Source organism: Dermacentor albipictus, chromosome 9 (assembly GCF_038994185.2).
Source record: "Dermacentor albipictus isolate Rhodes 1998 colony chromosome 9, USDA_Dalb.pri_finalv2, whole genome shotgun sequence".
In the NCBI taxonomy this organism is placed as follows: domain Eukaryota; kingdom Metazoa; phylum Arthropoda; class Arachnida; order Ixodida; family Ixodidae; genus Dermacentor; species Dermacentor albipictus.
Window position 1 is genome coordinate 30,214,104 of NC_091829.1, and position 144,179 is coordinate 30,358,282.

A 144,179-nucleotide genomic window follows, 5' to 3' on the forward strand; every position below is an offset into this window, starting at 1 on the left:
TCTCCTGGCCTGGCGCGATCAAGCATCCCTGCCACCTAATGAATTGTCTCGATTTATTTTTTTGCAGTGGCGTCAGCACCATTCCTGTTGCGCTTGTGCCTGCCAATGGAGGTTCCATCGGGATCATGAATCCACAAGCTGTACAGAAGGAACTTGAGACCATGTCCAACCACTTCCTGACCTTCACTGACGTGCGAGCGTTCGGGCGGGGATGTGGAGTGTCAGTCGCCCGATCAGACCTGTGTTGAAGACCTACTGAAATCCACTTTATTCGCTTCCACCCCGGTGAGTGCTTTTATTCCGCCTCACCTTGCGTGTACTAAGGGTCTCCTATGGGGCGTAGACTCCCGATTAAGTCCGACTGAAACCCTGGACAAGCGCTCCGCAGCAGGCGTCATCGCTATTTACTAGTCGACTGGTAAATAACGGGAGGATTCCGACGTAATCAGGAATTGCAAAGTTTGTGGATACATCATGTCCATAAGAAATAAAGGTGTGGCCTCTTGTATTCTGTGCATGACCACTCTTGTCACGTCCAGTCCAATGTCAGAATTGTTGGAGATTCAGGCACAGCGTAGGAGGATGTAAGTCTAGCTTGCATTGCCACACCTATGGAGATGGTCATCCTTCAAGTGAATGCACTGCATAATCTCAGAAGTGCTGCCTCTGTGGGGGAACACACCCAGTATACTTATTCGAACTGCTCAGCTTGTGCTCAAGAAATATAATTCTTGAAATAATTGACCTCCGTCGCTGCTCCCAAAGAGATGCAATTGCAGTTATTAAAGACAGCGCCTTCAGATACTCTGGTGTTAAAGCGTGCAACACTCCAAGCATGGATCTTAATCTCTCGGAAACGGTTGACTCTGCTGTGGAAAAAGCAATGGCTAAAGCTATGAATAAATTGTTATCTAGCCTATCTGATTGCTTAGCACGAATCATTTGCAGTCAGATAATGCAAATAATGAACACCACTAAGACACCGATGCAGTCCTCAGTATCTAACGCCACACCTCGAATGTCGAGCAACAAGGTAGAGACGTCTTCTACATTTGTAGATCAGTCGACAGACACTACTACACCGCTAGTCCAACCAGGCGAGGATGATCCCTCTTACTCAGACACCGTTGGTGTGACAGATATGGAACTTGACACTCGAACTCCTGAACATACGGGATCGCCAATTTCTGCAATTATGAAACCAAAATAAAGAGCCAACCATTTCCTATGATTAAAGAAAGTATTCTAAAGGCGGCAGTTGCCGTTTCTGTGCGATCAACACCATTGGACATTTGAAAGTTCTGCAGTGGAACTGTCGCTCTATATTCTCAGCTTTAACAGATTTATCTTAACTATCTATTCAACTTAATCCAGATGTCATACTTCTTTAAGAAACTTGCTTTTCACGAACGAAAAATTTTTATTTTAGAGGTTTTCGGTTTTACCGATTAGATCGACACTTGCGAGGTGGTGGATTACTCGTGTTTGTTTCCAGTAAAATTTGTCACAAGGCGAAAATTTCTTTTCAAGTTATGAATCCCGACTGCGAAATTTTGGCAATAGATTTATGTATCTCACGGTATCATTCATTTTCAATTATAAATGCTTATTTACCCACTTGTGTGCAAAGTACGTGTCAACTTGATAGGGTTGTGGCTGCCTGTGGAAAAGAAATATTGTTTGCAGGGGATATTAATTTGCATCACTTGTCGTGGGGGCTAAAAACAGATTCGTGCGGTAAGCGACTATGGGAGTGGACTATTGATAGTCACCTTTCATTTCACAACACAGCACAAGTTACGTTTGTAGAGGTCACTTTCGTTCGGTGTTAGATTTAACATCTTGTAGTGCTGACATCAAGGTTGCGTCGTGGGTAGCGGTTTACTCAGCAACCAACAGTGATCATCTTCCTGTGCCATTTGAAATCATTTGTCCAATAACATCTTTAGAATACAGGCATGTACATTTGTGAACCATAAGAAATTTAAGATTTCCTTGTGTTCAGCCGTTTCGAAACTTGTCAATGCCAATGATAAGGAAATCGCTTCAACCATTTGCTCAACTCTAGAGGGTTTCTGGAAGCAAACTGAATTTGTCATCCCTTCGGCTAAAGGCACCGCTTGTCGTTGGTGCAATGATGAGTGAACGCAGGACTATAGAAAAAGAAAAGCCGCTTGGAAAATGCTCCTGCATAATCAGTGCCAGACAAATGAGGAAAATTATCAGTTTCACGCTGGTGTATCCAAGCCTACAGTTAATCGAGCTAAATATGAATATGATATTAGGCATTACGATTATCTATCAAATTTTAAAAAGTAAGCGTGCTTTATTCACATTTGTTCATGCTAGGAAGGTGCTACCAACACCCTTAACATTAGACTCGATCGTTTTGACCCCGCAAGAATTGAGCGCCTCCCTAGAAGAGATTTCCATATACTTAGAAAATCGATTTACGGCCAAGCTTCCGGCTATTCATTCTACATTAGATTCTTGGGATGGCTTTACTCCAATTTCCTTAGCTGAACTAAATGAGACTCCACTATGTTTACCGAATTCAGCCCCTGGCCCTGATGGTGTCACAAATGCAATGTTAAAAATATTGTTACAGGAATCGCCTAGCGTTCTTTTAGACTTGGTGCATCATTCAATAGGGTATGCTTGGATTGCGTTGCAATGGAAGCTTGCCAAAGTAATATTGATGCTTAAGAAACAAGAAGGAAGGTTTGTATTGGAGAACATTAGGCCCATTGTGCTTACATCAAACGTAGTAAAATTCATTAAGATGCTTCTTCACCGACGTATCATGAAATTTATGAATGATAATTCCATTCTTAGTCCCTGTCAGATTGGTTTCCGGGCCGGCTGCTCCATCTGGCATGTCCACGTCGACTTAGAAAGCCGAATACAACTCGCTCGACGTCATAAGCAACACGCTGCCTTAGTGACGCTCGATATCACTAAAGCATACGACACTGTGGAGCACACTGTACTGGTCAATCGGTTAACATCCTGTGGTTTTCCTGGGTATATAGTAGCGTGGATTCAGTCATTCTTAGGTGAAAGAGAATTCTAATGCTACGAAAGCGGTGTTTCTTCTTCTAAGCACAAACAAACGAGAGGCGTACCGCAAGGCTCAGTCCTTTCCCCGGTGCTTTTTAATATTCTCATGAGCACACTACCTTGTCATCAAGAAGTAACCACTTATGTTTATGCAGACAATATTGCGTTTTTTTGCATCTGCAAACGACATCCACACGCTATACCAACGACTGCAAACTTACCTTTATGCTCTGGAGAGGTGGTTAGATGTTAGTCTCTTTGCAGTCAATGCCAGCACATGTGCTGTTCTCGTTTTTCCGATACGTGACATAGTGCGCATTTCATTGTCTTACCACCTTCAAGACATACCACAGGTGAAATCTGTTAAATACCTTGTAATTATTTATAACGCCTCTCTCAACTGGCGCTCACACATAGATCATGTGACTGGAAAACGTACCCGCGCAATTGGCGTATTGCGTAGGCTGAGCAGTCGTCGAATAGGATTGAGAAGAGGTGCATTCCTAATGATATATCGTATGTACCTTCGCCCTGTATTAGAATTTGCTTGCGTGCACTTCTCTGGAGCTCCAGCCTACATGTCCCGTCCTCTAATCCTCTTAGAAAAAAAAGCATTGCGTCTGTCTTTAGGTTTTCCTAAATTTGTTGCAAATTCTATTCTTTAGAATCCCGCGTTCTTCCTCTTTCATGCAGCTTCTGGCTTTTGACAGTGCAGACGTTCTAGAGAATTTATGAATCACTGCTGTGACATCCCCAAACAATCTTTATTTCACAGCCTGTGTTGTTTTTCAGTGTCATCTGACCATGATTACATACTCTGCAAATTACATTCCTGAAAAAATTACTTGACTCTTTAGACGTGCACATATCAGACGTACTTCCGATTCCCGACAAAGCTGTTACCACGGATAATCAATTTGATGACATTTTTCCTAATAATGCGAAAAAAACTTCCACGTTGTATGCTAGACGGTATATTACAATATTATATGAAGAGCCTTCAAACAAACATTGTGATTGCGACAGATGCTTCACAATGTGCAGAAGAGTCAGATGTAGGAATATGCTCCCCAATTCTTGATTGGGCATTTTCTCTTTGGCTGCCAGTTTACATACCGACCTATTTAGCCTAATTCATGGCAGTGGTGCTGGCATTACGCAAATTAGAACCATCAATTACATCAGCCATGATAATCACTGATTCGTTATCATTGCGCTCATCCCTTACTGCTTCTCATGATTCTCGCACAATGAGAATGTTTCATTTATTGGTACCTGGGTACTTGAGAAGCGTGCATTGGATTTGGGTGCCTGGCCATAAAGGACTAATTACAAATGAAATTGCAGATTCTCTAGCCAAGGCATCGATAAGTGACCCGATTCTCCCTTATTGCCCTTTGACTGTTCATGTTAGTGCTGTTAGATTTCGCAGGAGTGTCATTATGCAGGCAGTATCAGGCTCCGCAATTACCAACTCCATGGATTACCGACATCGTCTAAACCCTTGGCACACAGATTTTTTCCAAACACGAGGAATTAAAGTGTCCATCACGAGGCTGCGTCCACAAACACGGGTCTATCTACACAGGTCTAGTCTGGTCCCCTCACCATTATGGTCATTCTGTGGCGAAGCGGATACTATAGAGCATTTCTTGCTGTCTTGCAGGTGTTTTCCTGTTATAAGAAAACGACTACTCGAAATCCTGCTTCACAGTATTGGCTAAAATTATCAGTGCCTGTGATCCTATCTTTTGGAGCCTCCATTATGGGGTTCAATCACAGAAATGTTTGCTCGGCAATCCAAAATTACCTCATTGAAATCAGTCGATTACCATGCTAGACTGATGGTCTTCCCTCCCCACTATACCTTTGTTTTACTTATTATCTATTATTAGATTTCTTTATGCATGGTTTTCTTCTGATTGTTTTTTTCCCACAGACAAAAAATTTACTTTTTAAGCTCCGACGTTGAAATTGTTAACTCCCTTGTTTTTATACACCTAATTTAACCACCCAATTCATGGCCAATACCCTACTGTGGGTATGTGCCACCGCCACTCAGGACAACAACAAACTACATTGAAGAGGAGCACTGAATTGCAACGTTTTTGTGTGGTGAATGAATGAATGATTGAATGAATGCAACGAAGGTTGTAGGCTTATTATTGAGACGCTCTAAAAAAGTTCCAACATGCCCTGTTTTATTAAATCACATACGCATGTTTGCAGATCATCTAGACGCTGATCGCAGACCACTTCATGAAGACCACGAATCAGCAGTGCTCGACGAGGCCCAGACCCGCACCGAGGGCTCCTGCCGAGGTCCCGTAACAAGACACGACAGCCGAGAAAGCTGGGATATCTATGGACAGCGATCGGTGAGGAGACAGAAGGCATACCAGGAAGCAGCCGTCCCACTGACACGGAATGACTCAACCTTGATACTAAAGGAACAAATAAAGAAAAAAAGACACTCGGTCAAATTGTACTAGTAGAACGTAGAATAAATATACATTTATTTATTAGTTGCTTTCGCACGAAAATTTTTTTGAAACATGGCAGCGTCAAGAGGCATTCCAATTCAACTCTTTTATTAACAAGCAGCCCCGAGCAGGCACTCGGACGCACGACATAACCAATAGCTACTCCGGGATCTTCAAGGAGCCATCGCCACCAGTATTTGTTGCTTTCCTTGCTTAGGTGCTTTTACTCGCATTACGACTAAACCTTAAGGTAGTCCAAAAAAAAAATAAAACAATTATACAAGAGCGTTCACTTTACGGCATACTTGCAAGAACAAAGTGGAAAAGAGAACAAGAAAGCGAGTCGCCAAATATGCCAGTCTGAATCACACTTGTTCAGTGTAGTAGAGTGGCCAGCTGCAGACAGCGCCAGGGTCTCGCAACTGATACCTTGAGTTATGCAACCTTTATTTTAAAGAAACAAATAAAGAGAAAGCACTCTGCAATTCCACTGTTATAAGTGTCCTTCAAGCACTGTGATTTCATTTAAAAGGACAAATCGAAACAACCACAGAGTCAAATTGTGCAGGTAGAGTGTTCTCGCAACCCGCTGATTTTATTTAATTAGGAGTAGAAGGAGGGTTATTAACAGCAGAGGAACTGAAGGCCCACCTTCCTCCTTTTTCGTGCAGTCTTGGAAGCTTAACGAATTTCACTATTTTCCCGTCTTCGGTCTTTTTATTTATTTTTATTTTTCTTGTGCAGAAATTTACAAAAGTTGCCAGTACACGTCTCTGGCTAAGTTGGGAAGAAGTCTAATGCAGTTGCTTGTAAATAAAGAAGTATCACAAATCAGACACTCTCGAATCCATGAAGCAACCTTGAGCTACTAACAGATCTTCGAGGAGGCATTTCTACCAGTATTTACTGTGGCACCTTTTCTTGCTTAGCAATCTCCACTTACTACAAGACTAAACTTTAAGGCATTACTAACAGTGAGAAAATGCTCACTTTGCCACTTGCCAGCACTCGCACATAATTGCAAGAGAAAAGAAGTCACTATAGGGAGTCACTATAGCACTGCAGTCTGAATCGCACTTGTATAGAATGGTCAAGTGGCTGCCAGCATCTGCAGTTACTACCTGGAGGTAGCTGCAAGGTTCCATTTATGTTTGTCCTATAGCGCATGGACCTAGCATGCGAACTGACCATGCGTGGCTTAATTGCGATGATGGCCTGTGCTTTTTTTTTTTGTAAGCGGCAGCCAAATAGAGTCACCACTCTAGACAAGTGATTCAGAATGCAAATCAAAATCGTCACTAAGACTTATGAACACACGTCCTTACTTACAAAGAAATATCACGGAAGCAAAAGCGGCCATTTCAAGGCAAGACTAAAACAAGGTAAGTAAAAGATCATCCAAGAATAGCGACGGACGCCCGAGCAAGCGCGACACAGACTGCAACCTCTGTAGAAAGGTAAGACAAGTTAGACAAGCCTCTATGATCTTCCAGAAACCGCCGAATCATGGAGAAAGGTAAGAATAAATAAATAAATAAACTACGGCGTTTCTATACGGCAAACATGGCTCTTTTCTGATACTCGGGATATCTTGCACAGGATGCCCAGGGAAGCCAGGCCAAATGTTCCAGAGAATTTTCAACTGTTGGATAACGGTCAACGAAATGACGCCTCCGCCATGACGTCACTTAAATGAGCGAACGTAATTCGTTGGCGCAAATATACCAGTTGGGCAGCAGTGTCTTTGCCACTTGCCACTACAGTCTTAGTATGCCAATTTGTGATAGAGCGTCACCAAACAATTTCGAAAGCTGGTCGTGAAAAATGTGGCCTTGGAAAAAGAAAGTACCACGTGATCGGCAAGCGGTAGCTTCTAGCCCGGTCGAGCATTTCAGAGGGCGCGGAGAGCGTGACACCGGCATCGCTGTATGCTACCACGAACCATAAGGTTTCCTACAAAAGTCACTATATGGGAATCTACAGCTGGTGTCGCTAGTGTATCGTCATCGAAGGTTGACTTGCGGAGATTAGCCTCTCTCTTTCTATCTCTCTCCCTCTCTGTTTTTGTAAAGGGGGAGCATCAGAGGTAACTGATACTCCTGTGTCTGTCCCTGCATCCCGAATGAGCCGCATTGTTGTTTGCGAATAAAAGTTTATTCCGAATTGGCTTGCGGCGTTTGAAATATGCAGATACAGGAAAAAAAGGCTTCGGTATTTCGAAGCAATTTGAGCAAAAAAAGAAAAAGGACTTCGAACAAACTACTGCGCCGATTGTAATGGTGTAAGGTCTGCACGCACTTCAAATGGGTCCGCTTTCAGCTCACTGCAACAGCTACTCACGAAAAGACTGAAAACTTGCTCAAAAATTGTTTTGGTAACTTGGTCGCTAGCTCAAACGCAAAGTTATCGATATAAGCCTGTTTCTGAGCCTAAATACCGATCTGGGTCGTGGACGAGTGGTTTCGACGAACGTGGATGATGCTTTCAGATAAGATGACGTTGAGGTCAGCGGTTCGATTCCGGTGCTCCTGTTTTTACTTTTTTATGTAGTTCCGTTGGTATTTAATTGTCACACAGGGCTCTAGCTGTAGCATCAGTTCAGGATCAATGATTGCGTAAGGGCACTCCAAAGCCAAGCAAGGCTTCGCCATTTCATACTACCACTCGATTGTTAACGAAAGTAACCCCTACGATTGTCTTTTCCTTGAAAGCATGGTGGCAACGTTGACCAACTGTTGTCACTAATTGAGTCTGCAAGCGGACAAATACATACGCTAAGTGGTGGTGCGGTTTATGGTGTAAAATATCAAGCTCTCTAGTTTTAAAACATGTATGCACGTCACAGTGGATGCGGATCATAGTTATACGACTGACCTCACAAAGACGCCGACAACATGTGACAGCATGCGTCGGCCTAACCGCAATGGTATCATAAAGGCTGCCGAAAAAACGTTCATGTCATTTGAGTGAAAAGTGCGCTTCAGTACGTCGGCTGCACCGCACTGCAGCGCGCTGCAGCAAGTGGGCTTCACCACAGCACAGACCGCGGGAAAAAAATGTTTGGCCGTTTCGGGCCAATTCGAAGCCCCTCAGTGGGTACGCAGCTACATCCTTTTAAAGTTCGCGCCGAAATACGTTCCTGTTTCTTTCCTATGGTGCCGCAGCACGCGCTCCTATTTTGCTATATCCTATTGGTCTACAACCATCACGTGACGTGCCAGCCCTTTCCGCACGTTTTTATGCCGTTGTAAGCGGATAAGCCCGATCTACGATCCACGCATTAGTAAAGCTACGCAGCGCCCACGACCGGACAGGCCGCTAAAAAGAAAAAGAAATGCGTGGTGTCACGTGACATAAAGTGCAGTCCAATAAGAAAGAGGCGACAGGGAGGGCGAGGCCAGAGGAAAGAGAAAGACGGGGAGAACATTATGGGCGCGAAACTGTGGCGTCGCTTACAGTGCGAGGCTTATCTTTCGCAAAATCAGGCCAAAAATTTTTTCCCACGGTCTGTGCTGTAGTGAAGCCAACTACTTGCAGTGCCTTGTCTTGCAGTGAAGCCACATCCGCAGCATAAAATGTACGTGCCTGCATTGTGTATCAAAATATAAAAAATAAAATAAAAGGGAGGGAGAGCGGGAAATTACTGCACACCAGGCTGTAATTATCTACCGCTAGGCTAATGACACCTGAACGACTGTCACCAGTGTGGGTGATAGAGAAGTGAAATGACTGAGATATAGAGGATAGAAGAAGGACATACTTAGTTAGACGTGCTGCCCACAACACTAGGCAAACTCCAGCAACAGACCTGCGTATTGAGCGCGGAGACAAGCTGCCCGCGATCGCCGCATGGAATAATTCGTGGCAACAACGGGTCGGGTAGCTACAGTTCACGTGCTGGATGAGTGTGGGCTCCAGGTGAATTTCCGTCGTTGAGGCATTTGCATAGATGAATTTCTCGCAAAAATTCATGTCTGCATTATTCAATAAGTGAATATAAGGAGGCCAACCTTTGAACAATTCCTTTGCCGGTATGAATGTTGTAGGGATTTGGCCAACTTCAGTGAATCCGCTTTCACCTCGCTCCAGCAGCTAGTCAAGAAATGACGATAAAGTTCAGAGTTCTTTATTGCGCATCACTTTATTTGAGAAGGTAGTACACACCATATGTGTGGTCCCATGGCCAAAGGCTAGTACGGGTACAGAAATACATGTGAAAAACTGCCAGTAGAATTATACAGCGAATACAGAAATAGCAGTTGATTACGAGGAAATGCCAAAACATGTCGCACAATAGTGAAGAAAAAGAAAAAAAAAAGGAAGTAGAAAAAGATACGTTACAGAGAGAAAGAAGTAGTTCTTTATCAAGAAAGGTTGGTGCTGTCTTCTGCAGGCATTGAGGGAGCACGGCTCAGCATAGACGTCGCGGCGAGGTTCTTCAGCTGATAAATGAAATAGAATAGCATTATACAACACTTGACAGTAAGCAGAAGTCTACGAGGTAAAAAGAATTAGACAGGAATTGACAAAGTCAAAACATAAAAACCCCACTCGAAAAGCAGAAAACATTAGTTAAAAATTATGCTTTTCTTCAGTTATCTTAACAATTTCTGTGACAACCTAATATTATGTGGCATGCTATTCCATACTTTAGTTCCAATAAACACTAGCAGGCGTCTGCCATATATACATTTTATTGACGGGAGATTTAAATTATCAAGTTTGCTTCCTAATGGAACGTTGTGGAGTGTAGAGTAATGAAACATGAAATGGCTCGCTGAGTGTTATATAGTTATTCACGCAAGTGGCTCACCTCAACTCCCGTAAAGAATGAAAACGTAAAATTTAACTTGGGAAACAGGGGCTTGCTTGGTTCCTAACACCGCAAGAAAAAGTTAGAATGTGTATTGCTCGAACTTGCACTCGTCGCACTGTTGATTCAAAACTGCTGTTATCGTGGCTTCCAGATGAAAATCTTGATGCGTGCTGGCAGCTGTGAGATGTAGCCGAGTGGTTTGGACCAACGTTGATCGAAGCACTTGATAAGGTGAAGGCGAGGCTAATGGTTCGATTCCAGCGCGTCGCGTACTTATCGTAGATATAGATATATGTTCGCTACAATTTCGCAATTTTTTTTTTACTTCGGGTAAAAGGTGTGTCGCGGTACGTTCAGCTCATGGCTAGGATACGGGCAAACATGATCGGCCTATTTCTTAGCTCGTAACTGTACTTTCTATTAAAAGCCTACAAATGTTACTGCCTCATTACAAGCCACCACCTTATTAGCTATTGGATGCGCTTAGTCTGTTAGCCCGTTCGCGCACATTTTGAATGATATTCAACGAATCACAATATATTAAAAATAAGCAAAGCATGCTGGGGTTGCTTAGTGGCTATGGTGTTGGGCTGCTAAGCACGAGGTCGCGGGATCGAATCCCGGCGAAATGCGAAAACAACCGTGTACTTAGATTTATGCGTACGTTAAGGAACCCCAGTTGGTGCAAATTCCCCGAGTCCCCCACTAGGACGTGCCTCGTAATCAGATCGTGGTTTCGGCACGTAAAACGCCATAATTGAATTTTTAAAAAATAATGCGCATTGGCGCACCGAATAAAACGAGCGCTAACGTGACTCAAAGCCGTGTACTACTACTACACGGCCCACGTAATCAGCCATTGTAAGCCGCGATACAAGGCCAAGGTGCCATCACAAAGAAAGTCAACGAGAGGGGACATACGGCTGAAACAGGAAATACGTCACGCTAGTATTAATCCCGTCCGTTAGCAGCCGCGAGCATCGGAAAAGAAGAATGCGAAATGAAGTCAAACTACATCGTTTTACTTTTTTTACTCCTTCCTGCTTGAACGGAAAAGTTCTGCGTACAGATGAACTTATACTTGGCGACTTATCTTTCTTGCGTTACCTAGCAACAAGCTAACGGCACGCCGGACGAGCCAGGTGCATGCGTCATGCGCATGACACGCCATCGAAGCGAGCGAGACCGGCCGCGCATGTGAAGCTCGCCTTTTCGGCGACCCGTGTTCGTTTCTTCTCCCCCCCCCCCTTTTTTTTTCTTTTCAATGTAGCCTGATTTGTTGGGCTTTCGGCGTATTCTTGCAGTGTCCGCTCTTGTTGAATTTCTTTCTCTGCGGTGTCATTCTCGGCTGAGTGGATTTACCGGACGAAGCAGAACGATGCGCAGTACGAAAGAAAGGGCTTCGGCATGGCGACTGTGAGACTAAAAACGAGCATGAAAGAAAGAAATAGAAAAACGACCCTTTTTCTACCAAGTAACCCGTATTTCGCGTGAGCGTACTTTCATTTCTTTCGAAGCGCCGACACAGAACAGATCTCGTGCCTCTCAGAGCGCCGAGTCATTTCAGGGGCTTAATCCATCCGCTGCACAGGACGCTACTTTTGCCGATGACGTCATCTGCAGCTCCGATCGCCCATTCCTATCTACGTCGTCCACCATCCGCCGTGACAGCTGCGCTGCTGAACTGATTCTTGGCGCTTTGCCAACTTCTATCACTTGAGCTTCAAACACCCACATCGCGAATCTACAAAATGGAAGCCTATACGATCATGCGAAAAAGAGAGAGAAGCTTCGAGCCAGTTTGCGTTATCACTGCCGCATGTCGCCAATGGAGAGCAGAAGCATTCGACTTCGCACGACTGCTGTGCGCAGTAATTGAATTAATGGAATCAGAAAAGTCAGCGGTGTCTGCCAGTATCTTTTTTGTAAGGATTACTTTCAAACACACGCGTACCACCGCATGCGATAGGCTGCACTGACTAATGCGCGCGCGTACCATATTCTTGCTAAAAAAAAAAGAAAGAAACTGGCCTGCCCAGCTTTCGTGGGTATATGTGTGCTCATAGCAGTCAAGCCGTACACGCTACACATGAAGGTAAGGGGGAAGAAAGTGAGTGCGTGTTAAAACGCTCGGTTACGATCTTGCGCTCAACTCGTTGATGACGGCACCTTGTGAAATGACCGGGATAACCGGTTCCATGTGGACAGCTCAGTATAGCCTTTACGAGTGAACGTCCTCTTCAATCAAGCGGCTGCTGCTGAACACGAAGTCGCAGGTTCGATTGCCAACTCCACGGAACGCATTACGTTTGGGACCTTAGCGAAAGCACACGTATCCGTGTTTTGGGTAGACTACGGGTAGTTTAAATTAATTGACATCGTTGCTTGAGAGTTGCTTGTGCGATACTGTTGTTCGCATTATCGCTTTAAGCGCGTCTTTGTAATGTCGTGCTGCTATATGGACTTGTCTGTCATAACGCAACCTTATAACTGCGTGCAAATGCTTATGCGTTGTATGTTGCAACTGTATGATGTGTTCAAGAGCGAAGAAGTCGCCTGCGCCGTACTCGTGTCCCGACACCTCCTTATCTGACGTCAATAAACATTTCAGAAATCGAGGGCCTCCATTCTAATTGCTTATTGCCGCGTAGCAGCGCCTAAGCAAACCGTAAAAAGTTGCAAAGAGCCCAAATGAGCACGCTTGCTTCATCCGCTTCGGTAGTGCAGTCGATTCGCCGTTCGCTTGCGGAACCAGAAGGTCCTGGGTTCGAATCTGGAGCGCATTGCACTGGGTTCCGAGTGCTAAATAGCGTACCTGGCGTTGCGACAACTGCAAACGCGTTGCGAAAATCTATCCACTACGAAACCTTTCAAAGGCGAATTACGGCTGTGCCCCTGGGGATCTTTTTCATTAGTATATTTTTAAACAAAAAGAAAGCGCCCGTACACATCAACAACTCTAAAGGCCTCACCGGCGTTCGTTTTGATGGCGCCTCGCGAAAGTTTCTCGCTCGTATTTCGCAGGAACGTGGTTCGATCCCTAGAGAGACTTACGATTACTCTATTAAGATATGAAACTTTTTTTTTTCAATTAGTAGACGTCATTTACTCTCTTTTTCACAAAGAAAACAAGGTTAAAGATTAGAAAAAAGCGTTGAGTATGGAATTTAATAAAACAACAAAAATTCGTGGGAAAAAAAAACGAAATTCACTGTGGTACGTGTCTTTTATTTTTTAATCACCATATTATAGCCAGGCTGTTCACCTCTACCAATCGGCGATTCTTTCGTGGCGGTCCACAGAAAACTAGGCTTTCTGGAAATCGACGATTTAGCTCAAAAAAACACACGTAGCGCACGCGCACACGGGCGGCATGGTGTCGCCGTGCGTGATGGATCGCGGCGAGAGGTCGCCGAAAAATGGGTTGGCGCTGCTGTAAGTTTCCTGCGTAGAAGCGAGTGGCGTTAGTGCGAGGTGCACCTGAATACGCATGTCTCGGTTTACGTATAAAACCACACATACGTAACGTAACGTATGCACGCGGTATAGTTAGAATCTGAGCTATGGCTAGGCCACGCAAAATATAAGAACTCCCGAGGGGCAACGGGAATACGATGCGCGTTAAGGTTAAGTGGAGGGTAACAGCTTCGCTAGCAATCCACCTTCACGGAGTGGATTGGGCCTTCGAATTTTTTCTCACCATATGCACGGCTCCGGTGGTCATCCACTTTCACAAAGTGAAATGACCCTGACCTTTCTTTCTTTTTTTCGTTTTGCGGAAGGGTAGTTCAGTAACATAGGTCAAGTTGTTTGTGGGGGCTACGTCGTTATTATTGCGGCCTCGGGAAACCTTAGCGTGCGCCTGCGTGAGCACTGTTTGCTTCTGCGCCATAATGACAGTAATTGATATGCGGAATCTGATAATTCCAACACAAAGATCTTCAGGAATACCATCCCCAGCAAATAAAACGCGGAGTCGCGCCAGTGGCATTAGCGCAATGGTTAAGGCGCCACGCTGCTGCGCAGACGGTCGCAGGTTCGATTCCCTCTGCGGAGGCTGCAAGAGCGCCCGTGTATACCACGCACTGCATGCATGTCGATGGTGGTAAAAAGTAATCTTGGCATATTGGATACGGCGTTCAACATAACAAGAGCGTTGTGTGGCATGTAAAGTCCGCTGAATTCCTTTTTTTTTTTTTGAGTAAGCTTGCCGGAAGTAGGCTTTGCTTGACAACATCCGCCCACTCAGTTTGCAAATGGCGTTCGAACAGCGGAGGGCGTCGGTCCGCAACCTTGCCTTCATGGATGTAAGCACTGATTTTTGTGCGCGTTTTAACGGTGTGTTACGAGAAGACAAATCGGCGGCATCAGCGCAAGGCGAAACGAGCACTAAGAAAGCTGCGGATTCCAGCCGGCGTTTGTGTAAGGAGGGCCTAGGCACTACCGGCCATGGGCGGGAACCAGACGCCGACGGCGAGTACCATTCCAATCGTTTTTCCTTTATTTTTTCTGATGCCTCACTTCTAATAATGCAGTTGCTAAGCTTTGCCAGTTGTTAATCTACTCGACGCAGGAATACAAATCCAATGCATTCAATGTCTCTCAGTTTTGGGGTGTTCTGTGGTTCGACACATTCGTAAATTTCATGAATGTACGGTGTATGTCCACTTCATTAAATTCTAAGGACTACTCAAATGAGTGCTTAGTGAACTGAATGCAAGAGAGGTGGTGCGTTACAAAAAAGAATGTCGATAAAAAAATTGTTCGCTGCCTTATTCACGTGTTATTCAGCAACGTGTGCCTCCGATTTGGACTACTAGAAAGAAGAAAAAAACGAAAGAAGAAACGCGGGTTCCTCAGAAAATAATTATTACTGGTTTCACTTCATAGAAGTGGTGGCAATTCTAATTTAGGCTATAACTGTTGATACAATAACTACAGTGTAATATAAAACAATACAAGTATATTGCATGTGTAGAATAACTTGCTCATTTAGCAGAGGGAACACAACTAGAGAAACTGAATTTCAGTGATAAAGATTTCATTCGTAATGCCTGGTGTGATTGCAGAGTTGATGTCAGCTAGGACTGAAAGCGTTATCCTCAGCCAGAAATTCTGTGGTCGCACCACCTTCGAGAATCGGAATGTTCAGAGAAATGCTTTGCTATGGCAGTGAATGTATTCTCCCAGCCAGCGTAATTACACACTATGGAAAAGTTGCTGCGGCACCAATGCATGTCATTGCATATTTTAGAGTCCGCGTTTTTTGAAACATTGCAAGACACAATGCTTCTAATAAATTGTTACGCGTTAAGCATTGGCTTGCTTTTATTGTGAAATTACGACTTCCCCTTACAGTCGTTTGAAGAGCAATTATATATTGAGTAAATTGAACTTTGTAAATTAGTTGTTACTCCATAAAAAAGGTATTATATGCAAGCAATATCTTGTTCTTTAATTAACCCCATAATGCCCAAACGCAGTTACATATTACGGTACGTAAAATCAACTTGTGTTCCTTTTTTTTTTCTTTTTGTGGCCAAGACGAGTACATTTGCAGCAAGAAAAAAGGTCGATTAAAATGTTCTGTTAGTAAATGCTTTAATGGTAATTATTTATTTAGTAATTAATGTTTTACGACGTCCACGGCAGGAACCTCGCTCCAGCGTATTAAAGACGTTAGTATAGGTTATGAGTTAGGTTCACTTGCTTAAATTTATTTTTTGAGCTCTGAAACTCAGGGTCTAGTATAAAGGATGCGCTGGGCATTACAGAGTTAAGACTCATCTTGTCGAGATGATAATTACACAGTCAAGTATCATAAGCTACGACGCGCACGAGCACACAAATGTGAAGAGTTAACCGCGCGAATTGCGTCAGACAGATACAATCTTGACTGCGGCTGACACACAGGTGAGGCATGCGAGCATGCCTTTGTTACAAGGGGAAAGCCTTCTATTTTATTGTTATTATTAAATGTATTTAAGGAGATGTTGGTGCCTATGTGTGGCGCCGGCTACTCCTCTTACGCTATAGTTATCGTCGGAAAATTGGCAACGATGACAAAACTGGACTAATAAACACATGAACAAACATTCGCGTACTAAGTGTCAGTACTGCAATATAAATAAATGGTCGCGCAACAGAACAGCTCACACAGCATAAGTACTCACAAAACCGAAGTGTTCACATGCAACACGTGAGTTAACGCAGCATAAATGTTCACAACACCAAAGTTTTCACATAGAAGACGTTGGGCACTTACGAATGAAAATGAAAATGAAAATGAAAATGAAATTACATGAAAATGAAGGCACAATGAACATGTAATTAGGGGTGCCTGTTAATAACAATGCGAGAAATAACTGTTGTATGGCTTAGTATATTTGTCATATTCTTTATTCATCCAAAAATTGTACTAAAACGGGCAGCGATGTTTTTATGTTGGCCATGGAACTAAAATTTTTCCTAAGGATAGCGGCCGTCAATCCAAGCCATGTAGTTTTTCCGAAAGGTTCTGGCGGGGAGCATCATGATATTGTTAAGGTGTATAAGGTGTTCTATGTCTTCTTCAGCCTGTTCACATGAGCATGTAGCACTGCTAGTTTTCCTTATCCTGCACAGGAAGCTTTTAGTGTTAGGCAGTGCCTAGCCGAAGCTTATGAACGGTTGTTTCAGCAAATCTACCAATTTTAAACGGAGCACTGAATTCTATTCCAGGATCTATATTATATAATTGAGAGTTCTGCGCACCATTTATGAAACAAGTTTCCTTGGAGAACCTACCGCATAGTTTGTTATATAGACATCGCGCATCACTCTCCGCTAGAGGAAGTAGTGATGATTCATTCTCTTGATGTGCTGCACGTGCCGGGTGATCAGCTGCTACATTCCCTATGATTTCACGGTGACTTGAAATTCACTGGAATGTTAAGGCCTGTTGTAGATCTGTCGCCATGGCGTATGTATTCTGTATTTCGTATGTCGATGTGCTGGTTACAATTGTGCGCCACGTTAGCACGATTGATAAGGAGAGTTAACCGCAAGAATTGCGTCAGACAGATATAAAGTTGACTGGCCCGCGAGCGTGCCTTTCATTCAAAGCGAAGGCCTAGAGTGGCTCAAACCCACGATGGTCTGGAAAACACAGCGTTCGGTAGAGAAAGTCGTGTCAGCTCGCCTTGCGCATACACGTGACCTTGCCACTGCTGGCGGGTTCGTCGTCGTCGTCTTCCACAGCTGGGTCCGATGCCACTCATCATGCAAAAAAAAAGGATACGTTAAATAACGTAGGGTTAATTAGGGCGCCTGAACACACGACCTTCGCTGTAAGTCGCACCCTCGACCTTTGGTATTAATTAGGACAATGTTAATTAAGGCACAGTTAATTAACTTGGCGTCAATTCAGGCACTCGGACCCACGACATCTGGTGGAAGTAAACAAGTAATCTAAACAAGTAAACGATCTCGCACCCCTGTGTGGCCGCGCTTTAACCTGGGCGCTCAATATCAAAACCAGCACCACAGGTTCCAGCAAGACGAAAAACATAGTGACAGTACTGTTAAAGTTATATTTTACTAACATAGCAAAGCGCACGTCTTTTTCGTTGACCCTAAAATGCCGGTAGTATTTGTAAAGGTGAGCCGTCCACATATATTCCGAGTGCAATATCTTACAGAGAACACAGACGGCAGGCAGCGCTGTCCGCGTTGTTTCGCTTCCACTTTCCGTGGGAGATCAACATTCGTGACCACCTAAAAGGCGTTAACAATAGCACCTAACTTCATCCACTCTTAAGTAGGGCGTCATATGCTCGACATTAAAAGCTTTCACGCCAGGCCTTAGCAACGTTTTCGCAAGGGCCAGGTTCTTGAATCCATTATGCTTCGGGTATCTTAAATAAGGACCTCAGTGTGTGTGTGTGTGTGTGTGTGTGTGTGTGTGTGTGTGTGTGTGTGTGTGTGTGTTATATGTATATGCGTGTGTGTGCAACTACGCACTGCCACCTACAAACAAGGCCCCCTTGAATCCCAGGAGCCAAACGATTGTTTTCCCCTCTTTATCTTTCTGACGCAATTTATTTCTCAAAACGGCAAGTTGGGCGACTCGGACCATCGTCCAAATCGGCGTGTTCTTTTTTTTTTCATTCTTTGGCGCTGTTTGATTTTGACAATTTCTTCGCATTGGGACGCTGCCCTCGCCGCAACAGTGGGCGGTGTAGCCAGCGCTGATATCGCGGCTTGCTTTGACCTTGGCTGCCATTTTGCCTTATGTCGGTGAATGTGGTCGCTTGCAAGAGTGCTCACCTGATTTCGCGAGCAGCTTTGGTTTCTGCCCTCTGACCGCAGCTCACGCTGCTTTTTCGTAGGCAACACAGAGTGGCCGAAAGAATGCTTACTGCTCGTTTTTGTAGGGCATTACCGTGGCTCGTGGTTCGAACAATGCGGGAACGGACAGCCGGGCCAAGCTACGTTTCCCAGCAGAAGAGGTGAGAACAATTCTTGCAACTGTTTCGCAATAATTACGCACAACCAGCATTTCGCACAGCAGCTATGCGAAATGCCTCCCACTCCTTTTGCTGTGAAACGCTTTCTTTTTGTTGCTCGCAGAGTAGGCTTATCAACCATTAGACGAAATCCATACAGCTACCAGTCCATGTGCAGCATACCAACGAATTTGATGTCGACGTGTCGAAAATACAAAATCGTTCCTATCACGTTTTGTGGTTGCGGCCATTTCTTCGTGCTTCAACGTTGCCTTTGCCGCAGTGGCAGGCGTTGTAGCCTGCGCAAATATCGCGGCTTCCTTTCGCGTTGGCTGCCATTTTTCTATTCGTTGGTGCATGTGATTCAGCGCGAGAGGGCTCACCTGCTTTCGTGAGTAATATTAGATTGTGTCTTCAGGCATCAACTTTGTCGAAGGCGGCACAAAATTGGCTAAAGGAATGCTGACTGCCCGTGCATCTAGGACTTCCCGTGGCTCGTGGTTCGAAAACCGGGGGAACGAACAGTCGAGCCAAGTTCCGTTTTCCAGGTGACGAGGTGAGCGCAATCCTTTCAATTGCTTTGAAGTGAAGTAATTACACGCAATGAACATGTTGTGTAGCAGCTAAGCGATGCGTACCTTTCACTGATATGTGCAGTAAAATGCTTTTTGCCTGCTCGCGAAGTAGGTGTTTCAACAGTTAGACAAGTGCACTAGAGCTGCGAGTTCCATTCAGCACCTCGCCGAATGTGATGTCGGCGCGTTGAAAAGATAACCTGTTCGTTCCACATTCCGACACGACTTTCAAAACTTGCTGAGGGCGCATTCAAGGACGACGTCTTGTGATGTTTTTGATGGTTTATGCCGTGGCACCATCGACGGAAGACGTGCCGAATCAGGTGTATACCAAGAACAATTAAATTATGCCGAAAATAATATATTACGCAGATGCAAGGCATATGCTGGAATCTATTCAAAGCGAAGCCTCCTATATATAAATACCATCCAGCTAACGCTGATGCATAAAATTGTTTAATTTCATCCTACACAACGAGCAAGTTTATGCAATGTTTATGCCCAACCATCCCCTCGTAATTTTTTTTTATAATTGTGCACTACACGGTTCAGAAGCTATTCCGAAATGCGAACACCCAATCAGGCGCATGCACTGTATGACACACCTTCGCAGTGATGTCACGAGGACGAAGGGGATGTGTGATACTTGTGGAGGAAAGAATGCTGATGGCCGGTGTGTGCACAGAGAACTAAAACACATTTGTAGTCACGCGTATTCGAGCCAGCATCTTTTAAAAAAATAGCGTGGTTCGGCAGCTTTGCGTAGGCGGTCACAGACGGCCATGTACTTCCTGCTGTTGCGGCTACATACTCATCTTCCCGAGTATCTTTGAAGAGCGATCCTATCGTATGCGAAATCGGTTGTTCTGTGTTCGTGAGCGCAATAAGTTAAAATTAGGAACAATAAGGTTTACGTTGTGCATGCTGCTTTAAGAGTGAAACCAGGGCGTTGCATACCACTTTGTTTTTGCCCGTGCCTTATTCCTTGTGGACGATCTTCGAAACTTTGTGTGCAGTACGGGCTTTACGTTAGTAGCTTTCGGGAACTGTGTTTTCACTTCTGCGTTCACGTCATTGTTTAGGAGTTAATTGTGGATCCTCAGCTTTTGCATCGCATTCTAATATGAACTCGTTCATATATCAGCATGTCACTCATCAGTGATATGCTGAGCAAGATAACAGGGTTGCGAAGCAACGACGTTGACATGACGATCGTTATCATGACTATGTCGTCGATGGCTCGACTACTTACTGGTGTTGCAGAAAAAAAGTTGCACAGTGGGGTGTAGAATGTTTATGGTTGCAACTTGTAAGTGAATAGCTATTACTTTATTTTTGCCTCTCTCGCCCGTTTCCGTCGATGATCGTCGGTCTGTGGTTAGACTGGACAAGAAGACAGGCTCGTTGGCTGGTCCATTAGTATGTTAGTTCGCTGGTTCAATTCATTAGTTGTCTCGTCCACTCATTCGTTCATTGGTTCGTTCAGGCTATTCGCTTACACTGGCGATCAGAAAAGCGCAGTGATGCGACCATCGGCCACGAGATGGCGCTGGAGCAGCACGCGTCACCTGGGACGTCTGTCTGCGGCGGCTGCTGTGAATCGCGCCCACGCGCTGCCTCTCGCGCTGCCTCTCGCGGTCTCCAGATTAGCGAGGCAGTCGCACCGCACTCGGCTCCATTCGCAACGTGTCAAACGATGCAGATTGTTTGCACCTGTCTATACATCGCGGAATGAAAACGCCTGTGGAACTGCGCCCAAATTTCACATTAGGCAGTATCGTAATTTTCGGTAAATTTTTTCGTGCTTCCCCGCCGTTTTTATCCTTGACGTTGTGTGGTGGTCTTCGTACTATAGCCTTGTCATTTTCTCTATTTGTCACAAACTCGCACGGACTGACACAATTCTTCGCCTTCACACAAAGAAGAGGATGAATAATGTGATAACATGGCCAGGGCTTAAGATGGGACATGACTGCAGACAGACAGACGGCTACAGCACAGTGGACGACAGCGTAACCATAACGTTGTACACGTCGTACATGTATTGCAACCCTTGAGCAAGAACTAAGAAATTTTGCGCACCTCGCTCACACACAATGCAGTTTGCGTATCTTTTCCCTCTCTATACCTGGACAGAGTTTTTCTCTAAGAACATATTAGATAGAAGCAGCGTCTTGCCGTTTATATAACCATGTAGTCCCAGCATAGTTCCACATCAAGGAAAATAAAGCAACTTGTTCCCATTTATTTCTGGCCCCGGAGAGTACAAGTACGGACAAAATTAATTGGAACACGGAACCTGTTGTCGAAATGCATATAAATGCTCTCTAGCAGCCTCATGAGAAAGCGTGAAATTGCATTACGCATGCTTGCAGTCCGGCAATCACAGTAGTTCCATCCCAATGTCTTCTAGCAGCTCTGAGGCTGCTGGAGGGCGTTGGGCATTGCAGTCGGCCGCCGCTCCCGTGTTCTAATTACTTTTGACCACACATCTACATTTGCATAAAATATTACTATTAAATGTTGTTCCAGAAAAATGCTAATTCGTATAGAATTATTTGTCAGTAACTTGTTTTTGAATACCTGCAACTGCACCCTCGCTCCGGCGTACTAAAAACCTATTGAAATATTAAATACGCCACTACAGGACACGAGTTAAGTTTCCTTTGCTAAAATTAGAATTTTGAGCTCTGAAACTCGGCATAGTATAAATGATGCGTCGGTCATTGCAGCGTTCGGGCTAATCTTCTCTAGATAACAAATTTAGGTAAGTCTCGTCAGCACCTACGCGCTTGAGTACGCACTTGTGTGATCTCATTGGAGTGATTGATGAGACGAGGTAACCGAGCAAATCACATCAAGCAGGTATAAAATTGTGACTGCGGCCAGCTGACACGCAAGCGAAGCCCTCGAGGCTGTTTTTGTTAACTCGATGTTGTATGTATACATATATATGGTGTTCAAAGTTACTTTCCGGGTTACAAAACAAAAAAAAGATGCGAAGAGGAGCACACAGAAGCCATTTGTTTAGCTAGGTTATGCGGCCAGGCGGTCGCAAACTGTCAGGATAATTGTCATCGTAATGCCTGTATTTAATTAAATTCGATAATTAACTTCTTATCTACTGCAGTTAGCATGTATGTTTATAATGAAAACACAGAGACGCTGCCATTTGATGACTATTCCATTTTGTGCAATTTTAGTAACGCGCCTGTGTCCCGAGATATGCACGTCTGAAATTTCAGCCCAGGCCGTCTAATTACACATGTGACACGGCGGCACCCGCTATGAGGCTCCTCCCTTGTGTGACGCGGCTGTTCGGCATGGCGCTCCGTCTGACAAGAATGTGGGATGATAGGCGACGGTGATTACTTTTCGTTCTTGGCCACCGTTTTCGTTCGTGGCCAGTAAAACCGAAGTATGACTGTGAGGGCGATGTGAGAGGAACCTCGTTTCCTTGAGCAATTGCTAGTAGAGTGGGTGACAAGACGCCGTGCCGCTTAAGACGTCTTATGCAATCAGGTGCAGCGATACTGCTCTGCTTTTTTATATAATAATGGCAGCTTTGTTTGCAGAATCATTGAAGTTGATGCCATCTCACAACATAAAGGGACAACGTCAGCTGCCATACAGCACATTATTAACCACTAAAGTTTTCAGGGCACCTTGCACATGCGTGAAGAGAATTTACTGCCTTGCGTTGTCAGTGCTTAGGAAACGCGGGTTAATGGCCCGTATTCTCTTTGTCACCTTATTAAATTTATAAAATATCTACCAGTCCCCATGACAGAGCATTTAATTGTGTCAATGTAGTCAAATTCATATTTATTTAGTTACACACAACTCCGATTCCGGCATTACTTCGCAAGAAGTGGGAATAAAAGAACAAAAAAGTGCAGTGTAAATCCATGGCCTACATAGAAACAAAACTTACACACATTTTAGAAATTTCCTTCAAATATACCATTGTTCACACAATATTAGTTTCGTCTGATATCAAATCTCACTTAACTTAGAACCAAAGGTTTAAATGTTCGAAATGCTTGACTTCCACCACAACACACTACATGAACCGTTCTCACGTCGAGTCGACAACTCTGCGCTGCGTTTCCGGGTCGACGCTTATACAGGCGGTAGCTATTCTCATCTTCATGTCGTTGGCATCGGTGGCCTTCACTGCGTAAACGCGATCTTTCACGTAGCAACACAAAAAAGGAGTCCAGTGGAGAGAGATCAGGGGATCTCGGCAGCCAAAACATCTCTCCTTCGCGCCCAATCCACTGCCGTGGAAATGTACAGTTTAACCAGTTCTTTGCAGTGGAGGAGAAATGTGGTGGCGCTCCGTCATGCTGGAACCAAACTTGCCGCAATTCGTTGAGAGGGAGACTGGAGGCAAATTTATCGGTGACACCAGCAAGAATTTCGTGCGCATAATTTTTGCCATCGAGCTTCCCTTCGAAGAAGTGAGGTCAATGATTCTTTCCCCAAGTATGCCACACCATACATTTAGACCGCAGCGAATTTGGTGGTTCTGTTGCCGCAGTCAGTAAGGATTTGCTTGCGACTAATAGTGAGCATTGTGAATGTTCACTGGGCAGTTCCTGAAAAATCGAGCCTCATCAGTCCAAATCACTCTTTGTACGGAATCCTTCTCTTGGTCAATTTTTAATAGGGCCCAATTACAGAAGTGTGCCCGATTATCAAAGTCTGCCTCATTTAGGTCCCGATGAAGACTCGCATGGTATGGATGAAATTCGTTCTTCTTTTTAGAACGTTATGCACTGTTCCCACGCTTTTCCCGCATTGTTTAGGAATCTCTCCGATCCTTACATTTGGCATTGCATGCACGCAGGCAAGGACGTCAATTAAAAAGTCCTCAACAATGATGCTCTTTTTGGGCTATCTTTTTTGACAAACTGAGCCTGTTGTCTGAAAACGTCTGAAAATTCTAACAAATGTTGCTTTGGTTGGAACTCGTCGATCCGGACGGCGAGAAGCGTACAGACTCATTGCTAACGCGGCATTGACGTTCATCTCCGCTATTGATAGCACTACATCATTTTTTCTGCCGTAGAATAGTACCCCGACTCAGATGAAGCAACCGTTTCTCAACGAAGAAGGTCCCAATGCAGGGCTTGCTTCTTCCAACGGCCCAGCTTAGTAGAGGCAATCAGTGGCAAAGGCAAAGGCACATAATGGAAGCTCAGGGGTTCACTCGATCCGTTTGCAAGGGGATACCTGATCTGTTCGGCACTTTCGCAAAACCGCGTAGAATAAAAAAAATATCGTCAGGCATACACCGAAGTGCACTACTCACGCCAGTTCGCAGTCGTCGTCCAATTTCACTGCAGTTTTTCAAGCGTAGCCAATGCAGGGCCCTCAAATCACGCTTCGGACAGGCACAGCGTCCCTGGAACACCACTGGCAACTAAGGTGTTGCCGGGCGCCCGTCACATTTGTTTCATGCTTAGCGCTTGCATGACTTTCAGCCTTCTAAATGCAAAAACAAATAAATAAATAAAACCAAAGCCAGTATCGTAATCCTGCACTTGATTGCTACGACAGTACGTGTACGGTGGCACCACGCTTTGTCGCCAACTCTGCGAGTCATTGCTTCAAAACAGAGCTCGGCCAAGCCGCCACGCAAAGCCGTCCTTCGGTTTCGCTGGCCACGAACGAAAACGGTGGCCGAGAACGAAAAGTAATCACCGTCGCCTCTCACCCCACATTCTTGTCAGAGGGAGTGCCATACGCAACAGCTGCGACGCACTAGGGAGGAGCCTCATAGCGGGTGCCGCCGTGTCGCATGCGTAAAATTTCAGACGTGCATATCTCGAGACACAGGTGCGTTACTAAAATTGCACAAAATGGAATAGTCACCAAATCGCACCGCCTCCGTGTTTTCATTATAACCGTACATGCTAACTGCAGTAAATAAAAAGTTAGTTATCGAATTTGATTAAATATTTGCATTACGACGACAATTATTTTCAAATTGCGACCGCCTAGCCGCGTAACCTAGGTAGAAAAATGGCTTCTGTGTACTCCTCTTCAGATTTTTTTTTAAAAACCCGGAAAGCAACTAGGAACGCCCTATATATATATATATATATATATATATATATATATATATATATATATATATATATATATATGTATATGTATATGTATAATGTCGGAACTACAAATCGGGAGCGCCATAGTCCATTCACGAGTTTAGCCTATACATATCTTTCTTTTTATGCGTCCCTTTTGATTATTTCTGCATTGTTCTTTTTTCTTTCTTTTTCCATTTGCTTCCCACGCATATACCATTTTTACATGCTATAATTAGTGTATGTTGCGTTCTGGCTGAGCAGCTTACCAGTGCTGTTATTGTGCTTCCACTTCGTTTGGTTGTGTACCTCTAGGATAGGCTTCATAGAACGACAGAAAGCTGAGCTATTTGGTAAGGATTCACATTCTGTGTACATGTCTTCACCTGTCATTGAATTGTGTAGTTTCTGCGTTTTCTTTCCCAAGCTAATTCTGCCGACTGTGTTAATTGTACACCTTCTTTTCTTTTTCTAATGCTCACCCATGTATGTGGTGCATAGTTCCTGTGTTTCCATTATGTAATTCCCCCCCTAGTGTAATGCCCGAATGGGCGAAATGTAGGTATATAAATAAATAAATAAATAAATAAACGCGCGCTCATCAGATCACGCTGACGGAAAGTATCGCGTAACCTCCTTGTCATCGAGAAAGTTCGAGATCTATATGATACCCGCGCTCTGAGCACGATGTATAATTAAAGTACAATGATATTCTGCTACTGCGTAAATAAATTTCGTGTATGATGCTTTTAAAACATGTTATCAGTTTACCTGTCACATGTTGCTATGTGTGTATGGTCTCCTGGGCCCCGTCAAGCTGTTTTCTTGCAGCTTTTAGCCCAGGAGGCGAACTAGGATATTTTCTGGTAAATAAGGAGAATCGAATTGAGTAGAATTAAGAAGGGCGGCGAAAATTGTGAGCGACTCGGTATTGTGGCCGGAGGAGAATTTGCTAATAGTGAATGCCCAGCGTGCCAGTGTGAACGGTAGATCAATGAAAAGACGGCACTGCCAAAACATTGTAGAGGACAATTTTTCTCGAGAGCAACCAGCCGGCAAGTGTCTCCACGGCGACCTCGTTAAATATCCGAAGTCTGCGAGGTGCGTCTTTATTGTTTGAGCACGTCTCGAAAAATTTCGGCAGCATATTACACTTCTTCAACACGTAAAGGCGAAAGCCTACTGCACACGTGGCAATGCATTGTTGCACTTTCGGAGGGGTCAGAATTCTTGCACTTTCTTTCTTTCTTTCTTTCTTTCTTTCTTTCTTTCTTTCTTTCTTTCTTTCTTTCTTTCTTTCTTTCTTTCTTTCTTTCTTTCTTTCTTCGTTCACTGGACTAGATACCGCTTTTTTCGGGTATGAGCCATTGCAACGAAACATTTAAGGCCTTCGCCTTAGCGGGGAAGAGGGATGGCAACTCGCGAAATATACTCGTGAAGGGTAGCCCTTAATTGCAGGCTGCTCTTAATTTGAAATAAACGATGAATTGTTTTTCTTCGTAACTGCTGACCAAACGCTTAGTAAGGTTTGCGGATTCGGTTAGTTGCTGGTCCTGAATAAGCATGAAGACCCATTAACCGATGTGTAGAAAGCGCGAGCAGCCCGCATTAGGGCAAATTTACACATCTGCCAGGCCACGCATGAACGCGGTTGCACTTTGTGAATACAATAACACGGGTGCACTTCATTCTGTAAATATACTTCTACATAGCTTCTCGTCTGCGCTTTCCCGCGTAACAATATCAAAACCAGTAGGGGCCGCCAAGCATCGTCTACGGACACAATGCATACAGAGCTCTGCTTTGAGCTGACGTTCACATGACAACGTGACGATGGCCACGTCATTAGTGGCACGATTGGTCAACTACTGTGGCAGGAAAAAATACGCAAATCTAAATTTGTACATCGCGTGCGTCGTCGTTGACGATGATGCTTAAGCAGCGGCGCAGGAGCGCGTGTTGTGGAGTATTTGTGGTTGCGCCTTTTAGCGATTAACTTTTATTTTTATTTTTTGCCTCTTTCACCCGTTTTCGTGAATGATGGGTGGTTGGGGTTCGAACTTGGTAAGGAAAACGCTCGTTCATTCACTGATTCGTCCGCTAGTTTGCTCATTCGGTGGTTCATTAGCCCGCCCGTTCAGTACAGTTCGTTCATTCATTCATTAGTTCGTTCGTTAGTTCCCACTTGCAGTGGTTCATTAGTTGGCCCATTGGCTAGTTCGCTCATTCTGGATTTTCGCTTACGATAGAAATATTCCGTGATGGTTTGTGCGGTGCAGAAATCACCGCAGACCACCGCATGCAGACGGCTAATCGCACAGTGAAGCTTAGCGTAACGATCACGTAAACAACCTGAACAGTGCAGTAAAGCTATCCTTTATACGCGCTATCCACAGGTTAGCCATTCTGCATGCTCCACTGGGTTTGTCAGTGTGACACCATAGCTACAGAGTCCTAAACATGTCTAAACATCTGGCATACTTTTCTGTGCATAACCCTGTCATCTCCATTCTTCTATCGACGACATAAGTCGCCTTTGTCCACGTGACATCGCAGCGTAGATTTCTAATACTGCGTAACCGCCTGATTCAGTGTATGAATTTGGTCATAGCTTGTGACCGGCGTAGTCCACAAACATAAAATATTGCACGAAAGTGAAATTCTGACCATTGTGGTGGATAAAAATATGCAGTGTATGGGATTAAACGGTGCACAGGATGAAAATGAGCACAATTTTATGCATCGCCGTTTGATGTACAGCATTTGTTTACACGCTTAACATAAGCTTCGCTTCACATAGATTCCAAAAAGTGCAGAGGATTTGCATATTTTCTTTGTCTGTCATGCATCAGACATTTCAGAGTGTGAATTCGGGCCGACAGATTCATTGCAAGTTGTACAACAGCGTGACAATCCAGGATCAAAATTAGACTCCAAAACATAGATTTACTTTTGTGTACTTTCCTTCTTTCCTTCAGCCGTGTTTTGTTTACTTATTAGGCAATGTAATTGATACTGAACCGTTCTGAGCAGAACCATCAATTCCTAGTCAAAACGTGTGTTTAGATTCTGTCGTTCATCTTGCCACGCGAGAAACCACGTTATCCTACTTAATTCATTACTCACTGTTCTTACGATGAGCGTAGTCAAGCGATCGCAGTTGCGAAGTTGGGACAGTAGAACGCGTAGAAATGTGTCAGAGGAATCAAACAGGAGTCTAGTTGTGCTTTTCACCTCTTGCGATATTGTAAAGCAGAAATTTTGTTGTATACATTTGAGTGCTTTAGACAATGCATTATAGTTATCCTGGCAGTCACGCAACACTGGGTTCTCTATGGGTCGAAATGTTATGTCTGCGGCACCATTCTAAATGGGTTGAAAAAACAATGTTACGAGTTTGCTTGTTACTACAAATATTCTGACAGTGCAAAAATGGGCAAATACACGCGATGCGCGCGAACACAGAGGAAATTTGATACAAATAATTGAAAATGCACAATATAACATTACTTCGTCATTCTGAGACACCATAACTAGTTATGCAATAGAGCAGCCTCATCCACGCTCAAGCACGACAAAACCAACCGGCAAATCTCCTTTCTTCACGAGTATTTGTCGCTTTTGTTAGTTGTTGCTCAAGCTGACCCCATCGGTTCGTGTGGTTACCCATTGCACTACAAAGCATCAGGCGCGAAAGGTGACCGTAGAAAATGGAAGTAATAAATATAGGAAGCCAACCCCCAAGAAAGAAATTAGAACAGTCATATCCTCACCGCCATCAGCGTATTTATGTTGTTCTACCAGCTATTTCCAATAACCCTTGTCTTGCGCCATCTGATTACATTTTATGTTTGCAACCTTTCTTACAACACTAATTCCCTGCCGTAGAAGACGTGTGGCGGTTGGGTTTGTCGTGCGTTAGTATCGCATGGATTCGGTAACGCTGCCACGTTATAAATTCTGGTATCGTGGAACGAATGGTTGAGGCCCTTCAGTAGAAACTAAAATTTTGCGCTTTGTTACTGTTTTCATTTTTCCGCCTCTTATGAGACCAAGGAATTCGAGCTGCCACCTGAGGCCACCACAACAAACACTGCCGGGCCATTCTTTGCAATAACGTTTCTTCTTCTTCTTATGACACATAGTACTTATGTACTTATCCTCGCCTTTTCCCTACCCGCCGTGGTTGCTCAGTGGCTATGGTGTTAGGCTGCTAAGCACGAGGTCGCGGGATCGAATCCCGGCCACGGCGGCCGCATTTCGATGGGGAGCGAAAACATCCGTGTACTTAGATTTAGGTGCGCGTTAAAGAACCCCAGGTGGTCGAAATTTCCGGAGTCCTCCACTACGGCGTGCCTCATAATCAGAAAGTGGTTTTGGCAGGTAAAACCCCATAATTTAATTTTTAACTTTTTTCGCCTTTTCCAGAATTGTTCACTTGCTCGGGGTTGGTGCAATGTTCCTGTGCTTCACCTGCGTTTACTTTACTGTCCATCATTAGCTGTGCAGCAGCATATTATTCTCTAACGTCTCGCAAGAAAACAAGCTGGCGCCTTGCTTTATCTAGGACTATGTAGGTGAATAACTGTCTTCGAGGCACGAACATCTAGTGGTTCGAGAGCCACATCTGGGGCGATCACTTTCAGAGGCGATCAAACCGGATCTGTGCGAGTGTACGGCTGAAAGCGTTTCTGGATATGTGCCAAGTTCGCTATCTGAGTCTTTCTTTCAGACATGCATACATAGGTGTACGGTTGATGAGAAGGCAAAAAAAAAAGCCGCTAAATCGTAGCTTCGCAATGCTCACTTCCCCCGTGTGTGCATCGGTGCAGCAGTACGCAGAGCAACAGACAGCACAGGGCAAATATATTTAGATGGAAGACTCGGAAACCAGGCTCACGCGGTGCACCATAAAATGAAACGTGCAATAAATTCAACAACGTGTAATTGTAGGCAAATAATACAAATAAGAGAGAAATAGTGGCAGGGAAATGCACAAAGAGAATAGTTAACGAAAGACGTCTCGAAGGAAATTATAAGAAAATTCACGGATCGAGCTGTGAGATAAGTCAAACCTGTTTAGTAAAGACGGCAAAGCATATTTTAGATTTTGAAAACCGTAGTTCGTGCGTGGGTGAGACACAAACCAGTATTCGTGGTGTCGTGTAGGGTAGTAGTGAATGTCGGTGTACAGGTTAGCAACTTCGGATAAAAATAATATCCCGTGTTCAATCTGCGATTTGTCTAGCTCTAAAAGAAGGTAATAGTACATGTTGGATAAGAGCATGATGCGATTGGTTGCAAACAGTGGTTTAAAATGCCATCTGTAACGTACGCAGCAATTGCTCCAAATGCATTCTTCTGCTTAAGTGAGAGCTTCATGAACTTTGTTTGTGTTGTACTGTCCCATACAAAAATGCAGTATTTCGTTTGCGATTCAAATATCGCGTGGTACAATGTAACCATTGCTTTCACAGCTAATAAATACTGAAATTTTTTTATGACTCCAATTGCACCGGCAAGTTCACATTGCCGATGCTCAGTGCGAGCATCCCATAACATAAATTCATTGAAATGTATTTCCACAGTTTTGACTGCATTTGTAATTTCTATGGCATTTCCTCCTAAGGTAAGAGTAGCGCTGACAGAAAGAGCTTGATTTTCATTTCAGAAAAACGTGGCTTTAATTTTGTTGGTGTTGATAAGGATATAATGTTTAACAGGCCTAGAGTGCAACTTATCTAAGATGTTATTTGCTTGTTTGGTCAAATCAATCGCATTACTGCCCGTCGTCTGCATACATAATATATTGAATATTAGTATCTATTGGTATTAAATCATTATTATAAATAATGAATAGCAAAGTACCAAGCAAGCAACTTTCAGGAACGCCGCGTTCAATAGTATTGCAGGAAGAATCATGGTCGCCGATAACCACATATTTAATAAGGTCACGTAAAAAACTAGATATTAAGTCTAACGAAATACCTCACTCCTCCTCATAAGCTTGAAGTCTTAAAAGAAGTATTTTATGATTCATTCTGTCAAACGATTTCGAGAAATCTATAGATATTCCTGAAGTAATAATTTGTTTTCTAGATCATTAGGAATGAGTTCTATGTGTCGGCAATGTAACTTCGGTAGAATATTTTTCGACGAGTTTACTCGCGTCTATTGTGGACCAAATAAAGTTGTTTCACTCATTCACTCACTCTAAAGCCAAACTGATTACTTGTTATTAAACCATATTTTTCAAAAGAAATGAGAAAACGCACATAGATAATTCGCTCTAATCCCTTGGAAAGAATTATTAAAATAAATAAGGGCCTACAATTACTGAGAACTTCCTCAGCACTTCCTCCATGAAGAATAACCACATTCGCTGTTTCATCTCTGATAGAAAAATACCGGTACAGAGAGACAAATTATAAATATATGTCGGATTGGGCAAATAACATAATACTGCAGGTTGCATTCTCAATCCAAAAATGTCTGCGCATTTTCCGATTTTCATAGGTCTAAAAGCGGTTACCATATCACCACAATCACGCTAAATAAGACCCATGGTATCGTGTGGATTATTTTTCACGTAATCAAGAAAACTAGGGTCATGCTCATATTTAACAGGGGAGGTTGAACAGTGGTTAAGCTTGTCAGTTAATTCTGCCCAACCGCAGTTTACACCGTCAATTGTAAGAGAAACAGGGGAACAAGATCGATCATAGCTTAAGATCGTGTTTAATCTACTCCAGAGGGCATTTTGATCACCAAGCCCTTCAAAAAGCGTAAGTGCTGGTCGTTCTTAGATTTCCTTAATGTGACGTTTGGCTTATTGCAGAATGTTTTGAAAACTATGAAATCAAAGGAGACATGAATCAGCGAAAACTTTTGGTATGTATTGTTCTTCTTACAAATCATTTTAGGGACGCCGGACGTTATCCATGGCTTACGAGCTTATTTGGTTTACTGTGTACTATGGATGGCGTGCAGAGTAGACGGTCAGGGTTGCGTGTCCTCATCTCTTTCACCGCACTTCTAAATAGACATGCGATGTCCTTTTCTTTTCTTTTTCATCGGTGCCGAAAATGAACCACAAGAGATCGACATGGTCGTGTGCTCGACGCATCTGCTGGACAAAGACTATGCTGGTCTTTATTGCGTCATCACCGGGACATGAGTCAGGGCAACACGGTGGTCTACTGTACGAGTCAGGCTGGCAAGGTGAGCGCTTCGAAGACGTGACGTACTGCGTCGCAATCTTTCCATTGCCTTTCGCTCTGCCAACTGTCTATAAAACTATTGCATCAAATCGAGTACGCCAATGCTTCTTGCATTTCTTAGCAATGAAATCTGAACGAGACGCTACAAATGTTTATTTCCTAACTTTTTATTTAAAAATGAATCAAATAAGGATTTATAGCTAGTGATGCTACAATTCTTCTACATGACTGATGCTATTACCACCAAAAATTGCAGACAGAGCGAGCTTGAGCCCATCCAGTGAAGTAGCGCATCAAGGACAGGGGAGGAAGAAAGTTGCAGACGTGCTTTGCCTAAAAAGGGTACGTTCACTGGAAAATAGCGTGAAAGCGTCTGCGTCGTTCACACCTCGTATGTGGCGCTGGTGGCCAATTAACATTTAGCTATCAGCAAACGATCACCCTGCATTGCTGTTTCGCGCGCGCCGCCTCAATAGCTGCATTTATCCCTCTAGAATTTCAGTAGCGATACTTGTATTATCCTCGTAATCCGCTTTCCTGTCGTATAATCCCTGGTAAAAATTAGTTCACAGATACCCTCTATGACATCCCCCATAATCCCCGAGTTTCTCTGGTATCATCATCATCATCATCATAATCATCATCATCATCATTATCAGCCTGGTTACGCCCACTGCAGGGCAAAGGCCTCTCCCATATTTCTCCAACAACCCCGGTCATGTACTAATTGTGGCCATGCCGTCCCTGCAAACTTCTTAATCTCATCCGCCCATCTAACTTTCTGCCGCCCCCTGCTACGCTTCCCTTCCCTTGGAATCCAGTCCGTAACCCTTAATGACCATCGGTTATCTTCCCTCCTCATTATATGTCCTGCCCATGCCCATTTCTTTTTCTTGATTTCAACTAAGATGTCATTAACTCGCGTTTGTTCCCTCACCCAATCTGCTCTTTTCTTATCCCTTAACGTTACACCTATCATTCTTCTTTCCATAGCTCGTTGCGTCGTCCTCAATTTGAGTAGAACCCTTTTCGTAAGCCTCCAGGTTTCTGCCCCGTAGGTGAGTACTGGTAAGACACCGCTATTATACACTTTTCTCTTTAGGGATAATGGCAACCTGCTGTTCATGATCTGAGAATGCCTGCCAAACGCACCCCAGCCCATTCTTATTCCTCTGGTTATTTCCGTCTCATGATCCGGATCCGTAGTCACTACCTGCCCTAAGTAGATGTATTCCCTTACGACTTCCAGTGCCTCGCTGCCAATTGTAAATTGCTGTTCTCTTCCGAGACTGTTAAACATTACTTTAGTTTCCTGCAGATTAATTTTTAAACCCACTCTTCTGCTTTGCCTCTCCAGGTCAGTGAGCATGCATTGCAATTGGTCCCCTGAGTTACTAAGCAAGGCAATATCATCAGTGAATCGCAAGTTACTAAGGTATTCTCCATCAACTTTTATCCCCAATTCTTCCCAATCCAGGTCTCTGAATACCTCCTGTAAACACGCTGTGAATAGCATTGGAGAGATCGTATCTCCCTGTCTGACGCCTTTCTTTATTGGGATTTTGTTGCTTTCTTTATGGAGGACTACGGTGGCTGTGGAGCCGCTATAGATATCTTTCAGTATTTTTACATACGGCTCGTCTACACCCTGATTCCGTAATGCCTGCATGACTGCTGAGGTTTCGACAGAATCAAATGCTTTCTCGTAATCAATGAAAGCTATATATAAGGGTTGGTTATATTCCGCACATTTCTCTATAACCTGATTGATAGTGTGAATATGGTCTATTGTTGAGTAGCCTTTACGGAATCCTGCCTGATCCTTTGGTTGAGAGAAGTCTAAGGTGTTACTTATTCTATTTGCGATTACCTTAGTAAATACTTTGTAGGCAACGGACAGCAAGCTTATCGGTCTATAATTTTTCAAGTCTTTTGTGTCCCCTTTCTTATGGATTAGGATTATGTTAGCGTTTTTCCAAGATTCCGGTACGCTCGACGTTATGAGGCATTGCGTATACAGGGTGGCCAGTTTCTGTAGAACAATCTGCCCACCATCCTTCAACAAATCTGCTGTTACCTGATCCTCCCCAGCTGCCTTCCCCCTTTGCATATCTCCCAAGGCTTTCTTTACTTCTTCCGGCGTTACCTGTGGGATTTCGAATTCGTCTAGACTATTTTCTCTTCCATTATCGTCGTGGGTGCCACTGGTACCGTATAAGTCTCTATAGAACTCCTCAGCCACTTGAACTATCTCATCCATATTAGTAATGATATTGCCGGCTTTGTCTCTTAACGCATGCATCTGATTCTTGCCAATTCCCAGTTTCTTCTTCACTGTTTTTAGGCTTCCTCCGTTCCTGAGAGCATGTTCAATTCTATCCATATTATACTTCCTTATGTCAGCTGTCTTAAGCTTGTTGATTAACTTCGAAAGTTCTGCCAGTTCTATTCTAGCTGTAGGGTTAGAGGCTTTCTTACATTGGCGTTTCTTGATCAGATCTTTCGTCTCCTGCGATAGTTCACTGGTATCCTGCCTAACGGAGTTACCACCGACTTCCATTGCACACTCCTTAATGATGCCCACAAGATTGTCGTTCATTGCTTCAACACTATGGTCCTCTTCTTGAGTTAAAGCCGAATACCTGTTCTGTAGCTTGATCTGGAATTCCTCTATTTTCCCTCTTACCGCTAACTCATTGATCGGCTTCTTATGTACCAGTTTCTTCCGTTCCCTTCTCAGGTCTAGGCTAATTAGAGTTCTTACCATCCTGTGGTCACTGCAGCGCACCTTGCCGAGCACGTCCACATCTTGTACGATGCCAGGGTTAGCGCAGAGTATGAAGTCTATTTCATTTCTAGTCTCGCCGTTCGGGCTCCTCCACGTCCACTTTCGGCTACCCCGCTTGAGGAAGATGGTATTCATTATCCTCATATTATTCTGCTCCGCAAACTCTACCAATAACTCTCCCCTGATATTCCTAGTGCCTATGCCATATTCATTCCCCCACGGCCTTGTCTCCAGCCTGCTTCTTGCCTACCTTGGCATTACCTTGGCATTCTGGTATAGTAGTCACTAATTTAGATCTGCAGCAAAAGGTAACACCATACGGTTTTCCAGGCTTCTCCTTGATTGGCGGTGAGGCAAGCCTGTTCTGCGCAAAGCTGCTATCCATGCTTGCCATCGGCCGTTATACTCAATGAAGCGGCACATTTTCGAACGAGAAAAGAAGTAAGAGTACATGAATGTGGTCAATTGAGACCCAGAGTCGTTTTCACTTTACGACTCGAAAGTCGTTTAGCCCACCAACTCAATACTGGTAGTATTCTAAACGTTAACGGCACAACGTAAAGCCTTAACACGACAATAATACAGTTGCACTCTTGCGTGTTACAATCGCATCTTTAGTACTGCGGTTAGCATTCCTTAAATTCAACCAGTTTGTGGCATGTTTGTCTGTATGTCGGTTTGTTTATCCGTATCTAACCGGTCGCACGCCAACATGGTTTGCGGGGTAGTCCATAGTCTAACAGGCAGAACGTCGGACACGTGTGCTGAAGGATCAACTTGGGTCACTGGCAATGTGACGGTATGTGCCGCACCTCAATGAAATCCTTTCGTGCCATTCTCGGTCACTGTGTATGAGCCGGTCATCAGTGAAGCTCTTTTACGCCAACTTTGGTCATCGGTTAGGTGCCATTAACCGCAGAAGTGGATTAGTGACTTTGGCCTTGAGCTGCGAAGCCCGGAGATGCGGGATGAAATATCGACAGCGGCGGCCACATTTTTATGGGGCCGAAATGAAAAAAAAAAAGAAAACCGCCCGTTTATCGTGAACTGGGTGCATACTGAAGAACCCCAGGTGGTCATAGTTACTCCGGAGTCGCTCACTATGGCGTGCCTCATACTCATATCGTTGTTCTGGCACGTAAAAGCCTAGGATTTAATTTGTTTCATGAGCCGTTGCGTACGTACAGCCCTTAAGTCAATATTCTTGAAGCCAACTTGCGTAACTGGTCATGCGCCACTAGGTGGGCGTCGCATTTGAATTAAGATCTTTCACGCGATCATGGGTCATTCGGCTCTTCTATAGCGGCTCCCTGTCTTGCTGCCTGCACTGCGGACCTGGTGGCCAGGCCTTCGAGCACGATGGTGTCTGGCAGCCTGCCCTGCTAACCTGGTGGCCAGCTGTTTGAGCAGCTTGTTGTCTTGAACCCCACCCTGTGGATCTACTGACCAGCTGATCCAACGACATGGTACCTCGGTGTCCGCCCTGCTGACCTGGTTTCCAGCTATTCTAGCTGATTGATGTCTTGCTACGCACCCTGCAGTCTTGGTGCTCAGCTGTTCTCGTCTCCTCCTAGGCTGCTGATCGCAAGAACACGCGTTCGTTAAGGAATCACAGGTGGCGAAATTTATTTTCTATCCCAATTGCTTTATCAAAAATATATTTCTACGAGTTGTTTAACATACGCAAAATCAGCGTCTGTGTTAACCTCGTTCTCTTCGCGCTGATTGATTTCTGCCATTACTCTGTATTTAAAGATTGTCTTCACTGTAATAACGAGTGATGTAACCTGAATCGATATCGTGGGTTGCTTTCCCGTTGGCTGTCATTTCGGTATTAGCGGTGCATGTGGTGGCGCGGAAAGTGTGGTCACCCGCTTTCGTTAATAGTTTTAGCCTCTAAGGTACGAAAGCAACTCGCGCCGCTTTGTTGAAGTCACCAAGAAATATCTGGATCGATGCTGGCTGCTCGTTTATTTATGTAGGGCATGCGCGTGGATTTTGGTTCAAACAACGCGGGGACGGACAGCCGGGCCAAGTTGCGCTTGCTAGCAGTGTTTCGAAATAATTGCGCTCGCTGCATCAGCTTTTGGTTTAGCAGCCACACAGAGTGCGATCCACTTCCTTTCGCTGTAACCGCCATCTCTATCGTGCGCGTAAAGTTGGCGTATCTGTGCTTAGACAAATGTAATGCAGCCGCTTGTTCGGTGGAGCACGTTCTCGAATTTGATGTCGTGTAGTTGAAAGAAATAGCCTGTTCGTTCCTAATTCCGAAACGCAATGCAAAACTTGCTTATAGAGTATCCAATAAATACCGGAAGCAGGTTTGCATTTGCTGACGTTTCACATTGCTTCTGATCGTTTCTATCGTGGAAGCATCAGTGGAAATAACTGCAACGCCAATGCATTTCGTCGGACATTTCGGAAATTAATATCTCGGAACTCACGCTGTCTAGATAATTAGTTCGAAGTGGATACGTCGTGCGAACTCAGCGGCTATAATTTGTGGGTTGAAATATGTAGGATAAAGTAAATAATGAAAGAATTAATTAGCTTAATTACATTAATTATTCAATTGAACGTTTGGATTTTTCGTAGAACTGATGGCCGGCTCATACAGCAATATAGATGAAGGGTTAGAATTGGGGTGCTATAAGCCATAGGCAACCTTTCGGACGCCTAAAGTTCCAGTGTGGACAACAAGTCGTAAAAGACTGCTTTTGCAGAAACGTCCTAGAGCTTATTCTTTTTTTCTCAAGAGTAACCAGCCGGCAAGTGCACCCACTGAGACGACGCGAAAGTCGCACCTCGGAGATGCGTCTTTGTTCTTCGAGCAGGCCTCTTAAAACGCGGAATTTAGTTGAATAGGGGCTTAACCTCACTAGATTTATCCAACCAATCTAACGCCTAGTAAGGTTGGTGTAATTGGTGGGCGGTCCTAAATACGTATACAGACCCATTCATTCATAGCGCGCGCAGACTGCTCGGGCAAAACGAACACTCCGATCAAGCGTCGTCGCTCGGGAAGAGCAACGGGCGCAGTCTTACTCATCTGCGTGGCCGCTCTTGAACAAAGTTCACAATATCAAAACCAGCAAGAACCCCAGGCGTTTGCGCAAGAGCAGGTTTCGTGAATTCATTAGGTTTTGGGTATCTTAATTGAAGGCGTTGGTATGTATTGCACTATATACTCGAAGTGCGTACTGATGTAATCAAATAAGGTCTATATCTTTAGTTCTGCTTGAAATCGCAAGGTAGCGCGCACGCTAAAGAATCACGAGGCGACAAAATATTGTTTCCCTCACTCCATCTTTCTATCGCAGTTTCTTTATCAAAACGGCAAGTTGGGCGACTTGGTAGGGTACCGTCGTTCAAATCAGCGTCTTCTTCGTTTTTCATATATTGGCGTTGCTGGATTTTGGCGATTTCTTTGCACTGGGACTTCTACGCAATGGCAGGCGGTGTAGCCAGCATTGATATCGCGGCTTGATTTGACCTTGGCTGCCATTTTGACCTTCGTCGGTGCGTGTGGGGGCGTGCACGAGTGCTCACCTGACTTCGTGAACGCATTTAGCTTCTGCCGTGTGGCCGCAACTCACGATGCTTTTTCGTAAGGACCACAGAGTGATCGAAACAATGCTCGCTGCTCATTCTTGTAGGAGAGTCCCGTGGCTCGTGGTTCGAACAACGCGGGGACGGACAGCCGGGCCAAGCTACGTTTCCCAGCAGACGAGGTGAGACCAACTCTTGCAACTGTTTCGAATTAACTGCGCACAATCAACATATCGCGTAGCACCTATGCCAAGTGCCTTCCGCTCATTGTGCTGTAGGCTTATCGACCATTAGGCGAAATTGGTACAGCTGCCAGTCCAGTGCAGCGTTCCGCCGAATTTCGGCGGAACGCTGCATTTATCAACAATCTGCAATCGAAGTTCGGTAGTTACGCCCACCGAACTCTGTGTAGCATCCGCGCGATATCTACCTTCGGCTAATTATTCTCTGTAAATAGTTTTCTTTCCTCTGCCCGCGAAGTCGGCGTATCGACTGTTAGACAAAAGCACTAAGCAGCCACTTCAGTGCAGCACGCCACTGATTTTGATGTCAGTGCGATGAAAATATAACTTGTTCGTTCTTTATTCCGAAACGCAATTTAGAACTGCTTGAAACTTCGTTCAAGGACTATTGGAGGCAGCCTTACTTTTTCCGAAGTTTCGCCGTTCCTTTTTTTTTTATCGTGGCACCATTGGTGGAAAAATATTGCGAATCAGGGATGCGCTAAGAAAAAAAAAGTTATGCAGAAGAAACAATTATATGTAGATCCAGCGCTTATGTCGAAAATTCTTTGTAGTGTATCTTTAGGTAAACGTACAAATAGGCAGTCAGTTATTTTGCCCTGAAATATAAAGCTTCGACTATGCAACGACTTGGATCCTATGCGACGAGTAATTTCGTGAATGTTTATGCAAAGCAAATTTCAGAACCTTCACCTCATATAATTTCTGTATTTGTTCGCCACACTATTTAGATGCTACTCCGAAATGCAAGCACCAGATCACGGACATGCACAGTGTGAGACGTCTTCGTAGTGATGAAAGTGCAGGGTAGCAAACCGGAATCTTCTGCGGTTAACGTCCTGCCTTCCCCACCCCGGTTATCTCTCTCTCACTCTCTTCGTAGTGACGTCACGAGGACGAAGGCGACGTGTGACGCTTGTCGAGGGACGAATGCTGATGACAGCTGCGTGCACAGAGAGGCAGAACACATTTGTAGTCACGTGAAATCTGGGCACAGTTGGGGGCACCTGTAATCTGGAGAAGGTGCAGTTCGGCAGTCAGCTTTGCGTGGATAGCCGCAGAGGGCCACGTAACTTCGGCTATTGCAGCTACGTGCCTTGGTGCTTGTCCCACGGTATCCAAAGAGCGATCTTATCATTATGGGGAAGGAGAGTTCCTTCGGCGTTTGCCGATGCACAAAAATTAGTAATGAACACCTGAGATTGCGTTGCCCATGCGGCGTTATTAGTGAAGCCAGTGTATGGTATAACATGTTTGCGTCTGCGCCTGTTTCCTTTGTGGGCAACCCTTGAAACTTTTCTGTTGTGTGCATATGTACCTTCTCTATCAAGGTATTTTTCTGTTTGTGGCTTTCGGGAACTCTTCTCTCGTGACGTCACTTTCTAGAATTGCGGGCCGCAGGTAATTGTGTTACATTTAATTATAAATAATAATAATAATAATAGTAATAATAGTCAGCGATAGCGATCAGTGGCGTAGCCAGAAATTTCGTTCGTGGGGGGCTCACTTTGCCGCTCGGCCTCCTCCTTACAGAATTAGTCGAGGGATATATATATATATATATATATATATATATATATATATATATATATATATATATATATATATATATATATATATATATATATATATATATATATCATTTAAGAACCTTGTTTACATTTTCGTACATATGCAACGACCACGGGTAAATCTCAATGCCGCTGTCCTTTGTTAGAATGTATTGCGCAGGAGCAGCTGTCACCACTCGTGTATTGCGAGCAATTGCTCCGAAATTATAGTCGCAACAGAGAGAACATGTAAAAAAGCAGGAGTTCTGCAAAATATACGAGGGCGAGTCAAATGAAAGTGAGCCAATGCGAATATATGATAAACGGGGTACTTTATTTAAATGTAGTCGCCATGAGTATTTAGACACTTGTCCTACTAACGAGTCGCGTAATTCCCGTCTCATAAAACTCCTTGGGTTGCTGCCTCAAAAATCTGCAAATGACTACACGTCATCTTTTGACACGAATCTGCTTCCCTTGAGCAGTTTTTTCAAATTTTACCAAATGTGGAAGACGCAAGAAAACAGGTCTGGGCTGCATGAGGAATGTTGCAACGTTTCCCACTTGAACTTTGCCAGTTTCGTATTAACTACATCAGCGACGTAGGAACGGGCAATGTTGTGAAGCAACATGTTCCCAATGCTCAATTTTCCACGTCGTTTGTTCTTGATTGCGACACGCAGCCGATCCGACCTTTCACAATATCTGAAACGATTTAGAGTCTCTCCAGGTTTAGAAAATGCGATCAATAATGGCCCCTAACGATCTAAAAAGAAGTCAACACTTTTCCGGCAGAAATGACGGCCTTAGTTTTCCTTGGGAGTGGTGAATTCAAATGCTTGCACTGTAAGCTTTGCCGTAGTGTTTCAGGCTAGTATAGTAGCGGCACCATGAGTCATCCTCGGTCGCAATTGCAGACAAAATGTCGTCACCCTCATCTGGGGTTCTTTGACGTGCACCTAAATCTAAGTATGCGGGTGTTTTCGCATTTCGCCTCCATCGAAATGCAGCCGCCGTGACCGGGATTCGATCCCACGACCTCGTGCTCAACAGCCCAACACCATAGCCACTGAGCAACCACGGCCTTTTCAATTGTGTTGGGGATGATTGCACGGTGGCTTTGGCCCGGCCATGGATCGTCTTTGTAACTTTCATGTCCTTCTTTGAACAGTTCGCTACACTGCTTCACAGTGGCCAATGAAACGCAATGTTCAACGCATACGGCAGCCATATGGCGAATAATTTCTTTTGGGGAAACATCTTCATGTGTCAAAAACCTCTCAACATCAAGCTGTTCAACTTTTGGAGTGTCCATTATGTCACGTAACCCTGTTCAACCCAGTGTATGAGAACATTAAAGAACATTTAACCTCACCTCTGCATGTCACTTGTAAATAAGATGTGTATGTCTACGCGCGTGCCTCGAAAATAATGAACCGAACCATTATTGCGCGGGGCGGGTTGTCTCACTTTCATTTGACTCGCCTTCGTACATTAGAAATGCGAAGATACAAAGGAATATACATATGTGAAGATACAGCGTGATACAGGGCAAAAATTGGCACTGGAAACAAAGTTCACTGCGCATATACAGAAACCCTCGCAACAAGATGTTTAAATATACGTATACACATAATATATATAAGTCTCCAATAAATCCACGTACCTAAGAAAAAGTCATTATATATAATGCGTCAAACAAGGCAAATAAACAGGTTGCGCAACCACAGATTCACAGATCACAGCACCCCCTCCCCCCCTCCCTTTACTCCCAAAATGTATCGCGTGCGACAGAAGGCGGCGCGCTTCCTCCCCGCTTTTCTCCCTTGCGCACACAAGCGAACGCGTTGCAATCCGTCGAGTCCCCGCAATGCTGGCAGCGAGCGACTATGCATTGTTTCTTTTTCTCGTCTGCTAGCCAGAAAGCGTCCAAAACTCTGCCAGGTGAAAAGGCAGTCGGCCAGAAAAAAACGAACGCGCATCTAAGTGCGCCGCGCGGTTGTCGATGCAGCACGAGAAAAACACATGCCGCTCTGGCTGGATTGGCAGCCCGCGGGTTGCGAGAACAAAATAAAAAGATGAGAAAGAGGCTTAATGTATCCTCGCAAATAAAAGTCTAGGTAGAAAAATAAATAAGAACTTAGTTACAATGGTGGCTTTAGTGTCTTGACATGGATGCTTTGGCGCAGGTGAAAAAAAATTCATATTCTTTTCTTTGACCTGATGGCACAAATGAACCACCACAACGCTTTGTCTCATCGGACCTCGCTGCGTGCTTTGTCAACTTGTGTGATAGTATGTTGATTTGGCTTGCCTCGTTGTATGGCCCGATGTACGACTTTAGAAAGGTCGATGCACCTTTGGCGTCAAATGTTTACAACAGCATTAAACCCACAAAATTCCGGAATCGAAAATCTAAAGCACGACTTTGGAAATGTCAATGCACCTTTCGCATCAAAATGTTATGAGAACTTTATACCCACAAAGTTTCAGAATTGAAATCCAAGCGCTCGGTAGATTCCGCGGCCTCCACGAGATGCCGAGACGAGCCCGCTCGCCATCAAAACGCCCTTGAAATTTTGTGCTCGGTGGGGCTCCTTGCGTTACGGTATGTGACTCCCGATGCATGGGCATTTCCAGGAAATCCAGCCCGATTTCGGTATGTTCGCGCCGAAATGTCTTTTCGAGCATGAATTCAGGACATTCTAGACAAAATCGAGCATGATTTCCGGCGCCGGGAGTTGTTTTGGTCGGCGGCGCATGACAGCAAGAAAAAATTTCGGGGGGGGGCTTAAGCCCCATAAGCCCCCCCCCCCCCCCTGGCTACGCCCCTGATAGCGATATGCTGTGCACGACAAGGACAACATTAGAACACATTGATGCGACGACGTTCAGTCGTTCATTAGTTCGTTCGTTCGTTCGTTCATTCATTGGTTCCTTTGTTCTCTCTTTCAGTGATTACTTAGTTCGCCTACTGGTTCGTTCGCTCCTTCGGGCTTTTGGCTTATATTTGAAATATTCTGCGGTAGTTTGGGCACAGCACTTGAGTAGTCACTCACTGTCGCCATACTCATCATCACATCGTCGCCATATCACGTCCCGAACCACTCTCAAGTTCCAGCAATCGCCACAGAAGGCAACAAAATATAATAATAATAAACCGCGGCACGTTTTACTACGAAGCGCGTAAGTGAAGTTACTGTACCTTATACGTATACGTTAATTCGTACATTTTCTGCTAGCGGCGCTCAACGCGGCTAAATATTTGATCTATGAATGTACATATAAAACTGACAACCACAGTTACATGCCACTTTTTACAAAATAAGGAGGCCATTCATTTTATTGGAGTTCTATTATTAAAGGGTTTGCTTTATTACTTGCATGTCAGTCAGGTCTCAATATCTTCATTCATGTAATCGTTGGTATCGATTGCAGTCCGGGCCGTTTACCGGTTCAAATTGTGCGGCGGTAACATTTGCGAACGGAGTGGTCGTTTCCTTTGAGCAGCATCACACAGGTTCGTTTTAAAGCAGTTTTATTTTGGCAATAATATCTCAGTCAGTTTATGCGTCCAACATTCGATAGCCACCACCAAGTGAAAGTGTTTAAAGACGGTGAATTTTATAAGCCGCGGCGTTTTACTAACACAACGGATGCACGACTTCGATAGTTATTGATCTGCCGCGTTTGGCCGCCCAATGACGTGTTGCTTGAAAAACGAATATGCGGTAGTTAGAGCGAAAATTCATCGCTGGAACCGAGCACAGTCTGTTTGGAGACCACCCATTAAAGCGGAATAACCTTGCAGCATTTGGCCGCATGCACCGGTGAGTGAAAACGCATTGCTTCGTTTTCAATTTTGAATTTCTTTTCGTGCGAGGTGGATAAAACAGATTCTTGTAGTCATCTCTTAAAAGCGGGAAATAATAATTTTATAATTGTTGCTATTCAAAGGCGATTCAAATTATGCTTCTGTCATTTTGCCACATGCCTAAATTTACTAACATGGAGTACAGCATAAATAAGAGTTTTGGCTGTTTGCATTAGTGTTACACCGCGATAAATTCACTGCGCATTAGTGGCAAATCTACTTCCAGTGACAGAGTTAGATAATTTCATTTGAGACGCAACAAAATATTGCTAGTATCTCGCAGGAACAATAGTCGAGGCTTCACCAAGAACAGGCGACGCAATTATTATTTGTTTTGAAAACATACATACATTTCTCAGGAAAGGGAAAGCGAGGAACAGGCTGGCAACTGCCACTGGAAGGGGCATAACGCCTGCCCACTCTTTAAAAAAAGGGGGTGACAGGAACATAGAAATGGAATATAGGAAGGAGGGCAGGAAAGAGGAAGGAAAGAGCAAGAGGTCAAAAAACAGGCACACATAAAACTGTGTTGTGTGTGGGTGTGTGTGCTCTTCTGCCATGGAGCGCTTGTGCATTGGCCCTAGACATGAATTGCAATCTCATCCACACTTCGACCATAGTAATTGACGCTTTTTCTTTCGACTCCAGCCTACAAGACGCTGCTCATATTTCTTTTCGCCTGTTTGAACTTAATTTTATCTGGACGTACAAGTTAATAGTGAATGCATCACCACGGGAAGTAACAAGGACCACAATTTTCTCAAGGTATGTTTCTGAACACTTCACCTAGAACTGTGATTTGTTCGTTTATAGGACAAACATTTGTTTCACCGTTTTTTGCTTACATGTTTGTTATGACTTCATCATGTCTCTTTTCAGGAGGGCTGACAAAAGAGATGATTGATACACAAGCTGCCTACGTCAAATCATAAGAAGCTCAACGGTCACCATAATGACAGCAGATCCCCTTGAACTATGTTGTTGGACGATGTGCCTCGCCATGAAATGTTTGCAAGTTTACCACACAGAGGGGTGTGAGCCCTGTCAGGAAAGCAGCAGTCTAGAGTTTTGTATCGTACCAGGCGGGAATGCTAAAATTTGACATACAAGCTTGCTTGCTTTTAATGTTGTTTTATGACACATGGAGAAGGAATTAACACGTTGAGTCGCAACTTTTCTTTTCCCACTCATCAGAACCATGACAACCAGAACAGAACAAAATATCATGATCGTATTTGCTATTGCACAAACTCTTTCATCTGCTCTTTGCAAATCAGCTTGGCAGGTAATACCGCTAACTATACATGCTTCAGAAAATTTTAAGCTGCACGAGGAAGACAGGACGTGAACAGAAATGTAGACGCATACACAGTTTAAAATTCGCGCAGTTTAATTGTGTTCTGCATCTATGAACCATCCAGCCCAACAACATGCCTTACTTCAGTATCACATGCTCCCTTACAACGATAATTTGTTACATGAGAATGCAAGTAAATTTAAAACGGTGAGAAGCGCTCATTGCAATTTCGATGAAATCACACTTCACGGTGACTGAATCTTTGGTAGTGACTCTTGCATGGTTCATGAGCAGTTAGCTTGAAATAAGTAACTAGGCTAGCTATGCACAGTAAGATAGGAGATGCTAAAAAAGGCAAGCTCACACAACCGATCTACTTCACATTTAAAGAACATGACAAATCACTATACATAATTTTTCCTTCTTTTCAAACAGCAGATGATGAACCGGAGCACAGTATGTTCGCAGAAAGTTCTTGAAATATACTCGAAGAATAGCAAGTTTCGCTTAACATTTAGCCAATCAACAGAGGACGAGTAAGGGAAGTTTCAGTGTGGGAACTTGCCTTTGTCATACAGTCGAGAGTATGATGGAAGCCCGTCTGGCCAGGATGACGCATACTTAAAAGGAAAAAGTCCGGACACTGACCAAAATGGCTTAAAATAATGTTTACGTGTTCGATTGTGATGATCTTGAACAATGCTCCCGCGGGTGAGCCGAAATGTAAATACATATTTTAGACCATTTTAATCGGTGTCCGGGCCTCTTCCTTTTAAGTTTGCCATGGCCATCGCAAATATCTTTGCTTGTTGAAACGTGGCTCCAGGCTGAGGCTTCCCTTGCTCACCTCGGTTATTCAGTTGAAGTTTTCATCTCCTTGCAGCCTCTTTGCCATGTTTGAATATATAAACCGAGATTTTCGTTTTACAACATGAAACCGCAAATTGCATGTTCGAAGCATCTGCGATCATTAATTGGGCTTGATTATGTGTTTATTTAGTCTTCTTGTTCATACTTTTTGCAGGGCACTGTTGTCTACATAAGGTTCGTTGCGAGTACTCAACTTGTATCAAAGCCTTTACTGCCGCACCTCAACACTAAATGTGCCGCTGAAATAGCAAGATCGCACGATATGTGCTAGAAAATTTAGCATAACTTTTTTGTCATTTTCCTGCACTGCGTGCCTCTCGCCAATGTATTATGTAAAGAATGGGACAAAATTGCAGCGCGAGCGGGGTAACTTTTCTTTTTTTTTATTCTAGCTGAAATCATCGAACGCAGATTATACACGTGTAGTGTGAAACATCTCAAGGAGCACAGCACGTAACTACAGTGCAAGGATAGCCCGGCATAAATATCGTTGTGTGAAGCTTCGTTCCACCTGCTTTAAGCGGCACGCCTGACACGATGGGGGAAAATTCGCTCGATTTCAGCTTTCATTTCCATTAAATGAATGGCTGTGTTTCTACATGTTGGAAACACAGTGAATGACAGCATGAAGCCTACCCGACCTGCGCGAAAATCGTGAGCATGTACTGCTTCACTCATCATTGATAATAAACGATGTAAGCTTACTTGGTTGGTCTTTTTCTATTTATTTATTTTTGGCAGATGGAGACCTCTCGGTCACTTGGCAACATAATAAGGCTATCTGTAGCCGTATTAAAGTACCATAAACACGAATGCCGCTCCGACAGCGGTAACAAAACGCGCAAATTCAGTGAGCGGGCAGTGCGACTAGCCGATACCGCAGCGGCCATAGTGCTCACTACATAAATGGCACACTGGAAACAATCTTTTGAAATTACCTGCGAAGAAAACAAACAAGTTGCACGCAGCAAGCTTTGCTACGAAACTATGCATGCCGTAGTCGGAGTTTCGTCTAATTTATTTAGACACCTAAAAAGAAAGCGCGACCGTGAATACGGGCAACAAGAGAAAGGGCTGGCAAGCCAGCCGAAGGTAACGTCGGCCTTCACCGCTGGGTGCCGCTCTGTGCCTGTTCAGCGAAAGGCTGCTCTTGACGACGCCACACTCAACATGATTTGCACTGACACAGTGCCCCTTCGTGTTGTCGAGAGGGAGGGATTCAAACAATTCGTAACGGTAAGTTTGACATTACAAGCCGCCTTTCGTCAAAGTGACTAGTTTGTATTCTTTCAGATTCAGGTCGCCGTCCCGGGTCTACAAGTTGTCATCGTGGTATGACATCAGAGAGGAGTTCTTGCAAGGGAATGCGTCAGCGCTGCAGTCCAAAATATCATCGTCTTTGGCGGGAGCGCAGTACACCTGTATCACACTAGACGTGCACACGTCGCGGTCTACTGAAAGCTTTCTGGCTGTCGAAGCAGCATTCGCGGACAGCGACTTCACGGCTCACGCGCAACTCCTCAGTTTCACTCGCCTGAAGGGGAGCCACGCAGCTGCTCGGATCCGCTACGAGTATGACGCAGCATTGCTGCAGTGGAACATCGCTGACAAGGTGAAATATGTATTTTCGTAAAATTTCGCCTCCGTTAACTCTTTCTATTTTATTTTCCAGGTCTTTCGCTCGGTGACAGATAACGCTTCATCAATGATAAAGGCATTTGCATTTACCGGGTGGGAGACTGAAGAGGACGACGCGACGAGGTGGAACTCGCCGCTGCAAATGTTAAGAAAGCTCGTTGACACTCTTCCGAGTCACCCAGGCCTGGCAGACACTCTGTACGCGTGCAAGAAGGTTAACCTGACGCTGGAGACAGTTGACAGCTTCTCTCCCCTGTGCAGTAGGCCACGGAGGTGCTGCAGAAAAGGCACGAGACAGCCGGGCTTTTGCTTCCTGCTTTGCGAAATATCGAAGTTTCCCTTGAGGAAATCTTAAGCAAGACACACTTCTCTGCAAAGAGGCGGCTAAGGGCCTACAGCGTAAGCCTGGAGAAGCGGTGAACAAGCACGTGGACTGACTGTTTCTTTTTTTTAATGGGTGCGTTTCAGCTGCAACAGCCGAGCAGATGTGTTCTGCTGTGCTGGAGAGGGGGCCTCTTTTGTTAGGGTAGGAGAGCGCCAGCACCATCGCGAATGCTCAACTCTGAAGCAGGGCCAAGCAGACTGCTTAAGAACGTCAGGCAAAATGAAGGAAGGAAGGAAAAAGTGGAGAATGAAAGGCAATACATCTACTTAGGGCAGGTAGTGACTGCGTATCCGGATCATGAGACAGAAATAATCATAAGAATAAGAATGGGCTGGGGTGCGTTTGGCAGGCATTCTCAGATCATGAACAGCAGGTTGCCATTATCCCTCAAAAGAAAAGTGTATAATAGCTGTGTCTTACCAGTACTCACCTACGGGGCAGAAACCTGGAGGCTTACGAAAAGGGTTCTACTCAAATTGAGGACGACGCAACGAGCTATGGAAAGAAGAATGATAGGTGTAACGTTAAGGGATAAGAAAAGAGCAGATTGGGTGAGGGAACAAACGCGAGTTAGTGACATCTTAGTTGAAATCAAGAAAAAGAAATGGGCATGGGCAGGACATGTAATGAGGAGGGAAGATAACCGATGGTCATTAAGGGTTACGGACTGGATTCCAAGGGAAGGGAAGCGTAGCAGGGGACGGCAGAAAGTTAGGTGGCCGGATGAGATTAAGAAATTTGCAGGGACGGCATGGCCACAATTAGTACATGACCGGGGTTGTTGGAGAAATATGGGAGAGGCCTTTGCCCTGCTGTGGGCGTAACCAGGCTGATGATGATGATGATGAAAGGCAGGGAGGTTAACCAGTTTAGCTCAACTGACAATGCGTGCGCTGTGATTTGTGCTCTCTCTCCTCCCCATCTTTCATGCTCCCCCCCCCCTCCATCTCGCTCCCATGTGTAGGCAAAATGAAAATGCCCACCAAGTCAATAAGCCTGAATCCATTGCCGGGGAAATTTTTCTTTAGCTCACAGAGGGAACTTGGGCAGACACGGTTAAGCCCCTGGCCTATTGGAAAGCGAACGATAGCCACTTTCCCTTGCTTTCCCGTCTCGCAAGGGCAGTTTTCAATGTGAATGCGACGTCAGCTGGCGTGCAACGCATTTTCTACGGCTTCCTTGATAATGACAGCGAAGCGAAATCGGCTGTAAAGCACCTCTTTCGAGCAGTTCACGTTGGATAAGCGCAAGATATACGCAGAAGGCAATTGTTTTATCTCACTTTTGATTTTGGAATTAACCGTTGAAGCAGCCGTCATTTAAGCTGCGGGTTTTCGAAACTAAACGGCGAAGTGCCTATTTAGCTCGTGACTTTTTGTTGCAAAATAAAGCTTCTTTTTTGCACCTTGCACTGCTTGGGACCTTTATTGCAGCATTTCGAAATCACGAGGGCACCTAGGCAAAAATAAGCGATGTCGTCATTTTAGTATTAACACATTTAAACTTAAACAATATTAAAAGCTCACAAGTCGTTAAAACATGCTGACCATGCAAATACCACAGTCGGTGGGAGAACTACCCCTATGGGAATTAGTAGGGTGGTTGTACTGAACTAGATATGTTGCCAAGGGTTACTATCCATCGATCTTGGCAACGTGTTTTGCGTATTTTTTGCAGTTTTTGACGCGTCCGACCACATCAGCTTTATCAACCGTTAGACGGCAACTCGATAAAACTGTTCACGCACGGCCATTCCCGAAGTGGAAATGGGCTAAGTTTTTTTTCATTCCGACAAATTTAAAGGAATAGAATTGCGGCAAGTTCTAATTCCCTGGAATGGAATGGGGCGCCCATTCCGCAACACTGTCGCTGTCTGATGTTTAGAATTTATTTACGTTTAAGTTTCGCTTCACATATATTCCAAAAAGTGCAACGGATCTGCAGTTTCTTTCGTCTGTCATGCGGACGACACTTCGGAGTGCGAATTTGGGCCGAGGGGTTCATTTAGGGTTGTACAACAGCGTGAAAATGCAGGAAACAGAATTCGACACCAAGCCATGGAATGACCTTTTGTACTTTCCACGTTTCGTCTGCCGTGTTTCGTTTATAAGCCAATGATATTTATTCTGCGCCGTTCAGAGAAACCCCATCGATTGCTAGTGAAAACAAGCGCTTAATTTCTGCTGTTCATCTTGCTACTCGAGAAACCACGTTATCCTAATGAATTATTTTCTCATTATTCTTACGATGAGCTTAGCCAAGCGATCGCAGTTGCGAAAATGGGACAGTCGAACGCGTAGAAATACGTCAGAGGAATAAAGCAGTAGTGAAATTATGCTTTTCACCTCTTGCGATATTTTAAAGCAGAAATTTTGTTGCATACATTTGAGCGGTTTAGACGATGCGTTACAGTTATCCTGATAGTCACGCAACACTGGGCAGTCCCCCTGCCCCGCGGGGAACCCTTGCTTACGTATAATGAAATCACGACACACTACTATCTGTCAAGATGGGTATTCCCCCTCCCGCACCCCGCCTTATGCAGGGCGCAGGCGGTTACCCTTCGACTTTTACAAGCCCGTGCGTACCCTAACCTCGCGGTTCTTCATGCCATATACCCTGAAAGATATCACAGTGCGGACTGCCCTGCCTGTGGACTAAGGGCAACATTGGACCATGTGTTGTGGGAGTGCGAAGCCATCGGCTCCTCCTTCAGCGAGGATAGGTGGGCTGCGCTCTTGGGCAGCCCCGAACTCAGTGACCAAACCCTGGCCGTCCAGAGTGCCCGCGATCGGGCCGTCAAGTTCGGCTTGGCGGTCCCTATGTGGGACTAGCCGGGTGGCGCGGGGTCTCCCCTGCGTCTTCTCTGGACCTAATAAAGTTATTTCACTCACTCACTCACTAGTTCTATATTGATCAAAGTGTTATCAATACGCCACCACTCAAAATTTCTTGGATAAGAACGTTACGACTTTGCTAGTTGGTTATATAATACAAATATTTTGACAGTGCGAAAAATGGGAAAATACAAGCGAAGTGCGGGAACGCAGCACAATTTTAAGACAAATACTTGTAGATGTATACAATATAGGCCTATGTCATCATTCTGGGATACCATAACTAGTTATGCAATAGAGCAACCTCCTCCACGCTCACGCACGGCAAAACCAACCGGTGTATCTCCTTTCTTCACGAGTATTTGTCGCTTGTGTTAGTTATCGTTCAAACTGACGCCGTCGTTTCGTCTGGTTACCCATTGCACTTCATAGCGTCAGTCGCCAAAGGTGACCTTAAAAAATGGAAGCAATAAATATAGGAAGCCAAACCGCAGGAAAAAATTTACATTCATCATCCTCATCACTGTCAACATCAGCGTACTTATGTTGTTCTACCAGCGATTTCCGATAACCGTTGTCTTGCGCAATATGATTGCATCGTATGTGTTCAAACTTACTTACAGCGCTAGTTCCATGCCATAAAATACATGCGGCGGTTGGGTTTGTAATGCGCTACTATCGTATCGGTTTGGTTATGCTGTCACGTCAGGAATCACGGTGTTATGACCCTGGTATAGAACGTACTATTTCACTGTTCCTACGTTTTGACTTTTCCCCTCTTATGAGACATAGTACTTATACTCGCCTTTTCCAGAGTTATTCATTTGTTCGGGGTTAGCGATCTATTCGTATGTTTCACTTGCGTTTTCCTGTGTTTCCTTCACTGTCCATCAGCACAATGTGTTGCCAGAAAACACGACGGCCCGTACATTTGCATTTAAGCTGGCGTTGTAGCACATGAGACTACGTAAGCTAATAACTATCGTCGAGGCGCGGACAGCCACTGGTTCGGGAGCAACAACTGGGGTGATCGCTTCTCGGGCGGTCACTTTCGGAGGCGATCAGGCCGCATCACTGCGAGTATGCGGTTGAAAGTGTGTCTGGATCTGCGCCAAGCTCTCAATCTAATGGTGCATAGAAGGTCAAGGTCCCGTGTCTTGAGCTCTTTCGCAATGCTTCTCACATAGTCATGCGGTGTCCTTTCTTCTTTTTTTCATCGGTGCCGAAAACGAACCGCACGAGGTCGACGTGGTCGTGCCCTGCAACGCATCCGTCGGACGACGACGATGCTGGCCTTTCGTGCGTCATCACCGGGCCATGCGTCAGTGCAAGACGGTGGTCTACTGTGCGAGTCAGACTGGCAAGGTGAGCGCTTCGAAGACGTGAATGTGGCGACGTAATCTTTCAATTGATTTTAGCTGTATGAATATGAAACAATTTCACACGCACTAAAATGAAGTATACCAGTGCTTCTTAAATTTCTAAGCAATAAAATGTTAGGAATACGCCAGAAATGTTTATTTCCTAATTGTTTTCTTTAAAATTATTAATAAATATGTTTAACCAGCGATGCCATGGCTATATTAAATGACTAATGATATCGCTATCAAAAATTACAAACTGGCTGAGCTTCAACTTGTCCAGTGAAGTAGCGCATGAAGGACATGGTACGAAAAAAAAAAATAGCAAATGTGTGCTGCCTGACTAGTGAAAGTTAATCGGAATATAGCGTGAAAGCATCCGCGTCGTTCACATCGTGCACGTGGCCGCTACAGTCCAAAAATGTTCATTTATGAGCAAACGATCGCATTGTCGTGCTGTTTCGTGCGCGCTGCTTCAATGGCTACATTTCCCAGTTCCATGTGATTTATCAACGTGGTATTTCTATGCCCGCACTGCAGATCTGGTGGCCAGCTGATCTAGCGACCTGGTAACTCGGTACCCTTCCCTTCGGACCAGGTGGTCAACTGTTTAGCAGCCTGTCGTCTGGATATCCGCCTTGCGCATCTGATGGCCAGCTGACCTACCGGTGTGGAACCTCTATGTCCACCCTGTTCACCTGGTGGCAAGTTGTTCTAGCAGCGTGGTGTCATGATGGCCATGTTGCGGATCTGGTGCCCAGCTGTTATAGAGGGCTGCTTTGATCACCGCCCTGTGGATCTGTTGGCCAGCTGATCTAGCGGCCTATAGTATCTGGCTGCCCACCCTGCTGACCGGGTGGCCAGCGATCCTAGCTGCGTGATGTCACGCACCCTGTAGACCTGGTGGCCAGATGTTTATTGTGGTCTCGTAGGCTGCCGATCAAAAGATCACGCATGCGTTGAGGAATCGCAGGTAGCAAAAGTTTTTTGTCACAATTTCTCTATCAAAATGGCAAGTTTGGCGGATTTAACATGTGCAACTTCATCGTCTGTGTTCCTTCTTTTCGCACTGTTTGATTTGTGCCATTATTTTGCGTTGAGAGATTGTCCTTGCTGCAATAACGAGCGATGTAGCATGAATCGATATCGCTGGTTTATTTCGGCTTGGCTGCCATTTTACCATTAACCGTGCATGTGGGGGCGTGAAAGAGTGCTCACACGCTGTCGTCTATAGTTTTAGCCTTTAACGGGCGAACGCAACTTACGCCGCTTTTTTTGAATACCACGGATTCGATTAATCAATGTTCTCTGTTCTTTTAGTAGGACATCCCCGTGGCTCTTGGTTCAAGAAACGAGGGGACGGACAGCCTGCCCAAATTCCGCTTCCTAGCAGACTAGGTAAGCACAATCCTTGCGAATGTTTTCAATTTCAATTCAATTTCAATTTCAATTTTGGCGTAGCAGCCACGCGAATTGTCATCCGCTACTGTTTGGTGTAAGCGCCTCCTCTTTCGTGCTCGTGAAGCTGGCGTATATCTATGATTAGACAAATGTACTACAGCTGCTTGTACGATGTGCAGCAAACACCTGAATTTGATGTCGTGCAGTTGAAAGAAACAGCCTCTTATTTCCTTATTCCCAAACGAAATTTAAAACTCGCTGGTATACTATTCAAGACATAGTGCAGGGCTTGCATTTGCTGACGTTTCGGCTCAAATTTAGTCGTTTCTGTCGTGGCAGCTTAAGTGGAGATTAATGCTCGTCCGACGCGCACGTTATAATTAAATTGAAGTGAGGTTTTTTTAAATAAATGCTTATAGCTAATGGCGATGCGCACAGTTGTTCGATTTCATCGTATGCAATTATAAATCCATGCAATGGCTATGCACAAACTTCTCATTGTTCATTTTTTTTTATTATTTTGCATTAGATCGTTCAGAATAATTCCGAAATGCAAACACCAAATCAGACGGATCCACAGGCTTAGACGTCTGTGTAGCAATTTGACAATGACGAAGGCGATGTGTGGTTCTTGTCTAGGGAAGAATGCTGATGACAGGCGGGTGGACAGAGAAGTAGGATGCATTTATAATCAGGTATATTTGGGGTATATTCGGGGAATTTCTAATCGTAACAAAGCGCGGTTCGGCAGCTATGCGCAGGCATTCATTGAGGGCCATGTACCTTCTGGTGTGTTGGATACGTGCTTAAGTCCGTCATTGTCTTAGAAGAACGACCTTATCATTATGGGAAAACATTTCTTCAGAGTTGGTCAACGCATCTTGTTATTTGAGAAAAAATGGCGTTGCCCTTGCCAATGCCACATTATTAGCGAGACCGTTCGTTCTTTTTACCGGTAGCATGTTTTTGTTTTGTGCATGGATGATCCTTGAAAGTGTTGTTTGTCTGCAACATCTACCTTCGCTTATGTGTTCACTTCTGTTTCGAGCTATCGCGAACTCCGTTTTGACTTCTATTGTCCCGTCAATGTTCATTGTGGAAACCAGTTGTTTTGTTACACGTTAACCTATAACCATACTAATAATAATCAACGATACCAACATTCTAAGGACTACAATATTACGAGAGAACGACGATGACGTGACGATGAGTGCGTGATCGATGGCGTGGCGGCTTACGCGCTGTGGCCGCAGAAGGTTACAACTCTAAACACGCACTGCACTTGCGTCGCCATTGACGGTTATGCTTAAGCAGTATCGGCGGCGAAGGCATCAGCGCAGGCTGTAGAATGTTTATGGCTGAAAACTTCCAAGCGAATAGCTTTTTTTTTTTGCCTGTTTCGGCCGTTTTCTTGGTTGGTCGGTGGGCAACTTTCGGGGGTCGAATTCGGCAAGGAAACCCCCCTTCGTTTGTTTGTTAGTTAGTTCTTGGTTAATTCGTTCTTCGGTTTGTTCGTTCGCTCGTTCAGTCGTTTAATACTGGGCTCTTCCAATGGTTCGTTCAGTCAAAGGTTGGTGCGTTCCTCCATCCGCAATCTAGTTCGTAATGTAGTTCGTTGGTTTGTTCGTTCTTATGGCGATCATCGTGAGTGGTAACTGCAAATCTTTTTTTCCTGAGACAGCACTTAAGTAGTCATGCCACCGACATCATTGTATAGTCTTCATATTACTGCCGTAATCTCGCAAAGTAATGCTGGTGACCACCTCTGTTCTGCCTAATCAGGAATACGTATATTGCCACATAAAATTTTAACATGCAATATATGCACAGAAGTAGGCCTGAAGCACATAGACATGCTAATGAATTGATTCTTTCATTGAGTTGATTATCTTCGAATTATCCTGTCGGCATGTTCGACCTAGTGTAGCGACTGTGACACCACAAGTACATAACTCCTAAATGCATATAAACATGTGTCACGCTTCTCTGTACGTACACGTGTCATCGCCATTCTTGCGTCGACAAGCATAAGTGGCCTTCGTCCTCTGTGTCCGCCTTATTTAGCGCTTGAATTTCGCCATAAGCTGCGGACGGTGTATCGTATGGTATGGTACGAATAAATATTCTATGAGATAGAAGCTTTATCTTTGCAGCGGATAAACAAACGTTTTATGGGCTTCACACTCAACAGTGTGAAAGTGAACCCTTTTGTAAGCGTTGTCGTTAGTACACATCGTCGTTAGCCTTTGATTGCACCCTTCACTTAAGCTTCACTTCGCGTAAGTTCACTGACATTTTGCACTCCATTACGTGTCACATGGCGTGTTGGTTCTTTGTCCACCAATTATGTATATGCTGCACCGTTTCGAACGAACTCATAAGCCGATAGGCAGCGCTACCATTTAATCTATGCTCTTCGCCTTGCTACTCCAGAAGCCACGTAATCCTGCACAATTCTTTACTCCTTGTCCTTACAATGTAGTTGCACTTGCCTTCCCGCAAATATAAACCATGCTGATGAAAATATTTACGACTTGGGCTCGTTGGTAATATTACACAAACACATTCATAGTGCATAAATGGACTAACAGAAGCCAAGCCTGCAAGCATAGTGCGATCTTCTAATAAAATAAATCAAAAACAAGAAAATATAATGCTCTGTCAACCATGCCAGGTCACCATCATTTCTTGCGATATCACAAAGAATGCATGCTCACATAATGGAAAAACCAATCGGCAGGTCTACAATGTAATGCCCCCCTGGGGTGTCTGTCCTTAAGGGAAAATAAATGATATCTCCTTCCTCTTCGAGTATTTGTCGCCTAATTTTGTTGGGGATTGTCCTAAATGACCGCGTCGGTTCCCCTGGTTACGCATTGCACCTCATTGCATCTATCAAAGAAGGTGACCGTAAAACAGTTAAGAAATGAAAATGAAGCGAACCCCAAGATGAAACACAAAGCATTCGTCATCATCCCTGTCAGCCTATCTATATCCACTCCCAGCAATTTCCAATAACCCTTGCCTTGCACTCGCTGATTCCATCTAGTGCATGCCAGTTTACACCGCTTAATTCCTGCCTTAATTACACCGTCTTACACCTGCCTTACACCGCTTAATTCCTTAATTAAGCGGTGTGACAATATTGTCACACCGCTTAATTTCCTGCCGTCCTCCACTGCACCTAAGATTTAAGTCTCTTTTAAAGCACCGGTTATCTGCCCTACACATTACGTGGCCAACCCCTCTTCATTTTTTCCTCTTCAAGCCAAATAAAACATCGGCTACCTCTGAAACCTTACAAACCACATCGCTGTCTTGCTGCCTCTGAATGTTATATCTGACATTTCTCTTCTCAATATTTCTTTATAATCTTGAACTCTCAGGGCCTTATATTACTGCCCGCAGAATTCAGTGATTGCACCAATTTCAAAGATAGCTGTAAGCTGCCGATCATGTTTTAAGATGCACGCCGTATGCGATCCAACCAATTTTATTTTCCTGTGTATTTCCTTGCCTTGATCAGGATAATCTTTGAATAATTTGCCTTGAAATTTGTTGTTATAGAAGCTCATTAGCAATCGCGAATACTGTTCTGATGCAAGGCCAACGAACATTATTTTAGTCTTATGCCTACTAATCTTCTATTTTATTATTTAATTCCATTGGCTTAGTCACACCATAGCAGTCATACCTTACTTTTAACACAAATTCTTATAATAGAGAAAAAAGATTTACACACGTGAGAACGTCGGCGTCAAAAAGCTGGAAGTTTATAAACAATGGTTCATCCTTGTAGCAAAGCTTATCACATGCACCGCGGACCTTAGGTGGAATGGGTTGAAGGTGAGATTTCTGTCATTCGACAATCAGTAGGCAGACATTATCTAGGGAAAACTGCATGGCGTGTTAACCAAAGGTCGAACGAGAAACGCCAAACGTCGGGAGAACGTGCTGGTGGCGTACAACATCCAGGCACACGGTTATCGTCGAAAACTTAAGGAAGCTCAAACCTTGCAGATTGACAATACCACCACCCGCACCACCCAACAGGACCGGCAGCAGGAACTCCTTTATACGCAAGGTCACAACAGGTGTCTGACTACCTATGCAGTAGATATATCTCCAGGGCACAAGTCACTCCCCACAGTAATTACATCGGTAATCCCAACGCTACACTTGACGCCGATTTCAGTATATCTGAAATGCATGCTGCTCTTCGCAAGCTTAACGGTCGTTTTGCTCCAGGCCCAGACAGAGTCACTAACAAAAGCCTTTGCAATCTAGATGACGAGTCCCTGTCCCATATGACTGACTACAACTACGTTTTCTGGCGCAATGGCACCCTCCCAGCTGCCTGGAAGACTTCCAATGTTATCCTAATCCGAAATCCTGACAAACCATGTAGCCTTAACAACCTAAGGCCGATCTACCTCACTTCATGTGTAGGCAAGGTGATGGAACACGCCTTCTTAGCACGCATCAACACTCACCTCGAAGACAACCTTATCTATCCCCCCACCATCATTGGATTTCGCCCTCACCTTTCTACTCAAGACGCTATGTTGCAGCTCAAACATCAAGTACTAAATGACCGTTCTCGTAACACGAAATCCATCCTCGGACTCGACCTCACTCAAGCCTTAGGCAGCATTTCCAATGAATCTATCCTTTACCAGGTCTCCCGCCGCCACCTGGGAGAGCGAGCCTGCGATTACATTCGTAACTTCCTCTGCAATCGCACGGCCATCCTCTCGGCCCAGGATTTACGATCAGGCGAGCTTCCCCTTGGCAGCAAAGGTGCCCTGCAAGGTTCAGGTATCTCTCCCATGCTCCTTAACTTAGTCCTGACTGGCCTTTCCCAGCAACTACAACGAGTCGACAATATCAACCATACCATCTACGCCGACGACATCATGATCTGCGCGTACGGAGGCAGTGATGGTCAAGGGGAGTCAGCCCTCCAAACGGCGATTGCCTATCCCCAAGAAACCGGACTGCGCTTTTCGCTGGCTAAATCGGAGCCGCTTCTCTAGAAGCCCGTTCAGCGGGGACGACCTTCCAAACACCAATCTGATCACCGACCTTGTGACGACATCACCCTACGCCTTCAAGATGGCAATTCTATCCCACACGTCCCTAGTATCTGGGTCCTAGGTTTCACCATCTCTACCAACGGCTCCAACGCCTTGGCTTTGCACAATATCTGTGCCCAATCTTAAAACAGTCTACGCTTTTTAAACATATCTCCAAACGACGAGGGTGGAGATACAATCGATCCCGACTGACATCCGTAGCTGAATCTCCACAGACCCTATCCCTAGAAACATGCACCCTGAATATAACAGGGCCCTGCGCCAAGCGCGGGCCGGAGCCATCATAAAATCCCTTGCTCACGTACCTGGCGTCACATTTCTGAGCTGTTAGGAAAAGCGATAGAACACATTGGCGCTAATATTCTAAAGGGCTAATGCGTTCTGCTTCTAACGGAGAAACTAGTTTGCGCGAATTCATTTATTCATCGCCTAAATGTCTGAAAAAGGGGTTTGATTGTGGGAATGATCTATGCGTTGATTCGGCGCTGTTAGGGAAAGTTATAAAGAGGTGGCGTTATTATTCTAAAGGGCTAGGGGCTTCTCCTTTTTACGTGACAAATTATTTGTGGAAATTCGTTTTTTAGTCGAGTAAATAATTTTTTCAGAAAGTGACTTTCAGATGGGATTGATCTATGCGTTGAATCTGAGCTGTTAGGAATGATCTATGCGTTGAAGCTGAGCTGTTAGGAAAAGCGATAGAACACATTGGCGCTAATATTCTAAAGGGCTAACGCGTTCTGCTTCTAACGGGGAAACTAATTTGCGCAAATTCGTTAATTCATCGCTTAAATAATTGTCTGAAGAAGGGGACTTCAGGGTGAGAATGATCGATACGTTGACTCGGTGCTGTTAGCGCAAGTGAGAAAGAGGTGGAGTTAATATTCTAAAGGGCTAGGGGCTTCTCCTTTTTACGTGACAAATTATTTGTGGAAATTCATTTGTTAGTCGAGTAAATAATTTTTTCAGAAAGTTACTTTCAGGTGGGATTGATCTATGCGTTGAATCTGAGCTGTTAGGAATGATCTATGCGTTGAAGCTGAGCTGTTAGGAATAGCGATAGAACACATTGGAGCTAATATTCTAAAGGGCTAACGCGTTCTGCTTCTAACGGGGAAACTAATTTGCGCTAATTCATTTATTCATCGCTTACATAATTGTCTGAAAAAGTGGACTTGAGGGTGAGAATGATCTATGCGTTAATTCGGTGCTGTTAGCGAAAGTGATAAAGAGGTGGCGTAAATATTCTAAAGGGCTAGAGGCTTCTCCTTTTTTACGTGGCAAATTATTTGTGGAAATTCGTTTGTTAGTCGAGTAAATAATTGTATCAGAAAGTGACTTTTAGGTGGGATTGATCTATGCGTTGAATCTGAGCTGTTAGGAAAAGCGATAGAACACAGTGGCGCTAATATTCTAAAGGACTAAAGCGTTCTGCTTCTAACGCGGAAACTAATTTGCGCAAATTCGTTTATTCATCGCTTGCATATCTGTCTGAAAAGGGGGCCTTGAGGGTGAGAATGATCGATACGCTGATTCGGTGCTGTTAGCGAAACTGATAAAGAGGTGGCGTTTATATTCTAAATGGCTAGAGGCTTTTCCTTTTTACGTGGCAAATTATTGGTGGAAATTAGTTTGTTAGTAGAGTATATAATTTTCTCAGAAAGTGACTTTCAGGTGGAATTGATCTGTGTTGAATCTGAGCTGTTAGGAAAAGCGATAGAACACAGTGGCGCTAATATTCTAAAGGACTAAAGCGTTCTGCTTCTAACGGGGAAACTAATTTGCGCCAATTCGTTTATTCATCGCTTGAATATTTGTCTGAAAAAGGGGCCTTGAGGGTGAGAATGATCGATACGTTGACTCGGTGCTGTTAGCGAAAGTGATAAAGAGGTGGCGTTAATATTCTGAAGGGCTAGAGGCTTCCCCTTTTTACGTGGCAAATTAGTTGTGCAAATTCGTTTGTTAGACGAGTAAATAATTGTATCAGAAAGTGACTTTCAGGTGGGATTGATCTGTGTTGAATCTGAGCTGTTAGGAAAAGCGATAGAACACAGTGGCGCTAATATTCTAAAGGACTAAAGCGTTCTGCTTCTAACGGGGAAACTAATTTGCGCAAATTCGTTTATTCATCGCTTGAATATTTGTCTGAAAAAGGGGCCTTGAGGGTGAGAATGATCGATACGTTGACTCGGTGCTGTTAGCGAAAGTGATAAAGAGGTGGCGGTAATATTCTCAAGGGCTAGAGGCTTCTCCTTTTTACGAGGCAAAATATTTGTGGAAATTCGTTTGTTATTCGAGTAAATAATTTTTTCAGAAAGTGACTTTCGGGTGGGATTGATCTATGCGTTGAATCTGAGCTGTTAGGAAAAGCGATAGAACACAGTGGCGCTAATATTCTAAAGGACTAAAGCGTTCTGCTTCTAACGGGGAAACTAATTTGCGCAAATTCGTTTATTCATCGCTTGAATATTTGTCTGAAAAAGGGGCCTTGAGGGTGAGAATGATCGATACGTTGACTCGGTGCTGTTAGCGAAAGTGATAAAGAGGTGGCGGTAATATTCTCAAGGGCTAGAGGCTTCTCCTTTTTACGAGGCAAAATATTTGTGGAAATTCGTTTGTTATTCGAGTAAATAATTTTTTCAGAAAGTGACTTTCGGGTGGGATTGATCTATGCGTTGAATCTGAGCTGTTAGGAAAAGCGATAGAACACAGTGGCGCTAAGATTCCAAAGGGCTAACGCGTTCTGCTTCTAACGGGGAAACTAATTTGCGCAAATTTGTTTATTCATCGCCTAAATAATTCTCTGAAAAAGGGAACTTCAGGGTGAGAATGATCGATACGTTGACTCGGTGCTGTTAGCGAAAGTGATAAAGAGGTGGCGTTAATATTCTAATGGGCTAGGGGGCTTCTCCTTTTTACGTGACAAATTATTTGTGCAAATTCATTTGTTAGTCGAGTAAATAATTTTATGCGAAGCATATTACGAGGGCTCAACCCAGCTCCTCAGGCGCGGCGGTGACCATGAAATCACGTGACACCGTGACGTCACGACAGAGGAGAAGTGGCTTTGGCTCAACTCTTGCAAGACGGGCTGGGTGGGAATCGAACCAGGGTCTCCGGAGTGTGGGACGGAGACGCTACCACTGAGCCACGAGTACAACGCTTCAAAGCGGTACAAAAGCGCCTCTAGTGAATGCGGTGTTGCCTTAGAAACGCGCTGTTTCTAAGGCGTGCGTCTCTTGCTCAGGCGCACATTTCGTTGCCGCGCCGAACGCTGCTTTGCTCGACGCTCACCGCGTCCAATGCGGGGCGCGTAGTCGCTGCCCTGTAGCCCATTGTCTTACACCCCTTGGCGGGTCGACGGGAACGCTGTCGCGTTCCACTCTTGAAGGCGAAGCAGTAATGCATGAGTTGTTTCTTCGTCTAGCCGAACCAAATATAGCCAAGCAACAGCAGTTCACCAGGCTAAACAGTGGTTCAACAACTAAAATAAAGGCTAGTATGCTTCGCATCCTGGGCTTAACCTTACCTAAGCCACAGCCATTTTTTTTCAAAACGTGACTTTCAGGTGGGATTGATCTATGCGTTGAATCTGAGCTGTTAGGAATGATCTATGCGTTGAAGCTGAGCTGTTAGGAATAGCGATAAAACACATTGGCGGTAATATTCTAAAGGGCTAACGCGTTCTGCTACTAACGGGGAAACTAATTTGCGCAAATTCGTTTATTCATCGCCTAAATAATTGTCTGAAGAAGGGGACTTCAGGGTGAGAATGATCGATACGTTGACTCGGTGCTGTTAGCGCAAGTGAGAAAGAGCTTGCGGTAATATTCTAAAGGGCTAGAGGCTTCTCCTTTTTACGTGGCAAATTATTGGTGGAAATTCGTTTGTTAGTCGAGTAAATAATTGTCTCAGAAAGTGACTTTCCGGTGGGATTGATCTATGCGTTGAATCTGAGCTGTTAGGAAAAGTGATAGAACACAGTGGCGCTAGTATTCTAAAGGGCTAACGCGTTCTGCTTCTAACGGGGAAACTAATTTGCGCAAATTCGTTTATTCATCGCTTGAATATTTGTCTGAAAAAGGGGCCTTGAGGGTGAAAATGATCGATACGTTGATTCGGTGCAGTTAGCGAAAGTGATAAAGAGGTGGCGTTATTATTCTGAAGGGCTAGAGGCTTCTCCTTTTTGCGTGGCAAATTAGTTGTGCAAATTCGTTTGTTAGTCGAGTAAATAATTGTATCAGAAAGGGACTTTCAGGTGGGATTTATCTGTGTTGAATCTGAGCTGTTAGGAAAAGCGATAGAACACAGTGGCGCTAATATTCTAAAGGACTAAAGCGTTCTGCTTCTAACGGGGAAACTAATTTGCGCAAATTTGTTTATTCATCGCTTAAATACTTGTCTGAAAAATTGGCCTTGAGGGTGAGAATGATCGATACGTTGATTCGGTGCTGTTAGCGAAAGTGATAAAGAGGTGGCGTTAATATTCTAAAGGGCTAGAGGCTTCTCCTTTTTACGTGGCAAATTATTTGTGGAAATTCATTTGTTAGTCGAGTAAATAATTGTATCAGAAAGTGACTTTCAGGTAGGATTGATCTATGTGTTGAATCTGAGCTGTTAGGAAAAGCGATAAAACACAGTGGCGCTAATATTCTAAAGGACTAAAGCGTTCTGCTTCTAACGGGGAAACTAATTTGCGCAAATTCGTTTATTCATCGCTTGAATATTTGTCTGAAAAAGGGGCCTTGAGGATGAGAATGATCGATACGTTGATTCGGTGCTGTTAGCGAAAGTGATAAAGAGGTGGCGTTAATATTCTAAAGGGCTAGAGGCTTCTCCTTTTTACGTGGCAAATTAGTTGTGCAAATTCGTTTGTTTGTCGAGTAAATAATTTTCTCAGAAAGTGACTTTCGGGTGGGTTTGATATATGCGTTGAATCTGAGCTGTTAGGAAAAGCGATAGAACACAGTGGCGCTAATATTCTAAAGGGCTAACGCGTTCTTCTTCTAACGAGGAAACTAACTTGCTCTAATTCATTTATTGATCGCTTACATAATTGTCTGAAAAAGTGGACTTGAGGGTGAGAATGATCTATGCGTTAATTCGGTGCTGTTAGCGAAAGTGATAAAGAGGTCGCATTAATATTCTAAAGGGCTAGAGGCTTCTCCTTTGTACGTGACAAATTATTTGGGGAAATTCGTTTGTTAGTCCAGTAAATAATTGTGTCAGAAAGTGACTTTCAGTTGGGATTGATCTATGCGTTGAATCTCAGCTCTTAGGAAAAGCGATAGAACACAGTGGCGCTAATATTCTAAAGGGCTAACGCGTTCTGCTTCTTACGAGGAAACTAATCTGCGCAAATTCGTTTATTCATCGCTTAAATAATTGTCTGAAAAAAGGGAGTTGAGGGTGAGAATGATCTATGCGTTGATTCGGTGCTGTTAGCGAAAGTGATAAAGAGGTCGCGTTAATATTCGAAAGGGCTAGAGGCTTCTCCTTTATACGTGACAAATTATTTGTGGAAATTCGTTTGTTAGTCGAGTAAATAATTGTCTCAGAAAGTCACTTTCAGATGGGATTGATATATGCGGTGAATCTGAGCTGTTAGGAAAAGCGATAGAACAGAGTGGCGCTAATATTCCAAAGGGCTAACGCGTTCTGCTCCTAACGGGGAAACTAATCTGCGCAAATTCGTTTATTCATCGCTCAAATATTTGTCTGAAAGAGGGGACTTGAGGGTGACAATGATCTATGCGTTGATTTGGTGCTGTTAGGATAAGTGATAGAGGTCGCGTTAATATTCTAAAGGGCTAGAGGCTTCTCCTTTTTACGTGACAAATTATTTGTGGAAATTCGTTTGTTAGTCGAGTCAATAATTGTCACAGAAAGTGACTTTCAGGTGGGATTGATCTATGCATTGAATCTGAGCTGTTCGGAATGATCTATGCGTTGAACCTGAGCTGTTAGGAAAAGCGTTAGAACACAGTGGCGATAATATTCTAAAGGGCTAATGCGTTCTGCTCCTAACGGGGAAACTAATTTGCGCAAATTCGTTTATTCATCGCTTAAATAATTTTCTGAAAAAGGGGACTTGAGGGTGAGAATGATCGATACGTTGATTCGGTGCTCTTAGCGAAAGTGATAAGGAGGTCGCGTTAATATTCTAAAGGGCTAGAGGCTTCTCCTTTTTACGTGGCAAATTATTTGTGGAAATTCGTTTGTTAGTCGAGTAAATAATTGTCTCAGAAAGTGACTTTAAAGTGGGATTGATCTATCCGTTGAAACTGAGCTGTTAGGAATAGCGATAGAACACATTGGTGCGAATATTCTAAAGGGCTAATATGTTCTGCTCCTAACGGGGAAACTAATTTGCGCAAATTCGTATTTCTGGTTCCTGCGCAGTGTGCCTCTGATCAGTGCGTTAGTTTTCAAAACACGTTGTCCAATCTCAGCAAGTCGTAGAGCACTAAAAGCCGACAAGGCGAAAATTGGCTTATTACGGGCCAATGTCCTCCAAAGAAAGCCAACTAGTAACCCATATTGGCAAATCCATACGAAAGTCGGTCCAATAATTCCCGCCTTGTTGAACGGCAGTGCCAATATTGTTTACTGGCTGTGTAAACTGGGCCAACATTGGATCTCTATCAGAATGGCACAGCCAATATTGTTTACTGACTGTGTAATGTGGGCCAACGTTGGATCTCTATCAGAATGGCACAGCCAATACTGGCGTCACGCTGTTAACCTTAGGCCATCATTGGGCCAGGAATCAGAATGGCACTGCCAATATTGGAACTACGCTGTTAATCTTAGGCCGTCATTGGGCCAAGAAGTGCCAATATGTTTCCAACGTTGGCCCAACCTGACGTGCCGCCTGGGGTGTCTCGCAGCAGTCACAAGACGTAGACAATGGACTTGCCACACGTCCTTGTCTGTACAAACGTTCGTGCACGTTCAAGCAACCAACCCTCAGCTTGAGTAGTTGTGCTCTAGCGCGATGAGGCAAACGCCATTGAAAATAATCCTGGTGCCAGCCAATTTAATCTGAACGCCAGCATTTTTAATCCAAGTGCCAATAATTTAATACAGGCGCCACCAAACTTAATCCCAGCGCATCCGAATTAATCGGCGTGCCCTCTCATTTAATCCTTGCGCCAGCCATGTTAATCCAAGTGCCAACACATTTTAATCCAAGTGCCAGTCAATTTAATCTTGTTGGAAATTGATTGCGAAACGAAGAATTCTTGCAGAAGAGGTCGTAACTGGCGTCATGAATGCCGCCTATTCATGATGTGACCACTCTATTGGTGTCAGCACTATAGGAGCATAGCTTCCACGCAACCAGTGTCGTCATGGCTTCGTCGAAAACACTTCCGCGTGGTGTACCGCTCGCTGATTTACTACTTTTCGAGTCGCATTTCCGATTCACTCACATCTATTCTATTCACTAGTCACTCACCCTTCTATTCTTAATTTATATTAGTGACCTTCCGTCCACCCTATCCTCTGCCAGCCACCTTTTTGCTGACTACTGTGTAATTTTCCGTGAAATACGTAACCTCAACGACATTAATACTCTCCAGACCGATCTTAATTTTGTCTCTAACTGGTATAAAACTTGGAAAATGGAATTTAATATTAACAAATGCAAGTTCATGCGTGTTTCTCTCTGCTCTAACACTCCCCGTTCTTCTTATTGTCTTAATGGCATTCCTCTTGATTCCGTCGCATCATATAAATATCTAGGCGAAAATATATCACGAAACTTAACATGGAATGCCCATACTGAATATGTTACCAATAACGCTAATCGCATGTTAGGGTATTCACGTCGCAACTTCTCTGCTGCTTCTTCGTCCTTAAAACTCCTACTTTGTAAATCACTAATAAGACTTAAACTTGAATATGCGTCATCTATATGGGACCCTGGGCATGAAAATCTTATATATTCTCTTGAACTTATACAAAATAACTCCGTTCGCTTCATTTTTTCAAATTACAACCGTACTGCAAGTATCACAGCCATGAAAACTAACCTTTCTCTCCCATCTTTAAAATCTCGTCGGAAAATAAGTCACCTGACTCTATTCCACAAGCTATATCATCACGTCACGCGACATGACGATCTTATTTCACCACCGGAATACATCTCCCATCGCACTGATCATCGGCACAAGGTTGGCATCCAAAAATGCAAAATTAAAGCTTGTTTTCAGTCTTACCTTCCCCAGACATCTGTCGAATGGAACCGCCTCCCTCCCGATATTGCAGCCATTGAGGATAATCAACGATTTCGTGATGCACTAACAACCTTTGTTTGTTTTGGAGAATGTGGAAATTATGTTCTAACAGAATGCACTGTATTGTATGTATGGTCTTTGTAACCTATATTACGCACTCCCCTCTGTAATGCCTTTGGCCCTGAGGGTATAATAAATAAATAAATAAATAAATAAATAAATAAATAAATAAATAAATAAATAAATAAATAAATAAATAAATAAATAAATAAGTGAGTCACAATCGTGACGGATATTACGCGACTTCGGTTGCGATCATGACATGCGATTTCCTTCTCTATCGTCATGCATATCGATCGACATCGTTCGCAAGGGCAAAAACTTGCTCACCATTACTCAGGCACTTGACATAATCACTTAGCGACTCATTATAGCTCATTAAGCTTGTATCTTGCATGCACTGCTATGCTTCCAACAAGCATATGAAACGAAATGGTTCTGAGAGTGGTAACAGCTTATTTTTGGGTGACATGATTAGGTCAATAGTGGCTCACGCGACGTCGCACCTCTCCTAACCTCCTGCTTACCAACATATCAAAGGAAATGGCTTTGAAAGCTTAAAAGCCTGCTCCCTGTCACTCACTCAACTGACATGATCACTATACTCACTCTCGTGACTTCACCACGGTTCTCACGCATGCACTATCCTAACGTGCCGACATGCATATGAAACGAAGTGGCTTATAAAGGGTAACCACCGACTCACAATGACCCAGTCAACGAGGTGATCACTAGGAGCTGTCGTGACGTCACTACGCTTATCGTCATCATCATCATCATCATCATCATCCTGGTTACGCCAACTGCAGGGCAAAGGCCTCTCCCATACTTCTGCAACTACACCGGTCTTGTACTAATTGTGGACATGTCGTGCCTGCAAACTTCTTAATCTCGTCCGCCCACCTAACTTTCTGCCGCCCCCTGCTACGCTTCCCTTCCCTTGGAATCCAGTCCGTAACCCTTAATGACCATCGGTTATCTTCCCTCCTCATTACATGTCCTGCCCATGCCTATTTATTTTTCTTAATTTCTACTAAGATGTCCTTAACTCGCATTTGTTCCCTCACCTGATCTGCTCTTTTTTTATCCCTTAACGTTACACCCATAATTATTTCCATAGCTCGTTGCGTCATCTTCAATTTAAGTAGAACCCTTGTCGTAAGCCTCCAGGTTTCTCCCCGTATGTGAGTACTGGTAAGACACAACTATTATACACTTTTCTTTTGAGGGATAATGGAGCCCTGCTGTTCATGATCTAAGAATGTCTGCCAAACGCACCCGAGCCCATTCTTATTGTTCTGATTATTTCAGTCTCATGATCCGAATCCGCGGTCACTACCTGCCCTAAGTAGGTGTATTCCCTTACCACTTCCAGTGCCTCGCTATCTATCATAAACTGCTGTTCTCTTCCGAGACTGTTAAACATTACTTTAGTTTTCTGCAGATTCATTCTTAGACACACCCTTCCGCTTTGCCCCTCCAGGTCAGTGAGCATGCATTGCAATTGGTCCCCTGAGTTACTAACCAAGACAATATCATCAGCGAATGGCAAGTTACTAAGGAATTCTCCATTGACTCTGATCCCCAGTTCTTCCCAATCCAGGTCTCTGAATACCTCCTGTAAACACGCTGGGAATAGCATTGGAGAGATCGTATCTCCCTGCCTGACGCCTTTCTTTATTGGGATTTTGTTGCTTTCTTTATTGAGGACTGCGGTGGCTGAGGAGCCGCTATAGATATCTTTCAGTATATTTACATACGGCTCGTCTACACCCTGATTCCGCAATGCCTCCATGACTGCTGATGTTTCAACAGAATCAAACGCTTTTTCATAATCAATGAAAGCTATATATAAGGGTTGGTTATATTCTGCACATTGCTCAATCACCTGATTGATAGTGTGAATATGGTCTATTGTTGAGTAGTCTTTACGGGACCCTGCCTGGTCCTTTGCTTGACAGAAGTCTAAGGTGTTTCTGATTCTATCTGCGATTACCTTAGCAAATAGTTTGTAGGCAACGGACAGTAAGCTGATCGGTGTATAATATTCCAAGTCTTTGGCGTCCCCTTTCTTATGGATTAGGGTTATGTTAGCGTTCTTTCAAGATTTCGGTACGCTCGCGGACATGAAGCATGGCGTATACAGGGTGGCCAGTTTTTCTAGAACAATCTGCCCACCATCCTTCAAGAAATGTGTGGTTACCTGATCCACCCCAGCTGCCTTCCCCCTTTGCATAGCTCCCAAGGCTTTCTTTACTTCTTCCAGCATTACTTGTGGGATTTCAAATTCCTGTAGACTATTCTCTTCCATTATCCTTGGGGGTGCCACTAGTACTGTATAAATCTCTATAGAACTCCTCAGCCATTTGAACTATCTCATCCATATTAGTAATCATATTGCCAGCTTTGTCTCTTAACGCATGCATCTGATTCTTGCCAATTCCTAGTTTATTCACTGCTTTTAGGCTTCCACCGTTCCTGAGAGCATGCTCAACTCTATCCATATTATACTTCCTTATGTCAGTTGTCTTACGCTTGTTGATTAACTTGGAAAGTTCTGCCAGTTATATTCTAGTTGTAGGGTTGGAGGCTTTCATACACTGGCGTTTCTTGATCAGATCTTTCGTCTCCTGCGATAGCTTACTGGTTTCCTGTCTAACGGAGTTACCACCGTACGCTTGTCAAGCATGCACTATCCTAACCTGCCGGCATGCATATAAAACGAAGTGGCTTATAAAAGATAACGTCCGGCTCACTATAACCTAACCAATGACGTGATCACAAGTGACTCACAAGACGTCATCACGGTTATCACCCAAAGATGTACTAACCTGCCAACATGCATATAAAACGAAATGGCTTTGAAAAAGTAACGACCTGCTAACTATCACCCAATCAATGAGGTCGTCACTAGTGACTCACGTGACGTCATCAGGGCTCTCACCCAAACATGTACTCTCCTAACCTTCCGATATGCATATCAAACGAAATGGCTCTCAAAGAGGAATAACATGCGGATTATCACAAAGTAGATTGAGGTGATCACTACAGTAACTCACGTGAGGTCACCACGGTTCTCACCCAGCCACGAGCTTAATGAGCTATAATGGGTCGCTTAGTGATTATGTCAAGTCCCTGAGTAATGATGAGCAAGTTTTTGCCCTTGCGAACGATTTCGATTGATATGCATGACGATAGGGAAGCAAATCGCATGTCACGATCGCAACCCAAGTCGCGTAATATCCGTCATGATTCTGACTCACTTATGTGAGTCACTCGCAAATGTGACTGAAAAGGAGTAAATGAGGTGGCGGTATACCAGGCGGAAGTGTTTCGGAAGCAGCCATGGCGACACTGGTTTCGTGGAAGCTGTGCTCCTATAGTGCTGACACCAATAAAGTGGTCACATCCTGAATAGGCGGCATTCGTGACTCCGGTTAGGACCTTTTCTGCAAGGATTATTTGTTTCTCAATCAATTTTTAACAGGATTAAATTCACTGGCACTGGGATTAAAATGTGTGGCACTTCGATTAACATGGCTGGCGCAAGGATTAAATGAGATGGCACGCGGAATAATTTGGATGGCGCTGGGATTAAATGTGGTGGCGCCTGGATGAAATTATTGGCACTTGAAATAAACATGTTGGCCCTCAGATTAAATTGGCTTGCACCTGGATTATTTTCAATGGCATTTCAAGTAAGCTGAGCGGAAAAACCTGTAGTGTTTGAAATTCAGCATAGCTTATGAACGGCGCAGCCAACAAATATAAAAAAAATTGCATGAAATTAAAGTTACTACCTTTGTGGTGAATAAACATCGTATGGGATTACACGCTGCGCACGATGAATGTAAACACGCATCGCCACTAGTTGCATATCATTCGATTGGACGCTTCACTTAAGCTGTGATAAATTCCAATTCATGCGTAGGATTTACACAACTTTGCTGTCATGTGGCAGGCATCAGAAACTTCAAATTGCTAATTTGGGCCAGATGGGATATTGCAGGTTCCAACCACAGCGTGACGATACGGGAAACAAAATTCTACTACGGTTCATCCATTGGCGTTTTGCATTTTATTACGTTTCATATGCCGCGTTGGTTCTTTATAAAGTCAATTACATATATGCTGCACCTCTTTTAACAACATCATCAGCCGATGGGCTGCGTAAGCATTCAGTCTCTGCTCGTCACCTTGCTATGCTCATCATCATCATCATCAGTCTGGTTGCGCCCACTGCAGGGCAAAGGCCTCTCCCATGCTTCTCCAACAACCCCGGTCATGTACTAATTGTGGCCATGCCGTGCCTACAAACTTCTTAATCTCATCCGCCCACCTAACTTTCTGCCGCCCCCTGCTACGCTTCCCTTCCCTTGGGATCCAGTCCGTAACCCTTAATGACCATCGCTTATCTTCCCTCCTCATTACATGTCCTGCCCATGCCTATTTCTTTTTCTTAATTTCTACTGAGATGTTCTCAACTCGCATTTGTTCCCTCACCCGATCTGCTCTTTTTTTATCCCTTAACGTTACACCTATCATTCTCCTATGCTAGATACCACGTTATCTTACTCAATTCTTGACTCCATGTACTTACAATGTAGCTGTACATGCTTCCTCGGAAATATAAAATTGCCGATATATTTATGGCTTCGGCTCGTTGGTAATGTATTACAGATATACGATAGTACATAAATAGACTAATAGAAGCGAAGCACGCAAACACAGCGCGATCTTGTAACAATATAAAACAAAAGTAAGATTAATATAAACGCTATATCTCATCCATTACGTGACAGCGCAACTAATTCTGCGCTCACGCACGACGAAAACCAACCGGCAAATTTGTAATGTAATGCCCCATCGGGTTATTTAGGGGATAATAAATGACGTCTGCTTTCTTCTCTAGTATTTGTCGCTTAATTTTTCTAGTTATTGCCCAAACTTAACCGCGTTGATTCGTGTGGTTACCTATTGCACCTTATTACGTCTGTCAGTGAACGTTAGCGTAAAAGGTTAATCGAAAAGCTAACCTCAAAGGAGAAAAAAATATAAAGCATTCTTCATCATCATCACCAGCAACCTATTTATGTCAACTCCCAGCAATTCCCAATAACCCTTGTCTTGCACCAGCTGATTCTATCTTATGCCGGCCAAATTCCAAATTTTACAACGCCACCTAGGCTGCCGTCCTCGATAGCACTTTCAAGCCACCGGTTGTCTGCCCTACTCCTTATATGGCCCGCTCAGCTTCACCTTTTCCTCTTAAGAGGAAGCTTTAGCTCGGGCCCAACTCCGACGCGGCCTATTCAAATACATGTAAAACGCAAAAACATTTTTATGAGATAACCCCTGGACCGATTTTAATGAAATTTGTTGCACTGCAGAGAGAAAGTTAACTTCTAGTGACTCTTGGAAGCGGAATTTCGGTTGAGGTCTTGGATATGGTTGAAAGAATTTTCACAAATTCGGAAGTTCGAAAAAAATAGAACGAAGTTTACAAATTTATAACTCTGCATCAAAAACAGATATCGCAGTTCTGTAAACGGTATCCATTAGACCATTGAAAGCGGACAAATTTAATATGTCATTTTATATCTTACGTGAATTTGTTACTTTGTTCACAAAGGTTCTGCAAAAGCTGTATATCCACATTACTAAATTTTTGAGATTCATGTATAGCATATCATTTTTTTCCGCTTTAGATGTACTATTATATGCAATTCACAGCATTGTATTATCATTTTTCGTTTCTGAGTTACAGTTGTAAACTTGATAGTTCCTTTTCTTGAAAATTTGCGATTTTTGCCAATTTTTAATAAAGAATTAAAGATGTAAATCGAAAATTAGAAACCACCAGTCACTAGATTTTAAGGTTTTCTTTTTAGGGAAACAAACCTCGTCAAATTTGGTGCAGTGGTTGCCGAGAAAAACGAATTCTCCTTTTACATGTATTTAGATAGGAGCACCCGAACTAAGGCTTCCTCTTAATATGAACTAGAATAACGGCTAGCCCTAACAATCCACTTCAGTGTCTTGTCCCTGAACGAAAGGTCGAACATTTTCTTCTCAAGGTTCTTTGTTGATCCCAAAGTTTCTGCTCAATTGTTAGCACCCGCAGAAAATAATGATTGTACACATTTCAAAGATACGGCTAAGCTGCCGGTCATGGTTTCGTAATGCGTGCCGTATGGATTCCAGCAAATTAGATTTTTCTGTAAATTTTCTTCCCATGATCACCGCTGCCTTTGACTGATTGGCCTTGATATACGTTTTCTTTGATATGCGTTTGATATACGATTCTTGAGGCTGGCTACCAACCGCGAATTGTCATTCTGGTGCTATGCAACTTAACATTATCTTGGTCTTTTGATTATTAATATTCAAGCTAACTCTTCTATTCTTTCGACTAGCTTGGTGTTACCGTAGAGATCATAGCTGATGTGTAACAGCAGCGCAATTATATATATATATATATATATATATATATATATATATATATATATATATATATATATATATATATATATATATATATATATATATATATATATATATATATATATATATATATATATATAATTATAGTGACTTCGGTAGTAAGAACATGGTAGGGCTAACGAAGACTTGATACTTCTAGTAAAGCTTACCTTAAGCACCGCACTGCTTACATTGCATAGACATAGATGCAATCTGACATTTGTAAATAAATCAACGGAAATAATGTTGGCAAAAAGTGCACGCTGCGTTAAGCAAAGATAGAATGAGCACGAGAAAAATGTTTTCAGGCTTACAGCAATCGCCGAAAGGCAAAAGAAAGTCAGATATTGCATATTCCCAAGCACAAATTCAGACGAGAGGGATGAGTTAAGAAACATACGGCGGTTGGGTTTGCCGTGTGCTAGTAGCGCATGACACTGCTTGTGTTGTCACGTGGGGAATCACGGTATCGTGGAATGGATGGCCTAGACCCTTCTGCACGATTGCGGCTCTTTGGTTTTGCTTTCCACCTCTGATGAGACATAGTATTTATCCCCGCCTTTTCCAGAATGATTCATTTGTTGGGATTTGGCTCTATGTCAGTGTGCTTCGCTTGCGTTTGCTTGTTTTTTTTTTCTTTCACTGTCCGTCATTTACTGCCCATTAGCCTATACTTGTCATGCCACAAAACACCACAGCCCGTACCTTTGCATTTCAGCTAGCGCTGCTGTATATGGGACTAGGTAGGCGAACAACTATCATCGAGGCGCGGATGGCGAGGGGTTCGGAAGCAACATCTGGGGCAATCACTTCTAGGGCGATCACTTTCGGAGGCGATCACATCGGATGTGCGCGCGTACACGGCCGAAAGCGTGTCTGGCTCTTTGCCAAGCTCGCTTTCTAATGCTGCACAGAACAGGTCAACGTTTCGTGTCCTCACCTCTTTCACCGTGCTAGTCACATACGTGTGCGTTGTCTTCTTTTTCATTGGTTCCGACAACGAACGGCGCGAGATCGACATGTCCTGCACGCGCATCTGTCGAACGAAGACGATGCTGCCCTCTCGTGCGTCATCAGCAGGTCAGGCGGGGGAGGCAGCACGGGGGCCGACTGCACGAGTCAAACCAGCAAGGTGAGCGCATCGATGAAGTGACGTGTAGCTTCGTGTTCTTTCCATTGGTCTTTCGCTCTGCCAATGTAACTTCGTATAAAGCGATTTCAAGCACGCTTAATTCGAGCACGCCAATGCTTCTTGTTATTCTTCGCAATGCAGTGTCAGCAAGAAGCTATGAAACTTTATGTCATAATTTTATTTCTCAGCACCATGGCAGCAAGTAGCTTAGTGGTAAGGGCAAGTGGCTACGGCATTGCGCAACTGACCTCGAGGTTGTGGGTTAGATACCAGTGGCAGTGGCCATATTTAGACGGAGGTGAACAGCAAAAACACTTGCCCACTTATGTTAAGGTGCACGGTAGAGAAGCCCAAGTGTACAAAATAAATCCGGTATCTCCCACTACGGTGTGCTTCATAATCAGATTGTGCTCCTTACACATAAAGCACCACAACTTAACTTTTCCCCCCAGAAAGTGGTCGATACTGCTGATAACAAAGACTTGGTACCATGCCAGTTAATGATGAAGAACCAAATGAACAAAAATCACAAGGATTGTTACATGATATGAACGCATAATGCAAATGTCAGTGTTATATTTGTGACTAGAGAATGTCCCAAGCCTAGAATATACCAGAGCAAAGGTTACATATGCAAATTACAAGGAAGAGCATATGCAAAGAAAGTATTCAACAAAAATGAAGTTTCTTTTCCTTGCATATCATTTTTTCAAAGTAAAAGATATCGCACAGTTTTCACTCAACTATAAATTAATGACCGGCACCTTAACGAGCCAAGTTAACCTAGCTGTTATGTAAGAGATATGACCACAGTAAAGGTGGTTTCAATGTCAAAGCGAGCACCTTCTCAGATTTAAAGAGCTGGTAGTTGCAGAAATGTCGAGCTTGAACACAACTTTCTGATGAATACTAAGCTATCATTGTGAAGAAGAATGAGTCAGGTGAAACTCGATTAATTGCAGCGTAAAAAATAAATGTCCACAAATTCCAATTGAAAGTCTGTTCAAAAAGGCAGATCATGTATGATTAAAAAGAGAACTAAGAATGACTATAAAAGACTCCAGCAAACCGCAGGCATGGGTCATTTTTATGGAATTCCGCCGCCAATATTCTTAGTACACTGTTGCATTCGATCATAATGAAATATTTCAAGAAATTTTAAATACCAAATTCTCGAACTGAATAATTTGTTTCGGCACAGAATTACATGCAACTTGTACTCGAAATTTCGGTTTTTCAGCCAATTGCACAATATAAACAAGTACTTGACAAACTAAAGCAGTACACTTGAAATACCTATTGTACATTTATTGTCCATGGCTTTAGCAACACTTGCATCTCGAAACTGGGAGGAGTCTATGGTAGGTGAAGGTTGTTGCCTGCGTGGTCTGATGGCACAATAATGCAGACAAGTGTCCCTTGGTGACTAAAATAGGTGGCAATTTTTGTCACCTTAGTGCTGACACGCGCGTGAAGCACCCAAGCATATTTTTCACACACACACAAAAAAAGCTTTCGGCAGTTCTTTATAGATTGTCTATACAACATCATGGAAAGCGTTCGGGCAGGCAGGTTTCACGGGAAAGTTAGCAAGGGGCGGGAGATCGTAAAGAGGTCGTGATTATGAAAGCGTGCACGCACATCCACAGGAGCAGCATCTGTCCAAAGAACCCCGCCCTGTAGGCGACCATGGGCGCATGGCCCGGGAGGCCCGGGTCGGAGAGGGTCCCATGCGGCCACCGGAACCCCTCGACCCAGTTTTCGACTCGCTGGCTGCACTCGAACATCGCCTATGCTGACAGGTTGCACAGCGTCGCCAGGTCGACTGCGGTGTCCAAGGTATACTTCCAAACCCTTCGTGCATCGTTGTTTTACTTTACCCTCTTTAATGTGCCTTGTCTTTTCTTCCCGCTTTCCTTCCCGTCTTTTTTTTTTTTCGTGCTAGACGGCTATCTTCCGCACTCACCGGTGAGTCTTGAGTATGCGAATAAACTGCTATGTGCTCCTGTCCCTTTATTTGTGTTTTTAATAAAATGCAATTCGAAACGTGCAAGCTCTCATATAAATTTATTAATGTCGTGAATATATTGCGATCTTAAGACTGCTTCATATTGGTAGTGAAAAACACAAGTTCCTCATTACAGAACTATTAGACAATTATGCTATATTCAATCACTTTCGCTTCTCAGGCTATTCAATTAGTATTTGATTCGGTTTTTAAAATTACTACTCGCACTCTTATGATGTTAAATACAGGAAAAAAGGGAATGAGGCACATGAAGATGCGTGTTATGATTGTTCACGCAATGTAGCAGGCACCCATCGTGCTCATTCAGAGGACGTGCTACGACTACCAGTGACCTGTTGTGCCATTAGCTTTCAGATTCCGTAGTTGTAAAAAGCATACGTTTTAATAGACGGAAGCGACGTAGGCTCACATTGTTGCAGAAGGGGTTCTAGAAAGCCGGATAAGGATAGTCGATATAGCAGAAGTACGGGAGTAGTCCACGTTGCTTGCTGTGGTGCAGCACCCGACCCGTCGATATGATGGCTACTGGAATAAAAAACAGAAGATAGCGATGTATAACTTGACACTTTTTTATTTACGCACGTGGCAAGATGCAAACTGTTAAAGCACTTAGTACCCAACCAAATATTCACGACTGCTTGCGTCACTGAACTACACTTCGCAATCAGTACTAGTTGTAATACTACACGCAATGTATGCGTAGTGTTTGCCTTGCATGTGCCGCCAAGCAAGCCTCAAATTACATATACGAAGAAACCTTCCTGGTAAGCAAACGTTACAGGGTTAAGAAAAGTAATAGTGACATTGACTAAAGACTCCATATTTACACGACGTCTGGTGCATCGAGGCAACAAGAGCAGATCGAGTCACTGACTATCCATACTTGGGTATTCGTCGCTCTGCGAGAGATTAATTAACAGACAGAAACGACTAACGACAACAGATTTAATTGGTTTAATAGCAGCCGCAGCCTTTGAAGCAGCCAACTTTCTTTGACCATTCACCAACACACTTGCCAGTATATTACCGCATTGCCGCGATATCGGGCATTTCAAACACTCTACACGGCTGCATACTGCAGAAGGCAATCTACCTCTTGTCATAGTGGTCTCATAGGTGCGCGGGTGGATGGTCATGATGACGATGCGCGCCTTGGAGGCCTGTGGGACATAATCGATGAGCAAGAACTTGTCTAGGATGTCCAGAACGAAAATGGGCTTGTGTAGCAATACCACATCTGCATTAACACATGAAAAGTAGCCGGGCGAACGATATAAACATCACTGCAGTTAGGTGTGTTCTAAGCAGGAGGCATCATCACTAGACAACATTGCGCCCAGACTTGAAAAGCAATGCTCAAGGTTGTGGCAAGTGCTGTTAGCAGTTAGCGTAGGCGAGAACATATGGCGCCATTTAATGACGTTGAATGCGCATTAGCGCTGAGAGTTTTGCCCGGAGATCGTGGAATTGTCTCGCATGGAGTCATGTCGTATGGAGTACAGCGGATAGGTCGTTTGCATAGACTACCCATAGACGCCGCTCCTATCACCTGGTATTGTAGGGACAAAGGGCTCACATGCTTCATACTGGTTATGCTGTGGAACGCTAATGACGACAGCAAAAGTTTAGGATACTCAAGTGAAAGTCAAGCCTAAAAGTGAAGCTCTTTTCACTAGGTTTCGCATGGACCTGCGTTATCCCGTTTGCCAGTCAATGTAGTACCGTATTGTAACTGGTTTTTTTTATTGAAATAAATCAATACAGGAATGGGAGGCACAAAATTTCTTCTGATTGCGCTGTAACGTGACTGCAACTGTTTAGCGCGGTCAATGAATCGATAAGCTCGGGAAGACTCGTAGGGTGCGATTCTCACTCTCGCCTTTGCATCTCTCCCAGGTCCACCTGGCTCCTGGAGCAGCGAGGTGAACAGCATGCTCAGGCGCACGCTCCATATCGGGCCACAGGTGCCAGTTATGAGCAACGCAGGCGACACTGTGCCCCAGCCTTGCCGGTGGCAAGAAGGCTCCGTGTTGTCTCCGTGCAGCCGAATGCTCCACTTTGAATATCGGTTGGCCAGGATGTCGAGCAGGGTTGAACCTTCTTGCTCTGCATTTTGAAGTGCAAAGATATTTTTTCACTTTCACTTTATTTCCTTAAAGACCCCTCTTCGGGGTATTGCATAAGGGGTGGGTTACAAAGAATGTGAGAAACAAAGAATATCAAAATGTTACGAGGCATACTGCGAGGCAATTTCTTCTATGAAGGCAGATGAGCTGGGTACAGAAACGATGTTGGCTCGGCCACTCAAATATAAGTGGCTTGCCCGCTCATATTTGACTATGTGTACGGGTTTCTACGTTTGACATTACGTCGACGTTGCGCCTTTTTTACGGTATTTAAAGCAAATAATTAACGATCTGTGGATGTAGATCTCGATGTAAACAAATGCGCCGCTTTGCCTAATCCCAACGCTGCGCGCTGAAACTTGTTGAATGTCGGAAGTCTCTACATAATGTGTAGAAGTGATACAAAAAGCGAGATTCACGTGCGGAAATCAGCGAGAACAAACTCCAAGGCAGCCGCGTTCGCAGAATGAACTCAGCTCGCCTTTAACGGCCGCACCGCAGGCACAACAGCGCGCTTAGGCTCGCTCACAGGGTAGTGGGCAGTGCGAGGTGGCTTCAGGATACGACTTGCTTTCTCGGAGAAGCCAATCTCCAGCTACGAAACTCATAACCTACGCACACTGAACATGGGCGTAGGTGCGCAGGAGGTGGAGGAGGAGAAACATTTATTTAAAAAAAAGGAAGGACAAGCAGGTGTCTTTCTGCTTGTGCGGGAGGCGCCCTTAGTCCAGGGCTCCTGCGGCTCTTGCTGTCTCCCGGGCCCGCCGCACCAGTTGCTGCTTGTTACGAGGGTCCGAACTAGTCAGCACGGCCTCCCACTGCTGGGGTGTGGGGTTGGGTACTTGCGGGGCCGCCTTCACGTTGGGGCACGCCCATGTGGTGTAATATAGGGAGGCGTAATCATTACAAAGGGGACATTTGTATGAATATAGTATAGGGTGGATTGCGTGTAGTCTGCTTAAATGTGGGTATGTATTGGTTTGTAGTTGTCTCCATGTTACGGCGCCTTCACGTGAGAGAAATCAACGGGCGAAAGCCCCAGTGCCTTTCCAAAGCGCTTCCAGCGGCATGCGACAGAGGACAGAAGAACAAAGTAAAAAAAAAAGTGGATTAGTAATGAAAGCATACCGTAAACTATTTTTTTTTTTTTGTGAGCTGGACATTTTCGGTCTAATCTTGAGCATCGGAATAATTTGATGGTACTGAACGTAATAAAGCACAATTGGAGGCAGCATCAGCGTAAATTCAAACGTGAACAATTCTGATACTATTCAAACGTATTGTTCCGTTTCCAAGTTCACCTGCGTGTGTAAACGTGCTTTCAATTAAGACTTCAAAACGTATACTCGGTACTGCTACTCCATGTTTAAAAACTGACAACATAGCATATAGATTCAATTCATTTACCTTAGCAGGCATGCCAAGAGGTCATACTGTGGTTCTGTTTCTGTGCTAATGGTGCAGTGATTCAGATGTGAAATATTTCCCATTTGCAAAAATTAGGCCTTCATGTCAACAGTATGCAATTATTGGACGACTCAGGAAATGTTTGATTAAGCTAGCTTGATGTATGCCTTGCAATCAGAGCAGATGAGAAGCACTCGTCTCTTTATAAGGATTTACATACTGCGCCGATTCATTACTTGGACTCATGCTTTTTACACTCTTCCGATGCCTACATATTTGAATGTATTTGAATATTTGAATGGCAGGTCAATATATGAAATATTCAGAGTTGTTTGATATCAGTGAGAATGAAATCGACCATGTTTCCAGGCTATAGAATTGTCCCGCTTGAAGGAGATGGGTTGTGCCGTTGGAAGGTTTAGACAATGTCTAGTTTATATTAACTCTGCTATTTGCATCCTTGCTTGAAGACGAGCATTCCGGTTATAGGCATTTGTCGTAGACAGCTTAAGGCATCTTCTTATTTTCCGCGTATTACGAAGCGTTGTATTTCGAGTGTCAGTTTGCTTTTTACGGGACATTGTGTATCATATACGTTCTATTTTTCATTATTTTTTTTGTACCTGCCACCATACCTTCTCATCAACAATGTAAAGCCTCCCATACACATTACTCCGATGAGAGGCCTCTAAGGTGTTGTAAATAATCAAATAAATAAAAAATGATACTATATTTAGATACTTTGGTCAACGCTCCGTAAGCGGCGCTATGCACCAGAGTCCGCAAATATCTTCTACACACTGTCCGTAGCATCGTTTGTTTGTCGAGCAGTATGCAAATTCCTGGAAACTGTGTAAAACACGCGACGAGAATTTGTTTCAGCCTGAAGGCGTTGCCAGCCCTCTCGATCTTTGTTTTTTTTTTTTTCCAGATCCTGGGCAGCGTGCTCACCGGAAGTGGGAGAGATGGCGACGATCTCCCCACCACGGACTTCGAGCGACAAATCCATCGATCGGAAGCAACCTGGTCCGAGACCGCCGAAGAGCCGCTGACCCAAGCTGCAGAGGTTCAGCTGCAACGCCAGGTGGCAAACCTGCGTCAGAGCGGCCACGTTTACCGTCACGACGAGGAAGGCGGCCGTTCGAACCACGGCTGAAAATTCCGAGGAACGCGTGGTTAGGCACACACAAAAATAAAGAATGACAACACCGCTGGCCACCAGGCCGGAAGACGACGACGGCGACGACGCATAACACCCAGGACCTGCCAGACGAGTCGCACTTAACATGCCACTAGTCGAACTAACTATACGTGTTCGCGGGGTACAGTCTGAGTAGCCTAAGGATAGTTTGGGGCGGGCCGTCGAAATGGAGCACCGATAACACGGCGGCTTAACGAGTTATCGAGTTGGAGAAGGCAGAGGAAAGGCAAGGAGTGGAATGTCGGTGGATGACATGAATAGCTTAAAAGGACGCAAAACCACGTGCGACTGCAAAACTTGGCGAAGGCGTTCATAGTAGCGTATGCTGCTTGTGTATTGTGTTCCCCCCAAGCCACTAAGGTGTTTCGGGACCCTTGTAACGCTGTAATGCATAACGCACCTTCTGTATACTGCGCAGCTTGAGACTTCAAAATTCAAGTTTGTGCACGTGAATCAGAAGTAGCGATATTAATTCGCTGTCGAGCCAAGTGTCAATTTTGAGTAGCTTGGGAATCGAATTGCTAACTACGGTGCTAATTACCTTTGCTGACAAATTCTATCTTCGGCAGAAATTTGCGCTCCATATGGCGTGAAATGGAGAAAATTCTGCGTACGTAGAAGCGTGCTTGAGCATTGCAGGGTTATACTCCCCAAGTACTGTTGGCTTCAGTGCTGTTGGATGTGAACAGCAAGCTCGTCGAAGTGTTCGAAAGCTGCAGCAGAGGAGGACGAAACCTGGAGTGAGGCACGTGACTTCTGCAACATTCACGGCGCATCTTGAACGCGTACCACAGATTGAGTACATCAAAAAAAAAAATTTCGAGATGGCTTGTAACGCGGCCGCCTGAACTAGCGCCCGTGTATTGTGTTGCAGGAAGAGGTGCTCGTGACGTCAGAACTGACGTGCCGTCAGAGGTTAAGCGATCTCCGTAGAAGGAAGAGCCACTTGAATACTCGCACGTACTTTACAGCTTTTCTTTGTTTTTCTCGGGCGAGCCACATTCTTTTTTTCCGTTGGAACGAACAGCTCAGCGCAGTACTTAGCCCCCAGGCTTCCTTGACGCTCGTCCGAATGTTCTGCCTCGGGAATCGAGGTTTCCGTCTCTTGCAGCCACCGCCTTTCGGCCCTTGCGGTCCTGAGAATTTATCAGGCGCCGCTAAGACGACGTGAAACTGTGTTGATGTCCCTGCCATCGTTAATTTTGACGTGCGTACTTGCGATATAGTACCGATTCCCAGTAGCGGTTAAGTGACTTATTCGACGTCATTTCTTTTTTTGTGACATTCCGCAACGCATTTTCGTCATTGCGATATGTTTACAGGTAGTGTACATGTGCGCACGTGTAAACTAGAGAAGATTAGTTCGTCTATAAAAACGCAGGCAACAGTGTGCTCCAGGCTAGCCGGTGGAAAGAACACTCAGTGTCTCCGTGCAGCCGGATGCTCCTCATTGAATATGGTTTGGCCAGGATGTCGAGCAGGGTTGAACCACCTTGCTCTGCATTTTTCTTGCTCTGCAGCTATGAAAGCGCGTATTACACATCGAAATATTCATGGCTGCTGGCGTCACCGAACTATAGTTCGTAATTAGTGGTGGTTTTACTACTACACGCAGAGTATGCATACTGTTTGCCTTGCATGTGCCGCAAACAACCCTGAAATTGCACCTACGGCATTCTCTCGATTTGTTTTGTGTGCGTTTGGGCCCGCCCATAGGAATGCTTTGATTTGTGTAACAATGTTTAGAAATTTCAAAATAAACTTGAATGAAGGCCGTGCATGTGTTCTCTCCATTCGTTTTCCTCGTGAATGATGCGAATATAAGGGCTAATCCGTTCACTACCTACAAACTAGCACATTCGTACTTACGTTGCGGTGTACATGAGTTTTCGTTGGCAGAACAGTTCATTCGTGACATTTTAGCGCTTGTCCACGTTCAAACGGAGACGGGGGTCCGCTCATAAAAGTAACTGAACGGCGCCTTTTCACCGCACAGCACAGCGCTACCAAACTGCATCACGGATTACAATTAAAGCGTGTTTAATGGTTCGGCTGCATTAGAGGCACGGCACCGTTAATTTACGCATGAGCGTGGTCAGCGCGGGGATGGAGCACGTGTTATCTGGTCGGCTGCATCGACTGTGAGAGCATAGGCGAGCAACAACGGTCTAGCCGGCCAAGCTACTGGTCGAGAAAAAAACGGTGTACGGTGTGCCGTTCCGGTAGCCGAGTGGCTTGAGTGTTCAACTCGTGTCCTTGAGTACGGTGGTTCGATTCCCGCTGCCTGCATCGCTGTGGAAAAAAAAAAGCACAGCGATACGGGTGTCGAGGCTCGAACTGTCGTGAGGACGGTGGTTCGAATCCCGGTCGCTGCATCGCTGGAAAAAAAAAAAGACAGCGATGTGGATACCGGGGCTGGACGTGTCGTCCCTCAAGGGTCGGGGTGGACGCGACGCTGGGTCCCGGACCACAGAAGGCCACCTGCATCCTAGTACCGGCGTAGCATGGCCAATGCGCGGATTGTAGGCGGTGCGCATGTCGGCACAAGGACGCAGATAGCCTCCGGCGGTTCCGGCACCCAGCTGTACGCCCTGCACACCCAGCTGTACCGGAATGTGGCGGATAAGAGGGAGTTTTGTGTCATGGTGCACATCATTTCCTCTCGCTATCCCCCGGGTATCCTAAGAGGGTGGATACCTGTTGCTTTTGTGGGAAGTGCGGAGGACACCCCACGGAGAAGCGAGACCCCACGCGAAAGAGATCACACCCCTACAGAAAACCGACCCGCAAAAGAAGAGAGCCCCCCCCTACAGCAAACCTCGCCGCGCACCCCGACCCCCCCCCCCCCCCCCCACCGCCATTTTGCCGCGCGACCTCTTACAGGTCGCGCGGCGAAACGCGGGCCTCTCCTGAACGTTTGCCGCGCGACCTGTAAGAGGTCGCGCGGCAAAATAGCGGTGGGGGGGGGGGGGGGTGCGCGGCGAGGTTTGCTGTGGGGGGGCTCTCTTCTTTTGCGGGTTGGTTTTCTGTAGGGGTGTGGTGTGATCTCTTTCGCGTGGGGTCACGCTTCTCCGTGGGGTGTCCTCCGCACTTCCCACAAAAGCAACAGGTATCCACCCTCTTAGGATACCCGGGGGATAGCGAGAGGAAATGATGTGCACCATGACACAAAACTCCCTCTTATCCGCCACATTCCGGTACAGCTGGGTGTGCAGGGCGTACAGCTGGGTGCCGGAACCGCCGGAGGCTATCTGCGTCCTTGTGCCGACATGCGCACCGCCTACAATCCGCGCATTGGCCATGCTACGCCGGTACTAGGATGCAGGTGGCCTTCTGTGGTCCGGGACCCAGCGTCGCGTCCACCCCGACCCTTGAGGGACGACACTTCCAGCCCCGGTATCCACATCGCTGTCTTTTTTTTTCCAGCGATGCAGCGACCGGGATTCGAACCACCGTCCTCACGACAGTTCGAGCCTCGACACCCGTATCGCTGTTTTTTTTTTTTCCACAGCGACGCAGGCAGCGGGAATCGAACCACCGTACTCAAGGACACGAGTTGAACACTCAAGCCACTCGGCTACCGGAACGGCACACGGTACACGGTTTTTTTCTACACCAGTAGCTTGGCCAGCTAGGCTGTTATCGCGGCCTATGCTCTCACAGTTCATTCTGCCGACGAGATAAGACGTGCTCCAACCCGCTCTGGCCATGCTTATGCGCACAGGAAGCCGCCAGTCAGGCTGGCTGCGCGGTGACGCTACTCTTCGTCGTCCACTGCCGCGGCGTAGTGTAAGTCTTGCCTCTAACGCACTAAAACCATTCTACACGCTTCAATTATATTGCAACCCGTGATTCAGTTTGGTAGCGCTGTAATATGCGGTGATAAGACGCTATTCAGTTCGTTTTATGATGAAGCCCAATCTCCCTTGGATAAAATTCATTTAGTTGCCCCCTCCGCTTGATTGGTGCTATTTTGTTCACGCTGAAAGAAAACGGATGTACACGGCAACGTAAGTATTTATGCTTTATTTTGTAGGTAGTGAAGGCATCATTAGTAAGCGAGACTAGACGCACATGGCGTTATAATTCAAGACAACTTTATTTCTAAGCTAGCAAACATTCTTACATGAGGCAAAGCATTTCTCTGGGTATGTAGAACAGCACGCGCACGCACGAGTACACCGCCTCCAGACTGACATTCTCAGCTTTCTTGATGTAGTCTACATGGGCGCACTCGTCAAAGTGACGAAATTGCCACAAAACGATTGTGCTTCAGAAAAACGAAATCCCATTAACCGAAAAAAAAGTCGTAGGGAACCCAAAGTATATCGCAAGTACGCATGCCAAAATTAACACTAGCATGAAAGCAGTTTCAGAACCTCTTAGCGGCGACTCCTACATACTGAACAACATTTGTAAGAGCCGAAAGGCGGTTATAGCTGCTCGAGCGATAGAGAGAGAGAGAGAGAGAGAGAGAGAGAGAGAGAGAGAGAGAGAGAGAGAGAGAGAGAGAGAGAGAGAGAGACAATCCAGACTTTAGACGCAGAACATTTGGAACAGCTTTTAGGAAGCCTTCGGCAGAGTACAAGGGCACATCCGTTCATTCCAAGAGAAAAGTACGCGATAGAACTACAAAACAGCACGAAAGTACATGCGATACTAAACGGTTTTCGAATAGCCTTCGTCGTCTTACGTACGTTAAACGTAATCACATTTGCGGGACGTTACCTTGTGCGTCCTTTGAAGACGTTTACCATACAGGAACGCGAACGTTAGGAAGACGCTACAAAACAGACCGCCGTGTGGTGCCTCGCGCCATACACATCCAAGCCAAGACAATTCATTAACAAATACTTCGCTGTTGCTATGCCGACGAGTCTCGCTGGCCTACGGGCGCCGGAATTGCCGACCGAGCTGTGAAACTGGACGCGGTATATGCTCGTTACTAACGTTTCAAGAGTTGAGAAAAAGCGCAAGCTCACCACAATAGTTGCTGGCTATCAACGAGAGTCAGAGCGCAGCTATCGTGAGAATTCACGCTGAAGCGGGAATCGTGGGTACCGCGACATTCGACAATGCTCCTATTAGCGTGCGCGAACGCTCGAACGTTGAACTGGCCAAATACCGTACACTACCATAGCGCGCGTAAACCCCAGAAACACTAACGTTCAGAACATGCGTGGAGACGAGAAAGCAAATCCCTTTTTTTTTTCCTACGTAACGAGTTTGTTTGGTTGCAAACGCTAAAGTAAGTGAATTGGAGTGGCTCTTCATTCTCATACGGCGATCGCTTAGCTTGCGCAAAATGCCTGCGGCATGGATATCTTGGTCGGCTACACAATCGATAGGCGCCAGTTGACAGGCGCGCGGCACAAGTCATCGCGAGATTTTTTTAACGTACTTAACCTGTGGTACGTCTTCAAGATTCACTGTGAATGGCAGTAGAAGTAACATGTCGGACCAGGCTTCGTTGTGTGCTTACGAGGCCTCAGGTTGCTGAAGTCTTCGAATACTTACTTTGCAGAGTTTGTGCCAGTGTTGCTGTGCGCTTCGAACAGCAAGTATTGCTGGGGAGTATTTAACCCTGTAGTGCCCATACACAGCTGAACATCGAATTCGTCGAATTTCCTCTATTTCTTGCCATATAGGGCACATTTGTCGTGAATGGAATGGGTTAAGATAGCTAGCACAGTAGCTTGTAGTTAGATTCCTAATCTAATCACAACAGACACTTGGCTCCAGCCAATTCACGAAGATAATTTCCAATACTTCAGTAACACAAGAAGCCAGGCTGGCTTCGGGAAGGTATGTTCTACAACGGATCCTTCTCCTCCCCATCATCGGGGTAATAGACAAATCTGCAGAGTGCAATCAACCTGTCTAGAAGGCTTTCATATGACTGCTGGTATCTCCACGGAAACAAATGCATTTTCGTGGAGATATTACGTAATGAAGGAGTACAGGAGGCATACGGGAATATCTTCGGAAAGATTTGAAAAGATTCCACAGTTACCTTTGTTCTCCGCATGAATAGTAGAAAGACGCCTATCAAGACAGGGGTCAGGCAAGGAGACAATTTCTCCAATGATATTCACTGCATGTATGGAAGAAGTACGCCAGCTATTGAAGTGGAAAGGGCCTAGGAGTGAGGATCAACGGCCAATATCTCGGCAACTTTCGGTTTGCTGACGACGTCCTGTTCAGCAACACTGGGGAAGGATTACAACAAACGATGGCGGACCTTAACAGAAAAATTCCAATAGCGGCGTTGAAGATTAACATCAGAAAGCATAGATAACGATCAATAGCCTGGCAAGGAAACGAAAGTTCGGGATCGAAAGTCCGCCTCTAGAGTCTGTGAAGGAGTCCGTTTACCTAGCTCAAAAGTCACAGGGGACACTGATCAAGAGAAGGAAATCTACAGAAGAGTAAAAATGACTTGGAGTGCGTACGGCAGGCATTCTCAGGTCCTCACTTGGAGAGTAACACTATCGCCGAAAAGAAAGGTCTACAATCAGTGCATTCTACCTGTGACAACACATGGGACCGAAACTTGTAGGTTGACAAAGAAGCTCGAGCCCAAGACCGCGGAAAGAGCAATGGGACGAATAATGTTAGGCGTAACACTAAGATGCAGGAAAAGAGCACTGTGGATCCGAGGATAAACAGGGATAGCCGCTATTGTAATCGGCATTAAGAGAAAGAACGGAGCTGGGCTAGCTATGCAATGCATAGAATAGATAACCGGTGGACCGTAATAGTTACAAAATGGGTGCCAGGAAAAGCGAAGCGCAGTCGAGATGGGATAACGAGAAAATTCACAGGCGCAAGTTGGAAATAGCTGGCGCAGGATAGCGATAAAGAAAGATCGCTGGGAGATGCATTCATGTAGTGGACGTAAAGCTAACGTGATCATGAATTAATATCACTACTTGTGTTTCAGATGCGCGAATTTAAATTACGAAGTCTCAAACGGCGCACTATACAGAATCTGCGTTGTGCAGCACAGAGTTAAAAGGGTCCCGAGACACATGGCGACTTGGTGAAAAACACATAGAGCGAGTATAATACGCTGCCCTGAACATCGCATTTTGCCGTCGTGCGTGGTTTTCCGTTCTTTGGACTATTCATGCCATCCGCCAACGTTTCACTCCTTGCATTTCCTCTGCCATTACCAACTTGGTAACTTCGTAATCCTCTGTGTTACTGATGCTCTATTTCGATGACCCGTCCCAAACTCTCCTGAGGTTACCGAAAATCTGCCCCGCAAATACTTATTAGTTGAACTCGTGGTACGCGAAGCGTGAATCGTCTTGTACGTCATCGGCGCTAAACGCCGCCATCGTCGCCCTCTTCTGGCCTTACGGCCAGCGCTGTTTTGAGTCTTTATTATGTGTGTGTGTGTGCACAACAACGCGTTTGTTGAAATTTTGAGCAATGGTGTCGATTGCCTCGTTGTCCTGACGATAAATCTGACCACTCTGACGCAGGTTCGAGACCTGACGTTCCAGATGAACTTCTCCAGCTTGAGTCAACGGCTGTTCGGCGGTCTCGCCCCAAGTTGTTACCGATCGACGGATTGTCGTTCCAAGTCCGTGGTGGGGAGATTTTGGCCGTCATAGCCGCTTACGGTGAGCACGCTGCTCTGGAAATGTAAAAAAAAAAGAAAAGGTGAGAGGGCTGGCAACACCTTCAGGGAGAAAAAAAATGCTTGTGGCTCGTTTTACTCGGTTTTCAGGAATTTGCATATTGTTCAATAGACAGTTGGTTCTATGCTCAGTGGTAAGAGGAAATTTACGAATACTGGTTCCTAGAGCAGCGTACGGGGTGCCAACCATGGATCTAAAAGAACTATAGAGCTATTTATTTATTTAGTTAGTTACTTATTCACAGTACCTTGCAGGCTTCTTATCGGAGGAATGTGTAAGGGGGACGTTACATTGTTAATGAAAAGGTACGGCGACAAGTACAAAAAAAGGCATATGATGCGTATGTGGGGTAGAAAGGAATGTGACACTCAAAATACAACGCCTCATAACACGCGAAAAATGAGAACATGCCCTAAGCTCTCTACGAAAAAATACTAATAATCACAATTACCATCTTCATCAAGCAAGAATACAAATGGTACCATACATACTAATTGGACCAAGAGACATTGTCTAAACCTTAGAACGCCGGAAGGTTCTCGTGCGAGAGCACGTGCGTACAGTTGACGTCCGGTGACCTGCACAACTATAAACCATCTTATGACCCGTCTTATCAACGGCAAACAACTCTGAATATTTCAAATACTGGCCTGTTAATGGCATACTACTGATTTGTGAAGGCAGCCAAAGTTTCTCAAAAGCACAAGCCTAAGTAATGAATTGGCACAGTATCTGAAATTAGACACAGAGACGAGTGCTTCTTATTTGCTCCGATTGAAGGCACACATCAAGCTAGCTTAACGAAATATTTCATAGGTAGTCCAGAAATTTCATACTGTGAACATAAAGGCCTTTTTTTATTGTAAATCGGTTATTTGTAACATTTCAATCCCTGTACCAAGAGCATAAAGAGCAACATTACCAGAAAGTACCGAGTGGAATGCCTGTTGACGTAATTGCTTGTAATCATCTACTATGCAGCTTTTTATAAGCATGGAGTAGCAGTCACGAGCGTTCGTGTTGGACTCTTAAGTTCAATTAGATTACAAACGCGGGTGAACTTTGAAACGGAACAATATGTTTGAATAGTTTCAGAATTGTTCACGTTTTAATTTACGGTGATGGTGCCCCCAATTGTACTTTATGAAATTCAGTACTAGCAAATCATTCCGAAGCAGAAGATTAGATGAAAAATGTCCAGCTCAGAAGAGAAAAATAGTTTACAGCATGCTTTCGTTTATAATCTGCCTTTTTCACTTTGCTCTGCTGCCCGCTGTCACATGTCGCCGGCAACACTTCGGAATGGGGCCGGGGTTTTCGCCCGTTGATTTGTGCAGCTTCGCCCATCTCGAACGTGCATCGGTTATGCGTTTCGTGGATCGCAGCTGGTTTCTCCTGGGTGGCATATCGCACCTGGAAGGCACGTCGCACTGGATGAGCAAGCCTACGCACGCTAATGTAACAAGAGTGCGGCCTTTAAAGGCGCACTGAGGGCCCTCTGCCGACGGGGCTGCCTTGGAGTTTATTGTGGCTGATTTGCGCACTTGTAACTCGCTTTTTGCATCCCTTTTACACCTTCTTTAGACATTTCGCAGATTTAATAACTCCTACACCGCATCCTAGCACGTCCGATTAACCAAGGTGGTGCATTTGTTTACATCGAGATCTACAGCCACAGATTGTGAATTGTTGGCTGCAAATATTGTGGAAAGGGCGCATTGCTGACATTAAGTAATGTGAAAACGTATCAAAACGTACATATCTGCGCATATTGTAACGTACTGTAATATGAGCGGCCTAGCCACTTAAACAATATAGGTTTGTACTTCAATATGCAGAACAAGGTTGCACCCTGCTGGACATCACTGCCAACCGACGTCCAAGGTCGAGTAGCCGGCTGCGCGGAGACTGTTCATACCACAGGTAAGGCTGGAGCACTATGTCGTCTACGTTGCTCGCAACTGTCACATGTGGCCTGACATGCGTATGCGGCGACGGATGCTGTTCACCTCGCTGCTCCAGGAGCCAGGTGGACCTGGGGAGTGATACCAAGGCCAGAGTGAAAATCGCAGCCTACGTGTCTTCCTGAGCATAGTGATTTACTGACCGCGCTAAACAGTTACATTCACGTTATAGCGCAGCCAGAGGTAATTTCGTGCCTGTCATACCTTGATTCATTTATTTCGGTAAATAACAAATTACCACTTTGCCACTACATTTTGTTAGATAATACCACTTTCCAATATGTTTTGTATATGCTCTGCGCCTCTTCAAGTAACATTGCTGATGAGACAGAATTGCAATATCCACCAGGGGCGATCTTTAACGAACTTGTTTACATTAAAACAGGTATACTGGAATACTACGGTGCTGATGATAACCACGGTTGGTGATGCTCTCAGAGAGCAAGACCATGAGGCAAAATTAAACTAATTGTTTATTGTAACAACTCTATTTACTATGCTTTTCCACCATTCTGACACAAGCTGTGAAAATTGACTGGCATCTCCGTCACCTACAGCAGCAGCGACTCACACCAATGTCTTTCTCATTCCAGTTTGACGAGTCAAAATATACGTGTCACGAGATATCAACGAAAGGTTGTACAAGAGCATTGAATACATCATATCCAAGGCAAAATATCAGTTTATTTATCAGCTTTGACAATATTAATTTGTCAAAGGCGGTATAATCTGGCTCCTTGAACTACGTAGCCTGCTCCATCGCGTAACTTCACTTGCATGATTAATATGACTGAGGAAACAAACATTACTGAAGTACAGCTAGAATATTAGATTTGATCACAGTTACCAATTTAAGAATACTGGAGATATTATTCGAAAGTTATTCGTACTAAGAAAGAGTTACGATTACAATAGAAGACTGTATCCAATAGGAAAATAGCCAAATTGTCATTCAAGATTTTCGGACATTCGCACACCCTCAATATCATGTGCATTATTACCAATCAATGATACCGATCAGACTGCTATGTTAAAAGTTCACTAGGAATGGTTCGCACGTATAATAATCCTTAAGAATAGTGATCAGTTGTGCGTAGAAGACTGAATTTAATAGGAAAATATTAAATTTATTATTCGAAATTTTCGAATATTCGCACATCCTTAGTACCATGTCCATTTGTTGCATGATACCAGTGAGACTGCTATCCCAAAAGTCCAAGATCAATTGTTTGCACGTACCATACCTTTGTGCCTGTCACGGAGATCTCAGTTTGCAACAAATACGTCAGCTGCTTCCTCCAGCCCGACAGACAACTTCCTGCGTGCTCCGCAACAGGTCTGCAAACTATTTCATTTAATCAAAACAGCATTAAAACTCCCACGATAAAGAATGGGTGAATTCAATTTGCCTTACTGCCACCTACTCCATTAATGTTGATCCACGCCTCATATATATTACGTTTTGACAGTCATGGTTGTCACAGTCCTCTACATTCTTCTCGCTGAATTCTTCAGTGATACTGACTGCTCTGCATTTAGGCGGACGCTTCACTAAAATTCCCCAAGCAACACCTTGGTTGTCCTTCGCTTTGCTTCATTGTTCCTCACCGACACTGAAACGCAATGCATAGCATAAATGTAGCCTCCCAGTGGCCTGTTCCATTTATATGGCTGTTTCACCAACTATAATAATTAGTGAGTGAAGTGTGAATCCATAAACAGTGAGTTGGCAATATTATATATTTTCTTGGTGGCGCATTTACGAGATAGTACGTAATTTGCAGCATTTCAAAAGCAGTGACACTTACTTCGTTTACTAGAGTTAATGCCCTTGAGGTGGAACCCGGCTGACTTGAATTTTTGAATGTTTGAAACATTGAGTTACTATCTAGTTTGTAGAAAAAAAATAACCTTGGAAAATATAATTGAGTAGGATGGTCCTCAAAGTGCCTTTGAAGATTGACAATTATGGCGAGGCCACTGGCCAGGTAGGGCAAGAAACAGCAGTGTTCACACGTGGTAAAACGCTGCAATGAAGCGCGAAATTACAGTTTGCGCAGAAGCCTAAGCCATCCACTCAATGACATCGCTATTCCTTAACTGACGAAAGAACCGATGTCGCATGGCGCTAACGCATGAGAAACCCACCAGCCCTGTTCTTACTTCTCTAAAATATGTAACTGGACGCACCTATCACTACCTATAGAAATCCACATAGAGAGGTACTTATTTAGAAGAATACATAAATTAACGAAAACTCCTGCGCAGGAAAAAACATGAGCCTATAGCTGGACGCACCTACAACTGGACGCACCTATCACTACCTCTGTAAACGAACACACAGTGACACCTATTTAGGCGAAGAATGCATATGTTAACGAAAAATCCTGTATAGAAAGAAACAAAGCCTATCGCCCGTTAGAAAATCTGTCCAGCCCTTTTCTCAATTCTCTAACATCTGGAAGTGGACGCACCTATCAGTACCTCTGCAAACGCGCATATAGGGACACTTATTTAGGCGAAGAATATAAAGAATAACGAGAAATCCTGTATAGCAAAAAACATAGGTATATAGACAATTAGAATGTCTTCCTTGCCCCGTTCCTATTTCTGTAAAATCTGTAATTGGACGCACCTACCACTATCTTTGCAAACGGACATACAGTGACGCCTATCTAGGCGAAGAATACATAAATTAACCAAAAATCTTGTTTAGGAAAAAACGTAGGCCTATTAACCATTAGAATGTCTTTTCATACCTGTTGCTACTTCTCTAAAAAGCTGTAACTGGACGCACTTGTCAGTACCTCTGCAAACACACATATTAGGACACTTATTTAGCCAAGGAATACATAAGTTAACGAAAAATTCTGTATGGGATAAAACAAGTCTTTAGACCACCAGAATGTCTTACGAGCCCTGTTTCTACTTTAAAAAGCTGTAACTTGGCGCATCTGTCACTACCACTGCAAACGCAGATATCGTGATACTTGTTTAGGCCAAGAATGCATAAATAAACGAAAGGTCCTGTATAGAAAAAAACATAATTCTATGGCCTGTAAAACATCTACCCAGCCCTGTTTTTACTTCTCTGATAAGTGGTCACTGGACGCACCTATCACTACCTCAACAAACGCAGAAACAGTGACACTTATTGAGGCGAAGAATACATAAATATAACAAAAAATCCTGTATAGGAAAAAACGTAAGCCTGTAGACCTTTACAATGTCTTCCCAGCCCTGCTCCCGCTTATCTAAAAAGCTGTGACTGGACGCACCTGTCACTACCTCTGCAAAGGCACATAGACTGACACATATTTAGGCAAAGAATACATGAATTAACGAAAAATTCTGTGTATTCAAAAACATAAGCCTATTGACCATTAAACTGTCTTCCCAGCCCTGTTCCTTCTTCTTTAAAAAGCTGCACCTGGACGCATCTATCACTGCCTCTGCAAATGCACACGGAGTAACACCTATATAGGCGAAGAATACATAAAAAAACGAAAAATCATGTATAGGAAAAAAACATAAGCCTATGGCCCTTTAGAATTTCTCTCCAGCCCTGCTCCTACTTCACTAAAAAGCTGTAACTAGACCCACCCATCACTACCTCTACAAATGCACATAGACTGACACCTATTTTGGCGAGGAATACGTAAAGAACAATCCTGTAAAGGAAAAAAATATAAGCCCATATACCATAACAATGTCTTCTCAGCACTAATCCTACGGCTTTAAAAGGCTGTAATAGGACGCAGCTGTCACTACCACTGCAAACGCATATAGAGTGGCACTAATTTAGGCGAGGAATACATACATAAACGAAAAATCCTGTTCAGGAAAAAATATAGGCCTATAGACCAATAGAATGTCTTTTCATAGCTGTTGCTAATTCTCTCAAAAGCTGTAACAGGATGCACCTGTCAATACCTCTGCTAACGCAGATATAGTGATACCTATTTAGGAAAAGAATACATAAATTAACTAAAAATGCATACAGGGAAAAAACATAAGCCTATTCACCATTAGAATGTCTTCCCATCCCAGTTCATACTTCTCAAAAAACCTAAGTTGACGCACCTATCACTACTTCTACAAGCGCAAATACAATGACGCTTATTTAGGCGAAGAATACATAAATTAACGCAAGAATCTTCATAGGAAAAAATATAAGCCTGTAGACCATTAGAATGTCTTCCCAGGCCTGTTCCTACTTATTTAAAAATCTGTAACTGGACCCACCTATGACTACCTCTGCAAACGCACATATAGTGACACTTATTTAGGCAAATATTGCATCAAAATGAACATACCGTATAGGAAAAAACATAAGGCTATTGACCAATAAAATGTCTGCCCAGAATGTTCTTACTTCTATAATAAACTGTAACTGGACGCACCTATCACTACCTCTCCAAGTGCACATAGAGTGACACTCATATAGGCGAAGAATACGTAAATCAACTAAAAACCGTTTATAGGAAAAAACATAAGCCTATGGCCCGTTATAATGTCTGCCCAGCCCTGTTCTTATTTGCTTAAATCTGTAAGTAGACTCACCTATCACTACCTCTGCAAAAGCACATTGAGTGACACTTACTTAGCGGCAGCACACATAAATTAAACAAAAATTCTGTATAGGAAAAAGCATAGGCCTACAGACCATTATAATGTATTCCCGGTCCTATTCCTACTGCTCTAAAAAGCTGCAACTGGAAGCACCTGTCACTAGCTCTGCAAATGCACATATAGTGACATTTATTTAGGCAAAGAACGCATAGGTTAAGAAAAAAATCCTGTATAGGAAAGAACATAAGCCTACTGACCATTAAAATGTCTTCCCAGCCCTGTTCCTACTTCTCTACAAAGCTAAAAAGGAACGCACCTATCACTACTTTTTCAAACGCAAATACAGTGACTTATTTAGGCGAAGTATAAATATATTATCGGAAAATCCTTGATAGGAAAAAGCATATAACTATGGACCATTAGAATTTTTTCCCGGCCCTGTTCCTATTTTCCCTGTTCCTACTTCAAAATGCTGTGAAAGAACGCACGTATCAATGGCTTTGCCAACGCACCTACAGTAACACTTATTTAGGCGAATAATACATAAATTAACGAAAAATCTTGCACAGGAAGAAACATAAGCCTACAGACCATTAAAAGTTCTTCCCAGCACTGCTACTATTTCTCTAAAGAGCTGTAACTCGATGCGCCTATCGCTACCTCTTCAAACACACGTATAGTGACACTTATACAGGCAAACAATAAATAAGTTAATGAAAAATCCTGTATAGGAAACAACATAAGACTATGGCCTGTTAAGATGCCTTCCCAGCTCTGTACCTACATCTCCGAAACTCCCTAAATGGACGCACCAATCACTTCCTTAGCCAACGCACATATAGTGACACTTATACAGGTGAAGAATACACAAATTACCGGAAAATCCTGTACGGCAAAAACATAAGCCTACAGATCATTAAAAGGTATTCCCAGCCCTGCTCATATTTCTCTAAAAAGCTGTAACTCGATCCATCTATCGCTATCTCTGCAAACGCACATATAGTGACACTTATACAAGCAAAGAATACATAAATATAATGAAAGATCCTTTATAGGAAGGAACATAAGCCTAAAGACAATTAGAATGTCTTCCCAGCCCTGTTCCCACATATTTAAGAAGCTGTAACTGGATGCACCTATCTCTACCTCTGCAAACGCACATATAGTGACACTTATTTAGGCGAAGAATACATAAAAATGCAAATCCTCTATAGCAAAAAACAAAACGCTATTTACGAATAAAATGTCTGTCCAGAATGTTCTTACGTCGATATTAAGCTGTCAGTGGACGCCCCTGTCGCTATCTGTGCAAACGCACATATATCGACACCTGTTTAGGTAAAGAATGCATATTTAACTAGACATCCTGTGTAAGACAATACATAAGCCTATTGACCATTAAAATGTCCTCCCTGCCCTTTTCTTACTTCTCTAAAATCTGAATGGACGCACCTAAAACTACTCCTTCAAACGCAAATACAGTGACACCTATTTTGGCGAAGAATACATATATTAACGAAAAATCCTTTATAGGAAAAAACATGAGCCTATATACCTTTACAACACCTTCCCAGCCCTGTTACTACTTTAAAAAGCTGTAGCAGGACGCACCTATAACTTCCCCTGCCAAAGTACCTATTGTGACACTTATTTAGGCAAAGAATGCGTAAGTTAACGAAAACTCCTGTATAAGACAAAATATAAGCCTTTAGACCGTTAGAATGTCTTCCCAGCCCTGTTTCTGCTTCTCCAAAAAGCAGTAAGTGGACGCGCCGATCACTCCTTTAGCCAACGCACTTAGGGTGACACTCATATAGGCGAAGAATACATAAATTAAAGAAAAATTCTGAATGGGAAAAAACATAAGCCTACAGACCATTAACATGTCTTCCGAGCCCTGCTCCTATTTCTCTAAGAAGCCGTAACTCGATGCACCTATCGCTATCTCTGCAAACGCACATATAGTGACACTTATACAGGCAAAGAATACATAAATTAACGACAAATCCTGTATAAGAAACAACATAAGCCTATGGCGCGTTAGAATGTCTTTCCAGCCCTGTTCCTACATCTCTAACACGCTCTAACTGGAAGCACCGATCACTCCCTTAGTCAACGCACATAGAGTGCCCCTTATTTAGGCAAAGGATATATTAATTAACAAAAAGTACTGTACAAGAAATACATCAGACCATAGCCAATGCGAGTGTCTTCCCAGTCTTGTTCCTACTTCTTTAAAAAGCTGTTACTGGACGCACCTATCACTACCTCTACCAACGCACATACAGTGGCACTTATTTAGGCGAAGAATACATAAATTAACGAAAAATTCCGAATGGGAAAAAGCATAAGCATATAGACCATTAGAATGTCTGCTCAGCCCTGTTCTTACTTCTTTAAAAAGCTGTAACTGGACGCATCTATCACTACCTGTGTAAACACACCTATGGGGACACTTATTATAGCTTAGACTACACAATTTAACGAAACATCCAACATAGGAAAAAACTGAAGCCTTTAGACCATTAGAATGTCTGCCCAGTCCTGCGCTTACTTCTCTTAAATCTGTAATTGGACGCATCTATCACTACCTCTGCAAAGTCACATACAGTGATACTTAGGCGAAGAAGACATATACTAACGAAAAATCCAGTAAGGGATAAAACATAAGCCTATAGACCATACGAATGTCTGTCCAGCCATGTATTTACTTCTCTAATAAGTTGTAACTGGACTGACCTATCACTAGCTCTAAAAAACCCGCATATACTGACACTTACTTAGGCGAAGAATACATAAACTAATGAAACTCCTGTATTGGAAAAAGTAAAGGCCTATGGCCCGTTAAAATGTCTTCCCAGCCCTGTTCTCACTTCTCGAATAAGCTGTAACCGGACGCACCTATCGCTACCTCTGCAAACGCACATAGGATGACACCTAATTAGCCGAAGAATACATAAATTAACGAAAAATCCTGTATTGGAAAAACCTTTAAGCGTATAGCCCTTTAGAATGTTTGCCCAGCCCTGTTCTTATTTAAAAAGCTATACGTAGACGCACCTATCAATACCGCTGCAAACGCTCATACATTGACACTCATTTAGCCGAAGAATACGTCAATTAATTAACCATCCCGTATAGAAAAAAACGAGCCTATAGCCCATTGTAATGTCTGCCCAGCCCTGTCCTTACTTTTCTAAAATATGTAACTGGACGCACCTATCACTACCTCTGCAAACGAACATAAAGTGACACCTATCTAGGCGAAGAATACATAAATTAACGAAAACTCCTGTTTAGGAAAAAAACATAGGCCCATTGCCCATTAGAATGTCTTTTCATACCTGTTGCTACTTCTCTAAAAAGCTGTAACTGGACGCACTTGTTACTACCTCTACAAACGCACATATTATGACACTTATTTCGCCAAAGAATACATGAGTTAACGAAAAATCCTGTATGGGATTAAAGATAAGCCTTTACACCATCAGAATATCTTTCCAGCCCTGTTTCTACTTTAAAAAGCTGTAACTTGACGCATCGGTCACTATACCACTGCAAACGGACATATCGTGAGACTTATTTAAGCCAAGAATGCATAAATAAACGAAAGATCCTGTATAGAAAAAAAACATAATTCTATGGCCTGCAAAATGTTTGCCCAGCCCTGTTTTTACTTCTCTAATAAGCTGTCAAGGGACGCACCTATCACTACCTCAACAAACGCAGAAACAGTGACAATTATTGAGGCGAAGAATACATAAATATAACAAAAAATCCTGTATAGGAAAAAACATAAGCCTGTAGACCTTTACAATGTCTTCCCAGCCCTGCTCCTACTATCTAAAAAGCTGTGACTGGACGCACCTATCGCTACCTATCCAAACCCACATGGAGTGACACTCACATAGGCGAAAAATGCATAAATTAACCAACTATTCTGTATAGGCAAAAATAAAGCTTATAGACCATTAGAATGTCTGCCCAGCCATGTATTTACTCTCTAATAAACTGTAACTGGACGGCCCTATCACTAACCCTAAGAAACCCGCATATATTGACACTTAATTATTTAGGCGAAGAACACCTAAGTAACGAAAAATCCCGTATAGAGAAAAAACGTAAGCCTATAGCCCATTAGAATGCCTGCCCAGCCTTGTTCCTACTTCTTAAAAAGCTGTGATTGGACACCTCTACAACTACCTATGCAAACACAGAGACACTTATTTAGGCGAAGAAACCATATATTAACGAAAAATCCAGTATATGAAAAAATATAAGCCTATTGCTCGTTAGAATGTCTGCCCAGCCCTGTTCCTACTACTCTTAAATTTCTCATTGGACGCATCTATCACTACCTCTGCAAAGGCACATACAGTCACACTTATTCAGGCGAAGAATACATAAATTAACGAGAAATCCCGTATATGAATAAGCATAAGCGTATGGACCATTCGAATGTCTACCCAGCCCTGTTCCTACTTCTTTACCCACCCGTAACTGGACGCATCTATCACTACCTATGTAAGCGCACCTATAGTGACACCTATTATACGCGAGACTACATAAATTAACGAAAAATCCTGCATAGGACGAAACGTAAGCCTATAGCCCATTAGAATGTCTGCCCAGCCCTGTTCCTACTTCTTAAAAAGCTGTAATCGGACGCATCTACCACTACCTATGCAAACGCACACAGATTTACACTTATTTAGGCGAAGAAAATATATATGATAACGAAATGTTCAGTATATAAAAAAACAGAAGCCTATTGTCCGCTGGAATGTCCGCGCAGCCCTGTTCTTACTTCTCCTAAATTTGTAATTCGACGCATCTATCACTACCTCTGCAAAGGCATGTACATGCAGTGACATTTATTTAGGCGAAGAACACATAAATTAACGAGAAATCCCGTATGGGATACAACATAAGCCTAACATAGACCATATACCAACATAGACCATAAGAATGTCTGCCGAGCCATGTATTTACTTCTCTAGAAGCTGTAATTGAACGGACATATCACTAGCTCTAAAAAACCCGCATATATTGACACTTATTTAGGCGAAGAATACATAAATTAACCAAAAATCCTGTATAGCAAAAGCAAACGCCTATGGCCCGTTAAAATGTCTGCCGTGCCCCGTTCTTACTTCTCTAATAGGCTGTAACTGCATGCACCTATGCCTACCTCTGCAAACGCACATATAGTGATGACTATTTATTCGAAGAATACATAATTAACTAAAAATCCTGTATAAGAAAAAAAATAACACTAGGCCCGTTAGAATGTCTGCCCAGCCCTGTTCCTCCTTTAACAAGCTGTAACTGGACGCACCTATTACTACCTCTGCAAAGGAACATACACTTACACTAATTTAGGAGAAGAATACGTAAATTAACGAGAAATCCTGAATAGGAAGAAACATAGGCTTATAGACAATTAGAATGTCTGCCCAACCCTCTTCTTAATTCTCTAATAAGATGTAACTGGACGCACCTATCATTACCTCTGCAAACTCACATATAGTGACACTTATTTAGGCAAGAAATATGTAAGTTAACAAATATTGCTGTACAGGAATAAAGATCAGCTTATAGACGATTAGACGTCTTCCCAGACATGTTCCTATTTCTTCAAAAAGCTGTAATTGGACGCGCCTATCAATCCCTTAGCCCACGCACATAGAGTGACACTAATTTAGGCGAAGAATACATAAAATAACGAAAAATTCTGTATAGGAAAAACATAAGCCTATGGCCCGTTAGTATGACTGCCCAGCTCTGTTCTTACTTCTCTAATAGGCTGTCACTGCACGCACCTATCGCTACCTCTGCAAACGCACATATAGTGACGCTTATTTAGACGAAGAATACATAAATTAAGGAAAAATTCTGTATAGGAAAAACGTGTCATTATGGCCCGTTAGAATGTCTGCCCAGCCCTATTCATACTTCTTTAAAATATGTAACTGGATGCACCTATCACTACCTCTCTGCAAACGCACATATAGTGACACTATACACGCATTTGGGAAAATTGTTCTTCGCGGAAGAAGCATAAGACTACAGCCCACTAGAATGTCTCCAAAGCCCTGTTCACACGTCTACAAAAATCTTTAACTGCTCGTTCTTATCACTACGCCTGCAAATGTACAGAAGCCTTACTTTAGGCAAACTTTGCACGAATTTGGGAAAATTACCTTGCGCAGAAAGAACCTGAGACTATGGATCGCTAGAATGTCTCCACTGGCCTGATCACACTTCTATAAAAAGCTTTATCTGGCCATTTTTATCACTAAGCCTGCAAATGAACATATAGAAATCCTAATTTAGGCGAACTATACAACAATTTACGAAAATTGCTTTTCGCAGTAATATGACATAAGACTACAGCCCACTATAATGTCTTCACAGCCCCGTTCATACATATATAAAAAAGCTTTACCTGCCGGATCTGATCACTACGCCTGCAAATAAACATATGGAAACCCTAACTTAAGCGAGCTATGCACGCATTTGGAAAAACTGATGTTCGCGGTAAAACATAAGACTTTAGCCCGCTAGAATGTCTCCACTGCCCTGCTCGCACTTCTACATAAAAAACTTTAATCGGCCGCTTTTCCTGGAGACACCATAATCCTACTGCCCGTTAGCAGGTCCGCACAGCCCTATTGTTCCTTCTCTAAAAGGCTGTAACTAGACGCACACAGCACAACCTCTCCAATAAGCGTCTAGTAACACTCATTTTACCGAAGGATGCACGAATTTACTAAAATTAGTTTTCGCGAAAAGCACACAAGCTTTTAGCCCGTTAGAATGTCCGCATAGCCCTGTTCTCACTTTTAACAAGACCCTTAATTGGATGCGCATAACACTACTTTTGGAAATGCATGTATAGTGACACCCACTCGAGCGATGAATACACGAATTTTCGAAAATTGCTTTTGTTGGGAAAAAGAGTAAGCCAGTAGCCTGTTAGAATACCGCATGGTCATCATTAAATGACAAATAGAAGCGAAACAGAAGCTGAGAGTGCGACGAAGCGACGAAAATATTTCTGTCCTAGGCACAAGTTGAAAACTGAAGCGCACCTGGAATGTAGCGCTTGTAACTCGAACTTTTTCGCAATTCAAAACACAAACGATGACTGCTATATAATTTATCGTTTTTTGTTCTTGTGCAATGTTCACGAATATTTAAAGGTGGTGATGTCACAAGCAAGAAACTGGTCAGCGGAATGTTCTCCAGCGTTACCAGTTTTTGTGCAGCAAACATTCAAATAGCTTCAGAAAATGTAAATCGCAAGCTCTCTACTCGTAGAAAAAATCTCTGGCTGCGTGTCATCTGGAATCAATCGGCTCACGAGCAACATTCACAATGGGAACAGAATGGGAGAATACTGTATTAACGCGGAAATTTGGGCGAGTTGGTATACATTCATAATAAGAACAGCGCGAACAAGACGACGACGGTCTCCGTCTTCGTCTTGTTCGCGTTGTTCCTATTATGAATTTATGCCAACTCGCCCAACTTGTCCCGTTAATACATGGGCAACAGTCAACAGGTGGCTTCAGTTTCGCAGAACACCTCGGAAAAAAAATGTACCGCGCTAAACCGAAAAGGTTAGACATTAAGGAGCAACCGCAAAAGAACTTTCGTTTTGTGCTGTAGCTGTTTGGTAATAATAGCGCCTGTTTCTTCGTAATGATTGCAGAGAAAGTGTGTTTACCTCTCGTCCGCCGCGGAATGGAGAGATCGCGCCCTTGTCTTGCTCCCAGAGTTGCCAGGCCCCAGTGCAGCGCAGCTCGCCTTTTGTTCTTTCCTCAGCTTTTTTTCCGACGCTGCCGGAACGTTCGAGTTCGCAGAAAGAAAATGTTTAACTGCAGAACATACGAAAACAAAACATGCTCGTGCAAAGAGGAGGAGTGCAGGAGCAGATGCACACAGTGACAGCAGAAGTAATAGAGACGTTTAGCTTGTACGCTATTCCGGTAAACGGGAGCGGTTTGGGCGGATTACCGGATGGTCGGGGCGTAAACGTGAGCGGTGAAGCCGCCTGGTGTTGTAGAGCTCAACCAGACAAACGCAGAGCTAAAACTGCAGTAACTAACCATATCCTGCTTCGCCACCCGTGCAATTTTTTGGCAGTGGCGTAATTGGGAACACGATTACGCCACTATCGAAAAATTACGCCAGCAGCTAAGCAGAATATAGTAATTAGCTCTGTGCTTGTGTGGTTAAGCTTTGCGCCACCAGCTGGCGCCACCTATCTGGCCGCTCAGGTTGGCGCCCCCGCTAAACCGGAAAACCGCCCGCGCTTTCCCGAATACCGGACGCGCTAAACGTCTCTAATAAGAGTGAAGGCGCCCCCATTTGGCTCCACAAGTGAAGCGACTAAACAAAAATACAGGACGCCGAAAGATAAAACAGCTTAAAACACATCCTTGCGCGTAATTGCTTCACTTTATCACTACGTAGGTTGAAGAGATAAAGCAAGTTGTGCAAAAGGCACTGAAGTTTCCTGTGGCTACCAGTGTCACGACGGCGCCTTATTGCCTATACCGAAAGTAGCCCCACTACCCTCCCGCTGGATAAGCTAACTGGAAACTGCATTGAAGGAAAGAAAAAACGCCTAGCAGAGGACGCGCGAGCGATCCGTTCACGCGTTGCGCACGAGGGGGAGCTACTATCGCCGCGCATGCGCACAGCGTTTCTGAGGGGCCGCTAGACTCAGCTGACAGCGCATACTTAAAGCCACACGCTGCCGTGCCGGTTTAGCGAACTGTGCGAAGCACAGCTCTTACGTTTCGTTGAAGTAAAAAAAAAAAATTTTGTCGAGCGCTACGAATGACAAATGTTTCGTGTCCATAGCTTAATTACAACATATGTAGAATGTTACTTATCTAAGCATTCCAGAGCCTTATATGGCCGCAATTCGCTGACTCCACAAGACACCAAATTCAAATTCAGTTAAATTAGTTCCGTTGCTAAATACGGTGTGTGGCGAAACTTTCGCTTTCCTAGTTTTAAAAGAAGAATTTGAATGAATTACTGAACCTTCGGTTTTTTTTTTCCCATTTTCATGCGTTCTACCAAGCTTGCAGTCAATTTCTCTTGTGTCCTTGGTAAACTAGAGGAGGCGAATTATTCAGGTTTTTGTTAAAATAAGGAGCAGGTTATGGTTAACGCGTACGCAAAGTTCGAAATATGTGGGTTTATCGGGACGTTTGAAATAAATTGCCTTATATAGCGCTCCAGAACATGTATAACTCCTACAAGCAGAGCAAGATTTTTCACCCAGCCGTTGCATAAATGCAAATATCACCAACATGAAATTAACAAAAACAGGCGGACTACTATGCAAAAATTGGTGTTCGAAGTTGAATGCGTGTGAATCACATACAACTTTCGCAAAACAGAATCTGTACAAGGTGTTTACACATGTCACGCTGTCATTGTTAGCTACATTTCGTAATTCCCGGGAAGAACTGCGTCTGACAATAATCATATCTATCACAAATGATGCCTTGCCTGCAATGTGCCCTTACTGATGTAGTTAGGTACATTAGAAAAAGTATTCAATCCACTTTCTTGCAGTATTCTCGATCCGTGATAAGACGTTCGCCCACTGTCCTCCGTAAACATAAAGGGGCACCATATTTCTGTTCGGTTAAATTAAAGGCGAAGTAGTGGGTAATGTGTAGACAAAGTTCGAAGTTGGTGCGTTTATTGTGGGTTTTACAATAAGTTACATATGCAAGCGCTCCGGAGTGTTAGGAGTGTTTTGTGAAAGCGCAGAATTCATTCCGTTTCCCTCGTAGAACAAGGCCACTATGATGAAACTTCACGAAAAGAAGGGAAAGGCTATGGCAAATGTTTGTGCGAAGATAGATGCGCGTGAAATAACTACTGCTTTTGCTAAAAATTGAGCAAGTTCTCAAAAGTGGCACACTGCCGTTATCAGCTATGCTTCTCAATAACCCGAGAAAACTATTTTAAACCAAGTTTATCGTTATTCTAAAAGGGGGTCAGGTTCACTTTGATGTGAGCTAAGCCTATCGACATGCTGAGCACGACAGCCACAAGTTTACAAGACGACGGTGACATGAACACTGTGTGAAGGTGGCTATGGCGTCGATGGCTTGACTACTTAGGTTCTTTGGCAGGAAAAGAATGCTGCAGAAATCATCGACCATGACTGTCAAAGCAAGCCAATAGCCCAAACAAACAAACGAATAAACTAACGAACTAACCAATGAAAGAAGGAATAGACGAACCATTGGCCAAACAAATAATTCAACGAGCCAGTATACGAACTACTGAAAGAGCGAACGAACGAACGAAAGTACAAACTCATGAACTAAACTAACGCATTGAACCAACGAATTTACTATCGATTGAACCAACAACCAATCAACCTATGCTTTCCTTCTCGAATCCGATCACAGACCATTCACCACAGACCAATTCCGAAAACGAACTCAGGAGGCAAAAATGATATTCACTTAGAAATTGAACCATCAACATTTTACAGAACGCTCTACCGCAGTCGCCACCGCCGCTGTTTAAGCATCATCGTCAATGACGACGCACGCCCGATTCATGTTGAGTCGCTACTTTTTCCTGCCTTGACAATTAAGCGGTCATGTCACCGATGACATAGCCACCACGACGCCGTCATGTCAACGTCGTTGTGTCGCAACATTGTCGTTGTGCTCGGAATGTCGCTGGCGCTGATTATTATTATTATTATTATTATTATTATTATTATTATTATTATTAGTAGTAGTAGTAGTAGTAGTAGTAGTAGTAGTAGTAGTAGTAGTAGTAGTAGTAGTAGTAGTAGTAGTAGTAGTAGTAGTAGTAGTAGTAGTAGTAGTAGTAGTAGTAGTAGTAGTAGTAGTAGTAGTAGTAGTAGTAGTAGTAGTAGTAGTAGTAGTAGTAGTAGTAGTAGTAGTAGTAGTAGTAGTAGTAGTAGTAGTAGTAGTAGTAGTAGTAGTAGTAGTAGTAGTAGTAGTAGTAGTAGTAGTAGTAGTAGTAGTAGTAGTAGTAGTAGTAGTAGTAGTAGTAGTAGTAGTAGTAGTAGTAGTAGTAGTAGTAGTAGTAGTAGTAGTAGTAGTAGTAGTAGTAGTAGTAGTAGTAGTAGTAGTAGTAGTAGTAGTAGTAGTAGTAGTAGTAGTAGTAGTAGTAGTAGTAGTAGTAGTAGTAGTAGTAGTAGTAGTAGTAGTAGTAGTAGTAGTAGTAGTAGTAGTAGTAGTAGTAGTAGTAGTAGTAGTAGTAGTAGTAGTAGTAGTAGTAGTATAATTGCCCCCTGTACCAACAGAACTTAAAACAAAGTTCAGAAGTGAACAGAAGGCAGAATATCCATACTGCACAAAAACAAGTTTCAAGGATCGTGCGCAGGGAAAAGAGGCACGGGCAGAAAAGAATGTTATACGATGCATTGGGTCTCACTAATAATGTAGAAAAAGCAAGCGAATTGCGACTGTTTCTCATTTCACCCGGTTGCGTTGACCAACGCCAGAGACACTTTCTCCCGTAAAGGCTTCAAATATTCTCAGGGACGCGAGCACGTAGCTGCAACAGCAAAGCGCCCCATGTGAACGCCTAGGAAAAGCTGTCGAACCGCATTTTCTCAGGATTACAACTGCCACGAATATGTCCCGAAAACTTATGACGAATAATGTGTCCTATTTCTTTGTGCACACACCTGTCATGAGCACTCTTTCCTCGACGAGCATCACACGTTGCCTTCGTCCTCATGACATCGCTACGCAGGTGTGCCACAGTGTGCACATCCGCCTGATTTTGTGGTTGCATTTCTAAAAACCTTCTTAACGTTGTAGCTCAATACAAAAATTATAAGAGGTGAAGGTTGTGCATAACTTGGCGAAACTCGCCGTTTCTATAAAGAAATTGGTATAGGAAGAAAGAGTTTTGCCTCCTGTGATTTTGTACCATGCCGCCAATCTTTCGATCAGCAGCATACTAGGTCGCTACAACAGCTGGCCACCAGGTTGACCGGGCAGGCAGCAAGACACCAGGCCGCCAGGACTGCCATCCACTTGGTCCGCAGGGCAAGCAGCAAAACACCAGGCCTCGAGAACTGCCATCCACATGCTGCGCAAGGCAGGCAGCAAGACACCAAGCCATTAGAAGACCTTGCAACCACGATCACAGGGTCGGTGGAGAGTCAGCAGGACTCTAATACAACTGGCGATCACGTCTGTAATGCGGGCAGGAACATACCAGGCCTCTAGAACAGCCAGCAACAAGATCCGCATGTCGGGCAGCAACACAGCAGACAGCTAGAAGATCTTGCCACCAAGTGCACAGAGCGGCCAGCATGATAGCAGGCCTCTAGAACAGCTGTCCACCTGGTCCACCGGAAGGACAAGTTGCCAGACCTCTATAACAGCTGCCCGGCAGTTCCGTAGTACGGGAAGCAAGGCACCAAACTGCTGTGAGAGCTGGCCACAAGGTGCACAGCGCGGATAAAAGTGCACCAGGCTGCAAGAGAACAGGTGGCCACAAGGTCTGCAGGGCCAGCAGCAAGATAGTACGTAAGAACTTCTAGCCACTAGGATCGCAGGGTAGGTACCAAGACACTGAGCCGTTAGAACCACCCAGTCAGCATAGCTGTGGTGAAATATGTTCTTTAAATAGCGGCATATATCGTCACAAACTCAACTACACAAGTTGGCCTGAAGGTTGCTAAGAAATCCCGTTCCCTTAACACAGCAGCCCAAAGTTATGCACATTAGATCTTGGACTACCCTATGGCCCACATTAGCGTGAAAGAAATCTAATACGGATTAAGAAAACCAACAGACAAACAAACGTACCGCAAAGTGGGTGTGGTTTCTAATTATGCTAAGCACAGCAATTGGAAGCCACACTCTTTCCACGCTAGAGTGCACAGAACTATGTATAATATTATCGTACTAGACTTTAAGTTGGGTCTTAATCTTTAAATCTTTAAAATTTTAAATCTCTTAAAATGCTCTTTCTTTTGGGAATGTTGGCTCAATTTGATTCGTTAACGTAAAACGAATCTGGGGCCAATCTAGTCATGTCTCTCTCATTCTTATCTTCTCATTTGAAAATCTGCGGCTTCAATTAAATAACGACCAATGGCAAGCACGGGCAGCACCTTTACGCCGAATAGGCTTGCGTCGCAATCGACAAAGAAGAAGTATGGAAAGGTGTAATGTGCTTCGTTTTTGCAGCAGCTTTAAATTATTGGACTTGTTAACCGAAAGCCACCCCGGGAATATGAAGAACGCCATAGCGGGTAGCTACGGACAAACATTTACCAGCGATTATGTCGTAAGAAAGCGATATACGAAGAGAAGACAAATTTAACTGCTGGTATGCTGGAGTGAAAATGTAGCCACTGAAGCAGTGCACACGATTCGTTCCATGATAACAGAAATTTATTTTGAAAGCTCCCTCGAAAGCGCACGCATACTGTGAACAACGCAGATGCTTTCGCGCTATTTTTCAATTACCTTCAATTGCAAGGTAATTACCTTCAATTTCCTTCAATTGTGTCTGCTATTTTATTCGTACCGTGTTCCTCATGCGATGCTTCACCGGATAAGTTTTAATTTACCCAGTCTGCACTTGTTGTTAGGTTGCATGATGGACATTAGTAAGGTAGCATAATTGTGGCTACCCTAATTGTAACTTTTTTCTTTACAATAGCGTCTTCCTCACGCATGACTGCTAGGTGTTATAAGAAACGTTGGCGAACTGGAGTTTAGAGAGCGTCAAATGGTTTTTGACCAGTATCGTTTGCAGAACGAAAGGCAATAGAAATAATAATGTGCAGTAAGTCACGTCTTCGATAAGCTCACCTTGCTGGCATGGCTATCATAGTCGGCCACCGTGCTGCCTCCCAATCTGGTCCTGATGACGATGCACGAAAGGCCTGCATCGTCTTTGCTCGACAGATGGGTGTCCAACATAACGAGGTCAATCTCGAGCCACTCGTTCACGGCATCGTTGAAAAAGAAAAAAAAACATAGCACGCGTATGTGAGAAACACGAAAATAGAGGCGTGGACGCGAAGCCTTAGAGTTCTATTCTGAACACCGTCAAACGCCGCCGTGACCTATCGACAATTGCAGTTTATCGACAGTCTCGAGTACTTCAAGAAGTATGACTCATTATAAAATAAGACCCATTATTGTGCGGGAGGGAAACACATCGACACTTCCATTGGCGTTTCCCTCGCCTGCGATACCGTCAGGTCGAAGTAAACCCAAACGACAGGACAACTATACCCACTTGTGCCCGCCATTGGTAGTATGTCTTTATTTATTTTTTTTTTCGTCATTTTCCAAACGTAGGCAGGTATTCTGGGGTGATCACTCACGGAGATAGTTTCACTTTCGCGAAATTTCGCGAGGCACGGCACCGGACTCATTGAGAGCGAGCTCGGCACAGCGCCAGAAACGTTCTAGGTTGTATACAAAAAAAAAGAAAACAGGGCGAACGCAAGTGAAGCACACAAACAAAGCGCCAACTCCCAACAAATGAATCATTCTGGAAAAGAAGAAGAAGAAAAACCAGACGGCACAATAGAAGGTTGTGCAGAAGAGCCTAGGCCATGATTCCTCTATTCCTGACGGTAGACAACAGAAGCCATGCGGTGCTAACACACGGCAAGCCCAACCGCCACAGTCTTTTACCTCAACTATTTCTCTCATCTTATTTGATTATTATGAATGTGCAACATACGAGTTTCTTTCAACTTCTGGTGAGGGCTGCATGCCTGGAATCTGGACGCCAACGGCATATTCTTCTGCCATTTGACTTATGCTCATTCGACCTCTGCTCAACGCAGCATGCAGATTTGTCTACGTGATGCCTAATGACTGACTGCCGACTGTCAGAGTTCACCTTCTGGCCATGCCACATAAGGACTGCGGGGCTTGTGATGAATTTTGCTAGAAGGTTGAATTCTTGGTTATAACCCTACCAGAGTATTGGTGCAGCAATTATAATGTGCGCATCATTGCGTTATGGGATATGGGAATTCCTAAGTAACGTAAAATTACTGCTATTATAAGACTGAGCTGACAGAGCTTACAAGTAACGTTGCAGAATAATATGCGTAACATAGAGATACTGTTTTAAATCCTAGCTAAGGTGACTGATCATGGCAAGCAAATTACCAGGAAAATACAAACGGTTCGCCATCATACAGCAGGTCTTATGAAATCATTAGCGGCAGCCTGTCACGAATCTTAAAAAGCGTAAAATCATTGTATTCTACGCAGGCACGTAACCAAAAGGGTACCCGGGAGGGCCAGGGCCCTCCCCCCCCTCCGAAATTAAGCGGCATACCCCTCTCCGCCCACGCCACCAATCCTCACACACATTCCTAAAGCGCCGCCAAATTAATGTTGAGATTTCACAGCTATTTGGCGGTCAACATTTTGCTGCCCTCTTCACTCCTTTTGGATGGCGGTAGTTATCGGCATCTCCTGGGGTGTGAAAGCCAGTTTTCTCATAGATTCCGCGCCCGCGCGCTTAACTCGATATTCGTTCTGCTGTCACCACCTATTCAACGGTCAGGCGCGTTGCTGTTGCTTCGTTAGTTCAACTTTCTGTGTTTAGGCAACACAGGGACCAGGAAAGAAATTCCGTTCGTAGTAAGCTGGTCTGTATGCACGAGAAACGAGTTGCGGCCTGACAAAACGCCAGTTGCGTTTAACTGGTCCTTTTGCTTCATTGTTTCCTTGAGTAACGGCTCGCCGCGATGGTGGCAGATTCTCAGAATCATATACCCGCGATATGGGTTAGATAAAGTGGAAAATAAAATAATGCGAAACAGTGTCCATCATCAAACCCTGCAATAACCCTTAATAGGAAGCTTTAGCTCGGACCCAACTCCAATGGGGCCTATTCAGACAGATGTAAAACGCAAAAACGCGTTTCTGAGATAACCCCTGGACCGATTTTAATGAAATTTGTTGCTTTTGATAGAGAAGGTAAATTCTAGTGACTGTCGGAAGTGCAATTTCGATTCATGGGGTGAATTTTGCAAAAAAAGGTTTTCAGAAATTCGAAAAGAATAGGCGCACGAAGTTTATAAATTAATAGCCCTGCATCAAAACGGGTTCTGTAAACGGCATCCATTAGATCGCTCAAAGCGGACAAATTCGATATGCCAATTTATATATTGCGTTAATTTGTTACATTGTGTACAAGGGTTCTGCAAGAGCTGTATTTCTATATTGCTGATTTTTTTATTCGTGTGTGACATATCGATGTTGTCCCCTTTAGATGTAACATCAGGTGCAATACACGGAATTGCGATATTATTTTTCCTTGCTGAGTTGGAGAGTTGTAAACGTGATAGTTTCGTTTTGTGCAATTGTTTTTATTTTTTGCCAATTTTTCTGTGAAAATTTGGCAATCTAAATCAAACATTGGAAACCAACAGTCACTATATATTAAGATTTATCTTTTAAATGCAACAAACCTCGTCAAATTTGGGGCAGTGGTTGCCGAGAAAAACGAATTCTCCTTTTACATGTGTTTAGATAGGAGCACCCGAGCTAAGGCTCCCTCTTAAACCCATAAGCCATATGACTGTCACCCGTTACCTCGTCTGGTTTTCCCTAATTGTACAGCACTTTTCGTGCAAACTTGGCAACTGGAAACAAGAGTTGCAAGGAGTTCAGAAGTTAAGCGATCTACTAAGGGAGAGAGCCAAGGCAACAGCCAAACAGGAAGAAAAAGCGAATGTTAACAAATATAACCACGCTTTATGAAAATCTTTATAGATCAACATCTTTTTATTTAAAAAGAAAGTAGAGAAAACGCCGCCGGAAGTGGAGAACAATTCCGTGTGTTTTGAATGACGCCTATGCAGTTATCAGTCGAACCGCCTGACTTAGCCACTTCTCTGCTGTGCTTATGTATAGGTATCTTTCTAACCTTCCACGGTGGGCTCAGTACGTCTAGAACCGCAGCCTTCTGCGCTCTAGAAGGTTTTACGGGGCTGGCGGCCACGCATCGTTACGTAACTTTCCAAATAACAATACGAGTCTGTTGTGGCACTTAACTTGGTAGAGCAGTAAACGAGAGATCCAAAAGAACTATGATTGTTCCACAAATGTATATTTCTCTATAATTCTTCCAGAGCTAATTCGAAAAACGCTGTTTTAGTCGGATGCAACTCAAGTCTGCAGTGAAGCCCTGCACACGCCCTCGTAACCGCCAGCCACTGTTCATCCGCGAGGCTGCAAATAATTCCTACTTCAAATTTTGCCTGTTACCCAAATCAGGCGGTAACCAAAAAAAAAAAACTTTGTTAGCGCGTAAATTTATACGTCTTCCCTCGCCTGTTTAGCGGAATGACGAATGCCTAATTCTTTATTCGAACTGATATAAAATGCTTGCTTCGCTGCGACTATGCAGAATATTGCCAAGTTGCACTTCAGCTGGCAGTGAAATTTCATGAGCAAAACGGGCTCAGCAGTGAAATGTACCACAGACTTTTGAATATATAATTAATTATGGAGTTTTGCTGATGCTGAAACCATGTGGCATGCCGTAGTGGGAGACTCCAGCAATTCCTACTACCTGGGGTTCTTTAACGTGCACCTAAATCTAAGTACATAGTTGTTTTCGCGTTTCGCCCTAATCGAAAATGCGGCCGCCGTGGCCGGGATTCGATCCCCAGACCTCGTGCTTCGCAGCCCAACATCATAGCCACTGAGCAACCATGGCAGGTAGCCTTTTGAAGAGTGAAATGCTTAGACTCCATACACTTCGTCCATGTCTGTTGCACAAATCATTGCTACCGTCGATGAAAAGACTCTTCAAGAACAGCAGACGCTCCGGGGGTATCAAGTATGACGCCATCTTGAAATGGAAGCATGACGACGACTTCGTTTGTTTCTGTGATTGGCTGGCAGAGTAACGCAACCCCGTGTGGGGCGTGGGCCTTGTTTGTCAACTGCTGTTTTTTTTTTAGGCTGTATGCTATCATAGAAATCTTTATTTTACACTTTTGTTTTTTTTAATTGTTCTTGGCAGTGTTCTTCCTGCGCGAGTTCATTAGATGTGGTTTCTTGCTTGCCTAGTAAAGGAGAGGTGTATCACGCAGGCGTACCAGTGAGATAAACCTTATTTCATTTCTCTTTTGCGGGTTTACGCGTCTTTAGGCCGAATGGCGAGCGTTATTAACATTTGTACTAGTTAAGGTAACCCCCCCCCCTCATTTGCATAGGAAAGTTATCTTGGCCAGTTGCGCCCCCCCCCCCCCGGAAGAAAATTCTGGGTACGTGCCTGATTCTACGGGTACCAATATATGCAGCAGACACTTGCGGAGTAACAAATAACCTTTAAAAGAAGAAATGTAAGGACTAACGGTCAGAGACAGGAAGACAGCGATGTCGACTAGAGAGCAAGCAGGGGTGGCCGATATGCCAGTTGGCGTTAAGAAGAAAAGATGGAGCTCAGTGGGCCGTGTAATGCAGAGCGCCGATAAATGTAGGTGCGTAACAGTTGCGTAATGAGTGCCGAGGGAAGTGAAGCGCAATCGAGGACGGCAAGGAATTGGGTGGTGCAAAGTTGGCAGGCATGAGAGTGAATCGGCAGGCGCATGTCACGGGTTATGGAAATCGCCGGGAGAGGATATAAGTAGGCTGATGGTGATGACTGCTGCATTTTTTTTCCCTTGGGGCTGACTGTGAGGGGCAATGGGTAACCAAATGTATCGAGTTGGTCAGTTTGGGCAATAAATAACTAAAGCGACAAATATTTGAGCAGGCGTTCTACCGGTCGGTTCAGTCCTGCACTTCTATGCGTAGGCCCTATCATTGTTACGACTGCTGTCGCTCAGATTCTCTCATTGCAAGAACACGCAGTCAAGAATTAAGTAAGTAATAACGTAGTTTCTGGAGTCGCAAGGCCAAGAGCAGAGAATAAGCGCTTGCGCTGCATGTTAACAGAAGGTGTTGTCCAAACCGGTGTAGCATATACATAACTGACTTATCGATGACCAACAATGCAAAATAAAAGTAATTAAGTACAAAATCTGAATAGATGGTCCCGAGTAATGTTTATTCCTGCACTGTCACAATGTTATAAAACCAGCCTGAAATGAACCAGTTGGCCCAATTTGTCATTTCAAAATGTCTGTTGCATGTCACGTGAAAGCAAAATTATGAGGATCCTAAATACACACTTAAGTTTATGAAGGTGTGTAATGAAATCCTATGCAACCAACGGCGATCCATCCATTTCTGCAAACTTACATCGCGTACATCGTGCAATGTCGCACAATATCTGTCTATGCACCACAAATGTTACACTTCTAATCTCTCGGAATTGTTTATATTTTCTAGACTATACCTTTCAGAAGCTATGAGATATTCTAACTCTGAATCAGGCAGGCGCACAATATCAGACGCCTACGCAGCGATGTGACGAGGACAAAGGCGACTTATAAATGCTTGTCGATGCGAGAATGGCGATGACAGGTGTATGTACAGAGAGAGAGAGAGAGAGAAGGGAAGACGGAAAGGCAGGGAGGTTAACTAGACTGAGTCCAGTTTGCTACCCTACGCGTGGGGAGGGGAATGGGGATTGAAAGAGAAAGAGAGAGAACTTAAGTGTAGGTTGTCTATAGTCGGGCACTCAAGTCCGTCGCCTTAAGGTAGCGAAAAAGCGCTCTAACTGCTTTTTGGGCCAATGAGCTGTGAGGCCAGGCTCCCAAGATCTTCGCTTCCGTGAATGGCCTGTCATCCAGTCTATTTAATGCACACTGGAGAGTCTCACGTTGATTATCGAAGCGAGAACAGTGGCACAGAAGGTGGCTGATGGTCTCTTCACACTTGCACTTAGCGCACATTGGTGAATCCGCCATTCCAATGCGGTAGCTGTAGGAGTTGGTGAATGCTACTCCTATACCCGCAGCCGACACAGCAGTGTTGCGTCACGTCGTGGAAGGTTCGCTGGTAATGTAAGTTTTAGTGATGGGTCGAGACTGTGTAAACGACACTTAGAGTTCTGTGGTGTATGCCAGCAACCTAATGTGATTGCACGAGCAAGACTGCGAAGCTCTCTTGCAGCGTCGACTCTGGATAAAGGTATAAGGACTGTCGGTGAGCCAGCCTGGGCACGTCGGGCAGCGTCATCGGCGAGGTGATTACCAACGATGCCACAGTGTCCCGGCAGCCACTGAAATATGATGTCATGTCCTCGTTCAGATGCGCAATGGCAGGTTTCGTTGATTTGTGACACCAGCTGTTCATAATTGCCACGTCGTAAGCTTCGCAAGCTCTGGAGGGCTGCTTTCGAGTCACAAAATATTGCCCATTTGTTGGGCGGTTCTTTTTCAATGTATTCGACAGCAGTGCGAAGAGCGGCCAGTTCAGAACCTGTAGATGTCGTTACGTGAGAAGTTTTGAACTTGATGACGACCGATTGAGATGGTAGAACAACGGCGCCCGTAGAATTTTCGGACACGGAACCATCCGTGTAAACATGAATTCGGTTAGCATATGAAAAATGTAGAAGTTCCAATGTGGTCTGCTTGAGAGCCGCGGTGGGCAGGCTAGCTTTCTTCACTATTCCTGGAACAGCAAGGTACACAGGAGGCTTCTTCAAGCACCACATAGGGGATGGCGTTCTTGTTGCGGGTGAGTGCCTCAAAGACAAAGAGTGCCGGTTAGCCGCAATCGATCTGGAGAACGCTGCCTTGGGTCTTTTCTCAGGCAAGTGAGCGAGATGGTGGTCAGGGACTCTGGATATATGGCGAACATGCGCCCGGAGTGTGTCGATATCTATATAGGTCCTTATTAGGTTGTCTCTCGCGAGGGCAATTGTTGCCACGGTTGAAGCATTTCGAGGTAGCCCCAGACATGTTCGAAGGGCTTGGCCTTGAATGCTCTGTAGGACATGGATGCTAGTTTTGTTAGCATTGGACAGCACTGGTGTGCTGTATCGCAAGTATCCTAGGAAGAGCGTCCTGTATAGTTGAAGCATAGATGCCACGGATGTGCCCCACGTTTTACCGGCAAGAAACCTTAGTATATGGGAGATAGAAGTAAGCCTCTTCTTCAAGTATGAGATGTGGGGGCTCCATGAAAGGTCTCTGTCTATAATAACGCCTAGGAATCGGTGAGTTTTTGCGTACGAAATTGGTTGGTGGTCAATAGAAATGGGGTACCAGGTCATGGGCTTGTGGGTAAAGGCGACTAAGGCGCACTTCTCGGTCGAAATGCTTAGGCCTTGCCCACGCAGGTACGATGATGTTAGAGTCACTGCTTTTTGGAGCCGTGCACGCACCTGGAGACGTGTAACTGCCGAGGCCCATATGCATACGTCGTCAGCATATATCGAGAGGTTTACTGTATGCGGTAGAACGTCGGCAAGGCCAAGGATTGCAAGGTTGAACAAAGTGGGGCTAAGAACCCCACCCTGAGGGACGCCACGATAAGTGTAATGGTCAGTAGTTCGGCCATCTGCACTGTGCACAAAGAAGGATCTTTTGAATAGATAGCTCCGAATCCACCGAAACATGCGTCCACCAATTCCATTATTTTCCAGGGCATCAAGGATGGCTTCATGCGTTACATTGTCGTAGGCGCTTTTCACGTCGAGGAATAGTGCAACCGGTATACGCTTGTGGTGTTTTTCGAACGGCCTCTTTTAGAAGAGGCCGTTCGTCTATTGACAACGTCATCGATCTAGTCACGTCTGTACAACAGGTGTATGTACAAATAAGTATGACACTTGCCTAGATGCATTAGCGATTCTGTACCTTTTTGTCAGTGTGGCACATACCCATTCTGGAGTATTGCCAAGACTTGATGATAATGATTGGGGTTTATTGGCGCAAGGGCCAGAAATGGCCAAAGAGCGCCAAGGCCGTGATAATAGACTGCCATTGGTGAAAGAATATTGAATATCGAGATGTGGATGAAACACGGCTGTATAGAGGCCTAAAAATATATTCTCTGGAACGTGCGTAAATATTTTCCTAACTAGGCAATGATACATAACGCATGATATGGAAAAACTATGTACTACGAAGAGGTAATGTTCTAAAATATGCCGCTACACGTAGCACTACTGCCTCACCAAGGCATTTAGGAACAAGGGCCCGAAGCAGTGGCGTAGCTAGGTCGTCTGGCACCTGGGGCCCGTAGGTCTTTCGTCAACCCCGCTCCCCCTCCCCGGAGTATAGCCGGCGGAAAGAAGGGTGTCTTCAGACGTGTATGACACCCCCCCCCCCCCTGGCCCCATGCACCCGGGGCCACGGCCCCCCGACCCCCCCCTGTGGCTACGCTACTGGCCCGGAGGCATGTGCCATATAGGTCGCTACTATCGCAGCATCAGCCGGTCGTGAGAGGATGTGCTGCGAATATCGCGGGCTTATCACGTGCAATAAATTATCATCTTGTTAAAAATTTCAAACTGGTTTACGATAAAAAAAATTGGGTGTGCTCTAAGAAACAATAATGGATGAAGGGGAATGTGGTATAGGTACGCTAGAGGAAAGTGCTTTTTTTTCGTTCAGCTTCTGCTTCCCGACACTCCACCACAGACGTACAGAACGGTCAGCCTCTCACCACACCTGTTGCAGAGGGGAAGTTCATTACCAATAAACAAGAAAGAATGAGTACCGTATGCGTGTCCTGTTCTGAGTCAACAGAACGTGGCATAAGTTTGTCGCGCTTTAGTTAGCGAAGGCCAATTCGGTACGTGTGGCTTAATTACATGAAGTTTATTAGAGGTTTCGCGGTCCCAGATGGATTGCCAAAAGTTTCTCAGCGCTCTGCGCGAGAAAGGCTTCGAGTCTGTGGGAGGGATAGCTATGGTAGTGCTACAGGATCACGTTGTTACTAATGTAGCCAATTCGTCTGCAAGCATGTTGCCCAGGATGCCTCTCTGGCCTGGCATCCAACATACTAAGATATGTTGGTTAGATGCATACATAGTACACAAACGTGAGTACAGGTCATTTACTACTGGATTCTTTTGCTTCGGTAAAGACGCTATAGCTCTTACTAAACTTACAGAGTCTGTTAACATGACATCTTTTGTTGTTTCGAAGCTTTTATGTGTTTTACAGCCGGGAGCAATGCATAAGCCTCTGTCGTAAAGATGCTCTTTCTGCGTTCAGAATATTGCATTCCAAAAAGGATGGTCCGACTGCCGCATAAAATACGCCATTAGCTGACTTTGATGCGTCGGTATGAAATTATTTACAGACGTATTTCGACTGGAGCTCCAGAAATTGCATACGGATGTGCATCTCTGGAGTATACTTCGTGATTTCGACAAAGGACGTGTCTCATTCTATCAGTTGCCACAGCCACTGCAGCAACGGCGTTGTTGGAGCCATCAGTGGATGCACATGTAGCGGGACGTTCATTTCTTCGCTCAGCTTCCTCACGTGTAGTGAGAAAGGTTTTCTCATTAAAGGTCAGTTTTTAAATAGTGTGGCAGACGTCAAATCATTAACGCTTTTTAACCAGGGTGTTCAGGATTAGACTGCACTTTTAAAAAGTACGCGAAGCTTATATATGTTCTTTGCAGGTCCAGTGACTACTCATTAGATTCTACGTATAAACTCTGTAGAGGACTTGTTCTGAAGAAGCCTGTGGGCAGGCGAATACCTAAATGGGGAACGAGATCCAAAATCGTTAATGCACTTGGAGCGGCAGTTTGATACACCACGGAACCATACTCCAGACATGACCGTATGAGGCTCCTGTAAAAGTTCAATAAACAGCCCCTGCCACTGCCCCATGTCGTGTGCGCCAGAATTTTAAGAACATTCATTGTTTTCAAGGATTCAGCTCTCAGATACTTTATATGTGGTATGAATGTGAGTTTAAATTTAAATATGACACCAAGAAACTTGCGCTGTGTGTTGAAAGGTAAGCGCGGGCCATGCAGGTGGGTATGACGCTTTGGAACAAGGCCCCTCTTCATTGTAATGAGGACGCAGAAGCTTTTCTGTGGATTTAACTTGAAACCGATCTCATTTGCCCATGCTGAGACTTCGTTCAGGCCAAATTGAACGTGTCGCTCGCGGACTGCGATGTTACACGATATAAATCCAATCTGTACATCATCGACCTATGCTGAATAAAAAATACTTTGTGGAATATACAAACATGAGTTCATTTTAACAATAAATATGGTACATTTAGATACGCTGCCCTGCGGCACCCCAGTTTCCTGTGTAAATGATCTACACAGTGCATTACCAATTCTAACGCGGAAAGTACGGTGTGAGAGAGAGCTTTCTGCTATGCTAAGCATGTTGCCACTGATACTCATTTCCGATAGATCACTGATAATGCTGCAGCACCATGTGGTGTCATAAGTTTTTTTTTCCATATCTAGAAAAACTGACATGAAATAATGTTTATGGGCAAATGCATCGCGCATGTTTGCCTCAATATGCACATGATGGTGGGTTGTGGGCCGACCTTCTCGAAAACCGCATTGATAAGGATCAAGCATGTTGTTTAATTGTAAGAAACGTAAGAGACGGCGGTTCATCGTTTGTTCGAAAAGCTGACATAGGCAGCTTGAAGTGCTATGGGACGGTACGTTGTTACCAAGGGTGGGCCTTTATCCTGTCTCAAAACTGTATCAACGATAGCTTCTTTACATGCCACTGGGAGGTGTCCCGCTGCCCAAATGTAAAGAAGTGCGAGCAATGTAATGTGTGCGCCCGTGTGCATGTTCTTGGTCACGTCATACATGATACTGTCTGGTCCCGGCACAGAGCCTTTGCAGGCGTTCAATGCTCAGCAATGTCGAATGGACAGTTATATAAATCGTCTCTTATGCGTTTGTGGCCCAGCCTGTTGCGTTCTTCTATTTTTTAAGGAACTTTATTTTTATTCGTTTATACATACTGCAGCCCGTTAGGGCTACGGCAGGAGTGGGTGTACATGCGAGTAAAACTAATTATGATATGCAGAAACAGGAACATAGAAATAGAAATATGTAAAGGAACTATACATCAGCAATAGCATTCAAAAATTGAGAAATTGCTAACAAACGAACTTCGGCAGGTAACAAATTCCACTGTTCGATCATGCGGGGGAAAAAATTGTATTCGAAAGTGTTAGTGCTTAGATGAAGTTGTCTGATATTAGAGGCATGATCAGCTCTTGTTGAAGTCGGGCAGACAGGCGTTAAAAGGGAGGGATCTGATAGGTGACAAAGAGAGTTCTTATAAGAATAGAAAATCTTCAGAGATTCTATGTGCCGGCGTCTAGAAAGAAACTGGAGGTTTAATTCAGCAAGAGCAACTGACGATGAAAATTCTCGGTTGAAGCGACAGTAAACAAAACGAATAACCTTCCTCTGGACCTATTCAATACAATTAATTTCACATTGTTTATATAGGTTCCATAGGGAGGAAGAATATGTCTGTGTATTGTGCGCGGAACTGTATACATACTGAAAATGCTTTTTTTTTAAGAGTGTCTGCCTGTTCTTCCAACATGTTACCTTGGTTATTTAGCGAAGGTAGCGAATGCAGTTCCTGCCCCTTTAATTTTCTGAGCACATTCCACACTCTTTTTTTTCTTGTGTATGAAATTTATTCGCGACAGAAACCTCTCCCACCTGGCCTGTCGTCGCGTGCCTGTGGCCACAGCAAGACTTAATATGAAGGACGTTTGGAAAGGACCAGAACCGGCGGGAAAATCCCACCTCATGTTGGCCCTTACAGTCCGATGCTGGCCTCCCCAAGACATCGAAAGTATTCGAACTATCTAAGTAAAAGCTATCGTGTATTACGTAAATTACTTGCCTTTAATGCGATGGCCACCCGTCTAACTGAATACATCATAACAGGAACACTTAAGATTCTAAACTAATGAAATAATGTAAATTGAAAAACAAAGAAAGGAAGGGAACCCACAAAGGACAACAAAGTGAAATAACACATTAAGCCTACAAAGAAATCTAAAAGGAATGCGATATGGAACTGTAACGTGAACCTACACTCGTTTTCCTAACCTATTTACCAAAATGAGGCTACCTCGAAGGACACAAGCACTGAACCAGGACAAATCTGTTCGAGACAAACCCAGGGTCCCACCTAACTGCAAGGTTCCTCGGTAGACCATGCTCCTAGCCCCAAAAACCATACCCCGCGAGGAAAAACTCTTACGTGCGTCGAAACAGCTCTTCAGAGCAGCATATCTAGATGCCTTTTCACACGCTGTGTCCTTTATAACTCCCTCATAAGCGTCAAAAACGACAGCCAAATCGACTACAAAAACCTCATCATCAGTTTCAATGACGAGATGAGGCTTCAACCTAGTTCCTTCGCTAGTCGTCAGACGATTCCCTTCATGAACTGCGACGCTAGGATTCTTTCCCCTGATTAGGCGGGCCATCTACATAAACGACATGTTTTTTGCCGCAATTTAAGACACACAAAAGGAAGACACATAAAGCTAACACGGGCGACACTTAATGTGTCTTCCTTTAGTGTGTGTTAAATTGCGGCAAAAAACATGTCTTTTAGCAAGCCCCAACTAGGCCAACAAGCAGTTCTGTTCCATCTGCATAGCGACGAAGTTGTGGCGCTCGGTTCGTGCAAGGTGAACGGTTTCACATTCTTGTAAGATGTGGAAAGTGGTTTCAGGTTTTTTATGGCAACTGTGCAAAGCCGTGATGTCGGAACGCTACTTTGTTTGTTAGTGAGCGGCCGGGTGATAAAGATTTGTCCTGGGGCGTAGTGCCTTAATACAATCAACCTCCTTATAACTTGGAGTCATTATAAAGCCCAGTGTTTTCAACAATGTGGTCATAATGTGCCAGAAAATCCTTATTGCTCTAATTAGACTTAAGGTCGGACCACCGCTTGTGTGATCCTCCATATAACGCCACTTCAACTGCTTTCGGTGGAGTGATTCCAGAAGGGACTTGGATAAGTTCAGAAATTCTTAGGAAGTTCTTATTATATTGTCAAAAAATAGTCAACGAATGTGTCTCTTAGTCTAAGAAGACGCGCAAGGCTTGTAAATTGAACAACCTCTGGAACTCTTTGCAACTGGATAACCTCCGAATCCCTGCTTTCTGGAGGTAACCAAATCTGAATATTAGGGAAGTCCGGAAGAAGGTGAATTTTCTAGATCCGTCTGCGGATAAGCCCGTCTAACCTCCATATTTCTGAAGAAACATCTAATGTATTGGAAGAACATTGGAATAACCAGCTGTCTCGGGCAATTAACCTCCTGACATTATTTTAGCGAAGCTCTAGTAATATGATAAAGTAGTTTCAAAGCTTTAGCTTAATTAACAATTGGATTTTTGTTAATGAAGGTGTCTAAACCGAGATATCGGATCGGCTCATTTCTGCACTTTGGTAGGATAGCCTGACCTAATATAGATAACGGACAAATATTATAATCAATACCTTTACTGGAATGGTTAGGACGCCATATAGAATACTGAAACTTTAGAGGCCTCCTCACGACTTTGAAAGTATTGGATCTAGGGAAAAGCTATCGTCTATTATGTAAATTACTTGCCTTGAATGCTATGGCTATCCACCTAACTGAATACGTCATAAGAGCTATACTTAAGATTCCAAATTAATGATATCATATATATTGAAAAACAAAACCGAATCGGCTCATTTCTGCGCTTTAGTAGGATATCCTGACCTAACATAGATAACTGGCGAATATTGTAAACAACACCTTTATTAGAATAGTTAGGACGCCATCTAGAATACTGAGACTTTAGAGGATTAATCTTAAAGGCAACATTCTTGAGAAAGGAAACAGTTTCATCCACCAATAGCTGAAGCCCTTCAGGGGTATCTGACATTAAATGAAGCAAGTCGTCGACATATGTCAGTGCTGACATGGAAGTATCCAGTAGAATGAATGAATGTTTGATGTTTAAAGGCGCAAGAGCCAAGTATGGTCAAAGAGCGCCATGCCCGTGGTAATGAGTTCGCAGTGTAGTTATGAGTTCTATGAAATTGGTGTGACGTGGCTGTAAAGGGGCCTTAAAAATATTTGCTCTAAAGTCCGTAAAATCTGTATAATAAGATTATGGCGATGACATATGACGTGTACTATGAACTTTAAGATGCATTTCAAAAGAATGATACGGTGTATAAAATATATCAGATTCTAAAATTGGCTAGAGCACTATTGCCTCCTTAGAGCCCTTGAAACACAAGGGCCTGGAGGCATGTGCTATGTAAAACAATTATCGCAGCGGCATCCTCTGCAACGAGGATGCTCTACGAATTTAATGGACTTATAAGATGTAAGATGACATTTATGAAACCGAGGACTGCTTTGGTGTTAAATAGCGTTTCTTGGTCAACAAACATTGCCGGGTGAAGAGGGGTGTAATAACGTTATGCCAGAGGAAAATATTTCTTTCTCTCAGCTTCGGCCTCCCGACACTCAACGAGGACGTGAGGGATGGTCAGCCTCTCACCACATCTACCACAGGTTGCAGGTTGATTTCCAGTAAGTAAAAAATTATGGGTGCCAAATGTGTGTCCTATTCTGAGACGACAGAATAGGACATCTATGCGCCGTGATTTTGTTGCGGAGGGCCAATAACCGAATTGTGGCTTTATACAGTGCAGTTTATTATTTATTTCTGCGTCCCACATGCGTTGGCAGTAGTTTCGCAGTTTCTTACGTAATAAAGGCTTCAGATCTGTGACAGGGACAGTAGCCATAGGAGTAATAGCTAGTGATGTGAGTGTTGTGGCCATTTTGTCATCTAGTACATTACCATCGATGCCTCTATGGCCAGGTACCTAGCATATTAGTACATGTCTATATATTAAATAAATTCTGCATAAGAGTGAGTAAAGTTCAATTGAAACAGGATTTGTAAACCATCGTAAAGAAATCAGCGCTTTTACAAGACTTAACGAGTCTGCGAATATTATTGTTCCGTCAAGTTTTGATTTCTTTATATGCTTTACTGCAGACAGTAAAACATAGGCTTCTGCAGTGGATATACTTGTTAAGGGGTTCAATACGTCAGATTTAGAAAAAGAGGGACCAGCAGCAGCATAAAATACGCCAGCATGTGATTTTGACGCGTCTGTGTAGAATTCGGAGCAGCAGTACTTCGATTGAAGTTCACGGAAATCCATAGCCATTTCGAGGTCAGGAGCGTGCTTTGTGACCTATACAAAAGATACATCACAGTCTATCACCTGCCACTCCCAGGGCGGTCGTAGCTTAGCTGGAGGCATTAGGCGATGTTCGAGTAATGGGACATCTATTTCTTCACTAAGCTCTCTTACGCGCAGGGACAAAGGTACCCTCAAGTGGGTCTACTACGAAAAAGTGTTTCACATGTGAAGTCTTTAGTGGTTGTGAAACACGGATGTTCCTTATTAGAGCGAACTTTGAGAAAATAGGTGAAGCTGATGTATGTTCTCTGAAATTGGAGTGACCACTCATCTGACTCTACGTATATACTTTCAACAGGGCTTGTTATAAATGCACCAGTGGCCAGGCGGATACCCAGATGGTGAACGGGGTCTAACATCATTAGCGCGCTCGGGGCGGTAGAGTGATATACCACGGCACCATAGTCTATTCATGATCAAACTAGGCTCCTTTAAAGATTCAACAGGCACTTCCTGTCGTTACCCCACGTTGTGTGGGATAGGATATTAAGTAAGTTCATTGTTTGTAGACATTTGCTTTAAGACATTTTATGTGTGAAATGAAAGTAAGCCTGGAGTCAAGTATAACACCTAGAAATTTGTGCCCTTTGTTAAGAGGAATTTGTTGTGCGCCCAGTTCTACAAAATGATCTGGCACCAGGCCTCTCTTTTGAAGAGAACATGAGAGCTTTTGTTGGGGTTGATTTTAAATCCATTTTGGTCTGACCGCTTGGACACCTTGTTTAGGCCCTGCTGTACCTGTCTCTCATACACTGTGAGGTTGCAGGATTTGAAACTTATTTGTATATAGTCTACGTAGACGGAATAAAAAATAGTTGGTAGTAATGATGCACGAATCGTGCTCATCTTTACGACAAAGAGCTTGCAGCTGAGAGCACGCCACCCTGGGGCACCCAAGTTTCCTGTTTGAACGTACGCTACAGTGCATGACGTATTGTCACCCGAAATGTACGGTTCTCTAGGTAGCTCTCGATAATGTTTAACATATTGCCGCGTATTCCCAGCACCGAAAGGTCTCGCAGGATCCCGTACCGCCAAGTTGTGTCGTACGCTTTTTGCATATCAAGAAATACGGATAAGAAGGATTGTTTGTGCACGAAGGAATCGCGAATGCTTACTTCGATGCGCACGAGATGGTCGGTTGTAGATCTTTAACAGGGATAAGCGGGCTAGTTGGTGGTCGTTATTCGAATGCATCATGTAACCGCACAAAAACAAGGGACAAAGAAGGAACACACAGGACAGGCGCGTAACTTCAACTAAGGTTTACTCCGGGAAATCTCACATTTATACAAGTATCGTAATCACACTTGCTAATCATCAGACAGCCATCACGTGACGTTGGCATGCGGGCGTGAGTGCCGCAAATTTGCTTGTAAATATTAGAACTGTTTATCGCTCAATGACACTGAAGAGCTGCTTACGCAGCTGCCAGATTGCATTTTTATACAGTAAGCCTCAAAGATTTCTCGGCTCAGTTGGGACGCAAACATTTCAAGACTTTAGCGTCGCGGAACCTGGGCGTGCAATTACGACAGTGGCGACAATGGTCAGCCAGTTTGCCACCCCCCCGCCGATCCTTCTCCCCCTTATCGCCCTTCCCTAAAGTCACATTGAAATGGGTCAAGGATTTTGCTGGACTCTAGGAAATGTACGAGACGGCGATTGATCATTTCTTCAAAAAGCTTACAAAGGCAGCTCGTAAGCGCTACCATGCTTCAAAACCGGGATCACAATAGCTTCTTTCCACTTGGGTGGGAGGTTACCAGCAGCCCAGATAGTATTGAAAAGTGTGAGTAGCGTGATTTGTGTGTCGGAGTGCAGGTGCTTAAGCATAGCGTACATGGTTCTATTGGGGCCCGGTGCAGAGCTCTAACAAGCTGATAAGGAAGCTTTATGTTCGGCAATGGTAAAAGGATGGTTATAAGGATCGTTTGGGATACATTTCCGATTCAGTGGCTTAAGTTGTTCTATTGCTTTATATTTCAAAAAGTTCCCCGGATAGTGAGTGGAGCTAGACACGCGCTCGAAGTGTTCACCAAGAGCGTCGACCTGGTCTTCCAACTTGTTTCCCTCTATATCAACAAGGGGCAACGGATGAATTTGTTGTCCCTTAAGTCTCCTTAGCCCATTCCATACTTTTGCCTCCTGTGTGTACCAGTTAATGCCGCACGAGAACCTCTCCCAGCTTGTCTTCTTAGCTTGCCGTCGCGTTCGTCTTCCCTGCGATTTAATGTTTTTAAATGCTATCAAATTTTCTTCAGTTGGGGATCGGCGCAGTATGGCCCACGCTTAGCTGTTTTTTCCGCGCCTCCTTGCACTCGGCATTCCACCACGGAACTCGTCTTTTGGATGAGCTACCGCTTGATTGTGGAATGACGCTATTCGCTGCTTCGATGATGAAAGCCGTAAAATACGCTACCGCTTCGTCAATACTAAAATCGGTGATAAAAATCTCGTGATAGGTAGGTCGATTCCTTAAAATGGTCCCAGTCGGCAGAAGCTAGCTTCAACCGAGACGCGTGTGGAGGGCATTCATGTGGTTCGGTTAAGTTCGGTTAAGCCAATAGATAGGCCTATAGAAGAATGTGAATAGTGATACCTATCATAATAGGTCGGTTCGTTTTTATTGAACAGACATGCACCCGTGTTTATACTTAAAAGTTGTTTACCGATCCTCTCGCGTCGCATCGTGAGTCTTCCCACATCGCGTGGTGAGCACTAATATCTCCCACGAGAATGTAAGGCTCGGGAAGCTGGGTAATGAGGATGTAAAAGTCTGCTTTTTCGAGATAAAACATACACAGAGATAAATAGAACATACAGTGATTAATTTATTGAAAAGAATTACCCGTGCTTACACTGCCTCAGGGGGCGTCTGAAGGGCGATGGGTCAACAAGCTACAGACTTATCCGCTATTATTGTTGCTCCGCCAGAGGTGTTACCTCATCGCGGTCCTTTCAGAAGATTAAGTAATTGCGAAGAAAGTTTGTGTTTGTAGGTTTCCGATGTGTCTCTTGAGCACACATCAACTTGGGATTGTGTTTGTGTAGTACTTTAATGTCGTCGAGGTTATGTATGAGTCCTCGTACATTCCACTGTAGTATTTGTGTTTCCATTATGATAAATGTGTTTGGTGCTGTGTATTTAAGAAAGTGATATTAGTTCACGGGCCCTTTGGAGGCGCCGTGACGCGAGTTTTGTCTTTTTTGGAGCGGTCCAGAGAGGCTCGCCGCTCCTTAGGCGCCGTCTGGCTCGTCGTTGTGTCCATCGCCTCTTGCGAGGCGCTGGACACGCGCTCTTCCGAGCACTTTGTTTGACGGGAAGGCCTCGGCACGTTGGACGAGACCTTTGAGGTCAGCTGCCCGAAGGTGGATGGCCCCTTCTGCCGGGGTGGCGGAGCAGCGCTAGCTGCAACCGCCGCGGGGACAGATGGCGCAACTGCCATCTCACTGCTTGTGGGTCGGACAGCCGCCTGAAGCCGTTGTGTCGCTGCCCTCTGACGCGTCACATCGGCAAAGGTGTTCTTTGGCAGGAAGGATACCCGTCTGCGTGCCTCCTTGAAACTTATGTTTTCTTTTACTTTAATTGTAACGATTTCTTTTTCGTTCTTCCAAGATGGGCGCAACCGCGAGTACGCAGCATGCTCCCCATCACAGTTTACACAGTGGAGAGAGTTTTCCCAAGATTCAGAGGTGTGCTCATGAGTGCATTTCGCGCAGGTTTGGCGGCCTCGGCAGCTCTGTGAACTGTGACCGAAACGCTGGCATTTGAAGCATCGTGTTCGGCCATCGAGGAACGTATGGCCGAACACGAAGCTTGATATACCCGCCCTCGATGGACTCGGGCAGAACACTAGTACCAAAAGTAAGTATCAGGCGTTTGGTCTGTATTTCCTTATTGTCACGCCTCATCTTAATTCGTCTGACGCTGATGACGTTCTGCTCACTGAAGCCCTGCAGGAGTTCAGCTTCAGTCAGCTGCAAGAGATCATCATCGGAAACTACGCCACGGGTGATATTCATAGTACGATGAGGAGTTACTGTTACTTGGGCATTCCCAAATGATACTAAATTGCGTAGCTTTTCATATTCTTTCTGGTTGCGGAGCTCCAAGAGGAGATCGCCGCTTGCCATCCTTGATTCTTTATAACCTGTGCCAAAAACTTGGGTGAGAGACTTAGACACGAGGAATGGTGAGACTGTTCGCACGGGTTTGTCTGGCTATTCAGAGTGGACTACATGGAAACGAGGGAAAGTTTCTTTTTGGTGGGCTTTTGGTGCGCCCCCTTTTCACGGAGCGATCAGGTAGTGGGGGGAAGGAAGTAGCCATAAAAGAGTAATTTCGGCAGTAACGCCAGCCAGCCACCCACCGTGGAGTCCTACAAAGGGACGCTGAAGGACCTGTGAAACACGGCCTGCAAACGCCAGCTGTACATTACCACTACAAACAAATATGAATTAACCTAGGTTGGCTAATCATACAAAGTTAAACCTTGCTCCCTGGAAAAATTGGAAGTGAAGGGAAGGCAGGAGCAGACAGGAAAGATGGAAAGTGAGAGAAAGACGAAGGTTGGAGGGAGAGACAGGAAAAGGTAACTACCGATTTCCCCTGGGTGGGTCAGTCTGGGGTGCCATTTACGGCGGCGAGCCAAGCGCAATACCAATTTTTCCGGGCATTTACGTGCCAGACCCACGACAGGAACACGAGGCACGCCGCAGTGGCGCACTCCGGAATAATTTTGACCATCAAGGGTTCTTTAACGTGCACCCAAGGAACGGTAAGTGGGCATTCTTGCATTTCGCTTCCATCGAAATGCGGACACCGCTGCCGAGATTTGATCACGTGCCTTCGGGATTAGTAGGAAAACGCCAAATCCACCACGCCACCACGGCGGCTGAGGGTCCGTAACAAGTGACCAAAGTTGGTTCAGAACAGGTTCACTAATGAGCAGAACATACACACTGACCGAGAATGGCGCGAAAGAGGTTCATTGAGGAGCGACACATACCAACGCATAACCAGTTACCCAAGTTGGTCTGAAGGATGTTTTCGAACCCCCTTCCCACAGTACAGCAGCCCGATCTTCTACCCATTATACCACAGACTACACTGTGAGCCAAGTCGGCGTGGAATGGGTTAGACTCGGACAAACAAACAAACCAGTATCCAGGCAGACATACCGGAAACCGAGTGATGTTCAGAAGGAATAGCAACTTCAATAATTAGAAGCTACACAGTGAACGTCCGCGGCCATCAAGACGGATGCCTTCGTGTTTGCCTGCGCGCGCATGATAACGTGCTTGTTAATTCAGGTAGTAAGCGAATGTTCACAGTTTATGCGACCATTAAAACGACTAACCTTCGTATAGTTTAGTGTGTTCGAAATCGTTTTATAGGGAATTGGCAAAGAGAAAGGCAATGGAAAGATTACGACGCAACACGTCACGTCTTGAATGCGCTCACCTTGCTGGCTTGAACTCGTACAGTCGGCCACCATGCTGGCTCCCACACTTGACCCGGTAATGACGCACCAAAGGCCAGCATCGCCTTTGCCCGACAGATGCGTGCATGACACGAACATGCCGATCTCGTTCCGTTCGTTCTCGGCACCAATGAAAAGAGAAAATACATCGCGCGCGTATGTGAGATCCACGGTGAAAGGTTATGACGATACGGAACCTTAAACTATTCTGTACACCACCAGACAGCAATCACAGCACGAGGCGAGAAACGCTTTCCACCAAATACTCGGTATAGTGTCACAGACCCAGCGGGATCGCCTGCGAAAGTCATCGCCCTAGATGCTGCTCCCGAACCACTGACCGTGCGCGCAATAATGATAGCTTTTCTTTATTATTCACGTAACCTAAAGTTGCTTTTACAGACATTATATAGGGGGTTGAAAAAAAGCAAGGAATTAACATTATGCATAGCACAGCAAGTAATATAACATACTAGACTGAAATGTAAAACTACAGTTCGTCAAGCCCCTATTACGTATCAGTATGCGCCCAGCGCTCCAATTTATTAACAAAGGCAGCGTAATTGTTCTTTGCCATGCTGATAACATCGTTCTTCAAAGGTACTCACGCGCATAAGCACGTAGCAGCAACAGCGAAAAGCACAAGTAGGTCCACTGTTGGAGTGTAGACGCGAGCGCTTGACTCATGCTCAACGCAGCATCAGGTACAGGAAGCGGCGAAAACCCAGCGCATGCGTGAAACCTCACATGCCAGACGTCGTCTGCTTCCGCACCACCCCTTCGCTTCACCAGCGCGCGGCGTTCACCCTCACCTCTCGAGCCGCGGTTGCGATAAACCTGATTCGAAGGATAAAAGTTGCGCTTGACTTGCCAGCCGTCTGGACGGTAAGAGCGTGAAAATAATCGAGCTTTCAGAACATTCTTGGCGACGACACGAAGCGCCGGTTTTCTGCAGGAAGCTTCGCGATCGGACGTTATCGCGCGACAGACGGAAACACGCGTTCGTTTCGTGGATGGAGCATGGCGTATGACTCAACGAAACCAGTCGCACTAGTTTCTTTTCGGCCCGGTTGTGCACGGCATGTTTCAGTGATGTCTGGCTACGTCGCGTTCAGTCTGTCGAGTTGGTCGAAGCTAGGAAATGCCGTGCACAGGTAACATTTTTGAATCAGAAACGCGATACCTTAGGCCTTCGAAGGTATCGCTCTACCGAAATACAAGCGAGTTATATTGGGGTAGACACCAATGTATACGAGCAAATCGAAAATTCGCGGTAGCCTACGGTGTTGTGAATGTTTCCACCCGCGGAATGCTCACTCCAGACGAAGCATAGCGAGGTCAAGTGGCTTCTCAGAAAATACCATATGAAATAACAAAGCTCTCCTGCTGCTTATTCGCATTCTCCACCACTGCAGTACAAGTGAGTATATTTGTGTTTCCCATGTCTCCCGCGTCGCAGTACACGTAACGTTTATCCGTTAAGCGTTGGGCAGGGTGGGCTCTTGATGTTGCAGTGTAGAGTGACTGCGTGCTAGGAAAGCGAACGGGTGGTTCGGTAGCAGACGACACGCGACATGCACCCCTACTGCGTTGTTTCGCGCATTGTTTTCACCGCTTCCTGTACAGGGCGCTGCGCGGAAATTGAGCCAAGTGCTCGCTCGTTTCCCTCCGACAGTCGAGCCACCTGTACAGTCGTGATCTTTTTGAACGTGAACACGGGAGCAAGTGGCTTTCTGCACTACGAACGCAGCTATCCAGTGTATCAATATCCATGCCTTTGCCCGGTACCTTGACTTCAAGCACATCAAGTCATCAGAGCGCTTGTTTGTCGTCTGCTACCAGCTTCTATTTTTCTCGGCGGTGACCGCGTTATGACTAAACAGAATTGGGTTGCTTCCAGTTAACTGTATTCCTACTCGTAAGCGTTACCCTAATTACTAATCTCGCAGTCTTTCCATCTATTCCTGCTTCCTCCTTAATTACCAGGAAATAGTTACCTATTTTTTTCTGTCCTCCAGGGTTATTTTAGTCACACAATGCAGAAAAGAAGCAAATAAACATAAACATCCAACCTTTTATTTTGCGCAGCATATGAAGAAATGTATGAAATTGCAATTACTCGCTGCTTGATTCTTTAATAGTGTGTCATATCTCCTTTCTCATCAACAACTGCGGCCATTCCAGACGGTATTGAAGAGTACAGGGCAGGCACGGGGTTACTTGCTGTAAGATGTTCCTCACTCTTGGCAAACAGCTACCCATATCTCGTCCTCAGTCGCCGAATAAATCGGGTGTCGCACCATCGGGTGCCATCGCACCATCAGGTGCATAAATCGGGTGTCGCCTTCATACATTTTCGCAGATGTCATCGTCAGCACCCTCGGCCGGCCAGGAAAACAGATGGACTCTACGGGTTCCTAAGTGCTCTTTCACAATCTCCGCAGTGTGCACCGGCGCATGGTCATGCTGGAACGCAAAGTCAGCATCGGGGAAAGCGGTGTGGGCTTTAGTGGGGAGGCTGTCGTCCAAGATTCCGCTACAGTAGCCCTGCGAAGTAAGAGAGCCCTCGATGTGGTGTGGTGGCCCGAGACCGTGCCTTGAACACCGCGCCCCACACGTCCACGCAGGTGCGTCGGCTCGCGGCGACTACCTACCTGCACATTGGCTGGCTCGTAACTGCATGGAAGGCATATCAAATTTAGTCCCGCACACAAAGTAAAGACCGGTCGGAAAAAAGAATTCTTACCGTGTCCCTCTTGCTCGCCGCACTAGCACGCGTTGGTTTTGACGCGTTCAAAAAGTCGACTCCTCCGAGGAGAAAACTCGACCCCAGTCATCAGAAGTCCACGAGGCGTGCAGTCGTCACGCTTTGTTCGAAGCGTGTGATGACGGGCTTTTCTGCAGCCACGGAACTTCGCTGTCCAGCACACCCGAGACGCCGCCGTATGGTTACAACGAAAGAGCCGACATCCTGCAGCTCCTGCACTTCGGTCGCTGAATGAAACGGGTTATATCCACGACTGCATCTACCGTAAGCGCGTCCTCTTCGTCCGTCGTTGCACTTGGTCGACGCCAATTTGGGGAGGCGGAAATGCGGCCTTCCTTGCGATTTGCTTGGATAATCCTGTAGGCAGTCTTAAGGGCCTCTGCACTAGAGCACCGATGGAGCGCTGAGAATATCCATTGAGCGAGAGTGTGACTATGTCCCACCTCTGTTCTTCCGGAACACGGGCCCAGCTGAGATCGACAGCTGCTCTGACCAATGTGGAAATATGAACGTACTATATACATATACCAGAGAAAAAAGACAATTCTGGATCCGGGCAGTGAAGTGGACGCGCGTATGAAGCGATTTATTGAGGTTTCGGCCGGGGTCCCGCCTTCATCAGACTACAATGCATGGCGTAGGTACAGTTTACATACATGGGCACATCAACCAGATGAAGATATGGTTACATAAAAACCACAAAAAAAATGTGCGAACAGAATGCGTGTCAATCATTCTGACGAACACTTGATACTTGTCTAAACAGATGGCGCTTGCAAACACGTCATTTCAAGATACGCGCAAAATATGAAATTCTAAAGAATTATCAGGTGACAGCAAGAAACGTCACCGAATAGGTGATATGTTAATAATCAAGAACAACAAATGAAAACAAAAGCGAAAAATGGTGACGTGCTAGTAAAAGGGCAAAATAGTGCCGTACTGGTAACAAAGAATGGAAACGAGGGAAGATGCGACGGGCTATGTGGCCAGGCAATTCAATTTTCCAACACTCATTCAAACCAAGCACGCCAGTATGAAACTCATAAAGAAGGATTCATGGGATTCTCTATCATAATTTGAACGAAATCCCGATTCAAGCAACGTGACTTTCATCTTATCAAGTGAGTAGTCAGGGAGATGTACGTGTTTTTAGATGGGTAGGTTGGGCAACATATTAGCGCGGAATTTGCGATTGTTAAAGCGCTATCTAAAAGCCGTTCTGTTTGTCCAATAAACTGTTTCTTGCACAGTGTACATTCAAGCATATATATTACGTTTTTGGAATCGCAGTTGAAATCGCCTTTGATCTTTATATGATAGTCTGAAGCCGTACTAGTGACCTGCTACGATGTACACATGTAGGGGCATACTTTGCATCGCGGTTTTCGGCAAGGAGGGCCTCCGATGGCGTCAGGGCAGTCCTACTTAGATGGCAGTATATCTCGAATACTTCTAGCTCTGCGGTATACTACTTTAGGCGGTTCAGCGAAGATGTCTTTGAGACAATCAATTTGCATTAGAATATTTTGGTGCTTCATTAGTAGATCTGAAACACGCGGGACTGATGAAGAATTGGTTAGGAACAGAATTGTCTGGGGGGAGGGAGTCCGCTTCTTCGCAGTCGACAGAAGCGCCCTACGGTCACGCGTGTCTGCGCGTTTTATTGCGTCGTCATTTAGTTGTGGTGGATAATTGTGTTTGACTAAAGCGTTCTTTAGGGCTGCGCAATTTTTGTTGAAACCCGGATTGTTCAGAGCAGATTCTTTTGAAACGTAAGGCCTGACTATAAGGAATGCTAGTCTTGCAATGTTTAACGTTGTTACTATCGAAGTGTAACTATTGATATCGGTCTGTTGGTCTTTTGTACAGGACAGTTGATAGTTGATCATATAGCACTGAAACGCTGACATCAAGGAAGTTAATATTAGACGCAGAATACGGGTGAGAAAACGATGTGGATGCATGGGCATTGTTAACGTCAGATATGAAGGAAAGCAGCTCCTCTTCACCATGTGACCAAATCATAAAAACATCGTCGATGTAACCAAATTGCTTGTAATACAAAGGTTTAGCGCCCATGTTAGCAAAAAAATTTATTTTCTAGCTCCCCCATAAATATATTGGCGTAGTTGGGGCCGATCCGCGTACCCACTGACGTTACACTAACTTGGACATAGTGTTTACCTTGAAATTCGAAGTTGTTTAGTTCTAAAATTCAGCAAAGTGACCAACGTATACTGTTAATTAGTTCCTCGGGTAATGCTACTTCGTAAGAATTGATGACTGCCCTGATGCCACCTGCATGCGGAATGTTGGTGTACAAGGATGCTAAATCAAGTGCAACCGAAAGGGAGCCTTGAGGAATAGTGAGATCGATAATATCTGACAGAAAGTCAGTGGTAACCTTTACGTAAGACGGAAATGTATAGCTCGGGTACTACTACTGAGGGAATCTGCGTAACTAGACAAATTTTCTCTGACTGCACATATATTGGAAAGGGCGGGATGACCGGGTTGTTTATCTGATGTATTTTAGGTAAAAGGTAAAAGCGAGCGGCAACAGTACTTGGGAGAATGAGAAAATGGGTTTCGTTGTCAGGCACCTTTTTTATTTTTGACGAGATCATGCACCGTGCTTTTGATCAGATTTGTACTGGTCAGTGGGGTCATGATCAAGGCGCTTATAAAATGTCGTATCTGCTAGTTGTCTGCGCGCCTCTGCGGTATAATGGGACTTGTTCATTATGACAACGGTACCACCTTTGTCAGCAGGCTTAACGACGATGTCTTTGCGAGAGGACAGGGTATCTAGAGCTTTCATTTCGCTGGCGGACGAATTACGGTGGAAGGGTGCTTGTTTTTGATACAATTGCAGAACGCCTCGCTGTACTGCTTTGATATACATATCCAAGCTACTATCGCGTTGTCAAAGAGGGGCCCAGCGCTTGCCAGAAGGTAACGTGTTTTTCGAATAGCTCGAATTGGGCCGGTCATGGAAGTATTCGCGTAAGCGTAGGTTAGGGGCGAAATTATCCAATTCTTTCGGCAGTTGAACGTCACTGTGTCCACAGGTAGCTGGACAAAAATTGAGACCACTACGCAGAACACTGCACTCATCAGCTGTTAGTAAAATGTCCGAGATATTAACAATATTGTTCTGCCCTCGACTGATAATTAACCTGATAATTCTTTCGAGTTTCATATTTTGTGTGTATATTCAAATGATGTGTTTGCAAACGCCATCTGTTTAGACATGTATCAACTGTTCGTCAGAACGATTGGCACGCATTCTGTTCGCGCATTTTCTTTGGTTTTCTACGTAAGCATATCTTCATCTGGTTGATATGCGCATGTATATAAACTGTACTTACGCCATGCATTGTATTCTGATGAAGGCCGGTCCCCTGCCGAAACGTCGATAAATCGCTTCGTACGCGCGTCTGCTTCACTTTACATATATCTTCCTCGAAGACGGAAGGTTACAACATGCCCTCGAGTATAATACGCAAGGTGCACCTACAGTGTTTTCACTATGGGATCTCCTTCTGTACAATATCAGACCCACAATTGTATATGCTTTTTGTCAGAATAAACTTCAAACTTCAACATCCTAGCTGCAGGACAAAGAAGGATATTGGAAACGTCGGCAAAACATTACGTAGTTTCAAGTTTGTTCATACGTCGTGTGGAACTTAATTGCAAGTTCAGCACTGTTATCACTCTTTGAGCGTACGGCTCCCTTATTGAGGTACGCGTGCAGTAGAAGACAGACACGTGCTTGCGGGGCGCAATGACGCACGGCGCATGCGCACTGCTTCTCGGCGCTTAACTGAGCTGGCAGTACGAAAAGCCACACACTCCCGTGTTCGCGCTAAAACAGATCGCGACTGTATATGGTCACCCGTGACCGCCTACGTAGAGCTGCTTAACCGCGCCCTCTTTCAAAATCATAACTGCCTCGAATATGTCCCCAATGCGCGTGATTATAAATATCCCCTGGTTTCCAATGCACTCAGTTGATATCAGCACTCTTCCCTCGACCAGCATCAGACATCGGCTTCATACTCGTGACATAGCTACGCAGACGTCACACTTCGCATCCGCCTGATTTGGTGTTTGCATTTCAGAATAGCTTCCGACTGGTGTGCAGCACCAATCTAAAAAATTACGCAAAATGAAACGTGTGCATAAACATGTCGTGAATTTACTCGTTGCATAGGATGAAATTGAACTGCACGCGTCGCCGTTAGCTGCAGAAAATTTTATCATAAAGCTTGGTTTCAAGTATATTCGAACACGTGTCTTCTATCTGCATAAAATTTATCTCGCTGCACAATTTTTTATTCTTGGCGAATCCCCGTTCGGCAAGTTTTCTAATGATGGTGTCACGACAGAAACCAGCAAAAACACGGCAAAACTTAAGAATGCCGGCAATAGTGATTAAATGCGCTTTTAGCAAGTTTTGAGTAGCGTTTCCGAATATGTAGCGAACAGGTTACGTTTTCAACGCGCCGACGTCAAATTCGTCGAAGTCCTGCACTGAAAAGCAGCTGTAGTGCACGTGTTATGCCTATTTCGTGAACAAACGCGTTTTAAACAAAAATCAGCCTAAGATACATATCGCATAGCTGCTACTCAACAAGTTCATTGATCGTAATCACTTCAAAGCAATAGAAAGGATTCCCGTTTACCTTGTCTCTTGGGAAGAGGAACTTGGCCCAGCTGTTCCGTCTCCCCGTCGTTCGAACCATGAGCGTCGGGGAAGTTCTGCAAGTACGAGCACGCAGCATTCTTTCAGTCAAATTGCGCCGCCTTCGAAAAGGCTGCGCCATCACGGCAGAGGCTAAAATTATTCACGAAAAAAGATGAATCCTCTTGCCCTCAGTCCCATTCACCACTGCATGGCAAAATGGCAGCCAACGCGAAATAAAGCCGCGTTATCAGTTCCTGCTACTTCGTCTGGTACAGCGGCAAAAGCAACGTTGAAGCACGAGAATATGAGTCATACAGCTTAAAAGGAATGAACTTATTTTTTTCAACACGTCGACGTCAATTTCAGTGGCGTGCTGCACTGAACTAGCAACTGTATGGATTTCATCTTATGGTTGGGAAGCCTACTTCGCGAGCAGGAAAGCACTTAGCATAGCTGCTACGCGAAATGTTGATTGCGCGTTATTATTTCGAAACATTTGCAAGGATTGGTCTCACCTCGCCTGCTGGAGAAAACGTAGCTTGGCCCGGCTGTCCGTCCCTGCTTCGTTCGAAACACGAGCTACCGGAAAGTCCTACAAAAATGAGCAGCCAGCATTCTTTCGATCACTCTGAGGTCCTTTCGAAAAGTTGTGGCTTGACGTCAGAAGCTTACGCTATTCACGAAAGCATGTGGGCGCTATTGTACGCAGCCACATGCGCTGACATACGGCAAAATGGCAGCCAAGATCCAAGAAAGCCGCAATATCAGTGCAGGTTACATCGCTTGCTATCGAGACGAAGGCCACGTCGAAGTGCAGAGAACTCGCCGAAAAAAAGAAAAAAAAAAGGTGCGAAGGAAACGATACAAAAACGCTGATTTGAACAATGTTAGTCTACCAAATCGGCCAACTTGCCGGCTCGATGAAGGAATTTCGACAGAAAGAGAGAGGGAAACAAACTCTTGCCGCTTGCGATTCTTTAGCTTCTGCCTGACCATGTGATTACGAGCAGAACGAGAGACGAAAGCCTTATCGGTAGCTTGCAGTACATGCGAGCGCGTGGCAAACAGCCTCGTGCGTCACATGTTACGATGCGCCACGGCGAGGTGAGAAAGAAGGAGGACGCCGTAACGTATTTCGCTTGCACCCTCCGTGCATTGTTGATAATTGATGGCTCATTGTGCTCTAATTTTGGCAGTTCCTGTGCGATTAGTTTTGACCCTGCTTATTATACTCGGGCGTTATATTTTGCGATTCAATTATATTTATCAGTTGAAGAGCCTCACCTCAACATCTGTAATGCATGCCTTCTATCTATCTTTCTTTTATTCTTTGCTGTTGATACTGTGAAACACGTTCTTGTGTCCCCTCGCATTTAACTGTTATTTTTGCATTCGCTGCAATTTTGTGCTGACAGTTTTCCAAATGTGTGCTCGAAATGGTCACTGAACTAGCACTTGGGCTACGGACACACGCCGATTATTCCTACCCCGTCAAATAGAACGATGCGCAATTTAGGAACTCAGAACTGTTTAGTCGTTTCTCATCTAGCTGCTGCGGTGAAAACGAAAGCGCATTCACTGAAGTTAGCAAAATATTCTACAATATTTGGATCAGCACAGTAGATAGTTCAAGCGTCATTTCTTATTGCTCAAGAGATGCTTCTGCCTTAGCAGTCGATGCAATTATTCTCTCATCACATGTTCCTGAATTTCGATTAAAGATTAGCGTACGAAGCGTAAAAGAAACCACATGATTATACGTAATATATTAAATAGAAATGAAAAATTCTGAAATAAGTGAGGCAGTGTTTAATAATGGAAACATTTGCGCGCCTTTAACAAGGTATAATAACCAAAATCTGTTTTTTAGTTACTTGTTCAATATGGGGTGCCCAGTGTAGCACCCAGTGGGGTGCACAGTGGTGCCCAGTGTCAAGACTTAGTCCTAAGATTTATGGCTACTAATTTGTTGTATTTGAGTGTTTCCGTGGTACAAGTTCCACTTACTAGGAGTAGTTTTTCGGCTAGATGCTAATACTACATACTTGGTATTTTTGAGGAGTTTAAAACAAGTTTCTTAGTTTGCGGCAGCTCACCTTGAGCGATTTCATTCGCTTCCTGAAGTGACTTTTGGCTAGTAACAACTTTATTTATAGTCCAGCAGAGCTGGACCTTAAATAAAGGGCCTTAGGTCTTTCACGTAGGGACGTCGAGGTGTTGCCTAGCCGCCACATCACGGGGCCTGCTGGACGGCCCAGAGTTGGTCCCCGAGGCTGGGGCTGCGGAAGGCCCACCGCCGCGTTCCGGAGTTAGCACCACGTGGGTTTTTGTTGCAGTCCCAGAGCATGCGCGTTAAAGTGGCTACATCGGTGTGTAAGACCTTGCATATATTTGTCGGGTATGTACTGGCGTAGAGCCTGCTAGGGTAGAGCCGTGTTAGGGTACGCGAGCGTCTGCAGTTGTCTGAGTGCCGCCGCCTACGCCCTGTCCAGTTTGTCGCTGGGCGCAGGGAAGGTTCGCCGAGCCAGGCAGAGGGCCTTGATAATTCCGTTGTAGCCCGTCAAGCAGTCTTTGGTGCTGTCCCGCGGACGACGGTCGCCGGCGCGGTTCGCGAGCTCGCGCGCCTTGGCGTGTGCCGTCTCGTTTCGGTGGCGATGTGTCTCCGATGCATCTCCCACGTGCAACGGGAACCACTGCTCTACTTCCCGCTGGACTTGTCGATTGCTCAGCATTCGGGCCACTCTGCTTGAGATCCATCCTTCGGCGAAGTTACTGACCGCTTGTTGCGAGTCGCAGAGAACCGTCGTGCACGTCGGATCCGTGAAGGCGAGTGCCACCGCCGCTTTCTCCCCGCTTTCTCTTCGCGCTCGCACGCTACACTTGCCGATATGCGCGTCTTGCCACTCCAATCGACGACCGCAACCGCCAATCGCGAGCGTTCTGCGTATTCCGCGGCGTCAACGAACCGTGTCCCCGTTTCGTCTCCGTGGGTGTGCAGCAGAGCTTTGGCACTAGCCATTCTTCTTCCACTGGTTGTGTTCCGGGCGGACGTTCCGTGGAATCGGGTCGACTCTTAACGTTTGTATGATCGCGTTCGGAACCGCAACTTTCTGGCCCTGTGCGTGATGACGGTTGCCGAGACTTTCCATGATCTGTCGTCCCGTTCTCGTGCCCACTAATCTTTCTAGTCGTGAAGTGCGCTGCGCCTCGGCGATTTCGCTAAGCGTGTTGTGAAGCCCGAGCTGGAGCAAGCGGTGCGTGCCGGTGGACTCGGGTAGATCCAGTGCTATCTTGTGCTCTCTGAGGATGAGGACGTTCATCCTGGCTTCTTCCTTGTACCAGTTGCGGAATGCCGCGCTGTACGCAGTATGGCACATGACGAAAGAGAGTACAGGTCTTGTGAGACTCGCCGACGCGAAATTATTAGAGCTGTATCACCCGCGTATAAGACAGAATGAGAAGATTTCAGCGATCTAGGATAATCGTGGATGAATAGACAGAACACTATTTGACCCAGTACCGACCCTTGCCTAATGCCCGTCTTCCCTGCCTTTAGTGAAGATTCCTTGCCTCTAACTACTACGTATTGCTTACGATTTGTTAAACAGCTGCGAAAAAAGCCAAGTGCTTGTTCTCCAATATTATAATCTTGTAATTTTCTCAATGGTGTACAGTGATCTCCAGAGTCAAACGCTTTTCTAATATCCAAGAATACGGCGAGTGCGAAGTACTTGTTAGTGCTTGGTTTATAATTTCTCTTAAAGAGCTTGCGGCAGTTGTAACAGAGTAACCAGTTCGCAAATAGTGCTGTGCGTTTGAAAGTATATGGTATCCATAAAAATAGCTTGTGATGCGCTTTGCAATCAGTTTTTCGAAGAGTGTATTAATACATGATAAAATAGTTATTGTACGGTAGTTCGCTAAGTCGTTTCGACTATCTGCTTCGTGTATTGCTATCAATTTTCAGATTTTGAGCAGGTCAGGATATGCGTTCGATAGAGCGGTTTCATGGAATGAGTTTGCAACCACTAAACCCAAGATGTCGATATTGTTTTTGAGTAAGCTTACAGGTTGGCCATCGTAACCCGTCGAATTATTTGATGGCACAAGCTTTACTGTATCTATCATTTCCGCTGTTGCTATTTCAGAGAAAGCAAATGTGTTTATTTGAGACGGAGGTGAAAATGAAACAAACTCTATCGGTCTGTGGTGGTGCCCATATCAGCAAATCTATGACAGTGGCACTTAATACATCGCTATCGGGAAGTACACTACACAGTTTTAACGCGATAGCGTTAATGGCCCTTTGTCTCATAAAATCCGCTGTCGGCGACTTTTGTTGACATTATGACAGAATTCAGTATTCGCAAAATTATCTTTTTGAATTTCCTTTTGCTTCTATTAGCAACATATTACAATACTATTTCGTATGCTTACGAATTAATGAAAAGCAGAGAGATTGTTTGTGGTCTTGCATCGAGCACGGTAATAATGACTGTCTCTGCTTTGTTTCAGTTTATTGTGCCAATGTTCTTTTTGTTTATTCGCTCAGATTATTGCGTTCATCATCCATGGATATATAAGAATCAAGAAGTACCTGGCTCTGCGATAGATTCGATTTTGTTTACTACAACTGGAAAGTAATAGATTATGTAATTTTTCATATGCTTGGTTGACATCGGCGTGACTGATCTCAGCAAACTTCACCTCTTCTAAGGGTTTCCTAGTTCTCAGGTAGTCCCTCCGTTCTGCCAAGCGAGCTGTTTGAATGCTGATGTTTGTGTTATATAAGTGTACATGTTTATAAGTCGAGGAATGGCTTGGCTTTCAAGAATGACTCCCGATATAACGTTATTTATATCATAGAAGAATACATGGTCAATTATAGTCGACGCGGTCGCTGGGACTCTTGTAGGGTTAGCAATGTGGTTCAGAAAGCCATAGCACGATAGGACATTCTGATATGCTATATTGTGGGGATCGGCAACATTATTATTCAAATATCCACATAAAATCACCTTGTTACATGTGTTTGTGGAATTTGCTACGATTCTTTCAAGTTTATCCAAGAATGGCGGAAGTTTTGAGTCTGACGGCCTGTACATCACTCCAATATTGAGCATGCGTTCGATCCGTACAAAAAGCGTCTCGTAGTCGCCAGTTCTCGACTCCGTGACATCCACTTTCTTATATGTTAGTTCCGATGACGGGTACGGTGCCACAGCACCACCTCTACATTCAAGAATCATTGGGAGGGACAGAAAGTTGTAACTGGCATGTTTAAAAATTCTCATTCTTCTAACCAAGCTTCTTATAGAGCTACGATTTTGTAGCAAAATTTAAGCCCCGCCTGTAACGACAATAATGAATCACGATTGCTGCGCAAGTTTCTGATGTTACAATGCAGGATATGAAGTTAGTGCGAAACCAAGCAGAATTGTTCGTAGGGCGAAATACACACAATGAATATAACTTCAGACGCCACACGTACAATTCCGTCCCACAACTTTCGCAAGGTCATTTATCGCTGCAATGTGAATAGCTCTCGAATTT

At 44.4% G+C, this 144,179-nt stretch overlaps 2 protein-coding genes and 3 long non-coding RNA genes across 13 annotated transcripts in view; 2 read left to right on the forward strand and 3 right to left on the reverse strand.

Annotated features, from left to right (window-relative positions):
• LOC135918001 (gastrula zinc finger protein XlCGF57.1-like) overlaps positions 1–5,585 on the forward strand; it is a 14,302-nt gene extending 8,717 nt beyond the window's left edge. For both annotated transcript variants that reach the window (XR_010569501.1, XR_010569502.1), the window contains 2 exons: positions 68–285; positions 5,290–5,585. The gene's annotated coding sequence lies outside the window, so the exon portion shown is untranslated. The remainder of the gene's footprint in view (positions 1–67; positions 286–5,289) is intronic.
• Positions 5,586–14,358: 8,773 nt separating this feature from the next.
• LOC135917971 (uncharacterized) lies at positions 14,359–82,137 on the forward strand. 7 transcript variants are annotated; one of them, XM_070526242.1, is made up of 14 exons: positions 14,359–14,832; positions 18,774–18,848; positions 19,264–19,401; positions 32,354–32,406; positions 32,613–32,736; positions 32,992–33,077; positions 39,180–39,254; positions 53,008–53,130; positions 53,667–53,695; positions 54,447–54,524; positions 75,417–75,535; positions 77,185–77,374; positions 79,461–79,654; positions 82,029–82,137. In XM_070526242.1, the coding sequence occupies exons 4-10, from the start codon at positions 32,386–32,388 to the stop codon at positions 54,514–54,516; spliced, it is 528 nt and encodes a 175-aa protein (XP_070382343.1). In that variant the 5' UTR covers positions 14,359–14,832; positions 18,774–18,848; positions 19,264–19,401; positions 32,354–32,385; the 3' UTR covers positions 54,517–54,524; positions 75,417–75,535; positions 77,185–77,374; positions 79,461–79,654; positions 82,029–82,137. The 7 variants fall into 7 exon arrangements, 5 of the variants coding, with proteins under 5 accessions (XP_070382343.1, XP_065307688.1, XP_070382344.1 ...); XM_065451616.2 differs by lacking the exon at positions 82,029–82,137 and having other exon boundaries at positions 53,667–53,794; positions 79,461–79,794; XM_070526243.1 differs by lacking the exon at positions 82,029–82,137 and having other exon boundaries at positions 53,667–53,794; positions 54,450–54,524; positions 75,453–75,535; positions 79,461–79,794.
• LOC139050069 (uncharacterized) lies at positions 74,700–78,776 on the reverse strand. Its single transcript, XR_011508770.1, has 3 exons — positions 78,658–78,776; positions 77,974–78,089; positions 74,700–75,513 (listed from the first exon to the last, which is right to left on the reverse strand). It is a non-coding gene; the product is annotated as an uncharacterized lncRNA (long non-coding RNA).
• Positions 82,060–104,401, reverse strand: LOC135917957 (uncharacterized). 2 transcript variants are annotated; one of them, XR_011508769.1, is made up of 4 exons: positions 93,151–93,508; positions 91,774–91,982; positions 87,027–89,943; positions 82,060–82,190 (listed from the first exon to the last, which is right to left on the reverse strand). It is a non-coding gene; the product is annotated as an uncharacterized lncRNA (long non-coding RNA). The 2 variants fall into 2 exon arrangements; XR_010569478.1 differs by lacking the exon at positions 82,060–82,190 and adding an exon at positions 104,216–104,401 and having other exon boundaries at positions 89,052–89,943; positions 93,151–93,249.
• Positions 104,402–133,217: 28,816 nt separating this feature from the next.
• Positions 133,218–144,179, reverse strand: part of LOC135917944 (uncharacterized) — a 16,160-nt gene continuing 5,198 nt past the window's right edge. Inside the window, exons 5-7 of the long non-coding RNA XR_010569466.1 lie at positions 139,142–139,218; positions 138,625–138,700; positions 133,218–133,710 (exon numbers count right to left, since the gene is read on the reverse strand). This is a non-coding gene — a long non-coding RNA (uncharacterized lncRNA). The remainder of the gene's footprint in view (positions 133,711–138,624; positions 138,701–139,141; positions 139,219–144,179) is intronic.

Excerpts from the sequence above, each read along its gene's own strand:
- LOC135917971 (XM_070526242.1), top strand. The coding sequence starts at position 32,386 with ATGAATCAGCGAAAACTTTTG. Across the intron at positions 33,078-39,179 it reads ACGTGCTTTGCCTAAAAAGG|GAGAGTCCCGTGGCTCGTGG; the intron begins GTACGTTCACTG and ends TCATTCTTGTAG. Across the intron at positions 53,131-53,666 it reads GTGCGAGTCAGACTGGCAAG|ATCTGGTGGCCAGCTGATCT; the intron begins GTGAGCGCTTCG and ends CCCGCACTGCAG.